Raw genomic sequence first — 105,318 nt, forward strand, 5'->3', positions numbered from 1 at the left:
TCTTATATGAGCATTCTTGTGTATCACAGGAAAGAAAATGTTATTTAAAACTCAGGGTGACTATAGCTGCTTCTTTCGTCTAAGGTGGGGTGGCAGAATCCATATCAGTGGGGAAATTACTCACTATGTTGTTTCCTTCCTTTTGCAAAGTCTGGTAGGAGAGGAAGAACAGAGAGACTGAAATTTTTAAGTATCTGCCAATTTTTCCATGCGCCTCAAAAGTAAGACCCAGAGTAGATAGATGGCTCTTAACTTAGCAGTGCATGTACTGAGTTTTGATATGCAAAAGTAAACTGGAGCCCCTAAGTAGGTGGAAGACTAAACTGATTTGAAAACAAGGTCTGAGGATTGTGATGAAGTGCTTCTTCCTGAAGAGATTAGCCTGAAGAATGAAACCAGAGACTAGTGACTATGGAAGGCGACCAGTGAAAAATTCCAATAGATAGAATTGCTGAGGATGTTTAAAAACAAGAATGTCTAATAATCCACTTTAAGATGTTTTACTGGAGTGATGTAAACTCTATTCCCTTACCCTAAGCCTTCAATAAAGTCTGACACGTGCGCACACACACACACACACATACACACAACTCTGTGTGTTTTATGCGAGTGGATTTTTTTTATATTGAGGAAAAGAAGTCATGCTCCATGGCTGCGTAAGGAAACACTTCGCCAAAGGGTATGAGATGAGAGAACAAGAGTTCAGTAGAATCAAGAAGTTGGATTTGGAGAATGTCAACCCAAGGAAATTCAAAGAAATATTGGGAGGATATTGGATTTCCCACCAATTGTGAGTTGAAGGTTAACTCAGTCTTTGAAATGTTCAGGGGCAGAATTTGTCAACTAAGATGACTTTGGCTGCAAGTACCAGAAAACCCTGGTTCAGTTTGACTTAAACAATAAGGGACTTCTTTATCTTGTATAATAGGAAGTTACAGAGGAAGGGCAGAAAACTTGGAGAAGGGGTTGGGTAGTATCAAGGTCTCAGGTTCTTTCGATGTCTTCACTCTGACATTTTCAGCTGATAGCAAAATGGCTATAGCAGTTCCAGGCAATACATCCAGTTATAACATCCAGAGGCAGGAAAGAGGCCATTTCTTGGGATCTCCTGTTTATGAATGAGGAAATCTTTCCAAGAAGCAACTTCAGCAGACTTTTCTACATATCTAATTGGCCAGAAATGTATCACATGCCTGCCATTAAACCAATATTGAAAGGGGGATTGCTCCCATTTGGAAACACCCTAATTGGCTTAGAGCAAATCAGGATTTACTCCTGGGCTGGGGATGAGTCACCTTCACCTGAGTCACAAGAGGGATGGATATATACCTAAGAAAATCAGGGGGCTTCCCTGGTGGCACAGTGGTTGAGAGTCCGCCTGCCGATGCAGGGGACACGGGTTCATGCCCTGGTCCGGGAAGATCCCTCATGCCGCGGAGCAGCTAGGCCCGTGAGCCATGGCCTCTGCGCGTCCGGAGCCTGTGCTCCACAATGGTGAGAGGCCCGCATAACTCAAAAAAAAAAAGAAAATCAGGATGGTTAGGTATTCAGTGTGACCTCCACTTACTTCGAGTCTCAAGGAAAATGATACATTGCAGGAAATGTGAGATTGTATATATTTCAATCAATAGACTCATATATATATATATATATATGAGGATCATTTATGTAAAGTACTTGGACAACTTATATTAAGGCTAGTTTCATTATTGGTATTATAGTCACAAATAATGGTTTCAGCAGTTCTCTCAACAAAAGTTCCTTTTGTTTTATGGGAAGAACATAAATGGAGACTGAAAGTTGTTATTTTTCAGCATAAAGGAGTTAGAACGCATTTAGAATATGTTCAGTTTAAGGCATCATATTTTATGAAAACTGACAAAACTGCAGTGCATCAAAGAAATCATATTCTGTGAGGATTAGAGGAATAGACTGGGAATATTTAACTTGGGAAAAAAACACTAGGGAGAATATAACAGGGGTCTTAATTTATTTGAAAGGCTAGTATGTGGAATAAAGTATAGATATATTCTGAGTAGTTCCACAGGTTAGAAGTAGGACAAATTGAAATTTACAGTGAGACACTCTTCAGGTCAATGTAACATGGCCCTGCAGCAGCAATTTTGTTGAGAGATTGCTTTGGTGGGAAATCAGACCAGGTGAAAGTAACTTTATAGGCATAGTCTGCAACCTATTGTGAGATGTCACCCTACCTTATGGGCTGTGATCGTTAATTTTATGTGTCACCTTGACTGGACCACAAGGTCCCCAGATACTTGGTCAAACAGCATTCTGAGTGTGTCTGTGAGAGTGTTTTTGAATGAGATTAACCTTTCAATCAATAGACTGAGTAAAGCAGATTGCCCTCCCTGATGTAGGCGGCCCTCATCCAATCAGATGAAGACCTGAATAGAATAAAAAGGCTGACCCTCCTGCGAGTAAGAGGGAACTCCTCCTGCCTGACTGCCTTTGAACTGGGACATCAGCTTTTTTCCTGCCTTCAGAGTCAAACTGGTAGGTTGGCTCTTCTTGAGTATTTACTCTGTGGGCTTTCAGACTGAACTTGCATCATTAGCTCTGCTGGTACTCAGGCCTTTGGACTACACCATTAGCTCCTGTGGGTCCCCAGAAGCAAGTCCTTTCTTCAGTTCTTACAGGTGAATGATTCATATTCTGTAGATTATCCTTTTTATATATTGCTGGTTTGAGGACGACTAGAATTCTGGTTCTACTTCAACTTCTATGGATTCATTCACCATCACTATCTGTTTTCATTAGAAAATGGAAATAGGTGGGCTTCAGGATCTTTTGCCCTTCCTTCAGGGATCATAGTAAAAGAATTTTTGAGAAATTCTCTGGTCTAGACTACTTCTAAAGTCTCCTACAACTTTAAAATTCCATTATTATATTAATCTAATGCTTCCATATTTATTTCTTTGGGATGTCTAGATTTGCTTTTTTGTGCTCAGAAAAGAGAAAATGTAAGCACAATGCCTCAGAAGCAGAAGAGAGAGAAGAGAGCTATAGATTGTATTTTTTAAATAGCCATTTCAAAAATACACAGAAATTTATGGGCTTCCCTGGTGGCACAGTGGTTGAGAGTCTGCCTGGTGATGCAGGCGACATGGGTTCGTGCCCCGGTCCGGGAAGATCCCACATGCTGTGGAGCGGCTGGGCCTGTGAGCCATGGCCGCTGAGCCTGCGCGTCAGAAGCCTGTGCTCCGCAGCAGGAGAGGCCACAACAGTGAGATGCCCGCGTACCGCGAAAAAAAAAAAAAACCCACAGAAATTTAGGTTTTAGACTTTGTTTTTCATTTAATAAAATTTTAGCAACTAAGAGAATGCTAGTGTATTAAATTCCACCTGTAGTGAAGCTTTTTTTTTAACATTAGAAAACCTCAGGCAAATTGAAAAGGAACAGAGACTTTTAATCTCACTCTCTTTGACAATGATTAGTTTGTGGCTCACAGTGAGAACGGCAGGAAAAAGTGAAACTGTTATTCCATGCTGCATAAATCTACTCCACCCTTGTGGCTTTTTCTGAGCATGGAGGTAGAATGGTGGGAAACAGAGAACACCCCAGTTGCTGTGTTTGTGCACACATGAAGATATGCCCAGGATTTTCTCTCTAGGTTTAGAAGCAAATTAGAAGATCCCAGACATAATACCAACATACCACTAAAAAAATCAAACTCCAGGAAAGAATTATATAGCAGTCATGAGAAGTCATATAAAATTGTTTAGCAATTTACAATCCAAAGTTCATCAAATTGTGCAATTGTGGAGTATAAGCCTTTTGTAATTTTTATTGAACTTGAGAGAAATAGGCTTTCTTGTTTCAGAGCGTTTTGCATTAAGTTGCCTACTGTCATTATTTTAAGTTTGAGTCTTTCAAGAGATAAGTGGTATACTTTTTATTCTTTTCTGAAATTTAAAATTTTTTTTGGCCAGTTCAAATTGACTTTGGTGTTTTATTTTCTATCAACAGTTACATGACATATCCAAGTTCTCTCCAGCCTATGAAAATGTTAAGTATTCCCAACATCATGAACTATCCTGTCTTCAGCGCTTCTTTGTTACCATCTACTCCTCCAAATTATGGTGTTTACTTAATGCCATAATTTGTTCCTGTTTTAGGACTGCCTGGGTCCTCTCCTTTGTTTGTTCATTGTGGCAGATAGAATAATACCCCTCTCTGTAAGTCAACTATACTTCAATTAAAATAAATATATACATACATAAAAAATAATAATACCCATCTCCCCAAAGATGTCTACATCCTAATCTCTGGAACCTCTGAATGTGTTAGGTTACGTAGCAAAGAGAAATTAAGGTTGCAGAAGGAATTAATCAGCTAGTCAGCTGATTTTAAGATAGGGAAGCTACCCTTAATTATCCACATGGGCTCAATGTAATCACCAGAGTCCTTAGAAGTGGAAGAGAGAATTGTGAGAAGCATAGAGATGGCAGACAGCATTATGCTGCTGGCTTTGAAGGCAAAGGAAGGAGGCCACTAGTCATGGAAAGCAGGCAGCTTCTAGAATGCACCTGGCTGACAATTTGACCTTAGTTCACTGAAAGCTGGGTAGGACTTCTGATCTGCAGAACTGTAAGATAATAAGTCTGTGTTGTTTTGGGACTTCCCCAGGGGTCCAGTGGTCAAGACTCTGGGCTTCCACTGCAGCGGGTACGGGTCGATCCCTGGTCGGGGAACTAAGATCCTACATGGGGTGCAACGTGGCCAAAAAAGAAAAACGAAATAAGTTTGTGTTGTTTTAAGAGATTACGTTTGTGATAACTTGTCACAACAGCATTAGAAAACTAAGACATCTGTTTTGTTTTGTTTTTGGCCTTTCCTCTGCACGGATTCCATCTCCATTGAAATCCTTAATAACCTTCAGGCCAAATCCAAAGATCACAGTATCTATTCATCCTCCCTGATTTCTCTTTCTGTCAGAAAATTAATTAATGAAACTACGGAATAATCCTGAAGTCAGTGAAGATGCCTATTGTTATAAGGGTATAAAGATATGCAGTTTTTTAAAGTTGACTTAGATGCAAGGATATAAGTGAAATACCATTTGCCTATAGTTCTAAAATCTTTCAATATCCAATAATAACTTGAATGCCTATAAAATATTCAGCACAGCACTCTAGATAAGTTAAAAATCAGGATGATACATATGGCAAAGTCCCTGGGAATACATAGAAGGCACCTGTGTTGAGCAAAAATGACAGCTGAGAGAAGAGGTAGAGATGGAGAGACAGGAAGTGAAAGGTAGATGGAATGGGAGGTAGAGGAAGTTCGATGGGTGACTTTTAGAATGGAGAAAAAGAGAAAGAAGACTGAGAGAGGAGAATGTGGCAAAAATAAGAACTCTCAGGACACTTGGATCTTGACTATATTAAGTACCCAACAAAACTTTACAGGACTGACTTGTGTGCTGTGATTCCTTCTCAGCGGAAAGCCAGGAAAGAGGCTTATGTTATTCAGCATACATATTAGACATGAGTGAGGTCTAATTAAAATTTTACATTTTCTGGAATTTCATTCTACATTACAGGATTTTAATAATTGTGCCATAATTAATTCTCAGTATTACTGATAAGGGATCTATCTACTCTTCAGAAAGCAATCGGATTTCGAATGTAAACAAATGTTTTTCAACAATTCTTTCATTCATTATATAAAAGACTTGGGGCTTGGAACTGAAGAACAAATAGAGTCACCATATGATCCAGCAATTTCACTTCTGGGTATATATCTAAAGGAAATGAAATCATTATCTTGAAGAGAGATCTGTGCCCACATATTCATTGCAGCATTATCTAAAATAGCCAAACATGGCAACAACCTAAATGTCCATCTAAGGACGAATGGGTGAAGAAAATGTGATACACACACACACACACACACACACAAAGGAAAATTATTCAGCCATTGAAAAAGAAGTAAATCCTACCATTTGTCACAGCGTGGATGAAACTTGAGGGCATTAGGCTGAGCGAAATACGTCAGACAGAGACAAGTACTGTATGATCTCACATATGGGAAATCTAAAACAAACAAACTCAGAAACAGAGGGCAGACTGGTGGTTGCTGATGGGGGAAGGAGGCTGATGGGTGAAGCAATCAAAGGGTACAACCTTTCAGTTATAAGATGAATAAGTTCTGAGGATGTAATGTGCAACATGGTGACCTCAGTTAACAATACTGTGTTGTATATTTGAAAGTTGCTAACAGAGTAGACCTTAGAAGTTCTCACCACACACACAAAAACTAAACTATGTGAGGTGATGAATGTGTTAACTAATCTTACTGTAGTAATCATTTTGTAATACTGTCATACATATATCAAATCACTAGGTGTCTACCTTAAACTTACACAGTGTTATGTAACAATCATATTTCAATAAAGCTGGGACAAAAACAACCAGTACTCATTCTGAGTATTACTTGGTTGTCAGAAATACTGAGTCAGGATTCATTTTATACCCAAGTCAAGCCTGATGTATGATCCTAGTGATTAAGTCTGATTTAAAAATTCTTCTCATCGCAGTAGAACATATAGAAAATAGTCCAACATATCAGAAATAGAACTTTCAGAAAAGTTGTCACCTTTTCTGCTCCCTCTCCACTGGTTTTTCAATGCAAATTATCCAAGAAGGCAATGAATAGAAATCACAGGATGAGAGCTCTGCCACAGACCTAGAGAATAGCCAGGCCAGAGATCAAGAGGACAGAAGGCCCAGGAGGAAGGGCTCCAGGAAAAAGGAAACCTGATAGATAATATGATGAAACATTTTGAAAGCATTAAGAATATATGGATAGCAAATTATATAAGTGAAACAACCAGGCAAATACCCAGAGACAAATAAGTGTTTAGAAAAGAAAATGCAATCATACTTCTCTATTTGGATCTATAGTAAATAATATTTATGACATCATAATGATATCAACATTCATTATTGGTTTATCAAAAATAATGATGTTACCCCATTGCGAGGATTGAGAAAGTTGAAGAGGTGTTTACAGTAGAGCCAAATCTTTATCTATTAAATTGTAAGTCAACAGTTAACGCCTACAATTGAAAAAGTAAGAAATGACAGTGAAGGCCCATTATTGAGAAAGATAAAGATAAATACTAGAAGAAACAGATATAAAAGCTAAAAATTCTAGCCTGGGAGAGAGAGACTTTGAGTATTTTTGTTTTGTTTTGTTTTGGAGCCTACTTTTATTGTACTGTCGCTTTGCCCCGACGGCAGCAGTCACACTGCTGGGTGATATATACAAATACACATATGTACACACACTGCCCACACCTATAGCAGAGACGATGGAGACTTTCAATATTATTTGATTTTTATTTATGTGTATCAGTTTGGTAATTATTTATTATGATAGGCTGAATAATGCCTCGACCCAAAGATGCTCATGTCCTAAATCCTTGGAACCTGTGAATATGTTACTTCACATAGCCAAAAAAGAAAAAAGAAAAAAACTGACAGATATGATTAATTCAGGGCTCTTAAGATCAGGAAGTGATACTGGTTCTTATAAGAGGGAGGAGGCAGGAGGGGCAGAGTCAGAGAGGAGATATGAAGCAGAGGCTGAAGTGCTGCGATTGCTGACTGAAGACAAGAGGGCCATGAGCCCAGGAATGTGAGCTGGAAAAGGCGAAGAATAGGATTCTCCCCTAGAGCCTCCAGAAGGAACACAGTGCTGCCAAACCCTGTTAGACTTATGACCTCCAGAACTGTAAAATAATGTATTTACTTTTGGTTTAAGCCACTAAATTTCTAGTAAGTTGTTACGGCAGCAATAGGAAACGAATACAGTTACTTAGACAATAAGGTCTAAGAATGTTAAATAAGAAAAAGTAAAACATGGTAAGACATGAATTATAGAAAACTTACCGTCTATTGACAAAGGTAGTTCAAACTGAAGGAATAAATCAATCTGAGTTAGAAAGGGATGATAATTTCATGTACTTATGTCTCCTTATTATCATTAGGACAGGGTTAGGTAACTTAAGAATAGCTATACATGAGTCAGTGCTTAGCCATATTCTAATACTCTTTATCCTGTGTACTTTTCATTCCCCTTCCTCCCCCCTTTTTTTTTTTTCCCCATTTCTCTGTGTATCTTTTCTTCCTGTTACTGATGCACTGTTGGGATAGCTGCCTGGCTCCCGGTCCAGTGATTCTATCATATCCTAGAAGGTCCCTGTATCAGTCAGGGTTCTCCAGAGAAACAGAACCAATCTTATATAGAGAGATTTATTTTAATGAATTGGCTCACATGATTGTGGGGCTGGCAAGCCCCAGATCCACAGATCCATCGGGCAGGCTGTAAACTCAGCAGGAGGTGACACTGCAGACTTGAGACAGAATTTCCTCTTTGCCAGGAAACCTGGTTTGCTCTTAAGGCCTTCAACTGATTGGATGAAGCCCACCCACATTGTCAAGAGTAATCTCTTTTACTTAAAATCAACTGATTGCAGATGTTAACTACATCTACAAAATGCCTTCACAGCGACACCTAGAATAGAGTTTAATTAAATAATTAAATACTATAGTGTAGCCAGGTTAACACATAAAATTAACCATCAGAGCCCCCAGCTCTTAAGAGGTGGGTAGCAGGCACCATGTTTGTTCTGACCCTTACTTACAGATGGCTGGCTGGTTCAAGGGTGGACACACCATTCCCACTAGACCATTCAGAGGTCTTGCCTAAGACTTACTAAGGAAACTAGAAAAAAGAACATATTTGGCCCTCTCTGGTGTGATGTGAGGATTGGAAGACGTCAGTGGCCATATGAACAGTCAGTCATTCTGTACTGGAAGAGCGTGAAACCAACCTACAGAAACAGAGACCAGATTTGGAAAAAGAGTCACCTACAGTAGTCAGGGAAGGTGTGCAAAGGCTTGCTGGATAAAGGGACATCAAAGTTATGACGTGACAAAAGAGTAAGAAGTAGTGATGGGCAGTTGCTATGTGAAAGTCTGATGTGATGTGAGAGATGAACAAAGGGGAAGTTGGAGGTTGAGGGGGAGGCATGGAGAGATTTTCCCCAGGCAGAAGAAACACAGGGATAAGAACACAGAGAGAGGTGATATTGGATGTTACACATTAATCCCCTCCCACCCCATCATCCACTTTTTCTAGGCTGAACTAGGATTGCAGTATATCCACTGATAAAAATGTGAAGCTGTTATCACATAACAGCATTAACTGCCCACTAGCAGCTTAACTTCAGAGCAATGCCATCTTTGTACAACAGTGTTTATAAAATTATTTGAATAGTTTACTTCATTTGAACTTAATATTTTATAAAAATTAATGAAAAAATGAGTGCTGCTATTAACAACAGTATAATTTAGACAAAGACAAAAAAAATCAGATTTGCCTAAAGTTGTGAACCTTTAGCCCAGTTCAGATGTTCATTGGACTTGAAGTTGACTGCCTGTGAGTTCAAATGTGAAGGAAAAAAACTATATTAAAGCACATTTAGGAAATACTGGAAGTTTATCCTCGACCACTGTATCTAAAACATATTATAAACCACAATGACAAAGGAAATGGAGAGACTGTTAAAATTATGAATTGATAATTACCATCCATAAGTATTCCAATGATCCAAACACAGAAAGAACGTGGTATAAATGGGAATACAAATGCAACTTACTAAAGAATCTGTTATCAGGAAAAGCTAGAATTCAAATTTCTCTCAGTAATTTTCCAAAGATTGTGACATTAGCAAAAATGATCAATACCTTGCAAATACACATAACCAACTTTTGTCTACCAAATGTCACCACAAATGAGTGAGAGAATTAGAATGTGAGTTAAATTAATCATATTTAATGTTTAATCTATGTTTTAAGTATATACATATGACAGGTGTTTAAAAACTAAAATCTATGTACTAAAAACTAAATCTATATACTGGATTTACTATACTATAGTATACTTATATAATCTATATATAGTAATCTATATATTAAATCTATATATTATAAAACTAAAATTTATATTGGGAATTTTATACTATTTATATTATAATCTTAAAAACCTGGTATAATATGTCTTAACTTTTGCTTATTTAACAATCATACTTTTTTTTGCAAAGCAGGCAGCTACTTATATTCTTGGAGCTAGAGCTGTGTGCATGAGTGTGTGGGGGGGGGTGAGGGGAAAACAGTAAGTGATCAGAGATGAGACTACAGAGATAAGCAGACATTAGATTGCATAAAGCTGCATAAGACACATAAAGGAATTCAGACTATCCTGAGATTAATGGAAGTGTTGAAGGAGTTTAGGCAGAGGAATTATATGACATATTCGCCTTCAGAAGATCATGATGGTTGCAATGGGAAGAATGGATTTGGGTGGGGTGGGGTGGAGACTGAACCTGTTTGATCTGTACTGCAATTATAGTAAGCAGGTAATAATGCCTTGGATTAGGGAAGTGGCAGTAGAAATGGAGTGGATTCCCAGAGGTGGGCTGGTAAGCCAGTTCTCTGGGGTGGGGGCGGAGGGGGTGTGGATAGCCCTGATTTATAATGCTTGCCAATTTCCATGGTGTAATTACTTCCACCTTGGCTGGTTGGGAAGAGATGTACACACTGGGAATGGGTACCTCATAAGCCAGTGTGAGCTGGCCCTAGTTCCCCATGGCACATTACCTTTATACAGAAGTGAGAAAACTGTTCATTTCTCCAGACAGAATTCTTTTTTGCAAATTTTCACAGTTGTGTCAATACCGCCACCTGTTCAACTGATATTGAGAAGATAGGAATCATTTTATAACTAACAATAAAGAATACTGGTGTTCTGCTGCTAACAAAACCCCAAAATGTAATGGCTTCAAAGACTATTTTACATCTGTGACTCTATTTCTGTTTTTAAATAAGTTATGGTTACCAGGGGGGAAGGGATAAATTGGGAGATTGGGATTGACACATACACACTACTATATATAAAATAGATAACTAATAAGGACCTACTGTATAGCACAGGGAACTCTACTCAATACTCTGTAATGACCTATATGGGAAAGGAATCTTAAAAAGAGTGGATATATGTATATGCATAACTGATTCACTTTGCTGTACAGCAGAAACTAACACAACATTGTAAATCAACTATACTTCAATAAAAAAGTTTTTTAAAAAGGCAACTTCAAAATAAAAAAAAAGAAGAAGAAATGGAGTGGAATGGATGATTTGAGATGTGCTAAGGAGGAAGTTTTAACAGAGCCTGATGATGGAATGGATGTTGAGGAAAAGAGAAAATTCAAAGTAAACATGTAGATTTCTGGCTTCCGCCTTTGGGTGGGTGATTGCATCAGCTCAGTTCGGACATGCTGTGTTTGAGTTAGTTTCCTAAAAAACATCCAAGAGGTATCAACTAGGGAATTGAATACATAGGTTTCAAGCTTAGGAGTGAGTTCATGTCTAGAAGTCATCAACCTATAGAAATAAAACCATGGCATAGATGAGATAATCCAAGAGGAATGTGTAGACTAGACTAGAGTGATAGAGCCTTAGAGTTCCTTGAAATGGCAGTATTTAAGCAAAGACAGCAGTGTCCAAAGGACATTATGAGTGGCCAGAAAGGAAACAAACATTAAGTGTGGTTTTCCAGAAGCTGAGAGAAGAGATTGTTTCAAAAAGGAACGAACAGTCAACAACTTCAAATGCTGTTGAAACATTAAGAACTAAGGGATATCTTATAATAGGGATGATATTGGTGACTTTATTGCGTCATTTCACAGCAGTGTTGGGAATGAAAGCCTGACTACCTACGAATGACGAATAAATTGGAGGTGAGGAAGTGGAGATAGCAAGCACAGAAAATTCTTTGAAAATTTTTCTCTAGTGAAAGGAAGGAGAATTTGGGTAGAAGCCAGAGGGAGAGAGGATATGTATGAGGGAGACACTTTAAACAAATGAGAATGCTAATGGCAAGGAACCAGTAGAGTGAGGTTGAAGACACAACAAAAAGAGAGTAATTGATGGAGCAAGGTCCTCAAGTAGACAGGAGGAGCTGAGATCCAGAATCCAGACGGAACGATGGCTTTCTGTTGTGAAAAGAATGAAGGAAGGGATGGTCATAGTTCAAAAGTTATAGGTTTGATTATAATAACTAATATATAGTTCTCACATAAGTTTTAATTATTACAACACAGTATAAGTATTTTAAAATGTAGACAATAAGATTTTTCAAAGGTAGTGAGAATAATCAGGGACTATCTAAGTATTGCTATTAAAATCAATTAATTAAAAGCCTAAGTTTAAGTACTAATATTATTTAATAAAAAGATGTGATTTAGGGCTTCCCTGGTGGCGCAGTGGGTGAGAGTCCGCCTGCCGATGCAGGGGACACGGGTTCATGCCCCGGTCTGGGAGGATCCCACGTGCCGTGGAGCAGCTAGGCCCGTGAGCCATGGCCACTGAGCCTGCACGTCTGGAGCCTGTGCTCTGCAACGGGAGAGGCCACAACAGTGAGAGGCCCGCGTACCGCAAAAAAAAAAAAAAAAAAGATGTGATTTATAATCTAAAATAAATAAATAATAAAATTTAGACAATAATATAATTAACAATTACTTATTAATACTATTTTCTCTAACTCCCCAAGACTCAAAACATCTAGATTTATGGGACCTAGCCAGACATTCCTTCTTTTGTAAGGTGCTTGAGACATTTGAAATATAGTAAATATTTAATAAATGCTAATTTAATTCCCTTTCCTTGACTGACTCTGGACTCAAATAGTCAGCTGCTTCCCTACTGATGGCATCTAATTCTTCCTTCTGGTTTCTCAGATCTGGTACTTTCTGGTCTAATCCTTGCTACCTACCAGAGTCCTCCTGACTTTATAAATACCTTCTGTTCTAGTCTATCCCTACCTCTACACTTTTCCAGGACAAATCAATTCATTTATGATAGAGTAATTCATTTTAATGAAGTATATTAAAGACTAAATTTGTATTCTACATGAAGGTATGAAGGTATTCTGTGTATGTGTACACACACACGCAAAAATCAGGAGCCACTAGAAATCGATGCTGGGTATGTGGTGATTCCTCTGAAAAATAATACAACTTATAAAATGAACAAAACTGAAATGGATATCAATTTTCACAATGATAGATTCTGACCAAAGGCATATTTTCACAGACTTTATCAAAATGTATCAAACAGCCCTTTAAAATATCAAAGTGGCTTCTTCATTTACTGGTGATGAAAATGTACAATTTTATTTATAGTTAATAAGTATAAAAACTTATTCAAGGTTGAAAGACTCTGAAGAAACCTGTAGAGAGGTAAGGAAATTAGATAGAACCAAGCATATCTATTACCTCATTCAAGGGAAATATTTCATTTGGATGATCAATCCAGGCAGACAATGGCTTCTGAAAAATGAATACTTGATTTCATAGCAGTAAAAATCAATTTTGGAGCTAGTTCAGTGATAGAAGGACAATGTAAAATACATTATCCCATGCACCTTAACTATATCTTAAATAAAATAATATAAGAATACTACACAGCTGCAAATCCAAAACTTCATTTAATAAGTATATTATTAACACTTCTCTTAATGTCAAAAAGATGAAAAGAAACAACATAGAAATATTTTCAGCTATACAAATTCAGGGTTTCCAAGACAAAAAAAAAAAAAAAAAAAAATACTGAGGATGCCACTGTTATTTACATACAGTTTTTTTTCTACATAGAAAATGTTTATATCTAATTCAATTTCACTTTAACCCTGGGCAAAGTGAACGCTGTAATTAGACAACAGCATTCACTTAACATTTAACCTATTCATTTAACATTTATCACTTACATGTACTTGCCATGTGCCAGATATTATTCTAAGTTCACTAAGATATTAGCTTTTTTATTCTTAAAACCATGTAACAGAACATGGTAAAAAGTTTTAATTGAAATTGCTGTTTTTTCTCCACTTTTCCATCCTACCCCATCATATGTAATCAGTAAAAGAACAGCAAAAGTCCAGTGAAAAGCATTTAACTTGGACTTATAAGATTTGAGTTCATTTCTGGCTCCATTTAGGGTTCTGTGTGGCATTGGATAAGTTACTGAAACCAGAACCTCCCAAACCTAACTGATGATCAGAATTTGAAGGAGGGTGTTATAGCTACAAATATAACTCTTTATATTTGTTATATTTTTCAATTTATATACATATAAGGCTTCACCCAAGACTTTCTAATTGACTTTGTTTAGAGTGGGACTCAAGAATCTGAATTTCCTTTAAAGCTTTACACATCTTCCTCAACTTATGATGGGGTTATGTCTCAATAAATCCATCATAAATTGAAAATATTGTAAGTCAAAAATGCATTTAATACACCTAATCTACTGAACATCACAGCCGAGCCAAGCCTACTTTAAATGTGCTCAGAACACTTACACTAGCCTACAGATGGACAAAATCATCTAACACAAAAAACTGCTTTGTAATAAAGTACTGACTATCTCATGTAATTTAGTGAATACTGTTCTACAAATGCACAAGTGAATGGTTGTCTGGGTGCAGCGTGGTTGGAAGTGTATTGGACTGGGAGCTGGCATTTCATCAAGAGAGAAAGAGAGGTGCCCTCTATATGAGGTTGGGGAGCGGCAGAGTCGGCCTTTTCCGCCCGCTCCCCCCTCCCCCGAGCGCCGCTCCGGCTGCACCGCGCTCGCTCTGAGCTCCATGCTCCTAAGCTAGTGCCACCGTTGTCTCCCTCCAGTCGCCATCATGATCATCTACCGGGATCTCATCAGCCATGATGAGATGTTCTCTGACATCTACAAGATCCGGGAGGTCGCGGACGGGCTGTGTCTGGAGGTGGAGGGGAAGATGGTCAGTAGGACAGGGGGTAACATTGATGACTAGCTCATTGGTGGAAATGTCTCCGCTGAAGGCCCCGAGGGCGAAGGTACCGAAAGCACAGTAATCACTGGTGTGGATATTGTCATGAACCATCACTTGCAGGAAACCAGCTTCACAAAAGAAGCCTACAAGAAGTACATCAAAGATTACATGAAGTCAATCAAAGGGAAGCTTGAAGAACAGAGACCAGAAAGAGGAAAACCTTTTATGACAGGGGCTGCAGAACGAATCAAGAATATCCTTGCTAATTTCAAAAACTATCAGTTCTTTATTGGTGAAAACATGAATCCAGATGGCATGGTTGCTCTGCTGGATTACCGTGAGGATGGTGTGACCCCATATATAATTTTCTTTAAGGATGGCCTAGAAATGGAAAAATGTTAACAAATTTGGCTGTTTGGATCTATCACCTGCTCGCCATAACTGGCTGGCTGCTGCTTTTCATCCACACAACACCAGGACTTAGATGAATGGGACTGATGTCATCTGGAGTTCTTCGTTTTGATGTTGATTTGTTTGGAGCGGAGGGATTGTTTTTGAGGAAAAAAAAAAAACGTGTCATGTAGGTTGTCTAAAAATAAAATGCATTTAAACTCAAAAAAAAAAAAGAGAGAGAGAGAAAGAGAGAGAGGGAGAATCGTGCCCATATGGCTAGCCCAGGAAAAGTTCAAAATTCAAAACTCGAAGCATGGTTTCCACTGAACGAGTATTGCTTTCATACCATCGTAAAGTCAGGGACTGTCTGTACAAATTCTGGTGAGCAGCAATACTTGGGAACCATTGATCTAGTAGTCTTATCCTTTAATCCCAACAGAAAAAGTATGGAAATATGTGGTTCACAAGAGTGGACATGAAGGGCAGGATTGTAAAGCCTAAATGTCAGAACTCCATTCTTTACACGTTCTCACTACAGTGGCCACAACAAAAGGGCCATCTAGAATATTTAAGTCCAAACAGAAACATTAGGAATGGTATCATACAAGTGACTGTCACTTACAGCACCTATGTAAACCTACCGCTTTAGGCCTGATGGCAATAAAATGAAGCAGGAAATGGAGGCAATGGTCTCACTGATTTCAATTATAAAACAAAACAAAACAAATTATCTTTACCTGGATGTGCAGAAAATGGCCACACACACACACATATTCACACACCTAAAAGTTTCCAAGGTGATTTTTTTCCCCCTTAAAGTATTCAACTAATCATCACAATATACTTTTTATTTTCATCCCTAAAATATTTTGAGTACTAATGCCTGACACCATGAACATGAATAAAAGTAAGTGCCTGTCTTCAAGGCGATAGACACAGCCATAAACATAAGAACAGCAGTTTAAGTTTTAAAAACTTAAGTTTGGCTGAATTTTACAGATTCTACAGGCAATCAATCATAAGCCAGAAATGCTCATATTATAAATATGTTCTGGCATAACTGTCATATCAAGCTGGTAACCATCATATAAAGAACTAGAAGGAACAGTAATTTGAGAGCCTCAGGATAAGAGATGTGAGTTTGACTCTGCTACTTGACAATTTGTAGCAAGACTTTTCAGCCCTTAGGCAAGTCTTTAAGCCCTCTGAACCTATTTTTTTGAACAATGCATGTCTTATAAAGTTGTTGTGAAAATAAAATCAAATAATACAAATGTTAATGTACCATGGGTATTACGGACAATGCTTATAACTCTACTAGTAATAAAACATGTATTTCAAGTAGTTTAGAGATAAATTGCTAATAACCAACTACTTTCTCATCTGGCCCCCAATACATCTAGGAGGCTTTTGTTGTTACCAGTTACTACTATATGTGTAGCTTTTGTACACTGATATGTTTATAAATTGGTATATGATAAGCACATATATAAAAATAAATGTGTACATTATATAGCCATGAATATATTTAAATGTGTTTATATATGCATACACCTTTCAAAAGAGAAATACTGAAGAAACCAATCTAAGAGGCAAAATTTCATCTACTTTAGGGATAGACACTGGACAAAACCTCAGAGGACTATGTATTTTATTTTGTATTTCTGATTAAACAATGATGAGAATGACAGAAGAGTTATAGGAATGCTCACCTTCATGCTACAGACAAACATGTAACTGCATGCTAAGTCTTATTATTCTATGGGGACGTGAGTAATGCTTTAATGCAAAATTCCAGTTAAATGACTGTAGTAGACTAATCATTAATTCTAAAACATGATTCTGACAAAAGCATACCTATCTCATACGTCTCCCCAATGTATATATTAGCTATAAGTAGCAGAAAACATAAGAATTGTAGTTACTAAAACTCTTCTCCTCTTACTTTTTACTCATACCATGTTAGTACATAAGGTTGGTTTATAAATAATAATTAACAATAAGGTCAATAAGAAACCTAAGTGTGTGTGTGTGTGTGTATTTATTATCATTAAAAAAATTTTTTTGGCAACAACACACAGCTTGTGGGATCTTAGTGCCCCAACAAGCGATCTAACCTGGGTCCATAGCAGTGAAAGTGCGTTTTAACCACTGGACTGTCAGTGAATTCCCAAATCTAAGTATATTTTAAACCAGAACCTTTCATGTTCTTTGAGGTGCCCAGGCAGGAAATTTTGAAATGCTCATGAGTTCTACTGGATACTAGTGCTAATTATTAATAATATATACTTAAAATTATGCCCTTTCATCCAAGTAGCTCAAAGAGCTTTTAAAGCATTAATTTGTTATTTATCTCTGAGAGGCAGGCTGGTAGAAAGTTATTATAATCTCTATTTTATAGTCAAAGAAACTAGGGCATAGAGAGGTTAAATGACTTTGCTTGGGTCATATGGTGAAAAGAACTTTGGGACTCAAGATCATTGCTCTCATTTCTAGTTCAGTATATTATCCATTACATGGTTGGTCAATACACCTAAATGTAATTTTATTCTAGGAAAATTGAGAATAAATGTATTTGAATAATCTAAGAACTAAAGGTGAGAGTTCCTCATTTTTTGTGTTCAAAAAATCCTGCTATACAGGAATATAGAATAACAACTAATAATTAGTCTTTGGTTTGCCACTGTACCTATTATTTATAGGGCTTTTGCTATATGTGGCTTTCTGAAGCTTCTGCTCGAAAATGATCCATTCTATTTCTGACTGCTTTAAGCTAGGTTAGCATGGCTGTGAACAAACAAGAATCAGCTGAGACAGGCTGGCTAACGAGCTTGAGGTTGTCTTTCATTGCGTTCCCCTTGCTCACTCTTAAAGCTATCCTCCTCCTAGCTCTCCATTCAACAGGTATATCCGCAATCCTCCATCTGTGGCTAGTTTAACTAACCTGTCTTGTCAATGATTAAATTTTAAAAATTTTAATTAAGGTAACAATGATTTTATGATGCTATACTAGTTATACTTTTGTCATATTCAGTTTCTTGTAAGCCTAAACTTTACGGCCCTTAGAAGAAATATAGTCCTTAGAAGACCATTATGCATATATCACCACATGGGGATTTTTTTCAATGTAATATTTCAGCATTTTTCCCAAGAAAAATTAGGGAGAAAGGAGAAGTGGCTTTGAATCTGTGCTCAATAAAGTGAGACTGCAGTTGGCTCGGGTGTGGTAATACAAGCCTGTGGTGTTTGTAACTTCATATCCCATCCTACCCAGAGCTGTAGACCCACACAGCAACTGCCATTAGACACCACCATCGGTACATAAAACACGTCAGGTCCAAAATGGCACTCATTTTCTGCCCCAACCCCATCCCAATCCTTATTTCATTTGGTAAAATACACCTTTACCCTCCCCCAAAAGCAGAACATCAGTATTGTCACTTCCATTCTTTTATCCAGCAAGCACCTGCTTCCCAAGAATCTATCATCATAACTAGTTGACTTGGCATCCTGAACATTTTAGGAATCAATCTTCTTCGGATACTCACTGCCACTCACATTATGGTTATCCTTTCTCTTGATTTCTGTAATGGCTCCTTGTCTGCAAGCTCTCTGCTTACCCTGCCCCTCCCCTCAACTAACCTGTCCTCCACCAACAGCTTAAATTGTCAGTCTGTCCAGGGTCATTCCTCTATTCATGGCCTCACCACGGCATGAAAGACAGTTCATGTTTGACTCCTGACTGCTTCTTCAGCTTCATCTTTTTCAGCTGCCCAGCCTTGAACTTTTAAGTCCTGTAATTACTACTCAGACTTCTCAATAGTCTTTATTTGTTCCTTTGTTTCATGTCCTTTTTGTCAGGATCTCGATGTGCTGTAAAACCCCTGTTTATCTTGAAAATCTGACAGTTTTAGTAAACTCATCCATTCCTTTCTCTGTATACCTTGATATGCCATACTTCCAACCGTAATTATTTGCTTCCATTACTCTGGGCATCCCTTGAATGGACTGTGTCAAGCAATGAGTGTTGCTACTCAGGTGCGAGGTGGGGAGGGAAGAGGATAAGGGAATAAATGTCTAGAGTTAAGAGGGGAGCTGTTAACTCATGTTAGTCTAACGATCGATTTCGAACCTATGGAAGGATTAAATAAAGCAAACGATTTAGTGGAACTACTTCCAATTTAGGCTCCCAAATCACAGGATGGGGCCGCGGGATGATCTCAGTGCCACACCAGACATCAGACCCACTGTGTCGTAGTGGGTTCGAGAATCCTCAGAAAAGGATCCCCGACTATCCGCGGATGCGAGTCCTCCCGGGATCAGCTGTTAGACAGGAGGCCCAGGGCGGCCACCGAGACCCTCCAGCCAGGGCAGGCGACTGACCCGTCTCCAGAGATTCAGCCCGCGACGAGCCACGTCGCCGGTTCCACTCGGGAAAATCCCGGCCACAGGACGGAGTGGCCTAGGACGCCCCGGGAGAAGAGGCCGCCCCCTGGAAGCAAGATGGCGGCTTCCGCTCTCCCCCTCCTTCCCCAAGAACCCCCTCCTGGTCCCCAGAAGAGAGACAAGGACGTCGTGGCGCCGGCGCCGAGATCCGGGAAACTCTGCGAGGCCCGCGGCCCCTCCCGGGCCCCGGGGAGGTGACTTCACCTCGCCGGGCGCAGAGACCGGGGGTGGGGTCGCCCGAGAGGCAATGCAGCCCGCCCTCAGCGCGCGGAGGGTGGACACCAGCAGGCCCGCTCCCTCCGGCCATTGTTCTCCAGCCCCGGCCCACACATCCTCCTCTCAGCCCGCGGACAGGAAGTTGCTTCCCCTCAGACTCCGCCCCGCTCCCAGCGCCCCGGAAGTGATCTGCGGCTGCTGCTGCAGAGCGGCCAGCAGGAGGGTGGATCTCCAGAGAGCGGGGCGCCCCGAGCCCTCCTCCGCCTCCTCCTGCCGCCCAGACTCCACCGCCTCCTGTCGGACTCCTCCTTCTGCCGCTCCCGGCGCGGAGCCTCCTGGACGACAAGGGCCGAGCACTCTCCAGCTGGAGCCAGCTCAGCCGCGGCTTCCGGAGCCCGCGGGGCGGTGAACCGGCTTGCGGTGCAGGTGAGCTATGCCCGCCCGGGCTGCCCGGGGAGGGGCTGGGGCCGCCGGGGCGGCGGCGGGGGTGTGTCTGGGCGGCGGCGGGCCGAGGCCCAGGCGCCGGGCCCGGACGCCGAAATTGCACCTCCTGCGTGCTCCCCGGGAACCAGCTGCGGGACGAGCCCGGGCTGGAATCCGGGGCGCCGGGTTCGCCGCTGTGCGAGCGAGTGCACTCCCGAGAGCGGACAGTTGCGGCGAGGTCTCCCGACCCCGGCACCCCGTCGAGCTGGCCTCGTCGGAAGGTCACCCCGCATCTCTGTCCCGCCGCGCCGAGGTCCCCGCCTGGGCGGTGCCCGCAACCTGGGGGGACCGGTCGCCGCAGTCCCCGCGCCTCACTCCGCCCCTCTCCCCTCCTTTCCTTTTTTTTACTCCTTGTCTGTGTGCGAGCAGTTGCTTTTTAAGCGTCTCGGTTAGGGTTTTGTGCCAGTTAAAGGAATAGCTGTTTCAGGTGGAAGTCATTAGATGGTCCGCACTGAACTGAATAGCCGGCCCTGGGCTCTTGCCCAGGTTTAGCCAATAATCGGGAATCAAGCCTCTGAAACGCGGACGAGAATATGGATATTTTGAGTGAGGGAGGTGTTTCTTCCGTGGTTCGTTCCTGAAGGTTTTCCAGAAGTGGAAGATGTGATTTGTGTGCTTTAGGCAAGGGATATGTGTGTAAGTGGGCGGGGGTGACGGCGCAGAGAGGTGGCAGTGTTGTTTCAAGGTTTAGGGAGAATTAGGGAGTTGACTGGCCTTTTCTCGGAAACCTGAATGTCCAGACTTGCGAGAGCTCATCCAAGTGTCATTGAGGTTGTATGAGAACTACAGGGCCACGCCCTGCCTGTCAAGCTGAAAAGCACCTAATTTACGAATTGTGTTTGGGGGCCGCGGGGAGGGGGACAGGGCGGGAGATCATTATAAAATATGTGTCATGAGTTAATTCTTGTCCTGGAAGTAAATTACAAGTTTAATCATGCTTCAAAAAGTATATACTAAATGTCGTTAGTGAACTCAGTTTTCACCAAAGGTATTCCTTTTAGCTTATGTTTACTAATGTATTTAAATATGTCTTATTCGCTTATGTTTCTGTCTCTATTAATGCAATATTATTATAAAATGACTCCTGTGACTCTGAAAACATTATTTTTAGATTACAAATTTCTTCAGGGCAGGAGCCATGTCTTACTCATCCCTGTGTTTCCATGCGATGTGGCCAGAACATAGAAGTTATTCACACAGCTCTTCAGTGAATGAATGAATGTGTAGGTGATCTCACAGTTGCCTTCCAGTAGTCATTTATTTGGGGGGGGGGTGGGAGGGCTAAGGTTTTTTTGTTTGTGTTTTTGTTTCAGTTTGGATGCAGATTTTGCTTTGTCTTTCTGTAGCACGGTCAAAGGACAAATCAAGAAGAATCCTTTGCCATCCTTCCAAAAGTATCCTCCCCTGAAAGATTAAAATTATATTTGGGGTATTGTGATTGGGCATTATAATAACTTATATTCCAGTGTTAAATGTTTACTACTTGAGCTTTTTTGCCCAGGGTTATCAAGAAGAGATTTCCTGGTGATAGGAAGTTTGTGTTTGGAGTTGATAACCATACCCTATCTTAATCAAATAGAGGAAATTGGGAGTTACCACTGTTGAGATAACGTGGTACATTGCAGAATTGCTTATAGTGGCTCATTTTTTTCCACGGGTACATGAAGTCCTTTGACATCCTCTTATGACCTTGACGCGATTTACCAGTAGCCACTTTAACACTTTTTTCCAGAGATCCAGGTGCTATTCTCCAGTGTGTCTGCTGAGTGTGCAGTCATCTGTATCAATTATTTTGAAGTAATTCTTCATACAACACTTTCTTTGCATTTAATTCTTCATACAACTCTTTTTCAGGGAAAAGGGGCTAATTACAGGAAAGAAACTTGTCTACCATTTGTGTGGGGAGATAATTTTTGTCTATAGATGGTTGGGTTATTTTCACTGTAGTGAGGTTCAAATAAAAAAGTGCTGATATCTTCTTTCGTCTCCGAATGTCTGGTCCTACACTGGTTTTCCAAGCTCAGCTTCTACAGAACATAGATAAATGTACCAGTATCACTTCTTGTGTATGTATGTGTCAGTGTAATATGCATTTGTACATGGGTTGCGAAGACAATCACTTTTAAAATACTGGAATAAGAGGCTGTGAATATTAATGGGGAAAAAGATTATGATTTTGAGGAAGTAGGGAGACAGTTCATGGTTTTCACTGTTTTATAAAATGTTTTAATTTTAGACACTAGGGAGAGTAAAGCCTGTAATTTCTTATCTCAGTGACGTAACCACTATACAGAGGTCAGATTTCCCTTATTTCAACAACTCTCTTGGTAATAACAGTCCTCCTACATTGATTTCCTGCCAAGCACTGTGATAAGAGCTTATAATTTTTAATCTCCACACTACTGCTGCAAAATAGGTAGTTTTTCCATACTTTACTAAGGCTAAGGGAAGTTATTTGCTGGAAGCTGGGCCACTAGTACGTAATAGGGTCTGGATTTTAAAGTAACAATTTCTGAGAACATTGGCTATTGCAATTAATCCTAAAAGACTGAGAAAAGAATTCGATTCTGATTGAGCTGAGCTTTAAGAAAGCAAAGATACTGATCTCGTCAGTACTCTTGGCCATCACATGGGGCCTGGGGTAACCAGTGACCCTGGCCAGGTGGCCTCAGATAGCAGCCAGTCTTCTGTTTATGACCTTCCTTCCACATGTTATAACCTTCTGCGTGTGCCACGATGAAAAAATGGATGGGCATTGTTCATATAAGTGTCCTGGGAGAGTAGAGTATAAGGAACTCAACTTTGGTGTTTGATTATTACTTTTTACCTTTCAAGTACCTGAATAGTCCCTATTTGAGAGGACTGTTGGAGACCTGTTTGTAGTGACTTTTCCTGCAATCTTGTTTTTTTAGTTCTTCTTGGACTGAAGGACATGGGGGAGAGGTTGTGGGAGAGTGGAAAAAAAGCAGAGCTGTAGACATGGGTCTGTTTTTACCATTTCAGACCATATATTATTTTCTCTTTGGGTTTAGTATGGAGGCTTAAAGGTGGCAGAATTCTTGTAAGGGTCTAACTCCTCTTCGGTGCCAGTAGAATTCTCTTCACTCTTCCCAAGGCTGTGCACTTTTTTAAAAAAAAAATGCCCTTTTCAATGGGCCTAATTCTAAGGATGTGTTCATCTCTTGGTTTAAAAAAGAAGTGTAGAGCTCAAGTTAAAAATAGCTTATTCTCCAGCCCCTATTAGTAACAGTTATTCTTTGTGTTTTTCTGTTTGTTTGTTTTTTAGCTCTAAAACACCTTTCTTACTACCCTATTGCACTCATAACGATTTGGTTACAATATAGAAAAAATTCAGTTAAAGCTCTGTGAGTTCTTAAAAGATGTTTGAGTAAATTTTAGAAGAGAATTTGCATCTTTGATTTAATTATACCTGAAGGTGAAAACTTATTCCTCGACATCAAGAGGGCATTCTGTACAAGCCAAGAAGCAAGCTTCCAGAAAACATGTTAGTATTCTTAGAGGCCCTCACAGCTAGAGGCCTGTATTAGGTTCAGTAGACAGACGTAACGCTTGACACACATAATCTCCTTGAAGTCTGGGATCTAATTTCATCGCAGAATTCACTTATTGAAACTAAATATCAGGGTTTGTCAATGTCATCTTGGAGAATAAAACACAGCAAGATTATGAAACGACTTCTACTCCCAGACACATTGTGAAGGTGGGGCAAAGATCCCCAGTTTCCACAAAGATCATGACCGTAGTCTTCGAAGCCACGGAATCTGTTGCTTTCTTTTGCGGTTGAGAAGCTAGCATAGTAATCCATTGAAAATGAGGTTGCCCCACTACTGAGTAATTGCAGACGCTTTAGTTCAGCTGCCCTGTCTAGATCTATTCTGGATTATTGTAGCAGCTTTTTAGCCTCTGGTTGGGTCCCCCCCACCCAATCTTTTTTCCACACTTGGTTAGAGTATTCACGATACTGCCCTGCTTAAAACCCTTTCACAGCTCCTTCTTGCTAATTAATACAATCCAAATTCCTTTTATTTTATTTTATTTTATTTTTTTTTTTGCGGTACGCGGGCCTCTCACTGTTGTGGTCTCTCCCGTTGCGGAGCACAGGCTCCGGACACGCAGGCTCAGCGGCCATAGCTCACGGGCCCAGCCGCTCTGCGGCATGTGGGATCTTCCCAGACCAGGGCACGAACCCGTGTCCCCTGTATCGGCTGGTGGACTCTCAACCACTGCGCCACCAGGGAAGCCCCAAATTCCTTTTATTCTTAATTTCATATATAAAAAAAACTTTTAAGGTCTGCTCCTTACCTAACTCTGTAGCCTCATTTCTTTTTTTCCAGGGTCTTCAGTTCCAGCAATCCAGGCTTCTGGAATGCTAGCATTTTTTCAGTCCCTCATTTCCTCTTCCTGTGATTTTTAACCAATCCTCCTTCCCCCAGCCTAATATACCCCTACTTGCCCTTCAGAACTCACTTTAGCTTATAACTCTTCAAAAATTGTATCTTGATTTGATTTTTTCTCTCAACTCCATCCTTTCAAAAAAACAAAACAAAACAACAACAACAAAAAACAACTTTCAAGACTGGGCTAGGGTTTCCCTGGTGGTGTAGTGGTTAAGAATCCGCCTGCCAGTGCAGGGGACACGGGTTCGAGCCCTGGTCCAGGAAGATCCCACATGCCGCGGAGCAGCTAAGCCTGTGTGCCACAACTACTGAGCCTGCGGTCTAGAGCCCCCGAGCCACAACTGCTGAGCCCGTGTGCCACAACTGCTGAGCCCGTGAGCCACAACTACTGAGCCCACATGCCACAACTACTGAGCCTATGTGCCTAGAGCCCGTGCTCCGCAACAAGAGAAGCCTCTACAATGAGAAGCCCGTGCACCCCAATGAAGAGTAGTCCCCGCTCGCTGCAGCTAGAGAAAGCCCGCGTGCAGCAACGAAGACCCAACGCAGCCAAAAATAAATAAATAAAATAAATTAAAAAAAAAAAACTGAGCTAGTTGCTCCCCTTGCGAGCTGCCATAAAATCTGTGATAGCACTTACTACTATGGACAGTTACTTCATTAGCCTATTGTAAATTTTGTTGACCACAGTCTGTAGTAACCGCGTATCTCCAGGTATACATGCCCTCTTAAAAGTCTTCACAGGACTTTATCAGAAGTTCCCAAACTTTCTCAGTTCATTACATCCTTATTATATCAGTAATTTTTTCACAGCATCCCTAGGTTAGGAGAAACATCTGATGGTTTAATTTATTAGTTTAGGTCCAAACAACTTAATAAGTATTTATGTACTGACAATTTAGTAACTATTTGAAAAAAGTAATACACAAATTGAGTAACTTTAATTTTTAACTACATAGTACTCCACGGTTTATTCAACCATTTCTCCTGTATTTGGACACTTAAGTAATACCCAGTATTTTTCAATTACAAGTGGTGTTGTAATGCAAATCTTTGTTTCTTTGTATTGTTGGAAGTATACCTTCAGGATAAACGTATATATAAGATTTGTTAGATTTGCCAAATTTCTCTTCCTGTGGGGCTGTACTATTTTGAATTCCCACCAGTGGTGTATGAGTGCTGCAGCTTCAGCAGCAGAGCATGTTGCCAAGCTGCTGAATTTCTGCTAATCTAATAGGTGAGAAATTGTATCTCAGCCTAGTTTTAATTTGTATTTCTCTTATCACAAGTGAATTGAACATTTTTTTCATATGTTTCAGGGCCATTTTTTACATTTTTTAAAGTGTTCATGTTATTTGCTCACTTTCTAAATAAATTTTGGTCTTTTCCTCTCAGAGTTTAAAAGTTCTTTATATTTAAGAATATTAGTCATTTAACTTTGATATATATTGCAAATACTTTGCCCAGTTATCTTTTGGCATTGATTGTGGTGTGTGTTTTTTTGACTTGCGAAAGTTTGTTTCTGTGTAGTCAAGTATATTAATCTTAAGTTTATTGCATCTGTATTTTTAGTCATAGAGAGCCTTTCACTTCCCACAGGTTATAGAGGAATTCAGCCATGCTTTCTTCTAGTACTAATACAGTTTCATTTATAATATAGAGCACATTCAGTCCTCTGATCCATTTGGAGTACATTTCTATATATGGTGTGAATGGGGCTAATTTTATGTTTTCCACGTGGCTGTCCAGTTGTCCTGATACCATTCAATTAAAAAAAAATCTTGGCCCCCTTTATCATATACTAGATTTCTATATGTAGTTGGGTATGTTTTATACTTTTGGATGGTCTGACTATTCATGTACCAGTACTACACTGTTCTAATCATAGAGACTTTGTATATGATTTAATATCTGGTAGAGCTAGTTCCCCATTATTGCTCCTGTTCTTCAGTGTTTTCCGTACTAGTCTTGCGTGTTTCATTTTTCCGTATGAACTCTAGCATCAGTTTGTCCAAGTCCATTAGAAAGCTCACTATTATTTTTATTGAGGTCACATTAAACTTACTGTATAACCTAGAACTGATCTCTTGATGGTGTTAGAACATCTTAATCTAGAACAAGCGATGTCTTTTCATTTTCTTAAATCTACTTTGTCTCTGCAGAATGGTTTATATTTACTTCATATAAGTTTTGAACATTTCTTGTTTATTCCTATGTATTTTGTGTTTTATCTTTTGTTGTTACTATTATAAATAGAATTTTCTTATTAGTTATATTCACCAACTGATTATTCATGTATATGAACATTGCTAATTTCTGCATGTTTTTTAAAAAATATTTATTTATTTATTTATTTTTGGCTGCATTGAGTCTTCTTTGCTGTGCATGGGCTTTCTCTAGTGGTGGTGTTGAGCAGGGGCTACTCTTCATGCAGTGTGCGAGTTTCTCACTGAGGTGGCTTCTCTTGTTGCAGAGCTCTAGGCATGCGGGCTTCAGTAGTTGTGGTGCATGAGCTCAGTAGTTGTGGCTCGCGGGCTCTAGAGAGCAGGCTCAGTAGTTGTGGTGCATGGGCTTAGTTGCCCTGCGGCATGTGAGATCTTCCCGGACCAGGGCTCAAACCCATGTCCCCTGCATTGGTAGGTGGACTCTTAACCACTGCGCCACCAGGGATGTCCCCCTTGCTGAATTATTGTTATTGTTTAAGTACTTTTATTATTTCAGTACTTTTATCATTGCTTCTCTGTGGCCCAGATATACAGTTATGTCACCTGTAAATAGAGATTTTATCGTCTTCTTTTCCAGTGTTTTTACATCTGTTTGTCTTATCTAATTGCATGGATTACTATCTCCAGAACAATGTTAAATAGTAATATAACAGTATCTTTAATAGAGATGCTGATTGTTTTATTGTATTATCTTCTCTGTGGATATACATTGTACTAGATATTAATTTAACTGGGGAAATACCTTTCAAAGACTGAAGTCCGGGCTTCCCTGGTGGCGCAGTGGTTGAGAGTCTGCCTGTCAATGCAGGGGACACGGGTTCGTGCCCCGGTCCGGGAAGATCCCACATGCCGTGGAGCGGCTGGGCCCATGAGCCATGGCCGCTGAGCCTGCGCGTCCGGGCCTGTGCTCCGCAACGGGAGAGGCCACAACGGTGAGAGGCCCGCGTACCGCAAAAAAAAAAAAAAAAAGACTGAAGTCCTTCACTATTTCTGTAAGAGATAGATATGGTAAGCGGCAGGAAGGTTGAATTTCCTAGTGGGCAGCAGCAAAGTATTGATATAATGATAATCAAGATAGGGTATTGATCTGTAGTTTCCCAGTTCATACAACCATTCCTGAATTTTGTTCCTGCCTCTCCCAAACTTCACTATAATCTTTACTCAGCCAGACGTGGGTGCCTCGGGGTGACCTCCATTTCTTCTCTAGGCTAAAGCAGCCATAGGTCTATGAAAATCTATTTCCTTCTAGGCTTTCATAGTCTTTAAGTGGTTTCTGTGCTTTGCAGATGAATTAGGCTCACCTTGTATTGATGCGATCATGGCTTGAGTCCTTGTGTCTGTAGGTCACATAGCAAGTCAGGCTTGTAATTAGATGAGTTTATCGATGGGGTGGCCTGTGGTACACAGTTATGGGATAGTTCTAGACAAGTTTGTAGGGCCTCGGTCCATCTGGCCTTGAGGCAGTTCTTTCTCCAGAATTCATTTATAAAGATTTAGTCCTCTGGCTGGTGGTATATGTTGGTGTGAAATCACCTGTAGCCCAGCATCCTGCACACATTCCCTCCACACGGCAATTACACACACTCACCTGTGCTCAGTCTCCCATGTTCTGCAGAGTATTTTCATTTCACTGCCATCTAATTCACCCAGAAAGTTCAAGTAGCATATTTTCTGTAGATTCTTATAATTTCAAGGTTATCTAGGTCCATTTTGTAAATTCCTAGTCCACATCCCGTTTTCTGTCTCATTCATTCTAAATATTTCCTTTCCCAGGAGTGCTGGGTGGTATGATATGTATTAATTTCTTGTCCCTTATGCCAAGGAGCTCCTCCTCAGAAGTCCTACAACTCCCAGTCTATAACTATAGTCCCTCTTCATTGTCCCATGAATGCTGGTAGGTCTCTAGGTTGAGGAACTCTCACTCACCAGGTAGTACTCTTGGTCTGTGGCCAGTTGTTCATCTCCACTTTTCCTGGGACCCATGTTGCCTTTTTTTTTTTTTGGCGGTACGCGGGCCTCTCACCGCCGCGGCCTCTCCCGTTGCGGAGCACAGGCTCCGGATGCGCAGGCTCAGCGGCCATGGCTCACGGGCTCAGCCGCTCCGCGGCATGTGAGATCCTCCCGGACCGGGGCACGAACCCGTGTCCCCTGCATCGGCAGGCGGACTCTTAACCACTGCGCCACCAGGGAAGCCCCCGTGTTGCCTCTTTCTAACTGGGTCTTGGCCCACAGTTCAGTCTTTGGCGGGTGGTAGTTGGGGACTCTCCTGCCTTGAAGATCCTCAGGTCTCACCCTCTGCTACATGCTGCCACCCTGATGTCTGGGCTTGCAGGAGGCTGATCTTTTCTGTTGCCTCTTTTTTGCCTTACTTCTCCTACCCCTTTTTAGTCTGAGGACGTTTTGTCTTCCTTCATCTTTATCCCTAAGACATTTTGTCTGTGACAGAAAATCCCTATCCCCCGAGGTCTTAAGTTTCTAGACACCAACCATAGTCTCTTAGTGCTTGGATTATCGGTAACTTTCCCCCTACCCTTTTAATCTCTAAGATCTCCCTATTTCATATGGCTGTACACTACACCTAAGATAATTCTCTATGTCTGTTACTTCATTGATTCTTATTTGCTGATTGTGGCTTTTAGTAGCTTTCTTGATCCCTCAGAATAAAATAAAACTTGATCATTTGCTCTGCCTATCTCTTCTTGTCCTTGCTTTGGCCCAGATCATTAACCCATTCTCGTTTTTGTGTTTTGTTTTGTTAAAGTTTATGTTTTTTTGGTTGCAACTATTTGAACTTTTTGTAGATTCATTAGTCATTTATATTTTTTATTCTGTGAGTTGTCTTTTTATGTCCTTTGCTTATTTGTGGGGTGGTGAGGAGGCTGGATTTTCTTTTTTTTTTTTTTGCCGTACGCGGGCCTCTCACTGTTGTGGCCTCTCCCGTTGCGGAGCACAGGCTCCGGACGCGCAGGCTCAGCGGCCATGGCTCATGGGCCCAGCCGCTCCGCGGCATGTGGGATCTTCCCGGACCGGGGCACGAACCCGTGTCCCCTGCATTGGCAGGCGGACTCTCAACCACTGCACCACCAGGGAAGCCCCTCTGGATTTTTTTTTGAAATGACAGATTTGTTGAGATATAATTCACATACCATAAAATTTACTTTTAAAGTGTATTAATTCAGTGGTTCTTAGTATAGTCGCAGAGTTGTGCAACCATCACCTCTATCTAGTTTGAGAACGTTTTCATTACCCCCAAAAGAAACCCATGCTCATTAACCATCACTCCTGATTCCCTCCACCCCCCAGCCCCAGACAGCTATAAATCTACTTCCCATCTGTGGAGATTTGCCCATTCTGGTCATTCCTGGATACCACAAACAGATCATACAATATGTGGTCTTCTGTTTCTGGCTTCTTTCATTTAACATAATGCTTCAAGGTTCATCCATGTTCTAGCATATGTCAGTTCTTCATTCCTTCTCATGGCTGAATAATGTTCCATTCAGTGGATATATCACATTTTGTTTATCCTTTCGTCAGTTGATGGACATTTGGATGTTTCTACTTTTTGGCTTATATTGGATAATGCTGCCATAAACGTTGATGTACATGTTTTTGCATGGACATGTGTTTTCATTCCTCTTGGGTATATATCTAGGAGTGAAATTACTAGGTCACATGATAACTCCATGTTTAACATTTTGATTAACTGCCAAACTGTTTTCTGAGGTACTTGTGCCATTTTACATCCCCACGGTCAGTTTACAGTTTCTCCACACCCTCACCAGTGTATGTTATTGTCCCTCTTTTTGATTATAGCTATCATAGTGGGTACAATTTCTGTCTTCTGCCATCTGCTAGAGTACTTTGTCTAAGCTGTCCTATGTACATCTTAGCATATCTTTTTTTCTTCTTAGATATTTTATTTCAAGGTCCAATTCCAAGAATGTTTTCTTTATTGTAAAAACTATAAATGTGACGTTTTGTTTGAACTTCCACGTGAACATTCCTTTTGATTCATAACAAGATTCCTGTTTTACATTAGTGTGTCTGATGAGTTTAAGCTGTTAAAACTATAAATTGCTCAAAGTACACTTGTTGGGCTTCGCTGGTGGCGCAGTGGTTAAGAATCCACTTGCCAATGAAGGGGACATGGGTTCGAGCCCTGGTCCGGGAAGATCCCACATACAGTGGAGCAACTTAAGCCCGTGTGGCACAACTACTGAGCCTGCGCTCTAGAACCTGGGAGCCACAACTACTGAGCCCACATGCCACAACTGAAGCCCGCGTACCTAGAGCCCACGCTCTGCAACAAGAGAAGCCACCGCAATGAGAAGCCTGCGCACTGCAATGAAGAGTAGCCCCCGTTCGACGCAACTAGAGAAGGCCTGCACACAGCAGTGAAGACCCAATGCAGCCAAAAATAAAATAAATAAATTTATTTTTTTAAAAAGTACACTATTAAAGGGATTTCCCTGGTAGTCCAGTGGTTGACTCCACACTCCCACTGCAGGGGGCACGGGTTCGATCCCTGGTTGGGGAACTAGGATCACGGCCAAAAACAACAACTACAAAAGTACACTGTTAGAGTTAGCTGGGGGAAAGGGATAGTTGGGCAGTTTGGGATTGACATGTGCACACTGCTATATTTAAAATGGATAACCAACGAGAACCTACTGTATAGCACAGGGAACTCTGCTCAATATTATGTAACAACCTAAATGGGAAAAGAATTTGAAAAAGAATAGATACATGTATATGTAAAAACAAAAACAAAAAAACCCACCACCAGCAGCAAAAGTACACTGTTAACAAATTATGGTATAGTTAAGTAGTAAGACAAAGTGCCCAAGTTAGAGTAGTGAAAGAGAATTATTCATAATGAACACTGACAATGCTTTGAAGAATTGTTAGTGCAGTGTTGACTACAAAATTGAGGAAATCCAATTATAGACAAGAGTAACCAAATATGATGCTAGGTTTAATCTTTGTTTTATTCCTATTCTTACTAGGAAGTTACAAAATATAAATGAATAATTTTTTTTTTTTTTTTTGTGGTACGCGGGCCTCTCACTGTTGTGGCCTCTCCCCTTGTGGAGCACAGGCTCCGGATGCACAGGCTCAGAGGCCATGGCTCACGGGCCCAGCCGCTCCGCGGCATGTGGGATCTTCCCAGACCAGGGCACAAACCCGTGTCCCCTGTGTCGGCAGGCGGACTCTCAACCACTGCGCCACCAGGGAAGCCCATAAATGAATAAATTTTTTTAAATCAAAATTTAGCACTTTTGTGTATATGGTTTCATTTGATCTTTATATCAGCCAAGAGATATAGGTGGGAATGGGTGCTCTTTCAGGTGGGAAAATTTATTGACCTTCATTCAAAAATGCTTTCTCAGGCACTGCTATATAACTAAAGATTTCTGCACCAACTAATAACTGTGTTGCTTTGTCTTAAATGACTACTTCAAAAAGTATTAGTTGGCAGTAACATTTCTAGAAAGCTCTAGTTTGCTGAGTCTGTGCACAATTATTTCATACTTTGAGTTTTCGTTTCTTCCCTCCATTATTTGCTGTGTATTAACAGTCATAGACCAAAGACATGACAGTCTTTAAATTCCAATTGTGTGCCTCTTTCTGAAATGTCCTGAGAACTACATTGGTGAGTCCTTTTACATTTGGTTACACTTTAAAATGAGTGTGCGCCATGTAAAGATGTTCAACGTCACCAATTTTTAGGGAAATGCAAATCAAAACTGCAATTAGGTATCACCTCACACACTTGTTAGAATGGCTGTTATCAAAAAGGCAAAGAAACAACAAGTGTTGTCGAGGTGTAGAGAAAGGGGCCCTCCTGCACTGTGGGTGGGAATGTAAGTTGGTGCAGCCGCTGTGGAGAAACGGTATGGAGGCTTCTTAAAAAGTCTAGAATAGAACTACCCTATGATCTAGCCATTGCACTTCAGGGTATTTATCCAAAGAAAGTGAAAACACTGATTTGAAAACACATACGCACCCCTGTGTTCATCACAGCCTTATTTATGAGAGTCAAGATTTGGAAACAGCCTTAGTGCCCATCAGCAGATGAATGGGTAAAGAAGATGTGGTATACACACACACACACACGCGCACGCGCACACACACACACACAACAGAATACTACTCAGCCATAAAAAAGATGAAATCTTGCCATTTGTGACAACATGGACCTTGAGGGTATTAATGCTAAGTGAAATTAAGTCAGAGAAAGATAAATACCTTTTGATTTTACTCATGTGGAATATAGAAAGAAAAAATGAAGAAACCAAACAATACATAGATACAGAGAACAGAGTAGTAGTTATCAGAGGGGAAGGGGCAGAGGGGAGGGCAAAATGGATAAAGGGGCTCAACTGTATGGTGACAGATAAAAAGTAAATTTTTGGTGAGCATATTGTAGGTACAGAAGTAGGAATATAAAGTTGTACACATGAAACTTATGTTGTAAACCAATATTTACCTCAATTAAAACATTTTTGAGACAATAAAAGGAGTGCTCTTTTCCCCGTAACTTTGTGTTTTGAAACATTTTTTAAAAATTGAAGTATAGTTGATTTACAATGTTGTTTTAATTTCTGCTGTACAGCAAAGTGACTCAGTTATACATATATATATTCTTTTATATATATTTTTTTCCATTATGGTTTATCCCAGGACATTGACTATAGTTTCCTCTGCTATACAGTATGTCCTTGTTGCCTTGAAATGTTTCAAACCTACAAAAAACTTAAAAAGAGTATTATATCGAATGCCGGTAGTTACTAATCACCCTAAATTAACCAATTACCAATTATTGTTTTGCCATGTTTGCTTTATCTTTCTTTTTTTTTTTTATTGTTTATTACTTATTTTTGGCTGCGTCAGGTCTTCGTTGCGGCGTGCAGGCTCTCTAGTTGCAGCGCGCGGGGCTCCCCGCAGCATGTGGGATCTTAGTTCCCAGACCAGGGATGAAACCCACCTCCCCTGCATTGGAAGGTGGATTCTTAACCATGGACCACCAGGGAAGTCCCTGCTTTAACTTTCTAAGTACAGATGCTTTTATTTCTCTGAGTTATTTGAAAGAAGGTTGGAGACATGAAACTTCACCTCTGTGTACCTGAGCTGACATCTTCTGAGAATGAAGACATTCTCCTGTATAACCATAATACTATTGTAACACCTAAGAAAATCAGCAATAGTTTCATAATATCATTTAATATCTAGTCCAAATTCAGATTTCATTAGTTGTCGCCTGTTGTCTTTAATAGCTGTTTTTTCCCCCAATCCAGGATCCAGTCAAGGTTCATAATTTCTGCTTGCTTATTATGTCTTCTCTAGTCTCTTTTATTTCACTTTTTCTAATTAGCTTTTTTGAGGCATAATTTACATATCATAAAATTCACCCATTTTAGGTTTACAGTGATTTTTAGTAACTTTACTGACTTGTGTAAATCATTACCATAATCCAGTTTTAAAACATTTTCATCACTTCAGTATAAAATCTCTTATTCCCCTTCTTAGTTAATTCCCATTCCCATCCCCAGGCAGCCGTTAGTTTATATTCTGTCTCTATAGATTTCCCTTTTCTGGACATTGTGTATAAATAGAAATATACAATATGTATTCCTTTTGAGTTTCTTTTACTTAGCATAATATTTTTTGGTTATCGTGTTGTGGCATGTGTCAGTAGTTCTTTCCTTTCTGTGGATGGACAGTAGCCCCATATTCCATTCTATGGGTATACCACATTTTGCTTCTCCTTTTACAATTGATGGACATCTGGATTGCTTCCCCTTTTTGGTTATTATGAATAATCCTGTTATGAACATTCATGTGCAAGTCTTTGCATGGACGCATGTTTTCATTTCTCATGAGTATCATGGAGTGAAAGCTCCAGGTTTTATGGTAGATTTATGTGTAGTCTTTTAAGAAACTGTCAAACTGTTTTCCTAAGTGGCTGTACGTTATTTTGCATTCCCAATGGCAGTGTTTGGGGATTTTCATTTCTCTGCATCTTTACCAGCAGTTGTTAGAGTCTTTTAAAAAAAAATTTATATCCATTCTGGTGGATATAAATAAGTATCTCGTGGTTTTAATTTGTATTTCTCTAATGAATAATAGTGTTGAGCACCTTTTCATGTGCTTATTAATAAGTCTTTGACTTGTTTTCTCTGGTGAAATGTCTACTGAAATCTTTTGCCCATCTTTTAAAAATTGGGTTATTTTTCTTCTCATTGAGTCATAAGAGTTCTTTGTGTGTTCTGGATACAAGTCAATGAGATGTGTGATTTGCAGAGATTTTCTCTCAGAGTGCTATATTTTTGGTAGTGATGTTAACCATGAGCTTTGCTTAATTTCTCTAATTTGCCCTATGGGGCTTTTTTGGAGGGTTGGAATAAAAGCTAAATCTTCTGTTGGTAATTCTTTCACATGTCTAGTACTGAAGTACTAGATTAATTAAAGACTAATTAATTAAAGACCGTGTAGTCACCTTCATCTTCATTCTGCAGTTAAGCAGTGAGAAGCTCTTCCTTTCTGAACCACAACAAGCAAATAGAGAACCTATAGGTATTAGGGTTCTTTCAATTATAGGAGTCAGAAATCCAGTCGAGGCTACCTTAAGTGAAACAGAAACGTGCTGGCTTTCTCTCCTTCCCCAGCTCTGCTGCTTTTTTTTAAAGTGGCAGACTGTTTGTGTGGTGGCCACTTTCATCTCCAGATTCATCAGAGCCAATCTTCCCCACTAGTTTAAGGAATAGAGTACTCTGGCCAGCCTGGGTCTCTTGTCCTGCTTTATAGTCGGGCCCTGATTTATAGTCCTGTTGTAATGCAGTAGGAGAGGGTGGTTCCCACTAGAAGAAGAAGTTTGGCAGACATATCATATGTATGCCTCTTTAGGGGCACTGGGTCATTTTTTGCCCACTTTTATGAAATTAAACCAAAAGTAATAGATTAATATCTGGAGTTTTGAGGGGGAGATCACATTTGTTTTATGATTAATTTTAACTCTAAATTAGCCTAAAGGCTAGTAGCACTTTTCTTACCTAAACAAACTTAGGTGATATTTGGTTTAAGCTAAAACGTTCCATGTACCTCTTCCTACCTCCCATGCAAGTGAGGGGAGGACCTACATTAACAATGGTAACAACTTGGTAATTTGGCCGATTTTTCTGTACTCCTCTTGAGCTTTCTTTTATGTAGTTTTCTTTAGCTCTGTGAGTGGGGGGTCATAGCCAACTGTCTTCGAGTTCCTACATCCCTGCAGATTGCTGAAACCCATTTTTATAACTAGTTTCCTTCCTCTCTTCTTTCATTTACTTGGATTCTCAAGCTCTGTCAGTGTCCATATGTTATATGATTCATCTTTGAAGTGATTTTTTTAAAAAGTAAGGCTAGTTCCCAGTTCCTTTTCATGACATCAAGTGTGTATGGTGATGGTGACGATACTATTGATGTAGTTGTGATTTTCCTGCACAAAAAAGAAAATACTTTTAATCACCTGGAGTGTTTCTAATCTAAACTCTTTGTAGACAGATACAACCGATATGTAAGTACTATTGTATAATTAAGTTGAACAAAGAACTTTGGATACTGCGTGGCTCTTGGGTTGCTTCCATACTCTTCCAGTATTCTTCAGGATTTATTTTTTAGTGTGAAAATTAAATGCAGAAACAAGAACTTCTGGTTTTGGACTATCTGTATAAAATGTATCGTCTCATATAGAGTTAGAACGGGCCTTCAAAGGGCAGCTAATATATTCTTCCACCTTTCACAAAAATCCCCTCAAAACTACCTGGCCACTAGCCGTTGCTTAAAAACTTGTAGTGATAGTGTGGAAATCTGTGTTATTTTTGGATGTTTTAAATTAAAATTCCATCCTTCTTTTGAACTGAAGTCTATTATCCTGTGACTTCTCTTTATTCCTATTTTCTCTGGAGAAGCACTTATGCAAGCACAAATATGTTTTTGAGCCCTTGTTAAACAGTGCATCTGTTGACAGAATTAAGAATAGTCATTTTTACATATACCTTTCTTCAAATAATTGAAGATGGCAGTCAGACAACTCCCTTGCCAGCTTCCCCAGTGTCTGCCTGTTCAGACACGTCCTTCATGTCTTTAGTTAGTTCCCTAACCATCTTGGTCACAAGCTTCTAAAAATAATACAGTAACATTCACTTATTTGGAGGTCAAATTTTACAGCTTGAAATATGAAATGCACTTAAAGAGGGAGGAGGAAACGACTAGAATCTGTAGATTTCCTTCCGTGGCCAGGCCCTGACCCAAGCAATTTGATTCATTATTTCCATTTAATCATCCAAACACAACCCTATGAGGTAGAAGATGAGGAAACTTACGGCTACCCATTAAGAATAAGGAAGTAAAGCCCTCACATACATTTTTATATGAAAATTTAAACTATGTTTCACTTAGCCTAATAACAACATTCTTTAAATACTTAACAACTGATGGCAGGGGAAGTGAACCAGAATGTGCTAGTCAAGTTGTGATAAAACTTAACACGTCCGAGCTTCCCTGGTGGCGCAGTGGTTGAGAGTCTGCCTGCCGATGCAGGGGACACGGTTTCGTGCCCTGGTCCGGGAAGGTCCTACATGCCGCGGAGCGGCTGGGCCCGTGAGCTATGGCCGCTGAGCCTGTGCTCCGCAACGGGAGAGGCCGCAACAGTGGGAGGCCTGCGTACCGCCAAAAAATAAAATAAAATAAATTACTAGAAAAATGAAAATTTAAAAAGAGAAAACAAGCCCATTTTAAAAACTAAATTGAACAAGCATAAAATTACTGTCAAGTTCCTCTATAAGTTTCTAAATGTATACTCTCAAATTTTTTCTTTCCTATTCATGAACTAATTATGCTTTGAGCGCCTCTCCTGCAGAGAAGTAATCTATGTTTGATCATGTACCCCATCAGTACAGAATTCTAGAAACTCCCGTGTGTGTATTTACTTTTAAATCATATAATGTACTACTGTGCAATTATATGATATGCACTGTACACTGTAAATAAATACAAAGATACAAAGAGATTTTATAAGCTATTTTAAATTAAAATTTTTATTTTTACTAGTAAAAATATACTTTGTACCAAAATATTGTTTAGTGAGAGCAGTGTAGTTGAATATGCTTCGTTACAGCTTTTCTTGGTTCATTCAGTAAAACAAATAATTAGTATATTAAATCATCATATATATAATATTTTAACTACATACAATTTCTATTTGTCAGTTATACTTCAATAAAGCTGGAAAAATTAAATAAAGAATAAATTATCTAGGCCTTCTTCCAGATGCTGCCAGACCATAATATATACAAAAATCCCTGCACACATGGAGTCTTCTTTCTAGCGTAGGTTAACACTCTGTGATATGGGGATTCAAAGGCCTGGTTTTAGGGTTGAGTTTGTTTTATATTTGTTTTAATGGCTGTCATAGTTGAAATAAATGCCTTATAAAGTATATAGATCAAAATGGGAGAATTATGTTGTTGGTTGTGTTTTCTTAATAATTGTCCTCAGTTTTCAATTTTATCCAACAGTTAATTAAAACAGATTTTTTATGAAATACGTCTTGCTAATTTTCTTTTTCCCTGATGTCAGTTCTTGAAACTCATCAAAATGTCTTCCCTTTTTGTGTGTTTTTTTTTAGAAGATGTTGGGGGTAGGAGTTTTATTAATTAATTAATCTTTTTTTGCTGTGTTGGGTCTTCGTTTCTGTGCGAGGGCTTTCTCTAGTTGCGGCAAGCAGGGGGGCCACTGTTCATCGCGGTGCGCAGGCCTCTCACTATCGCGGCCTCTCTTGTTGCGGAGCACAGGCTCCAGACGCGCAGGCTCAGTAGTTGTGGCTCACGGGCCTAGCTGTTCCGCGGCATGTGGGATCCTCCCAGACCAGAGCTCGAACCCGTGTCCCCTGCATTAGCAGGCAAATTCTCAACCACTGCACCACCAGGGAAGCCCTTGTGTGTGTATTTTTAATAAATGTTTTTCAAAATCCAGTGAAACTGCAGTTTTAAACAGGTTAGGAATTAATTTTTAAATTGGTGTTCAGGTGAGATTATCTTTTTAAAGTGGGCACATTTACATTTATAACAGTTAAAAGCTTGCCAACTCCTTGTGTATCCATTCACTAATACCACACTGTCTTAATTACTGTAGCTCTCTAATAAGTCTTCCTAGTCAGTTGAGTAGGAGTCAACAAACATTTTCTTAAAGGGCCAAACATTAAATGTTACAGGCTTTGCAGGCCAAATGGTCTGTTACAACTACGCACCTCAGCTATTGTAAATAGAAAGCAGCTATAGACAATACATAAATAATTTGGAATGACTATGTCCCAGTAAAACTTTATTTACAAAAAGAGGCATTTTGCTGTGAACCTAAACTGCTCTAAAAAAATAAAGTCTATTAAAAAGAAACAAAGGCAGAAGAAACAGCATCACTTTTTTGTTCTTCCTGCTGAAGATGTGTAACCTGAATCTAATCATCAGGCAACTCAATTAAGGGACGTACGAAATAATTGGCCAGTAATCTTCAAAACTGTCAAGTTCATGAAAGTCAAAGAAAGTCTGAGGAATTGTTCTAAACTGAAGGTGACCAAAGAGATGTGACAACTAAATGCAACACGTGATTTTAACCCAATGCAGAATCTTGGATAGGGTCTGAGGATTCTTTGGTAGAAATGTGTTAATGCTTATTTCCCAATGTTGATGGCTATATTATGGTTTGTAGGAGATTGTCCTTGTTTGTTGGAAATAAATGCAAAGGTGTTCAGGTGAGACTGAGTATCACTATCAGCAGCTTACTCTCAAATGGCTCAGGGAAAAAATGTTTTTGTATTGAACTTGTAACTTTTCTATAAATTTGAGACTGTTTCGACATTTTAAAATATATATATATCATTAAAAGTAAATAAAATAGATTTGTTCCAGAAGAAAAAAAAAAAAAAACAGGCAATCTAGTTTGACAAGCTCCTGCATACTTTGATGCTGTTTTGTATGTTCTTGGTGTGCCTGTTTCCATACAAATTTTAAAATAAGTTTATCAGTTTCCACAAAAAACCCTGCTTGGATTTTTATTGGAATTGCATTGACTCTATAGATAAATTTGGGGAGGATTGACATTCTTGCAGTAATGAGAGTTCCAGTGCATAAACATGACCTAAAGCAGTATTTAGGTCTTCTTTAAATTTTCTTAGCAGTGTTTTGTAGTTTTCTATGTAGAGTTCTTTGTGGTTGTCATCCTCTAAAATGCCCAGCAGAGATTTTTGCCTCTTGGTATTCACACACACCCTTTGTATATGGTTCTCTTTCACATTGAATAAGGCTGACCAAATGACAGTGTGTGACTTCCAAGACTAGATCATAAAAGACACTGCAGCTTCAGCCTTGCTGTCTTGGGGTCATCCATCTGGAGGAAGCCAGCTATCATATTATGAGGACATTCAAGCAGCCCAGTGAAGAGGCCCAGCTGGTGAGGAGCTCCGAGGCCTCCCGCCAACAGCCTCGTGAGTGAGCCCTCTTGGGAGCAGAGCCTCCAGCTCTGTTTAAGCCTTCAGATAACTGCAGTCTGCCAGCATCCTGACTGCAACCTCATGAGAGTCCCTGAGCTAGCACCACCTAGCTAAGCTAAGCTGCTCAAACTCTAAGATAAGGAAGGTTTGTTATTTTAAGCCACTAAGTTTTAGAGTAATTTTTATGGAGCAATAGATAACTAGTATAGATATGTACATTGTTTTTTAATTTTTAAATTCTATGTAATTGTTTTGTTTGTTTCCACTATTTTTGAGGTAAAATACACTAACATAACATTTACCATCTTGACCATCTTTAAGTGTACAGTTTAGTGGTATTAAATACATTCACATTGTTGTGCAACCATCACCACGAACTATCCATCCTTATAACTCTTTTCATCTTGTAAAACTGAAAGTGTGTATTCCTTAAACAATAACTCTCCATTCTCCCCTCCCCCTAGCCCCTGGTAACAACCATTCTACCTTCTGTCTTTATGATTTTGACTATTCTAAGTATCTCATACAAGTAGAATCGTACAGTATTTGTCTTTTTGTGACTAGCTTATTTCACTTAGCCCAGTGTCCTCAAGGTTCATCCATGTTGTAACAGACTGCAGAATTTCCTTGCTTTTCATGTTGAATATTATTCCATTGTATGTATATACCACATTTTGCTTATCCGTTCATCCGTTGATAAACACTTGGGTTCCTTCCATGCTTTAGCTATTATGAACAATGCTGCTATGAACATGGGTGTACAGATACCTCTTTGAGACCCTGCTTTCTTTTTTTCTTATTTTTTTTTTCTTTTTTTTTGGCAGAGGTGGCAGGGAGTAAGACCCTGCTTTCAATTCTTTGGGGGTATATATACCCACAAGTAGCATTGCTGGATCATATGCTAATTCTATCTTTAATTCTTTTAGGAACCACCATACTGTTTTCCATAGTAGCTGTGCCATTTTACATTCCCAAGAAGAGTGCACAGGGTTCCAGTCTCTCCACATCCTCACCAACACTTGTTATTTTCTGTTTTTGTTTTTTCGTTTTGGGGGAGGGGGGATTGTAGTAGCAGCCATCCTAATAGGTATGAAGTTAATCAGTTATTCTTGAGCCCAAGTGGATGATGATGCCATTCACTGAAATGAGGAACATAGGAGAAAGAACAGGTTATTTTAATCATTTTGAGTTTGGGTTCTCTTTGAATATCCAAGTGGATATGAGCAGCAGCAGTTGGAAGTAGATGGGCTCTATTCACATCTCTACTCAGCTGGTTAATATTCAAGATGCATAATGCCTTGCTCAGTCTTGAGTCTTGTTTTTTTTTTTTTTTTTTTGCGGTACGCGGGCCTCTCACTGTTGTGGCCTCTCCCGTTGCGGAGCACAGGCTCCGGACGCACAGGCTCAGCGGCCATGGCTCATGGGCCCAGCCGCTCCGTGGCATGTGGGATCTTCCCGGACCCAGGCACGAACCCGTGTCCCCCGCATCGGCAGGCGGACTCCCAACCACTGTGCCACCAGGGAAGCCCGAGTCTTGTTTTTTTTAATCTATATGATGCCTGCCTTATAGAATCACTTTGATAAATACCATAAAATATTAGAATACAGTAGGCATTCATCCACAAATTTTAGCATCTTTTCCTTTAAAAAAATATGCAGGAATAGCTATTAGTTTATATTCAGAAATATAACTGAGTATTCCTATTAGCTTATGAAAAGATTCTTTCTAGTAGGAAATCTACATAGCCTCTGCCCTTATGGGACTTACCTGTGAATTCTGGAAATATCCTTCATAATGACCTATGACTCAGCTATTAAGATGATTTTTTATAACTGTACTAGAGGTAGAGTACAGCTAGTTGTCTGTCTAATCAAGATTCCTTCAGTTTCTGTGGCAGTCTCAGATGTTGTGTCCTTGAACTAAAACTTGTGGTATATGGTACATTGGAAATAGTGTAGGTTTGGGGTTTCATAGACGTATATTTGAATTCTTGCTCAGCCATTTATTAGCTGTGTGACCTTATACATGTTACATAACTTTTAGGGACTCATTTACATGGTCTACAAAAATCTGAAAATATGAAAATTCCTACTTACTTTCCATTGTTGGAGACCAGAAGATAACTTTTTCCATATCTAACATAACACCTTGGACATTTTAAGCCCTTAAATAAGTGTTTGTTTCACTTCTGTGTCACCAGCTTATCAGCTGGTATGACACTTCTATAAAGCGTGATTTTTTCCAGGAAGTCAAACTTGTACTTCCCTATCAACACACCTTTATGGAAGCTGTGGTCAGATCCCTGTGGGTTTGGGGAGCATCTGTCATCTCATAAGCCTCTGAAATTATATGTAAAATTTTGGAAGTTTGTAGATTTTAAAGGGGTCCAAGACTCCTGGTTCAGTCGTCATTTTACAGATCTGAAAACCATGGTCGTCAGAGGTTAGTAAGTGTCAGAAAAACTAAAGTCAAAAAAAACAAAACTAAAGTCTCTAGAGGCTAGTATGTGGCAAAATCCAGGTGTATTGACTCGTATTCCAGTCTTTCTGCTGTAAGTTATCAGGGGCTTTGATTATGTTTTACAAACACTATGAAAATGGAAATTGAGGAAAAAGTTAATATACACAATTTGTTTTGCTAATAAGTTTCCCGTCAACTTTGAAAATGGTTTGTTTCTTGGTTTGGGGGTTTTTGTTTGTTTGTTTTGGGGGGGGTTTCTTTTTGTTTTTGGTCTCTTTTCACAGTTAACTCATTCATTCAACAAATATGTCTTAAGGACTTACTATGTGTCAGGTACTAAGTTAATGGAGATGTAACAGTAAACAAAGAAAAATTCCCTGTCCTCATGGATCTTATATTCTACAGAGGGGAGTCCTAATGGATATGAGGGAGTGAGCCATGTGTTTATCTTCTAGTAGAAGGAATAGCAAGATAATTTAGGACCTTATCGACCATTGTAAGAATTTTATTCCGAGTAACATGGGGAGTATTCTCAGGAGTGGATATATTTTGAGGGTAGAGCCTACAAACTTGCCAGCAGATCAGATGTGGCCTGTGAAAGAGGAGTCGAATGATTCCAATGGTTTTGGCCTGAGCAACTCGAAGAATGGGTTGCCATTTACTGATAAAGAGAAAAAAAAAAACCAAAAGTGATCAAGGTATCTTGGAAGTCAAAAAAAAAATTATTTTAAGAAAGAGGGAGTGATCATCTGGGTCAACTGCTGCTGCTAAGTGAAGTATAATGAAGATTGAGAATTGATGGTTAAATTTAGTGATTTGAAGATGATTGGTGACCTTAACAAAAGCCTGATAAGAGCAGGCTTAGGAGAGGAAAGAAGCAGAGCTCGAAACAGAGAGCTCGAGAAATGGAGGCAGGGTTGAGAATTTTTGTTTTGCTTTTTAAGATAGGAGAATAACATGTTTGCATCCAGTAGAGAGGGACAAATTGATGCATGGAAGGGTGGGGGATTTCTGGAACAGTATCTGTTGAGTCAGCTAGAGGGAATGGGATATACTGCACGAGCTTTCTAGGGTCTTGATCAGTTTCATTTATAGCAGGGGTTGGCAAGCCACAGTTCTGGAGCCAAATTCAGTCTACTGCCTGTTTTTGAAATAAAGTTTTATTGGAACACAGCCATGCCCAATTATTTAGATATTGTCTATGGCTGCTTTCAAACTGCAGCAGCAGGGTTGAGTAGTTGCTCCAGAGAAGCCTAGAATATTTACTATCTGGCTCTTTACAGGAGTTTGCTGACCCTAGCTTTACAGTGACTGAAAGAGAAGATGGGATGAAATATGAGTGGGAGGGGGGAAGAAGTAGAAGGCACATCTAAGGAACTGAACATTTTGCAAAGGTATTCAAATATCTTTTCTCATTTGGGTCAGACCAAGAAGGAAATCAGAATCTTGAATTTGAGCAAAATGAGTTATAGCCTAGGTGCTTTTTCCCTAAGGTAGGTTCTTAAAAGGGCTCTAGTCTCCAAAGCTGTAAGCTGTACATAGTCAGCTATTGCTGCGTTACAAATCACTGCAACCTTAAAACAACAAACATTTATTATCTCACAGTTTCTGTGGGACAGGAATCAGAAGTAGCTTAGCTGGGTGGTTCTGACTCAGTCTGTCATGAGGCTGAAATCAAGGTGTCAGCCAGGACTGCGGGCACCTGAGGCTTGTCTAGGGCTAGAGGGTCAGCTTCCTTATCCTGCTTACATGGTTGTTGGTAGGTGGCTTCAGTTCCTTGCCACGTGGGCTTCTCACATAGGACTGCTCACGGCATGGTTTTCCATTTAGACAGTAATAAGAGCGTCTGTCCAGGGTGCAGTTCTCCATCTTTCATTACCTTTTCTAGGAAGGAACAGGCCTTCATTTCTGCTGATTACATTGATCACACAGATCAAGGCTGGTACAATACAGGAAGACAACACGGGGGTGTGAATATGGGGGGAGGGGGCTGTTGGGACTCAGCCTGGAGGCTGACTACCACAGACCCACTTGAGTGTCTACAGAATCCTGCGCATTATGCTGTGTACTTCCAACTTGGCTGGGTGTGACCAATGTCTTCCCGATATCCCACAGCAGTTTTCAACAGTTTGATTCTATTAAAGCCCATCCACACTGTTTTAAATAGTTTTTATTTTTTACTAAGCTTTTCATTTCTGATTACAAGAGTAATCTTCATAATAAAATACTACGAATAGAGATAAATGAAAAGCCCTGGAAATTAATTTTTCATGTTCCCCTGTTTAGATTACTCTTATTCAATTATATTGCTATCTAATGTTTTTCCTCTTTGTACTAATACATATCTGTTTAAAAAGTTCATACATAAATACTGTGTGTAAGCTACTTCGCATATTTTGTGAACATTTTTCAGTGTCATTCAGTACTCAGTGTCACTTTTTAATGATTGCTTTGTAATTCCATTATATGGTTATTCATAATTTAATCCTTCATTTTTTATTATTATGGATGTGACAGTAAATATCCTTGTCATTAATTCTCTATGACAACCATGGTTATGTTAACCATTTTTTAAAACAAATATCGGTTTTTACTAATAATTCACAAAAACCCCAGCAAAAGCAATAACTGTAGGTATAGCTTTATAGCATTTATATTAGTTTTTAACTAGAACCATGGTGGGGCTTCTGTACTGAGGGTCCATGGACTTTATCGGGTTCTCGAAGTGGACTGGGATATTTATGTCCTTGGTTAATTTGTGAGAATAGTTCAGTCACTATAAACATAGCTTACATAAATAAACCTACTGGGCTGGGTATAAGAACAGAGCATGTCTAATACATATATAACCTTTTAATACATACATACGGTAAGAAGCAAAAAGTTTTGTAGAGATTTGCAACTTGCTATAGTGATTTTAGTAAATGACCTTATTATCAGAAGATTAAATTTCTTTGTAGTCAAATGTTATATAACATTGACATGGTCGTATTAATTTATTAAGAAAATTGCATGAAGTATCAGCTCAGCTCAGCAGAATTATCTCTGACAACTCCATTTTATTTTTTTCAGGATTTCTTTTTCAACATTAGTCTCGTAAAAGTTAACTTAGCCTCTGAGACCAGTGTTCAATTTGTCCATAATGCATAATACATTGTAATTCCAGGTAATACAACAAAGCGTTATCAGATATGGGAGCAGTCTGCCTGTCTCCTTTGCTGTCTCTCCTTTCCCTGCCCATCCCCTCAATCAACAATTCTTTTTTTTTTTTTTTTTTTTTGTGGTATGCGGGCCTCTCACCGTTGTGGCCTCAGGCTCCGGACGCAGGCTCAGCGGCCGTGGCTCACCGGCCCAGCCGCTCCGCGGCATGTGGGATCCTCCCAGACCGGGGCACGAACCCGTGTCCCCTGCATTGGCAGGCAGACTCTCAACCACTGCACCACCAGGGAAGCCCAGTCAACAATTCTTAACTGGGGTTCCTATTCTTCCTCCAGGAATGCCTCAGAATTTTATCAATACTGATTACCTGTTCTCCAAAGTCATTTTGAAGAGTTTAATTTCTTTTTCAAATGTGTATGTATATACTAGTTATCTGCTAGATCCTGTGCTAAATGGTGGGATTATAGAATTGAGGGAGGGGGGAAGCTCTTCGCTACTGAAAAGCTCCCAATAATTAATGTGATGAGAAGCACTGGAAGAAGTTTTGTCCAAAATGCTCTGGAACCAACGAGGAGTTACCTACCCAGGCCTGGATAGCAGTCGGAAGGCTGGGAATGCTACACAGAAGAGGTTCTGTTTAGGGACTTCCCTGGCGGTCCAGTGGTTAAGACTGTGCTTCCAATGCAGGGGACGCAGGTTTGATCCCTGGTCAGTGGAACATGCAGAGTGGTGTGCCCCCCCCCCAAAAAAAAGAAAGGTTCTGTTTAGGTAGCATTCTTTCCTTACACGTTTACGTCACCCTAGTAAGCCAAAATGTTTTAACTGAAGACGTTTTTATTGAGTTGTATGGATCAAGAACTTCTTTCACCATTGATTTAATATGATATCAAATATGATTAAATCGGTCATCCTAGAAATAGCTAAAATGTGTATTTATAGATTAAGAAGGAATTTAAATTTAATCAGCTCAGTCTCCACCACCTCCCTTTCTTTCTCTGTTTCAGTTGTTTGATGGGAGCTTGCAGACAGTTCATTTCATTTTTGAGATCCTGCCAGTGAGCCAAAATCGTCTTTCTCTTTTCCTCAGTAATTTTAGTCTTAAATTCTAAAAATTTTCTCCCAGTCTGTGGCTTACCTTCCATTTTCTTTTTGACAGGGAAAATTTTTAAAATTATTAACTTAATCCGTTTGATGTATTTCAGAAGGCGCAATACTTTTCTTCATTTATTGGTGGAAGAAGTTAGAAATTAACTTAAAAAAATCATCAAATGGCAGACAGATTTTTTTGAAAGTCACATAGAGAATGCATCCTAGAAAAGAGGCTAGTCAAGTTTCACCAATTTTCATGAGTTTCATGAAATATTGGACCTACTCGAGGGTGGGGAGAAGAGGCAACTTTCAAAAAGGACAGTGTGGGCTTCCCTGGTGGCGCAGTGGTTGAGAGTCCGCCTGCCGACACGGGGGACACGGGTTCATGCCCCGGTTCGGGAAGATCCCACATGCCGTGGAGCGGCTGGGCCCGTGAGCCATGGCCGCTGAACCTGCGCTTCCGGAGCCTGTGCTCCGCAACGGGAGAGGCCCCAACAGTGAGAGGCCCGCGTACCGCAAAAAAAAAAAAAAAAAAAAAAGGACAGTGTTACATACAACGTTTCCTATACTTCTTCCTAAGAGCACCAGGTGGAGAACACGTTTTCTAAACTAGATCTAGGATGTGGAATGTGGAATCTATCTGTCCTCCTCTTAAAGGCTGTCCAATCGGTTTAAAAAAAAAAAAAAAAAAAAGACTAAAAACAAACCCCATACTCCTCCCTCCCCCCAAAATCAAGAAAAGGAAGAAAAACCCCACTCCTCTCCAGAGCAGAACCAGCTTCAGCAATCCAAATTAGTCTGTTACAGCCATCACAAGCATGCCTTGCTTTTAAACATACAAGAAAACAAATTTAAACAACAGAACTAAACTGGTACTGATCCAAATTACCCAGACAGAAAAAAAACAAAAAAACTAGTACTTGATGCCGTTCAATTTAGTACCAGTTCTTCTGGATTTTACTTCTGGTATTATATCTAAGAAAATTGTCTAACTCAAGATCATATGCCTAACTCTATGCTTTCTTCTTGAAGTTTTGTAGTTTTAGGTTTTATTTATAGGAATGGTCCATTTTGACTTAATTTTCGTATATGGTGGAAGATATGGATCTAAGTTCGTTTTTTTGGCATATGGATATCTAGTTGTCCCAGTATCATTGTTGATAGACACTTCTTTCTTTTCTGCATTGCCTTTTGCACCTTTGTCAACAGATGTCAAAAACTAAATTCACATGTCCATCAGCAGGTGAATGGACAAACAGAGTGTAGTGTATCCATACAATGGAATACTGTGCAACAGTGCAAGAAATGAGCTCTTGATACAGCAGCAACAGGGATGCATCTCGAAATTATGCTGAGAAGGAAGCCAGATAGAGTACGTATTACATAATTCTAGAAACTCTAGAAAATGCTAAGTTATTTATAGTTACAGAAAGCAGATTGATGTATTGGCGAGGGAGTGGAAGAGAGGGGATTATAATGGGGCAAACTTTTGAATACGTGCGGTTTATTATGTTATACCTCAAAGCTGTTACAAATAAAATTCTAAAAAGTATATAGACTAACACAGTAGTTAGATAAACTTTTGATAGCCAGAGTTTTTCTTTTCCCATTCCTTAATCTTTTCTTCATGCTGTAATTGCAGTTTATTATTCCTATTTGAAAAAAGATGTGTGGGTCTGAACGTAGCATCCAGAAAATGTTGTGATGACTAAACTCATTTCAGCCATACCTTTTATTTCTATATTCAAGTCATTAATATGTCATGCCAGTTCCTATAGAGTCTATTAACCTTCCTTGGTACCACGTTGTTCAACTACCTACAAATCCACTTTACCTGTTATCATTTAATCCAAACTTCCCCAAATAGTCTACACATATTTCGTTAGTAGAATTTGAAAAATGCATCAGGATTGAGGTATATAAGTTTTAAGGGACAAGCGTAGTAAAGGGGCAGATAACACAGGTAGACAGTATTAAGGAATTTAAATTTTAACCCAAGAGCAATATGGAGTCTGAAGAATTTTAAGTAAGCCATGTCAAACTGATTTTACTTTTTATTGTGATAGGTGGTGCTTATATAAAAGGCAGGCAATGTTAATAATAAGGGGATTCATGTCAGTCCCTTTGGTATTTTAGTTCGTGTGTATATAGCTTTGAGGGGGCATGGCAAGATCAAAACCTCTATTCTGACATCTTAAATTTGTTCTCATGCTTTGTACATTATAGCTGCATCCTGTCAACCAAAATATAACTAGCAATTCATAGTTCAGAACTACTTGAATTTTCTTGCCTGTATTTCTTGGCTTTATGAGAATGACAACTATATTTAGGCCTAAGAATTTAGTCTGCTGGAATTAAACAAATACAGGCCTCATCTGTTCATGCTGGCTGTTTCTCAATAAGAAATCTTATAAAATAGCATGTAAGAGCTTTAATTTTTTTTTTCCTTTCAAACCTTTAGAGTTAAGGTTCACTAATTTGGTTAGTTATAACCATAACTGTATATATAACCTCTGTGAGGCCACTACTGATTCTTGATGACAGCAAGAACCCAAAAAGGAAAGAAGGTGATTTATGAATGCTTTGTTGTTACAGAGAGTCTGTTGTAACAGGTCTCTTTGTCTTCATTCAGCACCTGTCACTGCGTAACCAAGACCACATTTTTGAACACCTGGCGTAACATAAAACTACTTGATCACATTGAAGTTAAACTGACTCCATTAGTTGAACGGCCCTCCAGTATGGTGGGTTGGTGGGTGTGGAGACCGACAAGTGGGTACCAGTTACTAAGGAGAGCAAACATGCTCAGCCCATCCCTTGAACCGAACCCCGGATTTGGGGATAGAGCAAAACAGAGTGGGTAAGGGGTATTTGCTTCAAAAGTCATTTGCTAGTACACTGTGATTTCACATCTGGTCTAACTACACTGGCACAGATACGTAGAATCTGCTGGATCATACCATCCTGGGTCAGTTCCAGTTTTAACTCTACCACAAGTTTCTGTTGAATTTCTGGCAAATGACTTAACTCTTCTCAAGCCCTTGTTTCCTCATCTGAAAAATAAGAGGGCTGGGTTATTATTAAGACTTCTTCTGTGGTTCTTCAGTTGCATTATATTTACCTGACTTTAAAAAATATCTTGCGGTAAAACTTTTAGGTAAAAATGAAAGTAACTTGTTAAAATCATATCACATGTAAAATTGGAAGAAATAGCCTAGTATACCAAAGGATATTGTATTGGATGAGGTCTCCAGGAAAATCTCACTTTCTCTGGGGCCTGGACCTTCCAAATGTTCTCTCTTCGATCATGAAGTTGTCCTCTATATTAGCTGAAGCCTGTAACCTTAAATGATATTGAGATATTACAACTGTGCTTCTAACCACTGGTTTGAATTTAGGTGCGCATGTTTAATGTTTTAATTTTAGATGTATGATTGGGTGTTTAGTGATACAGTTTGAGAAGATCGGAGGTTTCCTCGTGCATGGGGCTGCTGCTGATTCCTGACCATTCCTGATGAGCCATGACTGTACTCAAAAAATTCCTTAAAGGGAGAGCGCACTCCCTTTCTCTCCACCCCCACCCCCAACACCTCCCCCCCACTCAGAGGAATAGGACTTGCGTTCTAATCCGTTTTCCTGCAGTTAAAGACTTGTTGGAAATGACTCAGAAGGGTGGTCCCTTCCTTGACCGCATAAATTGCTAAATGCGGAACTTGTTTTAAATCAACGTTCTCCAGTCTCTTCTCCTGCCACCATCAATCCATCTGTGACCCCCAGTGGTCTTTATCCCAAGCATAACAATAATTTGCCCTATGGCATCACCCCTGATTCAGCTCCTCCTCTTTCTCAGCTGCCTCTCTGTCCCCCTCAGCTCCCCATACAGAGTCTAGGCTTATTTCTGCGCACCTGTTGCCTGGTGTTATCAGACTTTCAACAACAGGTATGAAGAACTTAGTGCCTGGTACAAAGTCATACAGCATTCAGTAAGTGTTCGCTGTTTTTAATCCTTGGCCACTTTCTATTAGGTGAATCATATGAAATTGCTTTTTTTGTATGTAAAAAAGGAAATCTCATGTTGGCAGTTTGATATGGTTCAACTTTATAGATATACATACAGAGTGATGATTCCTAACCAGGATGCAGTTAGGATTATCTAGGCAGCTTTTTACAAAATACATAGACACTGTCCCCGTCTTAGACCAGTGAATCGGAATTCCTGCTTAAAACCACCTGTGCAGAGGATCTTCCCTTCAGGTCATTTTTCTTTTACCGTAGAAGTTTTGTTTTGTTTTGTTTTTAATACAGACTTGTATGTTTTCTGTATAGTCCGTTGTCTGGTCATGAACTGAAACTTTAGTTTTATGACTCTACAGATTACTGTCATTTTTAACTTTAAGATATGATCAAATCTCAAATTAAGATTTATCAGTACTCAATCTTGGGAAGAAAAATCTAGGTGCTACAAGATGTTTTCATGATTTTTACGGAATTCCAAAGTCTTTTTCCTCTCCTAGTTTGTAACTTCACATTATCTTTCACATAACTTAAACTTAGAATTTTGTACTTTTTAAATACACTTTTGCCTTTTCATGAAGAAGAGAATGAACAGTAGTAAGCTGGCTACAGTTCAGTATTAACTTACCCTGACTCACATGACTAACAATGCAGCTTACCTACATGATTCATAATTTTAATGTAGCCGAGAGAAAATGGGAGCAGTTTCTTTGAACAGTAGCTATCTCCCTTTGCTGATGTTAACTTGTGTGTTGTGCTTTTATTATTAACCAGTGTTTTGAAATCTCTGGGTAAGTAGGTGCTAGGTAAGCCCAAAATTATGAGCAGAATTTTTCGCTTCATTCATTGGCAGCCATAGACAAGAATATTAAAACCCAGAAAAGAGAATTCAGAGCTATTTTTCTTCCTCCCGCTATCACCGTCTCTCTAATTTGCATTCCCTACACATGAAATGTGCTTGCTTTAGTGGCATATATACTTTTTTAAAACACAGAGAAGTTTAGTGTGGCTCCTGTACAAGAATGGCTCTCAAATCTGTGTGAAGCATTTCATTAGAAGTACGTATATACACGAACAGCAGGCAGCCTCTGGTGTCTCTAACTTAGATTTTTATCAGGAGGGAGTATTGAATTTTTCTGATGCCTTTTTCTTTTCTCTTTTGTTGATTATATGGCTTTTCTCATTGGGCCTAATCATGTGATTGTATTATTTTATAGCATTCTTTTTTTTTTTTTGCGGTATGCGGGCCTCTCACTGCTGTGGCCTCTCCTGTTGTGGAGCACAGGCTCCGGACGCGCAGGCTCAGCGGCCATGGCTCACGGGCCCAGCCATTCCGCGGCATGTGGGATCTTCCCGGACCGGGGCACGAACCCGTGTCCCCTGAATCGGCAGGCGGACTCTCAACCACTGCACCACCAGGGAAGCCCTATTTTATAGCATTCTTAATATTAAGTTATTACTGTATTCCTGGGATAAAACACATTTAACTCTAATGAATTATTCTTTTATTAAGAAGTAAGATTCAGGTGTTTGTATTTTATGAAACTTCTGTGTTCATAAATGCAATTATAATATGGCTTCTTTTGGTATGATTATTGCTCTTTCAGTACCACTGACTGTTTTTTTAACTTTTTATTTTATATTGGAGTATTGTTGATTAACAATGTTGTGTTAGTTTCAGGTGATTCAGTTATACACATACATGTATCTATTCTTTTTTCAAATTCTTTTTTCTTATTTTTTCAAATTCTTTTCCCATTTAGGGTGTTAGTTTCAGGTGATTCAGTTATACATATACATTTATCTATTCTTTTTTCAAATTGTTTTTTCTTATTCTTTTTTCAAATTCTTTTCCCATTTAGGGTGTTATTACTTAAATGATTTGTGTAGCCTTTCTGTACCACCCTTGAAAATTATCTTTTTATGTTTAAAAGAAATTGCGTCTAAAGCCATCTGTGCCCTAAGCCTTGTAAAAAAGCTCATTCTTAACCATTTTCTTCCGTAGTGGTAGTAAAGTTTAGGTGGCAAACACTTAGGATCTGGATTTTTTTAAATCCTGGCTCCACGTCAGCAGTGTGATTTGGGGCACCTTTTAAAAAGCTCTGTGTGGCTCAATTTTTTCACCTGTAAAATGTGGATAATAGTTATAAAGAAGCCTTGAGAGTTTCATGAGATAATCAGTAGTTGAAAAAGTATCTCAATAAATGAAAATATTATTTATTTTCCTCCAGTGTTGTTGTCCCATCTCCAGGTATTATGATTTTTTAAATCTCCTTTTATCTCTTCTTTTCTGCTCTCCTCAGAATTTTTCTCCAGTTTCTTGAACCATATGACTGGTTGAATGCTTTGTATAAGTTAGTCCTAGAAGAAGATAAAAATTCAAAAATATTAACAGTGGATGATAGGACGACACAGGTGACTTTTCCCCTTTTCTCCTTACTCTCCACATTATATACGATGAGCACATGTTACTTTTAGGATCATGAAAAATTGTTGAGGGGGGAGGGAGCTCAAGTCCCATGCATGCGTACATGTATGCTGCATGCGTGCATGGCGTGGTGATCAACACTAACCGTAAGATTAGGACTATTCAGCAGCATTCAGCGTAGCCCTTGGAAGTGAACCCTTGGTAAACAAGTTTGCAATGGAGAATTTAATTGATAATATTCAAGTTGTCATTAAATGTAAGTTCAGATAATATATTCATTGTCAGAGGAGGTTTTTAATTTAAAATGATATTTTCTGTATATTTGCTATGCCATACTTAACAGTGAGCATCTTACAGTACATAACAGGTTAACCTGACTGGAGTGGTACGGGGTGCCATGCATAGCAAGTCACAATTTCAAAGGTTACTAGTTTATATTTTTCTTTCTGGTTTTTTAGGAGCGCCTTGTTATTCCTTTAAAAAGAATTGGCTACCAAACGTAAGGTAGATAGCTAGCGGGAAGCAGCCGCATAGCACAGGGAGATCAGCTCAGTGCTTTGTGACCGCCTGGAGGGGTGGGATAGGGAGGGTGGGAGGGAGGGAGATGCAAGAGGGAAGAGATATGGGAACATATGTATATGTATAACTGATTCACTTTGTTATAAAGCAGAAACTAACACACCATTGTAAAGCAATTATACCCCAATAAAGATGTTAAAAAAAAAAAAGAATTGGCTGTTCAGCCACAATTCCACAAAGTAGAAACTCAGCAGGTCATCTATGAAAGAGCTGTAGTAAAGCTTAATTGGTACAAAGGGAATTTTTCTTTGTTGCTGTGGAGTTAAACTTTAGCCTTAAATTCCTGGTTTGTTAAAATGGTTTCAGTGCTTAATTTGCAGGGCCATGACTGATCAATATGTTCCCTTATAAACTGAGTTTTAGCTAACCAGTCCCAATGCTGTAAAGAAAACATTAAAGATAAATCATTTCAACCCTTCTCTATAGCAGCGAGCACTACTGGCTCTCCTTTCTCTTCTCTCCCACTTGTGCCTCACTCTTAACTCCTTTTTATGCCAGATATTGCCTAGTCCTAGCTGCTTCCTTCTTTGTGATTCTTTGGTCACCCATATCGGTGGGGACAGAAAAAAGTTGCCTGTCATTTCAGTAAACAAAGATTGCCATCCTGGTAGACAGTGACTGTTGCCCGCCATCAAGCTGTCAGCCGCTGTGGCCACCCCGACGTGCCCTGAGAGGAATTCAGGGTGGAGAAAAACACAATACTAGCCCTAGATAGCTAAGGTGCATGTCTAAGGAATAATTTCAGTGAGCCCAGACTCTTGCATCTTCCCATACATAGAAAAGCACCAAAATCATTAACTTGAGATGTCTGGTTTTTGTGATTAGCAGTTGTTGTTGTTTTTTTCCCCCCAGCAAAAACTCCTGTATATCCTCCCTTGCCTCTTTGGAACAGTTCCTCAGAGCTATCTAAGAGGCTGTCTCCTGGGCTGTCATCCTCAGGAAGGTCCCCAAATAAAACATAACATGCAACTTTAAGGTTGTGCATTTTCCTTCGGTTGACATCAGGAAATGGATTTATTCTCATAACTAGTATTGAATAAATTGTATTCTTTAAAACTCAGGCTGTTTTTTAAATTGAAGTATAATTGCTGTACAGTATTAAATAAGTTACAAGTATACAATGTAGTGATTCACAATTTTTAAAGGTCATACTCCATTTATAGTTATTCTAAAATACTGACTATATTCCCTGTGTTCTACAATATGTCCTTATAGCTTACTTTATACCTAATAGTTTTATCTCTTATTCCCCTACCCCTATATTACCCCTCCCCCTTCTCTCTCCCCACTGGTAACCACTAGTTTGTGCTCTGTATCTGTGAGTCTGCTTCTTTTTGTTATATTCACTAGTTCGTTGTTTGTTTGTTTTTTTTTTTTTTTTTTACAGTATTTATCTTTCTCTGTCTGACTTCACTTAGCATAATGCTCCCCACGTCCATCCATGTTGCTGCAATGGCAAGATTTCATTCTTTTTTATGGTTGAGTAATATTCCAATGTGTGTGTAGGTTGCTTCTGTATCTTGGTGATTGTAAATAATGTTGCTATGAATATTGGGGTGCATGTATCTTTTCAAATTAGTGTTTTGTTTTTATTTGGATATATACCCAGGAGTGGAATTGTTTGGTCATATGGTAGTTCTATTTTTAGTTTTTTTGAGAAACCTTTGTACTGTTTTCCATAGTAGCTGCACCAGTTTACATACTCACCAACAGGGTACAAGCGTTTCCTTTTCTCCACATCCTCACTAACATTTATATGTTGTCTTTTTTTTTTACATCTTTATTGGAGTATAATTGCTTTACAATGGTGTGTTAGTTTCTGCTTTATAACAAAGTGAATCAGTTATACATATACATATGTTCCCATATCTCTTCCCTCTTGCATCTCCCTCTCTCCCACCCTCCCTATCCCACCCCTACAGGCTGTCACAAAGCACTGAGCTGATCTCCCTGTGCTATGCGGCTGCTTCCCACTAGCTATCTACCTTACATTTCGTAGTGTATATATGTCCATGCCTCTGTCTCGCTTTGTCACAGCTTCCCCTTCCCCCTCCCCATATCCTCAAGTCCATTCTCTAGTAGGTCTGTGTCTTTATTCTTGTCTTACCCCTAGGTTCTTCATGACACATTTTTTTTCTTAAATTCCATATATATGTGTTAGCATAAAGTATTTCTCTTTCTGACTTACTTCACTCTAGGTTCATCTACCTCATTACAAATAGCTCCATTTCGTTTGTTTTTATGGCTGAGTAATATTCCATTGTATATATGTGCCACATCTTCTTTATCCATTCATCCGATGATGGACACTTAGGTTGTTTCCATCTCCAGGCTATTGTAAATAGAGCTGCAATGAACATTTTGGTACATGACTCTTTTTGAATCATGGTTTTCTCAGGGTATATGCCCAGTAGTGGGATTGCTGGGTCATATGGTATTTCTCTTTGTAGTTTTTTAAGGAACCTCCATACTGTTCTCCACAGTGGCTGTACCAATTCACATTCCCACCAGCAGTGCAAGAGTGTTCCCTTTTTTCCACACCCTCTCCAGCATTTATTGTTTCTAGATTTTTTGATGATGGCCATTCTGACTGGTGTGATATGATATCTCATTGTAGTTTTGATTTGCATTTCTCTAATTATTAATGATGTTGAGCATTCTATCATGTGTTTGTTGGCAGTCTGTATATCTTCTTTGGAGAAATGTCTATTTAGGTCTTCTGCCCATTTTTGGATTGGGTTGTTTGTTTTTTTGTTTTTGAGCTGTATGAGCTGCTTATAAATTTTGGAGATTAATCCTTTGTCAGTTGCTTCATTTGCAAATATTTTCTCCTATTCTGAGGGTTGTCTTTTGGTCTTGTTTATGGTTTCGTTTGCTGTGCAAAAGCTTTGAAGTTTCATTAGGTTCCATTTGTTTATTTTTGTTTTTATTACCATTTCTCTAGGAGGTGGGTCAAAAAGGATCTTGCTGTGATTTATGTCATAGAGTGTTCTGCCTATGTTTTCCTCTAAGAGTTTGATAGTGTCTGGCCTTACATTTAGGTCTTTAATCCATTTTGAGCTTATTTTTGTGTATGGTGTTAGGGAGTGATCTAATCTCATACTTTTACATGTACCTGTGCAGGTTTCCCAGCACCACTTATTGAAGAGGCTGTCCTTTCTCCACTGTACATTCCTGCCTCCTTTATCAAAGATAAGGTGACCATATGTGCGTGGGTTCATCTCTGGGCTTTCTATCCTGTTCCATTTATCTGTCTTTCTGTTTTTTTTGCCAGTACCATACTGTCTTGATTACTGTAGCTTTGTAGTATAATATGAAGACAGGGAACCTGATTCCTCCAGCTCCGTTTTTCGTTCTCAAGATTGCTTTGACTATTCGGGGTCTTTTGTGTTTCCATACAAATTGTGAAATTTTTTGTTCTAGTTCGGTGAAAAATGCCAGTGGTAGTTTGATAGGGATTGCATTGAATCTGTAGATTGCTTTGGGTAGTAGAGTCATTTTCACAATGTTGATTCTTCCAATCCAAGAACGTGGTATATCTCTCCATCTATTTGTATCATCTTTAATTTCTTTCATCAGTGTCTTATAATTTTCTGCATACAGGTCTTTTGTCTCCTTAGGTAGGTTTATCCCTAGATATTTTATTCTTTTTGTTGCAATGGTATATGGGAGTGTTTTCTTGATTTCACTTTCAGATTTTTCATCATTAGTGTATAGGAATGCCAGAGATTTCTGTGCATTAATTTTGTATCCTGCTACTTTACCAAATTCATTGATTAGCTCTAGTAGTTTTCTGGTAGCATCTTTAGGATTCTCTATGTATAGTATCATGTCATCTGCAAACAGTGACAGCTTTACTTCTTTTGCGATTTGGATTCCTTTTATTTCCTTTTCTTCTCTGATTGCTGTGTTGAAAACTATGTTGAATAAGAGTGGGCAACTTTGTCTTGGTCCTGATCTTAGTGGAAATGCTTTCAGTTTTTCACCATTGAGGACAATGTTGGCTGTGGGTTTGTCATATATGGCCTTTATTAGGTTGAGGAAAGTTCCCTCTACGCCTACTTTCTGCAGGGTTTTTATCATAAATCGGTGTTGAATTTTGTCGAAAGCTTTCTGTGCATCTATTGAGATGATCATATGGTTTTTCTCCTTCAATTTGTTAATATGGTGTATCACATTGATTGATTTGCATATATTGAAGAATTCTTGCATTCCCGGAATAAACCCCACTTGATCATGGTGTATGATCCTTTTAATGTGCTGTTGGATTCTGTTTGCTAGTATTTTGTTCAGGAATTTTGCATCTATGTTCATTAGTGATATTGGCCTGTAGTTTTTCTTTGTGACATCTTTGTCTGCTTTTGGTGTCAGGGTGATGGTGGCCTTGTAGAATGAGTTTGGGAGTGTTCCTTCCTCTGCTATATTTTGGAAGAGTTTGAGAAGGATGGTGTTAGCTCTTCTCTAAATGTTTGATAGAATTCGCCTGTGAAGCCATCTAGTCCTGGGCTTTTGTTTGTTGGAAGATTTTTAATCTCAATTTCAGTGCTTGTGATTGGTCTGTTCATATTTTCTATTTCTTTCTGATTCAGTCTTGGCAGGTTGTGCATTTCTAAGAATTTGTCCATTTCTTTAGGTTGTCCATTTTATTGGCATAGGGTTGCTTGTAGTAATCTCTCATGATCTTTTGTATTTCTGCAGTGTCAGTTGTTATTCTCCTTTTTCATTTCTAATTCTATTGATTTGAGTCTTCTCCCTCTTTTTGTTGATGAGTCTGGCTAGTGGTTTATCAATTTTGTTTATCTTCTCAAAGAACCAGCTTTTAGTTGTATTGATACTTGCTATTGTTTCCTTCATTTCTTTTTCATTTATTTTTGATCTCATGTTTATGATTTCTTTCCTTCTGCTAACTTTGGGGTTTTTTTGTTCTTCTTTCTCTAATTGCTTTAGGTGCAAGTTTAGGTTGTTTATTCGAGATGTTTCCTGTTTCTAAAGGTAGGATTGTATTGCTATAAACTTCCCTCTTAGAACTGCTTTTGCTGCATCCCATAGGTTTTGGGCCATCGTGGCTCCATTGTCATTTGTTTCTAGGTATTCTTTGATTTCTTCAGTGATCACTTCGTTATTAAGTAGTGTATTGTTTAGCCTCCATGTGTTTGTATTTTTTACAGATCTTTTCCTGTAATTGATATCTAGTCTCATAGCATTGTGGTTGGAAAAGATACTTGATAAAATTTCAATTTTCTTAAATTTACCAAGGCTTGATTTGTGACCCAAGATATGATCTATCCTGGAGAATGTTCCATGAGCACTTGAGAAAAATGTGTATTTTGTTGTTTTTGGATGGAATGTCCTATAAATATCAATTAAGTAATCTTGTTTAATGTATCATTTAAAGCTTGTGTTTCCTTATTTATTTTCATTTTAGATGATCTGTCCATTGGTGAAAGTGGGGTGTTAAAGTCCCCTCCTATGAATGTGTTACTGTCGATTTCCCCTTTTATGGCTGTTAGTATTTGACTTATGTATTGAGGTGCTCCTGTGTTGGGTGCATAAATATTTACAATTGTTATATCTTCTTCTTGGATCGATCCCTGGATCATTATGTAGTGTCCTTCTTTGTCTCTTCTAATAGTTTTTATTTTAAAGTCTATTTTGTCTGATATGAGAATTGCTACTCCAGCTTTCTTTTGGTTTCCATTTGCATGGAATATCTTTTTCCATCCCCTTACTTTCAGTCTGTATGTGTCTCTAGGTCTGAAGTGGGTCTCTTGTAGACAGCAAATATATGGGTCTTGTTTTTGTATCCATTCAGCCACTCTGTGTCTTTTGGTGGGAGCATTTAGTCCATTCACATTTAAGGTAATTATCGATATGTATGTTCCTATTCCCATTTTCTTAATTGTTTTGGGTTTGTTATTGTAGGTCTTTTCCTTCTCTTGTGTTTCTTGCCTAGAGAAGTTCCTTCAGCATTTGTTGTAAAGCTGGTTTGGTGGTGCTGAACTCTCTCAGCTTTTGCTTGTCTGTAAAGGTTTTAATTTCTCCATCAAATCTGAATTAGATCCTTGCTGGGTAGAGTAATCTTGGTTGCAGGTTTTTCTCCTTCATCACTTTAAATATGTCCTGCCACTCCCTTCTGGCTTGCAGAGTTTCTGCTGAAAGATCAGCTGTTACCCTTATGGGGATTCCCTTGTGTGTTATTTGTTGTTTTTCCCTTGCTGCTTTTAATATGTTTTCTTTGTATTTAATTTTTGACAGTTTGATTAATATGTGTCTTGGCGTATTTCTCCTTGGATTTATCCTGTATGGGACTCTCTGTGCTTCCTGGACTTGATTAACTATTTCCTTTCCCATATTAGGGAAGTTTTCAACTATAATCTCTTCAAATATTTTCTCAGTCCCTTTCTTTTTCTCTTCTTCTTCTGGAACCCCTATAATTTGAACGTTGGTGCATTTAATGTTGTCCCAGAGGTCTCTGAGACTGTCCTCAGTTCTTTTCATTCTTTCTTTATTCTGCTCTGCAGTAGTTATTTCCACTATTTTATCTTCCAGGTCACTTATCCGTTCTTCTGCCTCAGTTATTCTACTATTGATCCCATCTAGAGTATTTTTCATTTCATTTATTGTGTTGTTCATCGTTGTTTGTTTCATCTTTAGTTCTTCTAGGTCCTTGTTAAATGTTTCTTGCATTTTTTCTGTTCTATTTCCAAGATTTTGGATCATCTTTACTATCATTATTCTGAATTCTTTTTCGGGTAGGCTGCCTATTTCCTCTTCATTTGTTAGTTCTGGTGGGTTTTTATCTTGCTTCTTCATCTGCTGTGTGTTTTTCTGTCTTCTCATTTTGCTTATCTTACTGTGTTTGGGGTCTCCTCTTTGCAGGCTGCAGGTTTATAGTTCCCGTTGTTTTTGGTGTCTGTCCCCAGTGGCTAAGGTTTGTTCGGTGGGTTGTGTAGGCTTCCTGGTGGAGGGGACTAGTGCCTGTGTTCTGGTGGGTGAGGCTGGATCTTGTCTTTCTGGTGGGCAGGTCCACGTCTGGTGGTGTGTTTTGAGGTGTCTGTGGACTTATTATGATTTTAGGCAGCCTCTCTGCTAATGGGTGGGGTTGTGTTCCTGTCTTGCTAGTTGTTTGGCATACGGTATCCAGCACTGTAGCTTGCTGGTCGTTGAGTGAAGCTGGGTGCTGGTGTTGAGATGGAGATCTTTGGGAGATTTTCGCCGTTTGATATTATGTGGAGCTGGGAGGTCTCTTGTGGACCAGTGTCCTGAAGTTGGCCCTCCCACCTCAGGGGCACAGCAGTGACTCCTGGCTGCAGCACCAAGAGCCTTTCATCCACACGGCTCAGAATAAAAGGGAGAAAAAGTAGAATGAATTAGAAGAAGGAAGGAAGGAAGGAAGGAAAAAACGAAAGAAGGTAAAGTAAAATAAAATAATTAAAATTAATTATTAAGAAAAAATAATTTTTAAAAAAACAAAAACGTACGGATAGAACCCTAGGACAAATGGTGGAAGCAAAGCTATACAGACAAAATCTCACACAGAAGCATACACATACACACTCACAAAAAGAGGAAAAGGGGAAAAAATCATAAATCTTGCTCTCAAAGTCCACCTCCTCAATTTGGGATGATTGGTTGTCTATTCAGGTATTCCACACATGCAGGTACATCAAGTTGATTGTGGAGCTTTAATCCGCTGCATCTGAGGCAGCTGGGAGAGATTTCCGTTTCTCTTCTTTGTTCTCACAGCTGCCGGGGCTCAGCTTTGGATTTGGCCCCGCCTCTGCGTGTAGGTCGCCAGACGGCGTCAGTTCTTCACTCAGACAGGACGGGGTTAAAGGTGCCGCTGATTCGGGGGCTCTGGCTCACTCAGGCCGCGGGGAGGGAGGGGCACAGAGTGCGAGGTGGGCCTGCGGCGGCAGAGGCCTGCGTGACGTTGCACCAGCCTGAGGCGTGCCGTGCATTGTTCCGGGGAAGTTGTCCCTGGATCCCGGGACCCTAGCAGTGGCAGGCTGCACAGGCTCCCAGGAGGGCAGGTGTGGATAGTGACCTGTGCTCGCACACAGGCTTCTTGGTGGCGGCAGCAGCACCCTTAGCGTCTCATGCCCGTCTCCGGGGTCCGCGCTCATAGCCGCGGCTCACGCCCGTCTCTACAGCTCCTTTAAGCAGCACTCTTCATCCCCACTCCTCGCGCACCAGGAAACAAAGAGGGAAGAAAAAGTCTCTTGCCTCTTCGGAGGTCCAAACTTTTCCCCGGACTCCCTCCCGGCTAGCCGTGGCGCACCAACCCCCTGCAGGCAGTGTTCACGCCGCCAACCCCAGTCCTCTCCCAGCGCTCCGACCGAAGCCTGAGCCTCAGCTCCCAGCCCCGCCCACCCCGGTGGGTGAGCAGACAAGCCTTTCGGGCTGGTGGGTGCTGGTTGGCCCTGATCCTCTGTGCAGGAATCTCTCCGCTTTGCCCTCCGCACCCCTGTTGCTTTGCTCTCCTCCGCAGCTCCGAAGCTCCCCGCTCCGCCACCCGCAGTCAACGCCCATGAAGGGGCTTCCTAGTGTGTGGAAACCTTTCCTCCTTCACAGCTCCCTCCCACTGGTGCAGGTCCCATCCCTATCCTTTTGTCTCTGTTTTTTCTTTTTTCTTTTGCCCTACCCAGGTACGTGGGGAGTTTCTTGCCTTTTGGGAGGTCTGAGGTCTTCTGCCAGCGTTCAGTAGGTGTTCTGTAGGAGTTGTTCCACGTGTAGATGTATTTCTGGTGTATCTGTGGGGAGGAAGGGGATCTCCACGTCTTACTCTTCAGCCGTCTTCCTCTCGTCCCTCTATTTGTTGTCTTTTTGATGATGGCCATTCTAACAGGTGTGAGGTGATGTCATTATGGTTTTGATTTGCATTTCCTTGATGATTAGCAATGTGAAGCATCTTTTCATGTGCCTGTGCCTGGCCATCTGCATTTCATCTTTGGGAAAATGTCTCTTCAATTCTTCTCATTTTTTCAATTGGGTTGTTTGCTTTTTTTGATGTTGAGTTGTATGAGCTGTTTATATTGAGTTGTATGAGCTATTTATATCTATTGGATATTAATCCCTTATCGGTCATATCATTTGCAAATATTTTCTGCTATTCAGAAGGTTCTCTTTTAATTTTGTCAATGGTTTCCTTTGCTGTGCAAAAAAGCTGAGGCTAATTTTAAAATTAGATCTGTTTAATAGAGATTTTCATAGTTTCTAAGTCTGAAATATTTTGGCATTCCAAATCAAGTCAGCTCTGGATTTTAACTCGTCTACAGGGAAAGCCAATAGACTAAATTAATGTGTCCTACTCCTCTGTAGCCCTGACTCCCTGTGAAATGACAGAGAGGAAAAAAACTTAGAGGCGGAAATTTGTAAATCCATAACTGAGAATGGGAACAGATGGGGTGACCATCAGCAAAGCAGACACTTCCAGGTTCCAGAAGACAGAAAACAGATGGCGTTGATGGCTGAACCAGGGTGGAGAAAGCCCCAGCCCAGCATACCCATGAGGGAAACAGCACGTGGCATCTATTTTTCCCCTTAGAGTCCTGAAGAGACTCTAAGCTTGAGTCAGTAGGAACAGAGAGCAGAAGAGATGATAGGACATGGTAGTAATTAAAGGAGGACATATCAAGAGCTCATTGGATATGCTGCCCACTCACTCAGCCCATACAAAGATTACACGACATTGGTTACCATGCTAGTTTTGGAAATCTACTTTCAAAACAACCTTGTTTTTAAACTCTCAGCCTGAGGAGGACTAGGTGTCCTAATGCAAGAGTTAGTGTTCCAGCGAGTACGCTCCTTATTTTGATATTTGGAGAAAGATCCTACCTTGTCAACCTGTTCCTTGCCCATGAACCCTGAAGTAAAGCCCATCCACTAAAATGCCAGTGAACATAGTCTGTTACCTCTCCAGATCTGTCATGGGAAGTAGATCTACCCAGCAACAGAAGAAACCTGCTATAGTGGACTGGGAAAGCAAGAGGAAAGAAAGCCTCGCCAATGGTGACATGAAAGTATAAAAAGTATAATATGAGATACTATTGCCAGATTAGTAAAGGATGTGAATTAACAATTCACAAAATAAATAAATAAGTGGAAAAAATGGTCACCCTCATCATGTAATCAAAGACGTAGTTAGAAAAAATGAGATCTTTTTCCCAATATATAATTAGATTTTTTAAAAGAATGCCCATTGCTAATAGGAATGTCGTGAACAGTTGTATAGCACTTTTGAAAAGCATTGGACAATATGTCTAATAAACCTTAAACAATCCGTTCATTCATTACAATTCCTTAAAATCTACCTCATGAAAAGCATTTTAAATATAGAAACAGATGGTTATCCATTTAGAATTTAGAAGAACTCCAAACAGCTATGATGTCTTCTATTACAAGAGTTGGTAAATAGACTGCTCTACATCTACAGGATGATTAAATTAAAAAATAAAAATTGAAGCTATGAAGTCAACAAAACAACATAGAAAAAGCAAGTGTGACTTAAGTGGAAAGGGATGCAGGAGGCAGACTTGCATGTTACAACTTAATACTGTCCTCCCCCACACCTCTGTTACTTTGTTGTAAGATCTCAAAGTCAGGGATTTTGACTTGCTCATCTGTGTACCCCCCCTTCCCCTCCCCCTCGCCCCCAATGCCTAGCACAGTAGCTGACTTTTAATAAATATATGTTGACTCAGAATATGGGCGTAAGAAACAAACAGAAAGGAAATCCAAAAGCAGACCAAAAGATCAGGGAAGCCACTATACAAAGAGAGCTAACTTAAATGAAACGTGCATCCCAAAGTGGGATTTAACAGATGTCTTCATGTAAACCAGAGGCCATACTTAGATTCTTTTAAAATATTTCATTTGCTAATGACTGTTTACTGTTAAACTTTTTGTCAGTATTTCTTCTAATATGTAGTTTGATATGTCTTATTCAGTTAATGAAATGCCCTGTTCATTTTTAAGTTGGATCATTCAGGCATGGTTTTTTTTTCATTTTTATTTATTTTATTTATTTATTTTTGGCTGTGTTGGGTCTTCGTTGTGGTGCACGGGCTTTTTGTTGCAGTGGCTTCTCGTTGCAGAGCATGGGGTCTAGGCACGTGGGCTCAGTAGTTGTGGCTCATGGGCTCTAGAGCACAGGCTCAGTAGTTGTGGCGCATGGGCTTAGTTGCTCCGTGGCATGTGGGATCTTCCCAGACCAGGGCTCGAACCCATGTCCCCTGCACTGGCAGGCGGATTCTTAACCACTGCGCCACCAAGGAAGCCCCAGGCGTGGTTAATTCAATTATTTTTTTCTGGTTCTCCTTCTTAAATCAGGAGAGTTTTCACAGGCAATATCAGATTTATAAATATATCAATAAGAAACTCAAAATAACAGTATTTATACACCTAATTTATAGCTTGGATGCAGTAGACTCTAAAGCAGGTATAAATTACATAAGTCATACTTTTTTAGTAGTTCTGTTAAATTCAGGCTTGAATATTACTTCTTCATCCAATTTTGTAGCTGGTATGTTCAGTAAATAACACGTATTGAATTTTCAAATAGGTCAAAGACTCACATGGTTCAAAATTCAAAAGATTATTGTTATGTGTCTTGCCGTAGTTAGCACAGGAATACAGAAGCAAAATGTATATTCTTCATAATTAATAATTATTAAATATTTTTCTACATAATCTTATTTTAAAAGCACATTTAGGGGTTCAAAGAAAAATGTTAAAATAGCTATAAATAGTAGTTTATCAGTCTTTTTATCTTCCACCTTTCAGGTTCCGCCCTGTTGCTTATTTCTCAACACTGCTGAAATCAAGTCATAGTGTGGTAGCAGAACCTCTGTGACTGGGGTAAGAAAACTGCTTATACTTAGGCTGTACTTAGATTCTTCCTTTAAAATATTTTGATCCATTAAAAAATCGGTGTAGATTTCCATCATTTCCTTGCACCAACTCTTTTCACCACCACCCCTCCTAAAAATGCTGCTTGTTCCTCTTCCTTTCCTAACCTGTATCCACTCAAGCCAGGAAGTTGGGTACTTTGGCTTGAATTGTCCCTTCAACCCCTCATATCTAATCTGTCCCCAGATTTAGTTGATACTTTTTTCTTAATGTCTCAAATCCATCCCCATCTTCTCCCTAGTCACCATTGCCCTGTAGCCTGTGGCTGCTCTTCCTGCCTTCTGAGTCATAATCTCTCACTTAAAAAATCCTGGTAATTCTCTTTGCTCTAAGAATAAAAAAAATCTCAATTGCTGGCATGTAAACGCCTGTTTCTGGCCCTTTTTACTTTTTACTTCTTCCTTCATCTCTCACCAACACCCCCAGGTTCACCTGGTCTGTTAAAATGCTTTGTCTTTCAAGTCTCAGTTTAGTCATGACTTCCTCCTGAGTTCTAGAAATGTTTTGCTAGTTTTAACTGGTGAGGGCTTTACTTTTGTGCTGCTGGTAATATCAATAATTTTGCACTGACTGGGGACTACATATACGCTGCATATAAAGGTAGGGTCTTCTAAAAAGATGCCTGAATGTTTACATTACCCGTACTTACTATGTGTATTTAGACATCTTCCATGTGCTAAATTATTCATCTTAAACTTAGTTTTACAAACAAGCCGAGACCCAAAGAGGTAAAGTAATTTGAGCCTTCCCATGATTTTAAAAGTCTGTGCTTTGATGTCTGACAACATGTCTGGCAAGTCATATAAATAAATTTTATTATGCAGACCAGGCAAATTGTTAAGCCATCTTTAAGCAGCTTTCAACTATTGTACCCTTAAAACAGAACATTATTTTCTTTAGCTCAGTCTTAGTTATAATTTTGTGTTGTCCTTATTCAGTGAAGTCTGGGTAATTGGAAAATATTAAGTTATTACATTTTAGAAGTAAAGCATTGCCTGACTTTCTGGCTTTGACTGTTGATCCTTTTGAGCTGATTGCATATCTTGAAATAAAGAAGGACCTTCTAAGAGTTCAGGATGTCAGTTACAAGTTATGTTTCACCTGGACTTCCTTCCATTTTCTATTTTTAATAATAACTAAATAGTAAGGTTTTGTTTATAAATATTCAAATTACAGTAGCTTCTTCGTCATTTAAAATTTGTCAAAGATTAGGACCCCAAAAGCATTGAAACATTAAAAAAAAATTGATAAATTGCACTTCATCAAAATCAAAAGCTTCTACTCTTCACAAAACTTGTTAAGAAAATGGACAGATAAGCCACAGACTGGGGGAAAATATTTTCAAGGTATATCTCTGATAAAGGATTTGATTCCAGGATACCTAAAGAACTCTTAAAACTCACTTTTAAAAACCCAATTTTTAAAAATGGGTAAAAGATTTGAATTCCAAGACACATAGATGGTAAATAACCACGCTAAAAGATGCCCAACATGATTAGTCATTAGGAAAATGCAAATTAAACCCACAGTGTAATACCACTACACATCCAATAGGCCGCTTAGCATGAAAAGACTGTGGCTGTGACTGTACCAGGATGTGGAGCGACTGGTAATCTCATTCATTGTGGAAATACAGAAAGGTATAGCCACTTCGAAAGACATTTCAACACACACTTATTGTACAGTTTAGCAGTCTCACTCCTAGGTATTTATCCAAGAGAAATGAAAACATATATATATATATATATACACACACACACACACACACAAAAAGACCGGTACACGACTCTTTATAGCTTCTTTATTTATAAAATTATAAAAATGGAAACACCCCAAATAAATGTGAATGGATAAACAAATTATGCTATTTCCAGACAACGGAATACTATTGAACAGTAAAAAAAAAAAAGCACGTGCCACTGATACATGTAACTGTATGAATATATCTCAAAAGCCTTAGCTAGGTGAAAAGAAACAGGCACAAAGGCTATGTACAATATGATCCATTTATATAACATTCTGGAAAAGGCAAAACAATAGGAACTGAAATCAGATCAGTGGCTGCCATGGGGTGGGGTGATGGAAGAGATTGACTGCAAAGAATAAGGGGAAACCTTTGGAGGTGATGGAACTATTCTGTGTCTTGATTGTGGTGGTGTTATATGACTGTATACCTTTATCAAATCTCATTAAAAGGGTGATTTTATTCTATATAAATCAACCTGCTTTTAAAGAAAAAGTTAAAGCCAGTTTTCAACATCAGAAATTATCTTCACAAATTTAAGGATAAAGAAAACTAGGCGATAGATCAGATGAGTCCAAAGTCAAGTCCTTTGTCTTTTGACTCAGTGGTCAAAAATTTTTTTTATTGTGAGGAGATTTTTATATGTTAGAAATTAATAGTCTTTCTTATTATCAGAGTTTTGTGCCTTTACCAGTATACAACCTTCTTGTCCCAAGAACAGGATCTACCTTCATTTATCTTCATAAAGTCACCCTTTCTGTTACCTAAATATCATTATTGAATTGTCTTCATGAATATCTTACAGTTTGTGTTAATTTTATTCTTAATTATGTATTCTTTGTGAGTCTTGTTGTAAATTGAGTCTTTCCTTCCATTATATATTCTAACTGGTTATTTGAAAAGAAATTTATTTTTTACATAATATGTTGATTATATAACCATTATCTTTGAAATCTCTTGTTTATAGTAATTTTTCAGTTGATTCCTTTGGCCTAAGTATGAAATCATTATTGATATAAGCAGTGGACTTTGAATTTTATCAACTATCATTCCAGATCATGTAATCTATGACTTTTCTCTTCTATTAATATGAAGAATTACATTGACTTCCTAAAATATAAAGACATTCTTGCAAATCTGGTTGAATCCCACCTGGTCACTTTGGTGTATTCTTTTAGTGTGCTGGATTCTAACATTTTTTATTTAGAATTTTTGCACCATATTTACATGATAGGTCAGTCAGTCTGTTTTTCCTGTAGTCTCTCTTTGTTAGGAACTTTGCATCAATGTTAAGCTAGCTCTCAAAAAAGAATTTGGAGGCTTTCTCTATGTTGCAAAACATTAAATAGTATTAATAATACCTGTTCTTTAAATGGTTGGAAAAATACGCCAGTGATATTATCTGTATCTGTGCCTAGTAGTAAACTGAAATAGTCTCAAATCCCTTTCAGAATAGAATTGTGTATCTTGCTTTCTTGGTCAGGTATATTCTGACTCTTCTAAAATTGTTCATTTTATACTAAATTCCTTTATTGAGCAGGTATTCTTCATGCAGATAGGGAGTGTCATTTGAGAGTTGTCCGTATGAACTGTTTTTCATTTTGAAGGATGAGTCACTACTGTGGCCTCTCCCTGCTTGTGCTTAGTAGTGGTTTATAATGCTTTGATAGGAACTGAACTTCAGTGATCATAGCCTTTAATGCGCTATTCAAATTGGAGGGGAGAGGCATGCTCCATTTTATCTCTTTATTAACAAGGAATCTCTCAGTGGGAACTTCTGCCAGCTATTAGTTTTATTAAACTACAGCCTAATAGTAAGTGTCTTTATTATGAAAGTCTAAAAAAGGTAATAATGAACTCTGGAAATATAAAGATCATTGGGTTTATTGTTTTTAGTGGACAGGGAGTGTTTGAGATCTTACTTGGTAGAGTATTCCTTATTAAGTACTGGAGAACTAGACTGATCACTTCTTAGAAATTTTCATAAAGTTTAAAATAGAGAGCCGAGAGTTTGGGTTGGAGATTTGTGGTCTGAAGCTCCTTGGCCCACTTCCTTCCGTGTGTGGTTGGCCGATTAACGCCCCGACGACAATCTTGTCCTCATGCCCATAACTTTGAATGTTACTTCCTATTGCAAAAGGGACTGTGCAGGTGTGATTAAGTTAAGGATTGGGGGATGATTTTCTGGATTATCCTTGTGGGCCTTAAATGTAATCACAGGTCTCCTCATCACAAGTCTCCTTATAAGAGGGAGGCAGAGAGAGGTCTGACTACGGAAGCAGAGATGATAGTGTTGCAGCCAGGGGCCAAGGAAAGCCAGTCTCTAGAAGTGGGACAGGTAGGGAGCAGATTCTCCTCTGGAGTGTCCAGAAGGAACCCACCCTGCTGACATCTTGACTTTAGCCTCTTAAGACTCATTTTGGACTTCTGACAACAGGATGATAAATTTTGTGTTGTTTTAAGCCCCTGTAAATTTATAGTGTTTGTTATAGCGGCAACAGGAAACAATACAGTATGGGTACCTGTTAACTAAACATATGAGGGCAGGGACCTAGGCCTATGGAATTCAACTCCATATCCCAGTGCCTAGAACTGTGCCTTACATAATAAGGCACAGTATATTTGTTAATGGAGGATGGGAGGGAGAGAGGGAGGAAATATCAGGTAATTCATAACTTAATCAACATGGTGAGCATGGTGTAGGTGTCTAGCCTCTGAGTGAAGCAGAGGAAAACAGTAAGGTTGAAAACTTGAAGCCCACCCATGACCAAATAGATTTTATAGTATTGTTCTAGGACATCACTTTTTAAAAATAGAACTCCCATATGATCCACACTAACTCAAAATGATATATGTACCCCCATGTCATTGTAGCATTATTTATAGTGGCCAAGATATGGAGACAACCTAAGTGTCCGTCAGCATGTTAATGGTTGAAGAAAATGTGGCATATTGTACAATGGAATATTATTCAGCCATTAAAAAAAATGAAGTCTTGCCCTTTGTGACATGGATGGACCTTGAGGGCATTATCCTAAGAGAAATAAGTCAGACAGAGAACGATAAATACCATATGATTTCACTTATGTGTACAATCTAAAAAAAAGGAAAGAAAACCAAGCTTATAGATACAGAGGACAGACTGGTGGTTGCCAGGTTGGGGGTGAGGCAGCAAAATGGGTGAAGGGGGTCACACACACTTCCAGCTATAAAATAAGTAAGTCACAGGGATGTAATGTTACCCAAAAGGTGGGGGGGGGAGGGGGAAGGAGGCCATTGTGTAATTAAAAAATATTTGTTTGAACAGCAGAAGATAGAAAATAACTGAGGAACCCTACAAACCAAACAATTTGAAGTTCAAGGATCCCTATCTCATTACTTGAAGGAGGAAAACACAAATGCATACACATACATAGAGAAGTATTTCAATTAAAATTCAGGTTCAGTCCTCCAGTTCCTAGGTTGTATAAGGTGCCAGGAAAGTAGTTAATTGTATTTTTACCAAGTGAGTGCAGGAAATAAACAGTGTAATGTTATTTATTTTATGACTAATTTTAATTTTAAAAACAAGTTATATGTTCACATTATACAAAAATCAAACTGGTAGTTAGCAAAAAGCCATCATCCCGCTTCTGTCCACCAGTGACTTAGTTTCCATCCTCACAGGCAACCCTGTGTTACCATTTTTTATATCGTTTCCGATATATAAACAAATAAACCTCTAAATCCCCTTTTTCTCATCTTTTTATGCAGTTCATAACATACAAGTTATATTCCCTATATTTTCATATAGGGAAATTACCTCTTCTCTTGGAAATGAATCACAAATATTTTCCTCAGTTTTATCTTTTTATTTTGCTTATAGAAGATTTTGCCATGTAGAAATTGTTTTGAGTAGTAAAATTTATCAAAGTTATTTTATGCCTTGAGTTTTAGATAGTACTTTATGCCTTTCCCATTCTAAGATTATAAAACAAAAATTTTGTGGGTTTTTTTTTTTCTGGTGCTTTTGTGATTTCATTTTATCATTTAAATCTTTGATCCACTTTCAAAGATTTATATAAATTTATTTTATAAATTTACAATTTGTAGTGGTGTGAGGAGAATGGGTCCAACTTAATTTTTTCCCAGATAGCTCACCAGTTGTCCTAGAACCATTTACTGAATTATCCTCTATGCTTCCCTCCCCGACCCTCCATTTGAAATGCCACGTTTATTACACACTATACTATAGTATGTATTTGGATCTATTTCTGTATATCCTGTTCCATTGATCTATCTAGACAGGCGTGCTTTTGAATTCCAACTCCTCACTAAACTGCTGTGTGAATCATATTTCATGGAGGAAATTATAGATGCAGTTAAATAAAGAAATAGCCAGATCTGTCTGCAGCCTGCACCTGTACCTTGTGCTTTGCTTTACCTCACCTCCTATTACAAAGAAAGAGCTGTCCCTGCTCCTGTGTGCCCTGGGTCTCTTCTTCCCTGGTCTACTCCTAGAGGCACCTTCTCTTCTTCATCATTAATTTCTGCCTCTTTTAGATGATTATCATGTAAACATCCCTTAAGAATAATTAAAAAGCGACCCAAACAAAAACCCGTGTCCATCTGTGGCCCCATTTCTCCATTCGTCTTCAGAGTCAAGTCCATTTCTACACATTCTGTTTTCTCCTCAACCCACCCCATTCAGGCTATGGTTCCTGCCTCGTTGGTGAGGTGACTCTTCCCAAGGTCACTGGCAGCCTCCATCTGCCAATCCTAGTCATGGACTATGGGATGGACTCCTTTGCTTTCAGCTCTTGCACCTCTACCATTCATTCTACACACACTGGCCATGGTAATCTTTTTAAAAACATAAATGAAATTATGTCACAGTCCTGCTTACACACTCTCCAGAGGCTTCCCAGTACGATGATAATAAAACTCGAACACCTTTCCACAGCCTTCAAGGCTTTTTATGATTTGGCCTCTCCTGCTTCTCAGTCTCACCTCCTGTTAACACTCCCTGATCAGACTCGTAGCCTCCATCCACTCTGGCCTTCCTCTGGCCCCTAGAACGTGGCAAACCGTCTACCATCTTAGGCCTCTGCACTTGCTCTTCCCTGTGTCTAGAACGTTCTTCCCTCAGAGCTGGCTGGTTCCTTTATAAAATTCAGGTGTCAGCTCAAATGCTGCCTCTTCAAAGGAGTCGCCCTTGACCATCTGGTTGAAGTAGCCCCTCCCCCCTCTTTATCCCGGTGCCCCTTAGTTTCTTCATTGCGCTTAGCACTAATGGAATTTTCTTATTTACATGTATGTTGTCTTAAGTTCCAACATCTAGACTAGGAATTGGGACCTAAGTTATGGAAAGCCAAGTTTTTGCAATGGGGCAGAGGAGTGCGTGTCTCCTTGGCGGGAGCTTCTTTTCCTGGATAGCCTCTTGAAAGTATGGGATGTGCAGCTAATAGTTATTGAAGAAAGTCTGCACTTTGGAAAAATGTCTCTGGGAATCTCTGCCTTTTCTAAGTCACAGACTATATTGTAAATTGTTCTGGAAGGGAAAGTGTTTTAACCCAGTTGGTGTAACTGCTAAATGTTTTACTTTAAAAACGCATACATTGAACTCTTAGAGTATTAACACCCTGAGCTCCTGTTAACACCCTGAGCTCCTGTGGTATTAACTGTTTTAAAAATATAACAGTAGGGCTTCCCTGGTGGCGCAGTGGTTGAGAGTCCGCCTGCCGAGGCAGGGGACACGGGTTCGTGCCCCGGTCCGGGAGGATCCCACATGCCACGGAGCGGCTGGGCCCGTGAGCCGTGGCCGCTGAGCCTGCGTGTCCAGAGCCTGTTGCTTCGCAATGGGAGAGGCCACAACAGTGAGAGGCCTGCGTACTGCAGAAAAGAAAAGAAAAGAAAAAAAATATATATATATATATGTATATGTATGTATGTATACATATAACAGTAGTTGGGTAGCTGTGAAGTGATTACAGCTGCCAACAAGTAAGGGTCATAATGGTGAGAAAGAAGTCATTTCCTGCCTTACTTAGGGACGCCAGCAACAGCATGCTCCATAAACGCGTAGATGAGGTATCTTTTCGACTTTTAGTTACTTATCTGAAGTACACTATTACTTTCCACAGCAGTGGTAATCATCAGAATCCAATGATCATCTCCTTGGTATCCAGGAAAAAGAGGGGCTCAGTCCTTGTTTATTGAATTACACTGAACATCTAGCCTCCAAGTGTGGATTCTTTACCATATGCTGCACAGTTTAAGCTGCCTCTACCACAGTGTTTGACATAATGCAAGAATAACAGGATCAAAAGTCACATACATGGTGTGATCTCAGTTATGCTCCATGCAGACTGAAGCTGTCTCAAACAAAGTATAATGTATTCGTGTTGTTAAATGGATAGCAAGATTATGGGATTTTTTTTTTTCTTACGACTTTTCCGTATTGGGCAAATAGGCTTATGGGCATGACTTCTGGGGCGGCCTGAGCTCTTGGGTGCCCTGCATAGCCAGTGTGTGGTGCACAAGCCCACGGCAGACTGTCCTTGCCTAATAAGCTTGTGATGGACCCTCTAGTAGCAATAGCTGCTTTATACCAGTACACTCGAAAGCACTCCCAAGGTTAAGTCAGACTCGTTCATTCCACACACACGTACTGAATGGCTGATTTTTGCCAAGACATATTAGTTACATTAAGCATGAAGTAAACCAATAGATATGGCGCCTGTACTCAAGTTGCTTCTGGTATATTAGGAAGAAGACCCATATTAAACAACTAACACTCTCAGGCAATTCCGACTTGTGATAATGGTTATGAAAGAAAAGTATCATGTACTATGTGAGCACAGGGCAGGGGAGAGCCTAATTTAGGTTGAGTGTTTCAGGTAAGGCTGAAACCCCAACACTGAGAGGAGTTAGCCAAATTAAGAATATGCCAAATGGAGGAAACTGCATGGGAAAGGCCAAGAGGCAGAGAAGAGCGTATGAAAAGTCGAAGGACACCAGTGTGGGCTGATGCGGCCAGGCTGGGAGAGATGGCCTGAGATACAGAAGTAGGCAGGGCGGGGGTGTTCTGTAAGTTGCAGCTTGAGAAAGGTATGCTGTGACTGCGACAGGTCAGAGATGCTGAGAAGGAAGGTGCAGCCCCCTTGAGCCTCTAAAAACAAAGTCTCCTCTCCTGGGCCTCCACACAGACGCAGTGTTTGCTGTGACCTCCCGCCTCTTTTTCTAATGCCTGGTACCATGGCCAAAGGTAACCGGGTGCCATTAGTGTGCATCACCACTACAACCTGGTCTTTCCACGCTGAGCACATAAATGTAGTAAACGAAAGTGAGGGCACACTAGATTCAGGTGTTTAAGTTAGATTAGCCATCCACCCCAAAATATGGAACAGATGTTCCAGTACTACTATACTTGGGAGTTGGGGTATATGGTATTCGGTTCTATTTATATTTCTAAGACCAGCAAGTAGTTGGGATGGGTTTTTCCTTCCTTCCTTCCGTCCTTCCTTTCCTTCTTCCCTCCGTCTTCTCTTCTCTTCTCTTCCTCTCCCCCCCCACTTTCTTTCTTTCTTTCATCAGTTGTTTCTTACTGAAATTAGAAGAAACATCTCTTTAATTATTGCCAATAGAGGTTAATACGAAAACAAAGTGATCGTTCACCCTGCTTTGTAATCTGTGTGACCATATTTTAATACAACTAATACTCCATTATTGTCAGCATGTGGTTGCACTGGGAAATTTTCACTTTCGGTCAGCAAGCTCATTACTGAAAACTACTATAAGAGAAATGCCCTTGAGTCATATACTTGTCTTATTGCCACGGTGTTCTCTGATAAGTGGTTCTTCCCCCAAATAAGCATACTTCATTTGCCATCTGTTTAAAATCACCGCAGAATGAAAACTAATACCTTGACGCCTAAGGACATCATCTCTCTTTCCTACACTGGAATTCTGCAGAAGAATGTATTGAGCATTACTCGTTCTTTCATTCTTTTCAGATTCTTCTTAATCCTTTGGTGAAAACTCGGTGACACAACATGGCTGCAAATAAGCCGAAGGGTCAGAATTCTTTGGCCTTACACAAAGTCATCATGGTAGGCAGTGGTGGTGTGGGCAAGTCTGCTCTGACCCTGCAGTTCATGTACGATGAGGTAAGTGCCGATTTTATCATGGATATCAAAGTTGGGGCTTTCAGAGGATATTTCTCTAGCTTCGTTTTGGTGCTGTTTTGGATGGATTCCTTGAATTCTTGAAAGCTACTGATCATTTTTTTCCTGTTCAGAGTCAACATTTGTTACAGCTTGATTTAACAAGTCAAGAACCCAAGGTCCTTAAAATTCTTATGCTTTAAAAAAACAAAACAGGGACTTCCCTGGTGGCGCAGTGGTTAAGAATCTGCCTGCCAGTGCAGGGGACGCAGGTTCGAGCCCTGGTCCAGGAAGATCCCACATGCCACGGAGCAACTGGGCCCGCGCACCACAACTACTGAGCCTGCGCTCTAGAGCCCGCGAGCCACAACTGCTGAGCCCACGTGCCACAAGTACTGAAGCCCGCACACCCAGAGCCCGTGCTCTGTAACAAGAGAAGCCACCGCAGTGAGAAGCCCGTGCATCACAATGAAGAGGAGCCCTCGCTTGCCGCAACTAGAGAAAGTCCGCGTGCAGCAGCAAAGACCCAATGCAGCCAAAAATTAATTTTTTAAAAAAACCCTGGAAACAGTACCTATTTTTGAGCAATCTAACTGGCTTTTTTATTTTTAGTGTTTTTAATGGTGAGTCCCACCTTGAATTAATAGAACTGGTGGATATAGTACCTAATTGAAACTTGACGTTAATATATATAAGTTGTCCTTTAATAACTTCAGTGAAAAAGTCAGTTATTGTGTACTGGCATGGCACCACACTCAACACTAAGCAGGAAAAGGCTTTGTCCCTAAAATAAAATTACTAGACAGGTTACAGATTTCTGTGCATGTATTTATATCAGACTTTATTGTCCCAGAGGTAAGGTCTCAGCCTATATACAGCAATACATTCTTTCCCTAGAGGACTGTTAATAAGGCTAAATGATTTAAGAGTTGGTAATCAAATTTAGGCATTGATCCTCAATTCTTCTTCCTCCCAAATAGAAGCAAAGATTTATGGTTACTCTTTCTTAATCCTCAAAAAAATCCTGTGTGGTAGGCAGTGGTTTCCCCATCTTACAGATGAGGAAACAGAACCTCAGAGAGGTTTCCCAACCTGCCCAAGAAGAGTGATCTCTGATGAGTAACTAAGTATTAAACCTAATCTTCTAAGAAAAAGATCCTGTGGACTTTTACCACCTAAGGTCTCTTTTCATTGCCTGCTCATCAGCATTTCTTTCACACACACACAACTCTTAAATCCATCAGTTGTATTGCTTATGATAAACAATTTAGAGAGGGGGAAATTGAAATGGTACTTTCACTGAAATTGCTAATTTATCTGTTCAGTTCTGTTTTTCATGCTGTTCACCTTAATAGCTGCTTTTCTTTAAACTAATCCTCAAATCAGTTCCCTTCTTGACAATAGGAGGTCAAAAGTAAGAATGTTCATGTATGACATTTGAGGAATGGTTACACTTTCATTTAATATTTATAAATATTTAATATTCATAATATTATCAGATATGCTATCTGAATATTTCTATTATTCATAAATATTTATAAATATTTAATATTTGTAAAATATTAGCATGTAATTGTCATAGAATGTTCTATAGCTTTTACAGTTACAAATACACTGTGCTTGATTTTTTAATAATTATTTGTTGAGTGTCTTCCATGTACCAGGCATATTCCAGGCTTTGGAGATACAGTGATGAGTAGACTAATCAAGGTCCCTGCCCCCAGGGGTTAAATTCTAATAGGGGGATTTAGACATTGAGCATATAAATAAGAAAATATCAAATAATGAAAATATTTACAGGAACTAATAAAAAGCCCACTGAAGTATGTGTGTATACATACCCATATGCCAACAATGATACACTGATCAAAAATATTGAGGTGAGATTTAGGGGGTATAAGATAGAAGTACAACTGTAAAGTTGTTTAACTGTACTATTTTAAGAAATTGGAAGTTTGGGGAGAAATTTCAAAGTTCAAGATTTGGCATTTTACAGGGTAGTATAAGCCACTTTCTTGACATGGTTCATTTTGGAGAAAGAAAAGATTTAACTGTGCTTTCAATGCTTACCTAAATATTAACTTACTTTCAAGTTATTTCCACAATTCTGACATGAAAATTTATATTTAGAGTCAGAAAGGGTTCTTAAACATTTGATAAAATATCTGTGTAGTAGTTTCTGCAGGTGTAGTGTTCTAAGTAAGAAAAAAGGCACGGTTTTCAAGCCGTCAGCGGCCTAGAGCTGTTCAGTCCCCACCACCAAATTGCCTGAAATGGAAATTTAAATGAATGTAGTGTTTACCATTGGGGAAAACTGAATGACGGCTATATGTGACCTCTCAGTGCTATTTTGGCAACTTCATGTGGATCTATATTTCAAAATAAGAGGCTCTGAAAAGTAAGGATAATCCTTAAGGGGATGCGCTTTCACCTCTTGCAGTTTGTGGAGGACTACGAGCCTACCAAGGCCGACAGCTACCGGAAGAAGGTGGTGCTGGATGGAGAGGAAGTGCAGATCGACATCTTGGACACAGCCGGGCAGGAGGACTACGCCGCCATCAGGGACAACTACTTCCGGAGCGGCGAGGGCTTCCTCTGTGTCTTCTCCATTACGGAAATGGAGTCCTTCGCGGCCACAGCCGACTTCAGGTATGTCAGGGAGTCGTGCCGTTACACCGCAGAACAGCTTGCTCCCCAGAAACAAGCAGACCACTAGAGGCTCTTACCTGATCGCCTTTCCCTCTGCGTCTAGTCGTGTTTATTCCCTCTGTGACATCAGTGTGACTCTGTCCGCTGCATGCTTGTACTCACATCCTCGGCGCAACCTGCGTAATCCCACAGCCAGCTCTGCCAGTGCCAGCTGCACTGGAGCCTGAGTTTGTTCAAGGTTCACGCAGCTGAGTTGAATAAGTCATGAAACCAAGTGGAAGTTAGCGACAAAGTAGGAGATGTGGCCAGTGATGGTTACAGAGGATCCAGGAGAGGAGAGGAGCTGGGAGGCCTTCAAGAGATAGATAACCCTGAAGGGTAAGAAGGATTTCCACAGATGAGGAAAGAGGTCATTCCTGGTGGTTGAGCAAGAAACTGAAGCAAGGGTTACACAAAGCATTCCTTTTTATGTATACGTGAAACTCTCAAGAACTTAAAAGATTCTAAAAGCACCTCCTTTGCAAAAAAGCATGTCATTGAGAAACTTTAAAAATATAAATTTATTTGTAACATTAAGTTTGTTGGCTTCTATAAGGAAGGAGTTTTGTATGTGATAAAGTGCAAAGGGAGTTTTGTAATCCTGGGAGACATGTTGAAAGTTATGTAAGTGTCAGTGATTATTCATTCATTCAAAAAAATATTTTGAGTGCTTATTATGTAGCAGGTTCTGTACTAAGTAATGGAATACATTTTGTCACCATAGCCACCAAAGCCAAAGTGGTATCTCAAGGGAGTGAGGTATTTTTATGCCAAGAGAAAGAATCTTGGGCTGTTGCTGTTACAGAAAATAAGTGAATCATTCATTACTCGTCTGTTGTACCTCCAGTGTGTTGCCCCTCCCATAAATAAAAACTGTTCCTACTAACTGACCAGCAATAGGAAAGGCATTTTTGAGATCGTCTGAATGGTTATAGTAGGCACTCCACACGGTCTGACCTGCAAAGTATAGCACAATGTCAGCTCCTCTCTTTTTAATTTCTTTTTATTGAAGTATAGTTGATGTACAACTTTGTGTTAATTTCTGCTGTAGATTCAATTATACATATATATACATTATTTTTTCATATTCTTTTCCATTATGGTTTATCACAGGATATTGAGTATAGATCTCTGTGCTATTCAGTGGGACCTTGTTGTTTATCTGTTCTATATATAAAAGCTTACATCTGCCAATCCCAACCCCCTCCTCCTTGGCAACCACAAGTCTGTTCTCTATGTCTGTGGGTCTGTTTCATAGATAAGTTCATTTGTGTCGTATTTTAGATTCCACATATAAGTGATATCATATGGTATTTATCTGTTTCTGACTTCACTTAGTATGATAATCTCTGGTTGCATCCATGTTGCTACAAATGGCATTATTTCATTCTTTTTTATGGCTGAGTAGTATTCCATTGTGTGTATATATATCTATACATGTCTCTCTATATACCACATCTTCATCCATTCATCTGTCGATGGACACTTAGGTTGCTTCTGTGTCTTGGCTATTGTGAATAGTGCTGCTGTGAACGTAGGGGTGCATGTATCTTTTTGAATTAGAATTTTGTCCAGATATATGCCCAGGAGTGGGATTGCTGGGTCGTATGGTAGTTCTCTTTTTAGTTTTCTAAGGAGCCTCCACACTGTTCTCCACAGTGGCTGTACCAACTTACACTCCCACCAACAGTGTAGGAGGGGTCCTTTTTCTCCACGCCTTCTCCAGCATTTGTTATAGACTTTTTAATGATGGCCATTCTGAGCAGTGAGAGGTGGTACCTCATTGCAGTTTTGATTTGCATTTCTCCGATTGTCAGCTCCTCCCTTTAGCCTTCCTGGGCCTCCCGTCACCCAGGCAGGATCCGTCGTTTCCTCATGTGTGTGTGCGGTATGCTTACCACAGCTGCAGCAGCACACTCGCCGCACTCTTACATGAGATTGATTTATATGTGTTTTTCCTGATATGGTAAAAACTCTTCTTATCCATTTCAGTGTCTCTAGTACCCCTGTTTGGCACAGTTGCTGGCCTATAACTTGTAGTGCTTATTAAGTGTTTGATAGAAACATTAGAAAGCTCTGTTACGTTTTTTCATTCTCACTTGCCTTCTGATAAGAATGAAGTTGGACCAGTTTGTAAAGGTGCTTTCCTATTATAAAATTCTGTAGTAGCCTCTCAAACTCTATTTAAAGGGAGCATCACTTTAAGCAAAAATGCCAATAACGATTACAATCGTCACATCAGAAACCACTGATCACAGATCACCATAACAAATATAATAATAATAGAAAAGTTTGAAATGTTGCAAGAATTACCAGAATGTGACACAGAGACACAAAGTGAGCAAATGCTGTTGGAAAAATAGCGCTGATAGACTTGCTTGATGCAGGGTGACTACAAACCTTCAGTCTGTTAAGAAAAAAAAAAAAAGTATCTACAAAGCACAGTAAAGCAGATTGCAGTAAACAAGGTATACTTTTATCAACCGTGATAAACGTACCACATTAATGTTAACAGTAGGGGAAACTGGATGTGGGGTATATGGGAACTCTGTCCTGTCTTCACAACTTCTCTGTAAATCTGAAATCATTCTAATATAAAAAGATTATTTTCAAAAAAGCATTTCGGAGGAAGTTGCATTTGATATTCACTTCGTACGTCTACTGCCATATTTATACTCTTCTTCTGTGTATTTTTCCGAACGAAGTGAATGTGGAGCTCAAATCATTGATAGTAGAAAAAGGAAGAAGTGCTGCTTGTTTCCTACTGGGTAATAAGTGAGCTGTTTGTTATTGTCTAGAAACATAAATAACTGCTAATTGCATGTTTTGTTATTTTAACATGTAGAGATAACATTATTATTTCTTGCTCATTTTCTCTTATCCAGGGAGCAGATTTTAAGAGTAAAAGAAGATGAGAATGTTCCATTTCTGCTCGTTGGAAACAAATCAGATTTGGAAGATAAAAGGCAGGTTTCTGTAGAAGAGGCAAAAACCAGAGCCGATCAGTGGAATGTTAACTATGTGGAAACATCTGCTAAAACACGAGCTAATGTTGACAAGGTAAAAAGGTGGCTCTACTGCTACGTCATGTTAAAAATAGGTTGATGTGCTTTAACTCAGCTCTGTTTAGTCTAGAGATTCTGTGAGACTTTCAAATAGAGGTTTAATACGTGTTGATTTTCTATGGCCCTGAATGCTCAAGTACAGCGTGTTAGGAATTTACTTCACTTTGTCCTTATAGGTTCCCGAGAGGCGTTAAAACATGCGACACTGCAGCTAGATGTACCTTTTTTTTTTTTAAAGCACTGAAAGATTCCTGACCTGAATCCCTGCCTTTTTTTTTTTTTTCCTTATCCTGATTGGCTGGAGAATCTAGAAGGAACAATGTAAGTCCTCTGAGCTGACACCTGCCCAGCCTCACTTAAGTTCTCCCAGACCCCGGGGGAGAGGATTTTGAAATCTCTGTCATCACAGCTGCCTTCCCTACCCTCAGCCTCTGTTCTCCCCCAAGTGGAAGGGGAGCTCCTGTGTCCTCTCCCCTCATCTTCACACTGTGTTCAGATTGGCCCTTCCTGGAGACCAGGTGCAGAACACCCTTACCTCGTTTCTGGAAGCCTTCCCAGGTGCTTTTCATCCTGCCGTGGGACGCCATCATCAGTATTTAGGAAGCCTGCCGGTTGCGCTGGGGCAACACAGGTTCTGAGAGCCCTCCAGGCGGGGCCTTTTCAGCCCCCGCGTATCTAGGCTCTACTGAGTGCCTCTCAAAAACTAACGTGCAGGAGGATTGCCTATAGAGCCTGATAAACACAGATTCCTGGGTCTTCGCCAGAGGTTTTGATTCGCTTGGTCTGGGGTGAGACCTGAGAATTTGCCTATCTAGCTAGCTCCTGGATGTGCAAACGGGCGGTGCGGCACACTTGGAGTAACTGCCCTAGGTGGCCGCAGGTGCTTGTGAGCTCGTCTGCTGTGGCTGTAGATTCGCAGCCCTGGTCCAGAAATCATGATGTTAACAATTTAGAGATTCTTTCTGCCTGTTTACTGTAGGTTTTAAGACAGTGTTATTACTGTCTTAAACTGATTAATTTTTTTTTTTTTAGTCACACGGTCAGATTCCTTTAAGTCCAAGACATCTGTACAAATTACTGTAAGATTTCTACTGAGTAGACCAGTTTCCTCTAAAGTTATGGCAAATTTAAAGTACTGATGAAATACAGTTTGAGGTTCAGCACGTTTGGGGTTTTGAAAGGCACCAATGAGGATTGTCATAGCATATGTATACTTTGTTTCCTCCTGTTTGATGTCTTGAGCAGGTGGTAGAACAAACCATCGTGATCTAAGGGAAGTGGGGAGCAATAACTGTTCAAGCTCTGAGGCTTGAAGCAGTCCTGTAGTGTCACCTGCTGGCATCAGAGGCCCTGGGAAAATGCGGTAGTGTGCATTATCAGAGATCTCACCAGACAGTAAGAAAAAGACCAACAACCCAATGGGAAAATGGTCGAAAAACAGATAGCCCTGTCACAGAAAAGAAATGCAAATCGTGTTTAAACTTGCAAAGAGGCTTATGAGTCTTACTTATAAAAAGGGAAGTGAAATTTTAAAATATAATGACATATTTTTTTTACCTGTCAATTGGAAAAGGGCAAGAAGGTTGATAATAATACTGTTGACAGGAGTGTGGGAAAAAAAGGAACTCTCATATGTTCTTGGAAGGGCAGTCTGGCAATTATCTATCAAAAATTATGACCCCAACAATTCAAGTTCTAAAACTTTATTATACAGATAAAATTATACATCCATGCCTAAGTGTGTGTTCAGCAGTAGTCCTTGAAGCATTATTTGTAGAAGCAAAAGACAGGAAATATCCAAGTGTCCAGTAACAGATGGTACGTCCATATAATGGAATACTGTACAGCTGTTGAAAAGAAATGAAGGTAGAGCTTAATGTGCTGATATGGAATGATCGTCAACATCAGTAAATGAAAAAGCAAAGTACAGAACAGCGTCTAGTTTGCTGCCATCTGTGTTTGAAACATACTCATACACACACAAGTGCACATGTATGTATAGATCGGGAATATGTAAGATTCTAGTACCTGTGGTTGCCACCAGAGAGCTAAGTCACAGACGTGCATGTTTCACTGCTGCGTCCTGAAGAGTGGCTACCAGATAACGTACCTCAGTGGCTAAGGAAAAGTAACTTGCAGCAACTCTTCAGTTTCTTAAAGTTGGTTACGTTGGGATTATATTTGTTTTTTGGGTTTGTTTGCTGAGGCAATGATGTAATACAGTTACAAGAGCTAATAATACTCTTTAGTGCTTGAAGAGCCAGGCGCTGTGGCCAGCACTCACTGTTTCATCTTTAACCCTATGAAGCATAGATACTCCTCTCATGACGCCTTTCTAGGTGAGGAAATTGAGGTGCGGAGAGATGACATACCTGGCTCAAGGTCACCATGTCGTAGTGGCATCTGCTGGCTCTGGGTGTGGCCAGCTCTGGAGCCAATGTTCTGCCCTGTCTATTTTACTTAAAACAATGGTTGGAATACCTGTGGCATCTCCCATGTTGTGTGTCATCCACTCCCAGGAGTCTGATCAGATTTTGTAGGATTAAGTGTTAACAGTGTCTCCTTCTATTAAATTGAGAGGTGTCTTGTCACAGAAAACAAATACTAGCTCCCGCCAGACTTTAAACGCCCATGCCTTATCCTTACGAGGATTCCAAATAGACCACTGGGTAGAAGTTTCAGAGAAGCAGATTTTTAAAACTACCCTGTGAAAAAGCTTCATGACCATCAGAATTGTTGAGCTGAGGCCTGGCCTGTCTCAGAGGAATCACTCAGAGGCTAGAGGACCATCTGGGAAACCTGCTTGGGTCCTCCCTGGGTGCCAGGTCATCTGCTGACCTTGTAGTACCCTTCTAGCTAAATGCTCTGGCTCTTTAAATCGCAACTCCAAGGTTGCTCTTAATTTTAAGGAACATCTTGGGGGAAATGGAAAGAAATTAGGCAAGTAGACATCAAAATGAAAGTATGATTTATTATGTCAAGAGAGCCAATTTTATGTTGGGGAAAGAATTTTGTTAGAAATGTAGTGTCTTGTTTTTGAAAATGTTTTTAATTTTTTTCTTTATACAAGTAATACATGAACATATGCTCATTGTATAAAGAAAAATTCATGATACAGAGGAAAAAGTATAAGGAGGAAAAGTGATGAGTCTGTCACTCCACCCAGATTCCACTCACCTCCTTTACCTGTAGGTAACCACTGCTAACACGTGTGTATCTTTCCAGACTTTACCTGCCTTTAAAGACAGGCATACAGAATCTAAGGGAGAAAAAAAAAAAGAACCTTAGGGAAAGGTTGTATTTGCTTGTTTTCCACCTGTATAAATAGGATTTGTGTGTGTGTATCTGTGTATGTATAGTGTATTTCTGTGGTTTGCTTTTTAAATTTCACAGTAAATAGATCCTGTAGTTCTTTCCATGTCGTTGCATATAGACGTACCACATTCTTTTTAAAATCTACAAAATGTTCCATAGTTAGGAAAATGGCTGAATTATGAAAAAATCTACCAGTGACATTTAGGTTGTCTGCAGTGCTATTACAAACATAACACAGTGAACTGTGTGAACGTGCACCCACACAAGACCAAAAGCAAGGGTGCATTTAATTTTAATGACAAGTCACCCTCCAGAGAGGCTGCCCTACACTCCCACCAACAGTGTGAGGAAACCCTTTCCCCACTACTTGCCAGTGTCAATTAAAGGAGCCTTTAAAGTCGCCAACAAGATGGGGAAATCATTTCTTTTGTGTTTCCTGATTACTACTGAGGCTGGGCAGCTTGTAGTTGATTCATTGGCCGTTTGTAGATCTTCTGTGAACGCTGAAATTACATTGATCTAATGGGGGGTTTATCTTTTTGATTCATAAGCCTGCTTTATATTAAGGACATTAACGCTTTGTCCACTATATCCGTTTGGGACAGTGTCTCCTAATGCATACCATATCTGTTTTTATCTTTTTTTTTTTTGAATGTATAGTTGATTTACAATATCATGTTAGTTTCAGGTGTACAGCGGCAGTGATTCAGTTATACATATGTATATTATTTTCCAGATTCTTCTCCCTTATAGGTTGTTACAAAATATTAAGTATAGTTCCCTGTGCTCTCCAGTAGGTCCTTGTTAGTTGTCCTTTTTTTTTTCCTACAAAAGAAATAGAAATTTTTATTCAAGCCAAATTTGAGGATTATAACTGCATAGAGCATCTCAGAAGGCTCTAAGCACTGTTGTTCCCAGTTATCTATTTTATATATAGTAGTGTGTATATGTTAATCCCAATCTCCTAATTTAGCTGTCTCTCACCCCTTCCCCTTTGGTAACCATAAGTTTGTTTTCTGTGTCTGTGAGTCTCTTTCTTTTTTGGAAATAAGTTCATTTGTATTTTTTTTTTTTTAGATTCCACATATAAGCGATATTGTATGATATTTATGTTTCTCTGGCTTATACTTCATTTAGTATGATAATCTCTAGGTCCATCCATGTTGCTGCACATGGCATTCTTTCATTCTTCTTTATGGCTGAGTAACATTCCTCTGTGTGTGTATACACATATACATCACATCTTCTTTATCCACTCCTCTGTCAATGAACATTTAGGTTGCTTCCATGACTTGGCTATTGTAAATAGTGCTGCGATGAACATTGGGGTGCACGTATCTTTTTGAATTATGGTTTTTTCCAGGTATATACCCAGGAGTAGGATTACAGGATCATATGGTAACTCTTTTTAGTTTAAGGAACCTCCATACTGTTCTCCATAGTAGCTGCACCAACTTACATTCCCACCAACAGTGTAGGAGGGTTCCCTTTTCTCCACACCCTCTCCAGCATTTGTTGTTTGTAGACTTTTTGATGATGGCCATTCTGACTGGTGTGAGGGGATACCTCATTGTAGTTTTGATGTGCATTTCTCTAATAATTAGCGGTGTTGAGCATCTTTTCATGTGCCCATTGGCCATCTGTATGTCTTCTTTGAAGAAATGTGTATTTAGATCTTCTGCCCATTTTTTCATTGGGTTTGTTTTGATACTGAGTCACATGAGCTGTTTGTAAATTTTAGAGATTAATCCCGTTGGTCACATGGTTTGCAGTTATTTTTCTCCCATTCTGTGGGTTGTCTTTTCATTTTGCTTATGGTTTCCTTTGCTGTGCAAAAGTTTTTGAGTTTAATTAGGTCTCATTTGTTTATTTTTATTTTTATTTCCATTACTCTAGGAGACAGATCCAAAAAGATATTGCTGCAATTTATGTCAAAGAGTGTTCTGTCTAGGTTTCCTCTAGGAGTTGTATGGTATCCAGTCTTACATTTAGATCTTTAATCAGTTTTGAGTTTATTTTTGTGTATGGTGTTAGGGAGTGTTCTGATTTCATTCTTTTACATGTAGCTGTCCAGTTTTCCCAGCACCACATATTGAAGAGACTGTCTTTTCTCCATTGTATAGTCTTGCCTCCTTTGTTGTAGATAAACCCACACACCTATGGTCAATTTATCTCTGGGCTTTCTATCCTGTTTCATTGATCTATATTTCTGTTTTGATTACTGAAGTTTTGTAGTATAGTCTGAAGTCAGGAAGTCTGATTCCTCCAGTTCCATTTTTCTTCCTCAAGGTTGATTTGACTATCAGGGTCTTTTGTGTTTCCATACAAATTAAAAAATTTTTTGTTCTAGTTCCGTGAAAAATGCCATTGGTAATTTGATAGAGATTGCACTGAATCTGTAGATTGCCCTGGGTAGTGTAGTCATTTTGACAATATTGATTCTTCTGAGCCAAAAACACGTTATATCTTTACATCTGTTTGTGTTGTCTTCAGTTTCTTTTATCAGCATCTTAGTTTTTGGAGTACAGGTCTTTTGCCTCCTTAGGTAGTTGTATTCCTAGGTATTTTATTCTTTTTGATGCGATGGTAAATGGGATTGTTTCTTTAATTTCTCTGTCTGATCTTTCGTTGTTAGTGTATAGAAATGCAACAGATTTCTGTGTATTAATTTTTTAATTTTGTATCCTGCAACTTTACCGAATTCATTGATGAGCTCTTGTAGTTTTCTGGTAACATCTTCAGGATTTTCTATGTATAGTATCATGTCATCTGCAAACAATGACAGTTGTTTTAATTCTTCTTTTCCTATTTGGATCCCTTTTCTCTTTCTTGTCTGATTGCCATGGCTAGGTCTTCCAAAACATAAAAGTGGTGAGAGGGGACATCCTTGTCTTTTTCCTGATCTTAGAGAAAATGCTTTCAGCTTTTCACCATTGAGTATGATGTTAGCTGTGGGTTTGTCATATACAGCCTTTATTATGTTGAGGTATGTTCCCTCTGTGCCCAGTTCCTGGAGAGTTTTTATCATAAGTTTGGGTGCTGAATTTTATCAAAAGTTTTTTCTGCATCTATTGAGATGGTCATATGGTTTTTATTCTTCAATTTGTTGATGTGGTATAGCACACTGATTGATTTGCTCCATACCATGTCTTATTTATTTATTTAGGCTGCGTTGGGTCTTTGTTGCTGCACCTGGGCTTTCTCTAGTTGCGGCAAGTGGGGGCCACTGTTCGTTGTGGTACGCAGGCTTCTCACTGCGGTGGCTTCTCGTTGCAGAGTGTGGGCTCAGTAGTTGTGGTGCACAGGCTCTAGAGCGCAGGCTTAGCTGCCCCACGGCATGTGGGATCTTCCTGGACCAGGGCTCAAACCCGTGTCCCCTGCATTGTCAGGCAGATTCTTAACCACTGTGCCACCAGGCAAGTCCCCATACCATGTCTTTTAACTTTGCTGATTTTTACCTTTTGCCATGGAAAAAACATTAAAGATTATGTTGTCAAATTTGTTTTTCCTTTGAGACTTCTGGATTCTGTGGCTTCATTAGAAAAGCTCTCCCATCCTAAACTTAAAAAGCACTTACCTAGGGCTTCCCTGGTGGCACAGTAGTTAAGAATCCACCTGCCAATGCAGGGGACACAGGTTCAAGCCCTGGCCCGGGAAGATCCCACATGCCACGGAGCAGTTAAGCCTGTGCACCACAACTACTGACCCTGTGCTCTAGAGACTTTGAGCCACAACTACTGAGCCCGCATGCCACAACTATTGAAGCTCGCACACCTAGAGCCCGTGCTCCGCAATGAGAAGCCTGCGCTCCGCAACAAAGAGTAGCCCCCGCTCGCTGCAACTAGAGAAAGCCTGCGCAAGCAACGAAGACCCAACGCAGCCAAAAATGAAAAACACTTAACGTTGCTTCCTTTTTGTGTTGGCCTTTATAGATGTTTAATCCTTTTGAAAATTTAGTATTGTCTGTGTTGTGAACTAGGGGCTGTTAAGTATTTAAAATGAAGAAACTGGTGAAGGCAAAGGTTTACATTTAAAGCTAACGGTCTATGATGCTTTAAGAGAGATGTTTGTCATTTCTAATAATTTTTATGTTTTTTCAACTGTAAGTATTCTGAGCTAAGCATTTTGAGTCTGTGTCTAGTTTCGTTTCACTTTCATTTACGTGAGAACAGGGATTTCCTGTGATCTCTACTCTGGAATTAGAAGAGTCAAATTCTGTACATACCAGGGGGGAAATGGGGGGAAGGGAAAGAAGGGGACAGGAGGAAAGAGGGTGGGAGGAAATGAGGGCGAGCAGAAATTTTTTTAAAAGTTGGGAAGAAGCTCTGTACTTTCGGGATTATCATTTGTCTAAGTTTATCAAAACCAATTCTTCATTCTTACTCCAAATTACTTATTTCCTTCCACTTGGCAGTTGAAACAAGGCCTCCTTTACCTTAATTCATTAAGTTAGCTGATGTAAAGTTTAAGAGTTTTCCATTGGGTTTGCTAGTTAAGATGACCTTGGTGGTTTCCAGTAGGGATTCGTTTGCAGTTTATTGCAGATACTCATCTAAAATTAGAAATCACATCTTCTAATATCCATTCTGCAGTGATGTATTCACATCAGAAAGCAGTACTGGGAGTTTTCTGCTAATCACACGTAGTTAGTTTGGAGGCTTCCTGCCCTGGCTGGTCAGCTGTGGACTTGAAGCAGAGGTGTTGCAAAATCCCCAGTCTCCAGGCCGTCAAGCTGCAGCAAGTGGGGGGAAGAATTCATGGGGTTTGAACTGTCACCTCCGTGTTTCAATACATTGCATTCTTTCTGAGCTTTTATGCTCAGTCTTCCCCTTCTTTAATTATCCATGTCCTTTTCTGTTGGTCCTGTGTCATTTAACTCAACCCATTCGTCTGATAGTCCTTGTTTTCTTTTTTAATTTTTATTTTATATTGGAGTATAGTTGATTACCTGTGTTGTGTGTCAGGTGTACAGCAAAGTGATTTAGTTACACATATGCATGCATCTCTTCTTTTTCCAATTCCTTTCCCATTTAGCTTATCGTAGAGTATTGAGCAGAGTTCCCTGTGCTATACAGAGGTCCTTGTTGTTCACCTATTTTAAATGTAGCAGTGTGTACATGTCAATCCAAACTCCCTATCTATCCCTCCCCCCACCCTTCCCCACTGGTAACCATAAGTTCATCCTCTAAGTCTGTGAGTCTGTTTCTTTTGCAAATAAGTTCATTTGTATCATTTTTTTTAGATTCCACATTAAGCGAAATCATGTGATATTTGTCTTTGTCTGTCTGACTTAGTATAATAATCTCCAGGTCCATGCATGTTGCTGCGAATGACACTATTTCATTCTTCTTAATGGCTGAGTAATATTCCATTGTATATATGTACCAAATCTTTATCCATTCATCTGTTGATGGACATTTAGGTTGCTTCCATGTCTTGGGTATTGTAAACAGTGCTGCAATGAACATTGGGGTGCGTGTATCCTTTCGAACCATGGTTTTCTCAGGGTATATGCCCAGGAGTGGGATTGCTGGATCATATGGTACCTCTATTTGTAGTTTCTTAAGGAACAACCATACTGTTCTCCATAGTGGCTGCACCAATTTACATTCCCACCAACAGTGTAGGAGAGTTCCCTATCTCCACACCCCTCTCTAGCATTTGTTGTTTGTAGATTTTTTGATGATGGCCATTCTGACTGATGTGAGGTGATACCTCATTGTAGTTTTGATTTCCATTTCTCTAATAATTAGCAGTGTTGAGCATCTTTTCATGTGCTTTTTAGCCATCTATATGTCTTCTTTGGAGAAATGTCTATTTAGGTCTTCTGCCCGTTTTTTCGTTGGGCTGTTTGTTTTGATATTGAGTCACATGAGCTGTTTTTAAATTTTAGAGATTAATCCTGTTGGTCACATGGTTTGCAATTATTTTCTCCCATTCTGTGGGTTGTCTTTTCATTTTGTTTATGGTTTCTTTCACTGTGCAAAAGCTTTTAAGTTTAATCAGGCCCCATTTTATTTTTGTTTTTATTTCTATAACTCTAGGAGATGGATGGAAAAGATAAAGCTGCGATTTATGTCAGGGTGTTCTGCCTAGGTTTTCCTCTAGGAGTTGTATAGTATCCGGTCTTGCATTTAGGTCTTTAATCCATTTTGAGTTTATATTGATGCTTCCAGTCCAAGAAAAATGATATCTTTCCATCTGTTTGTGTCCTCTTTGATTACGTTCATCAGCCTCTTACAGTTGTGGTCTTTTGCCTCCTTAGTTAGGTTTATTCCTAGGTATTTTGATGTGATGGTAAATGGGTTTCTTTAATTTCTCTTTCTGATCTTTCATTGTTAGTGTATAGAAATGCAGATTTCTGTATTAATTTTGTATCCTGCAACTTTACTGAACACTGATGAGCTCTAGTAATTTTCTGGTAGGATTTTCTATGTGTAGTATTATGTCATCTGCAAACAAACAGTGATACTTCTTTTCCAATTTGGATTCCCTTTCTTTTTCTTCTCTGATTGCTGTGACTAGGACTTCCAAAACTATGTTGAATAAAAATGGCAAGAGTGGGTATCCTTGTCTCATTCCTGGTCTTAGAGGAAATGCTTTCAGCTTTTCACCATTGAGTATGTTAGCTGTGGGTTTGTCATATACCACCTTTATTATGTTGAGGTATGTTCCCTCTAGGCCCATTTTCTGGAGTTTTTATCACAAATTGGTGTTGCAGACAAAGCTTTTGATCAGATTCATCTATTGAGATGATTATATGGTTTTTATTCTTTAGTTTGTTAATATGGTGTATCACACTGATTGATTTGCAGATACTGGAGAATCGTTGCATCCCTGGGATAAATCCCACTTGATTATATAGTATATGATCCTTTTTAAGGTATTGTTGGATTTAGTTTGCAGAGTATTTTGTTGAGGATTTTTTCATCTGTGTTCATCAGTGATATTGGTCTGTAATTTTTTTGGTGATATCTTTGTCTGGTTTTGATATCAGGGTGATGGTGGCCTCATAGAATGAGTTTGGGAGTATTCCTTCCTCTGCAATTTTTTGGAATGCTTTCAGAAGGATAGGAGTTAACTCTTCTCCAAATGTTTGATAGAATTTGCCTGTGAAGCCATCTGGTCCTGTACTTTTTTGTTGGGAGTTTTTTCATCACAGTTTCAATTTCAGTACTTGTGTTCATATTTTCTGCTTCTTCCTGCTTCAGTCTTGGGAGATTGTACCTTTCTAGGCATTTGTCCATTTTTTCTAGGTTGTCCATTTTACCAGCATATGTTGCTTGTAGTAGTCTCTTACAATCCTTTGTATTTCTGTGGTATCAGTTGTAACTTCTCCTTTTTCATCTTTAATTTTATTGATTTGAACTCTCTCTTTTTCTTGATGAGTCTGGCTAAAGGTTTATCAATTTTGTTTATCTTTTCAAAGAACCAGCTTTTAGTTTCATTGATCTTTTCTGGTTTTTGTTTCTATTTCATTTATTTCTGCTCTGATCTGTATTTCTTTCCTTCTACTAACTGGGTTTTGTTTGTTTTTCTTTCTCTAGTTGCTTTAAGTGTAAGATTAGGTTGTTTGAGATTTTTCTGTATTTTGTATACAAGATATAAGCGATAAACTTCCCTCTTAGAACTGCTTTTGCTGTGTCCATTTTGGATTGTCATGCTTTCGTTTATTTGTCTTTAGGTATTTTTTGCTTTCCTCTGATTTCTTCAGTGATCCATTGGTTGTTTTAGTAGCATATTGTTTAGCCTCCACGTGTTTCTGTTATTTTATAGTTTTCTTGTACTTGATTTCTAAGCATTGTGGTCAGAAAAGATGCTTGATATGATTTCAGTTTTCTTGAATTTTTTAGTCTTACCAAGTTTTATTCTAGAAGTAATCATTTTTTTAATCCAGAATGCAAAAGTGTGATGCATAGAAGTTATTCATCCACTCATCACTATTCTAGGCCCTTCAGTGTGTACTCAGACATTTGTTATTGACATTGAACTTCTTAAGGTTACAGTAGTAATTTTTAAATTATTAGGCTAATATCTCCCATTATTTGCCAGTTTCTAGACATCAAACAAGAATTGATAAATCCTCAAATATAGTGCAACAAACAAAATTGTTTTCTAGTGCCTGGTATCAGAACTATAAAGGAAGCAGTCATTTTCCACAGCTGTTTTTTAAAACAGGGCTGAAGAAAACCAGGTTATTAAATGTAAATTTTATTAAACACAAATTACTTTAAAATTTAATTGATAAAATACATTTACTAATTATAAATTACTCAAATGTAACCCATTGAGTTTTATATCTTTGGAGCTAGCCTCACTTGTAGTGCTTTTTTCATTTTTATCTTGAAAATTCAGACAGAAAGATTAGGTTATAGTATGTAAACACATTTTACCAAATTCATTTTTCCCATTTCTCAGTATACTTGGAGAAGCAGGCTTTAGTTGGGTGCTTTCCTCTCTCTGTACTCCCCAAACAAGAGCTCCTAAATATTCCTATAATATTCCCAAGGTTTACTGTTGTGAATCAGAGAAATTCCAGGCACATATGATCTACTTGGTTTATTTATCCTATTTTCTTCTTTCTAGGTATTTTTTGATTTAATGAGGGAAATTCGAGCCAGAAAGATGGAAGACAGCAAAGAAAAGAATGGGAAAAAGAAGAGGAAAAGTTTAGCCAAGAGAATAAGAGAAAGATGCTGCATTTTATAATCAAAGCCCAAACTCCTTTCTTATCTCGACCATACTAAGAAATATAATTTATAAGCTTTGCCACTGAAGGCTCAATTGACTGAAATTACTTTAACATTTTGGAAATTGTTATGTGTCTCTAAAAGCATGAATTGGAACTGCACTGAGAGTCAAATTCACTTAAAAAAGAAATTAATGTGGCTTCACCAAGAAGCAAAGTTCAACTTATTTCGTAATTGCCTACATGTATCACAGTCCTGAATGTAGCGTGGGCACCTGTGTTTTGCTGGCAGTCTTTCTTGAACTATTCAAGAGGTGAGATGGGGGTGGGCAATGGGAGGAAAGGCTACTTCCTCTGGTTTATTATAAAGCTTAAATTTTATATCATTTTAAAATGTCTTGGTCTTCTACTGCCTTGACAGATGACAATTGTGAACATGATAGTTAAACTGTACCACTTTTTTTAACCATTGTTATGCAAAATATAGAAGAAAAAGTTACTGGCATGATTGTTGCATATAGTTCAATTGAGAGTAATTCATCTGTGAATCTGCATTAATTACCTGGTGATTAACTTAGAAAAGTGGTGTAAACTTGTACATGGAAATTTTTTAATATGCCTTAATTTAGAAACCTAAAGATACCCACTTACATCATTCTGGGTGTGTCCTCACTGTGCCGTGGGCCCACTGCCCATGTGTCCTGGTGAGAGAATATATGTCAGGATGGAGGACAACGTTTGTGTGGAGGATTCTCGAGAAATTACTGGTAGGAGTCTGTCCAAATTTAAACTGTGTGCCATACTCTGGTTCCTGAAAGTAAGGTTCCAGAGCTTCTTGATTGCTTTTAACTAAGTGTAAGGTAGTTTAAAATGAAGGCCCAGCGTCTACTTGTAAGATAATTTTAGACTATGAGCATTCAGTACCAGTTATGTCTCAGTGAACCCTCTTTCTTTAAGATGCTGGTCCCTGGAAATCCCTTTCTGCAAGTGGTGAGCATGTGTTAAGATTCTGATCTCCTTGGAGTGTAGAGCACAGGAAAAGCGTGGACAGTGCTAATGCGTTTTGCACTAGAACATTTCAGAAGAGTCGTGCTCGCCATCTGGTAACTTCTAAATTTGTATTCCCGAGGTTACAGTTTGTAAGGGAGTTACTGGGATTATTTGTAGGCTGTGTTCATAATGAATAACACTGTCTCTACGTTTTCCTAAAGTTAACATCGAAAACCAAACCCAAGGATAGTGCAGAAAACATGTCTGGCACCAAACAGTAGGCTGTGTCCCCACTGTATGGCGTGCCCACTGGAGGGCCATGATTTCAATGGGAGATTTACCACTGTCAGATTTTTCTTTTCTTTGTAATGGGACTAGGACCGTTTGATTCAACAAAGTTTTTGTTTCTTTTTGCTCAGTCCTAATTTCAGCAAGTCAAAGATGTGTTCAGGCATTCCAGGTGACAGATGTGTACGTAAAGTTAACAAAAACAGGCTATTTAGGAACTGAACTCTTTAGATATTACGTCCGGCTTGTCATATTAAATATTTGTCCTTAAAGGGTTTGAGATGTCCATCTTTCATATTTTTCATAGGCTGTGCCATGTGCAGAATTAAAGTTACCAATGTCAGCGCGGCCCCGTGGGCCCAGCGATCTCCGTGTGTACTTGTTGCAGTCTCATTTAACCAGGGGTCCTAACCACTAACATTGTGACTTTGCTTTGAGACCTTTCCTCTCCTGGGTACTGAGGTGCTATGAAGCCAAACGACAAAGATGCATCACATGTCTTAGGCTGATGCCACTACCCGATCGGTTTATTTGCAATTTGAGCCATTTAAAGACCAATAAACTTTCTTTTTTTAAATGTTTGTGGTGTTACTTGATGTTTACAATTCAGATTTATCAACCTGGGCATCCTTACCAGAGACTTGACTACAACTCAATCTTTTGAGGCATTAGTTTAGGGACTTCTGTGTGAGAAGAATTCTGTGCCAGATTTCCTCAGTCAGGATCATCATTGCTTAGGTTTAATCAAGGCTCAGAAATGGAGGAGCCCCATGTGCAGAATTGCACGGAAGACACTCTTCTGCTGTCTTGAAAGTCACAAATGTCTACACTGCTTTTAGAATACTACTCCACACTGGAGTGGGTAGGTGGCAGCTTTATTTTCATTTTCTAAATCAGAATGAGCGCCAGGGATGCTTGAATTTCCAAATTGTGGCAGGAGAAACCACCCCCTTACCATTTCATCACACTTCAGGCCATTCTCTCTCATTTGATGTCTGCTGGGCAACTGTGGCCTATTAATCACACAGCCTATGGGTTAGAAACGATCTGGCCCAATACTGAACACAACCCCTCAAAATCCAATTCATTTTAATTTCCTACTTAACTCATAAGCAGTGCCAGAACAAACACATTTAAGTTATAAATGGCATCATTTTAAATCTCACTGTGTGGACCCATTTTTAACACCAATAATGGGCATGATGTTAGATGTTAGGTTCCAAACAAAGCTTAGATTAAATTGTCTCAAAGTGAATCGGAATGTCATTTTCAAAATTCTGTGACAAGGATGTAAAAAAATTCGGCAGCCTCATCTAACTGCCCTAAGAGTAAAACTATTTACCAAAACTTCCTCTAAACTTTTCAAAGTAATCCTATTTAATCCAGTGTTAGAGTAGATTCACCTGGCTGCCCACACAGGAGGGGAAGATAGCTCATGAAGTCCTAAGGGTTGGCACGGGCTAAGGAGTCTGAATTGCACCTGAAGCTAATGGAGAACCAAAGTCCCCTTTAGCAAATGACTTTGGAAGTGAAGAGTGGTAGATCAATGGAGGTCTTCCTTCATGACCTTAGTTTTTGATAGGTTTTTATGGACCACCTACTGTGGGCACTGCTGGGAATACAACAGATGGAAGGACAGACATTCACACTGAAGAAAGTACCTATGTGTTCCATGCATAAGGAAAGGAAAAGAAGTTTTTAAAGAATAAGAGATTAAGTCTAGGTCTCCTTACATGGGGCTAGACCCCCTATTTGTTATGTTTGTAAATTCATATAATAGCAAACACAGTGTATTCTGTATGCGCCGTGCACGGCCTGCAGGATCTTAGTTCCCTGACCAGGGATCAAACCTGGGTCCCCTGTAGTGGAAGCACACAGCCCTAACCACTGGACTGCCAGGGAATTCCCTGTATTTTTTAACCTAATATCAACCCTGTGAGGTAGGTGCTGTCCTTAGCCCCTATTTTGCAGAGGGAAAAACTGAGGCATAGAGCTGTTGAATAACTTGCCCAGGACCACAAAGCTGGTAAAATTATTAACTGGGATTGGAAGCAAAGAAGTCTGGCTCCCGAGTCCATGCTCTGAATCACCGCACAGAGGAGTAGAGTGGAGACTAGAATTAATTATTCAGTGGCCCGCACTATTGTGGGAAACATCCAGGATTCCCCCAAGGCTGCAGCCACCTAGTCAATGATTGCCTTCAGAGAGTTTGCAGAGGTTGCTATGAACAGAAGAGGCCTCTTGCGCTTACAGCCTGGTTGCTAAGAGAAAGATCAAGTGTGGGAAGGAAAACCTTGTGCAGAGCTCAGCTCTGGAGTCAGCCTTACAGTGCTTTTTCCATAACATCAGTAAAGAGGCAGCATTCTTTGGCAGGCCAGAAACCTTCATCCCGTATTTCTTTAACGACAAAATAATTTCCCAGTCCTTTGCTCAAGCAGCCCTGAGTGCAGCTGTTGTGGACAACTGCCTATAGACAGGAGGTGGGCGGGGAGGGACATTCAGCCGTCTGTATTCTCAGTCCTTACAGAAGCACCATTTATGGGGAGAGAGAGGGGCCCAGAGAGCATCTAACGTCTGTTTAAGAGAAGCCATGACAGTCCAGTGGTTAGGACTCCACACTTCACTGCTGAGGGCATGGGTTCGATCCCTGGTCGGGGAACTAAGATCCCAACAGCCACGCGGCCAAAAACAATCTGTTGAAGAGAGGCCCTGAGACCTGTGATAACTTGCACAAGTAATCTGATAGAAAAACAAGATCACTTCTGTCAAAAGCCCCAAGGAAAGCAAACAGCTGAAGCGTTTAGGTGCTCACAAGCTCCTAGCAGTTAGGAAATACTCCTAAGGGCAAAATGTTCACAACAGCCAAAAAGTAAGAGTCAAGCCTTGTTGAATTAGAAGAGAAAGGAGCAGGTATGAGAGCTAACTTCTGGACCTTTGCTGGGAGAGGGCTTCTCTACGGAGGAAGCGCAAGAAATTGCAGGCTGTCGCCCTGAGTGTTGCACTGTCACATGCCAAATCTGTTTGTTTATGGACTGATCTTTGTGAAGGACGCCAATTCGGTGGAAAGCTTAGTTTTCCTGGACCCTAGAAGTCGGCTTAGAGGGGACCTTAGAATTCGCTTTGAACTTAGTCTCCATGCCTCCTTAGTCCCCTCCAGTCCGTGCCAATTCCTAATAAGTAGAGATGGACCGAAAGTGTGTTGGGTACACACCCTGTGACATAGAAGGCACTCAATAAATGTGACTCTCACCAGCAACATGTCTAAATCCCACTCCTGTTCAAGGCCCACCTCAGATATCCCTCCTCTTTGCAGTTGGTAGACAGTTGGGATACAAAGTAGTGGGTGGGTCTTATAGTCAAAAGATATGTGGTTGTTGGCCAAGGTGGGGGGAAAAACACATTCTGGGGGGGGGGGCAATATGGCAGGATCTACTCAAATATAAAAAGCACATACCTCAATATTCACAAAATTCCCTTTTTGTCTCTCTCTCTAAGGAAACAATTGCACATGTGCCCAGAGTCATGCACAAGGTGGTTCACTGTAGCATTATTTACTAAGGAACACTGAGAACTACCTAAATGTCTAGGAACTGAGGGATGGCTAAATAAACCTAACATAGTCAGACAATCAATGCTATACAGCAGTTCAAAGGAACAGACTAGAGATATTTATCAGCACAGAGAGATCTCTACAATATTTTTGGGTCAAAAATGTATCTTGCACCACAATACAAACATTACAAGTTTTTGGCAAAACCCATACACAAACAACACCATGTACATGCTCTGAGTTTATCTTGAGAAAGCTATTTTTAATCTAGATGGGTATACCTGAAATACGTAATAATGGTTACCCATGAGAGGATGGTGAAAAGGGAAAGGATTTGAGGGTTTAAACTTTATCTTCATTTTTAAATGAAGAATGCAATCATGTATTATGCATACAACTGAAATTTTCTTAAATATATGATTACATGTAGCCAAAAAAGGCCATATAACTAGAATATATAGAGAAGTCTCAAAACTCAACATTAAACAATTAGAAAATGGACAAAAAACATAAACAGATATTTTATTAAATGGCAAATAAACACATGAAAAGATGTTCATCATCATTAGCCATTAGGGAAATGCAAGTTAAATACACTATCAACAGAGTTAGAAGACAAATCGCCCACCAAGAGAAAATATTTGCAAAAGACACACCTGTTAGAGGACTGTTATCCAAAATATGCAGAGAACTCTGCAATCTCAACAATAAGAAAATAAGCCAATTTTAAAACTGGGCCAAAGACCCTAACAGACACTTCACGAAAAAAGATTAACAGATGACAGGGACTTCTCTGGTGGTCCAGTGGTAAACAATCCGCCTTCCAATGCAGGGGACGCAGGTTCGATCCCTGGTCGGAGAAATAAGATCCCACGTGCCGCAGGGCAACTAAGCTGGCGCGCCACAACTACTGAACTCGCATGCCTCAATGAGAGAGCCCATGTGCCGCAAACTACAGAGCCCACGTGCCCTTGAGCCCGTACGCCACAACTACAGAGCCCACGTGCCCTGGAGCCCGTGCGCCACAACTACAGAGCCCACGTGCCCTGGAGCCCGTGCGCTGCAACTACAGAGCCCACATGCCCTGGAGCCTGTGCACCACAACTAGAGAGAGAGCCCACACACCACCAATAGAGAGAAGGTTGTGCACAGCAACGAAGACCTGACGCAGCCAAAAAAATAAAGAAAAATTTAACAATTTATATATAAATTCAAGGGATTCAGAATAGCCAAAACAGTCTTGAAAAAAAAAGTCCTGATTTCAAAACTTACTACAAAGCTGGAGTAATCAAGTCTGTGGTACTGGCATAAGAACAGACAAATAGATAACAATAGAATTGAGAGTCCAAAAACAAATCCTCACATTATAGTCAATCCCTCTTGAACAAGGGTGCCAAGACAATTCAATGGGAAAGAATAGTTTTTCAACAAAATGGTTCTGGGACAACAGGACAGCCACAAATAAGAGAAAGAAATTGTATTCCTTCTTCATACCATACACAAAAATTAACTCAAAATGGATCACTGACCTAAAATGTGAGAACTAAACTACAAAATTCTTAGAATAAAAGAAGTAAATCTTTATAACCTTAGATTAGGCAAAGCCTTCTACACTATAACACACACACCAAAAAAAACAAAATTGAACCATCAAAATTTAAAACTTTTGTGCTTCAAAGAATACCACCAAGAAAACATAAATACAACCCACAGAATGGAAGAAAATATTTGCAAATAATATATCTGATAAGGAACTTGCATCTAGGCTATATATTTAAAAACTCAACAATAAAAGGCAAATATCCCAATTTAAAATGGACAGAAGATCCAAAAACATTTTTTTCCTTAAAAAAAAAAATGTAAATAGCCAATAAGCACATGAAAAGATGCTCACAGACAGAATCAAGATGGTGGACTAGAAGGACGTGGAGCTCACCTCCTCCCACAAATACATCAAAAACACATCTACAGGGACTTCCCTGTAGATGGCGCAGTGGTTAAGAATCCAGCTGCCAGTGCAGGGGACACGGGTTCGAGCCCTGGTCCGGGATGACCCCACATGCCATGAAGCAACTAAGCCCGTGCACCACAACTACTGACCCTGCTCTCTAGAGCCCATGAGCCACAACTACTGTCTCTAGAGCCCACGAGCCACAACTACTGAAGCCTGTGCACCTAGAGCCTGTGCTCCACAACCAGAGAAGCCACTGCAATGAGAAGGGCTACGAAGAGTAGCCCCTGCTCACTGCAACTACAGAAAAGCCCGTGTGCAGCAATGAAGACCCAATGCAGCCAAAAATAAAAATATTTTTAAAAGTTAAAAAAATTAGAAAAAAACCAACACATCTACATGTGGAACAATTCTCATAGAACAGCTGTTTAACACTGGCAACATATCTCAGACACCCAAAAGTGCAAGCAATCTCCACAATAAGGGGTGGAATGAAAGAAAAAGAAAAGAAAAGGAATCAGGACAGGATCTGCACCCTTGGGAGGAAGTGTGAAAGAGGAAATGCTCCTGCACCCTGGGAAGGCCCTTCACTGGAAGGGAAATCAGCCAGGACAGAAAGGGAGCTTCTGAGGCTGGGAAGAGAGTGCAACAGCCGGTTTGAGGCAGGCAGAGGAGAGCAAGACCTGCACAGAGGGCCCGTGCCACCTCTCTGCACTCCCCAGCCTGAGACTCACATCAGCTGGTGCATACAGGGGCAGGATGCTGAAACTCTGGCTTCAGAGGACAGACCCAGGGAGAGGACAGGGTTGACTGCATGGAAGCAGCCTGAAGGGGCCAGAGCATGGCACAGGCCGCAACTGGTGGTTTAGGTGGAAGACGACCAGGCCCACGGCAGAAGCGAAGCACCGTTGCTAAGGGGCACACGAAGGGAGGGGCAGGGCCCTCCACAGCAGCCTATGTCTCAGCGTGCTCTCAGCTGGCGTGGTGCCACCTCTATGAGCTTTGGGATCACTCAAGCACCAGGGGCTGGCCCACACGTGGAGGTGGGGCTGAAATCAGAGCTGAGGGGCCGCATGACTTAGGAAGCAGGGCTGAAATCTGAGCCCTCTCCCCACAGCATGCCATCCATGGATTTATGCCACCACCAGCAGCTTTGTAAGCTCAGTGCCTGTGGGGCATTCAAGTGGACTACAGGTGCTCCCTCGGCTGGGACGGGTCTGGCCTTAGCAGCTGTGGGCTCTGTGGGTACACACACTTGGAGGCTGGGCCGGGGGCTGGGCTGTTTCCACAGCTCCCACAGCAAATCCAGGTGCGTGACTCCTGTGGTCCCGATACCGGACTTCAGTGGATCTGCGCCTACAGATCAGCGCTGGTGGCTTTGGGAACACAGCACCCGAGGGACACCCAGGCCAACTGCCTGCATCCCCACAGTAGAGGTGAGGCCGAGGGCAGTGCGAACAACAGTGTCCTGTGTAAGTCCACACAACAGGTGTCAGGTGACAGCACAGAAAATACTCCTGTGTGCAAATCTCCAGCGGAGGAATCCTTGGGGCTCCTGTCCCAGCAGGACCACTCCAGTCCTTCCTGCCTCAAACCGAAGCTCAGAAACAGATGTGGAGGCTTCTACTCCAACAGCTGGGAAGCAGATCCTGCCCCTGACAGGGCTGTGACAACCACAGAGCAAAGAGGCGGCCTTGCTCAACAGCCAGTGCAGGCTGTGGTCATCAGAACACCAGTCAAATCCCCTATCAAGGGGATAATGGCTAGCACACACTGAGGAAAGATGCAGCAGACACCCCTACTAAAAACAGCCCTCACAACAAAAATATTAGATGCACAGAGGCCACACAGGGACACTCCCACATATAAGCAGCACTTTAAGACCACAGTAGATCACTGTTTCTTCTAAATTCATAGAGTAAGAGAAATATAAGTAAAATGAAGAAGCAGAGGAACCACTCCCAACTAAAAGATCAAGAGAATTCTCCTGAAAGAACAATGAAACAGAACTATTCAGTCTAATACATACTGAGTTCAAAAAGGAGATAATGAAAATACTGAATTAAGAAAGGTTCCCAGTAGAAATGCAGATTACTGTAGGAACTAGAAAATATAAAGAACAGCGAAGAAAAATGAGAGAACTCGTTTGCCAAGACAAAAGCTATGCTAAAGGCAATGAACAGAAGACTGAATAATGCAGAATAAATAAGTGATCTGGAAGATAAAATAATGGAAATAAACCAATCAGAACAGCAGAAAGAAAGATGAATAAAAATGAAAGCAATAGGAGTCCTATGGGATAATATAAAGCATGTCAATCTACGTATAATAGGGGGCCCAGAAGGAGAAGAGAAAAGGGGATCAAAAAGGTATTTGAAGAAATTATGGCTGAAAACTTCCCTAACCTAAAGAAAGAAACAGATGTCCAAGCACAGGAAGGACAGAGGGTTCCAAACAAGATGAACCCAAACAGACCTACACCAAGGCACACTGTAATTAAAATGGCAAAAGTTTAAGAGAGGATTCTAAAGGCAGCAAGAGAAGAAGAGTTAATTACAAGGGAACCCTCATAAGGACATGAGCTGATTTCTTTACAGAAATGTCGCAGGCCAGAAGGGAGTGGTAAGACATATTCAAAGTCCTAAAAGGGAAAAATATGCAACCTAGGATACTCTACACAGCAAGAATATAATTTAGAATAGGAGAGAAAGAATTTCTCAGACAAGCAAAAACTAAAGAAATACAGCAGTACTAAACCTACCCTAAAAGAAATATTGAAAGGTCTTCTCTAAATAGAAAAGAAGCAAGAATCTATGGGAAAGAGAAAATCACAATTGGAAACTAAATCAAATAAGACAGTACACAAATTGAAAAAAATAAAAATAAAAATATTTTTGTGAAAGCAATGATAACCACAATGAACAGTAAAAGGATAAACATGAAGATGTAAAAGAGGACATCAAAATCATAAAACACTGGGGAGGAGAGTAAGAAAATGTAGATTTTGTTTTTTTAGAATGTGTTTGAGCCTATATGACAATCAGTCTAAAGCAAGTAGCCATAGGAAGGGATTAACATACTTGAGAAACACGGTAACCACAACTCAAAAACATACAATAGATTCACAAAAATCAAAAAGAACACAAGCATAATACAAAAGAAAACTATCAAGCCGCAACAGGAGAAACAAAATGAAAAAGAAGAAGAAATACAAAATCAACTGGAAAACAGGTTTAAAATGGCAATAAATACGTATCTATCAATAATTACCTTAAATGTCAATGGACTACATGCTCCAGTCAAAAGACAGAGTGGCAGATTGGATGAAAAACAAGAGCCTACAGTATGCTGCCTATAAGGGACTCCTTCTCTGTTTCATTGTCCTTCTTTATCTTTCTTAGTGGTCTATGTTTTAAAGTCTATTTTGTCTGATATGAGTATTGCTACCCCCACTTTGTCATTTCCATCTGCATGAAATACCTTTTTCCATCTCCTCTCTTTCAATCTAAGTGTATATGTATATGTATACATATGTATATGTATGGCTGAATCAATTTGCTGTGCATCTGAAACTAACACATTATAAATCAACTATACTCCAATATAAAATAAAGATTTTTTTAAAAAGCAAAAATAAACAAATGGGACTTAAACTTATAAGCTTTTGCACACCAAAGGAAACCATAAAGAAAATGAAAAGACAACCTACAGACAGGGAGAAAATATTTGCAAATGAAGCAACCAACAGGGGATTAATCTCCAAAATATACAAATAGCTCATGCAGCTCAATACTAAAAAAACAACTAACCCAATCAAAAAAACAAACAAAACAAAAGGCAGAAGACCTAAACAGACATTTCTCCGAAGACGACAACAGATGGCCTAATAGTCACATGAAAAGATGCTCAACATCACAAATTAACAGAGAAATGCAAATCAAAACTACAATGAGGTACCACTTCACAACAGTCAGAATGGCCATCATTAAAAAGTCTACAAACAACAAATGCTGGAGAGGGTGTGGAGAAAAGGGAACCCTCCTACACTGTTGGTGGGAATGTAAATCGGTGCAGCCACTGTGGAAAACAGGACAGAGGGTCCTCAAGAAAACTAAAAATAGAGTTGCCATATGATCCAGCAATCCCACCCCTGAGCATATCTCCAGACAAAACTATAATTCAAAAAGATACATGCCCCCCAACGTTCATAGCAGCACTATTTACAATAGCCAAGACATGGAAACAACCTAAATGTCCCTGGACAGATGAATGGTAAAGAAGATGTGGTATATGTATATACAATGGAGTATTACTCAGCCAGAAAAAAGAATGAAATAATGCCATTTGAAGCAACATGGATGGACCTGAAGATTATCATACTAAGTGAAGTCAGAATGAGAAAGACAAATACATGTGATATCACTCATATGTGCAATCGAAAATATGACACACACAGAGATTGGTTCAAGATAGCGCAGTAGAAGGACATGCTCTCATTCCCTCTTTGAAGAACACCGGAATCACAACTAACAGCTGATCATCGACAGGAAGACACCGGAACTCACCAAAAAAAGATACCCCACACGCAAAGACAAAGGAGAAGCCGCAGTGAGACGGTAGGAGGGGCGCTATCACAATAAAATCAA

The 105,318-nt window shown here is 39.6% G+C and overlaps 1 protein-coding gene and 1 pseudogene across 2 annotated transcripts; both read left to right on the forward strand.

Moving 5' to 3' along the window:
- Positions 1–13,723: 13,723 nt before the first annotated feature.
- On the forward strand, positions 13,724–17,813 carry LOC132597799 (translationally-controlled tumor protein pseudogene; annotated as a pseudogene).
- Positions 17,814–20,121: 2,308 nt separating this feature from the next.
- Positions 20,122–95,752, forward strand: RALA (RAS like proto-oncogene A). 2 transcript variants are annotated; one of them, XM_030871173.2, is made up of 6 exons: positions 20,122–20,377; positions 66,123–66,197; positions 75,987–76,139; positions 78,577–78,785; positions 81,710–81,884; positions 93,791–95,752. In XM_030871173.2, the coding sequence occupies exons 3-6, from the start codon at positions 76,026–76,028 to the stop codon at positions 93,911–93,913; spliced, it is 621 nt and encodes a 206-aa protein (XP_030727033.1). In that variant the 5' UTR covers positions 20,122–20,377; positions 66,123–66,197; positions 75,987–76,025; the 3' UTR covers positions 93,914–95,752. The 2 variants fall into 2 exon arrangements, with proteins under 2 accessions (XP_030727033.1, XP_030727034.1); XM_030871174.2 differs by lacking the exon at positions 66,123–66,197.
- The last annotated feature ends 9,566 nt before the right edge of the window (positions 95,753–105,318 follow it).

The sequence above is a fragment of the Globicephala melas genome, chromosome 9 (genome assembly GCF_963455315.2).
Source record: "Globicephala melas chromosome 9, mGloMel1.2, whole genome shotgun sequence".
NCBI classification, from domain to species: domain Eukaryota; kingdom Metazoa; phylum Chordata; class Mammalia; order Artiodactyla; family Delphinidae; genus Globicephala; species Globicephala melas.

What these genes read in the sequence shown, in the direction of transcription:
- RALA (XM_030871173.2), top strand. Translation starts at nt 76,026, where the DNA reads ATGGCTGCAAATAAGCCGAAGGGTCAGAATTCTTTGGCCTTACACAAA. An exon ending in GCGGCCACAGCCGACTTCAG is followed by an intron (nt 78,786 to 81,709) that starts GTATGTCAGGGA and finishes TCTCTTATCCAG; the next exon opens with GGAGCAGATTTTAAGAGTAA. An exon ending in CACGAGCTAATGTTGACAAG is followed by an intron (nt 81,885 to 93,790) that starts GTAAAAAGGTGG and finishes TCTTCTTTCTAG; the next exon opens with GTATTTTTTGATTTAATGAG.